The sequence below is a fragment of the Oncorhynchus gorbuscha genome, linkage group LG14 (genome assembly GCF_021184085.1).
Source record: "Oncorhynchus gorbuscha isolate QuinsamMale2020 ecotype Even-year linkage group LG14, OgorEven_v1.0, whole genome shotgun sequence".
NCBI classification, from domain to species: domain Eukaryota; kingdom Metazoa; phylum Chordata; class Actinopteri; order Salmoniformes; family Salmonidae; genus Oncorhynchus; species Oncorhynchus gorbuscha.
Genome location: NC_060186.1, coordinates 13,903,907 through 14,048,085, shown reverse-complemented (window position 1 = coordinate 14,048,085; position 144,179 = coordinate 13,903,907). Strand labels below are relative to the sequence as shown.

At 44.1% G+C, this 144,179-nt stretch overlaps 6 protein-coding genes, 1 long non-coding RNA gene and 1 pseudogene across 10 annotated transcripts; 4 read left to right on the top strand and 4 right to left on the bottom strand.

The window, feature by feature from the left end:
- Window positions 1–8,661: 8,661 nt before the first annotated feature.
- LOC123995894 (DNA damage-regulated autophagy modulator protein 1-like) lies at window positions 8,662–11,548 on the top strand (the record flags this gene model as incomplete). Its single annotated transcript, XM_046299564.1, has 6 exons — window positions 8,662–8,746; window positions 9,100–9,242; window positions 9,322–9,499; window positions 9,600–9,637; window positions 11,331–11,423; window positions 11,510–11,548. Coding segments are annotated over 6 exons (576 nt in total), but the record flags the coding sequence as incomplete, so codon positions are not given.
- A 3,096-nt stretch (window positions 11,549–14,644) lies between these two features.
- Window positions 14,645–18,211, bottom strand: LOC123995604 (WASH complex subunit 3-like). Its single transcript, XM_046299234.1, has 6 exons — window positions 18,022–18,211; window positions 17,631–17,795; window positions 17,336–17,482; window positions 15,535–15,642; window positions 15,382–15,446; window positions 14,645–15,226 (listed from the first exon to the last, which is right to left on the bottom strand). The coding sequence occupies exons 1-6, from the start codon at window positions 18,070–18,072 to the stop codon at window positions 15,130–15,132; spliced, it is 633 nt and encodes a 210-aa protein (XP_046155190.1). The 5' UTR covers window positions 18,073–18,211; the 3' UTR covers window positions 14,645–15,129.
- A 7,305-nt stretch (window positions 18,212–25,516) lies between these two features.
- LOC123994489 (insulin-like growth factor I) lies at window positions 25,517–47,814 on the top strand. Of its 2 annotated transcripts, XM_046297129.1 has the most exons (5): window positions 25,517–25,800; window positions 27,255–27,414; window positions 39,724–39,986; window positions 42,095–42,130; window positions 44,416–47,814. In XM_046297129.1, exons 1-5 carry the CDS (start codon window positions 25,753–25,755, stop codon window positions 44,473–44,475), a joined length of 567 nt encoding a protein of 188 aa, XP_046153085.1. In that variant the 5' UTR covers window positions 25,517–25,752; the 3' UTR covers window positions 44,476–47,814. The 2 variants fall into 2 exon arrangements, with proteins under 2 accessions (XP_046153085.1, XP_046153086.1); XM_046297130.1 differs by lacking the exon at window positions 42,095–42,130.
- Window positions 47,815–61,431: 13,617 nt separating this feature from the next.
- On the top strand, window positions 61,432–63,806 carry pmch (pro-melanin-concentrating hormone). The gene is made up of 3 exons (XM_046297128.1): window positions 61,432–62,406; window positions 63,153–63,294; window positions 63,622–63,806. Exons 1-3 carry the CDS (start codon window positions 62,155–62,157, stop codon window positions 63,669–63,671), a joined length of 444 nt encoding a protein of 147 aa, XP_046153084.1. The 5' UTR covers window positions 61,432–62,154; the 3' UTR covers window positions 63,672–63,806.
- A 38-nt stretch (window positions 63,807–63,844) lies between these two features.
- On the bottom strand, window positions 63,845–83,716 carry LOC123994487 (PCNA-interacting partner-like). Its single transcript, XM_046297127.1, has 11 exons — window positions 83,577–83,716; window positions 83,206–83,360; window positions 81,921–82,157; window positions 81,688–81,798; window positions 80,992–81,162; window positions 80,712–80,866; window positions 79,358–79,538; window positions 79,051–79,232; window positions 78,847–78,928; window positions 65,157–65,337; window positions 63,845–64,615 (listed from the first exon to the last, which is right to left on the bottom strand). Exons 2-11 carry the CDS (start codon window positions 83,353–83,355, stop codon window positions 64,284–64,286), a joined length of 1,782 nt encoding a protein of 593 aa, XP_046153083.1. The 5' UTR covers window positions 83,356–83,360; window positions 83,577–83,716; the 3' UTR covers window positions 63,845–64,283.
- A 4,700-nt stretch (window positions 83,717–88,416) lies between these two features.
- LOC123994964 lies at window positions 88,417–95,145 on the top strand. Of its 3 annotated transcripts, XR_006831759.1 has the most exons (7): window positions 88,417–89,250; window positions 89,522–89,616; window positions 90,960–91,697; window positions 93,939–94,119; window positions 94,318–94,394; window positions 94,653–94,746; window positions 94,908–95,145. It is a non-coding gene; the product is annotated as an uncharacterized LOC123994964 (long non-coding RNA). The 3 variants fall into 3 exon arrangements; XR_006831760.1 differs by having other exon boundaries at window positions 91,479–94,119; XR_006831758.1 differs by having other exon boundaries at window positions 90,960–94,119.
- A 4,519-nt stretch (window positions 95,146–99,664) lies between these two features.
- On the bottom strand, window positions 99,665–118,022 carry LOC123995893 (annotated as a pseudogene).
- On the bottom strand, window positions 117,703–137,004 carry LOC123994486 (phenylalanine-4-hydroxylase-like). The gene is made up of 13 exons (XM_046297126.1): window positions 136,761–137,004; window positions 135,310–135,426; window positions 124,186–124,369; window positions 122,860–122,948; window positions 122,205–122,272; window positions 121,523–121,719; window positions 121,289–121,424; window positions 120,938–121,007; window positions 120,588–120,644; window positions 120,385–120,480; window positions 119,397–119,530; window positions 119,135–119,250; window positions 117,703–118,700 (listed from the first exon to the last, which is right to left on the bottom strand). The coding sequence occupies exons 1-13, from the start codon at window positions 136,818–136,820 to the stop codon at window positions 118,657–118,659; spliced, it is 1,368 nt and encodes a 455-aa protein (XP_046153082.1). The 5' UTR covers window positions 136,821–137,004; the 3' UTR covers window positions 117,703–118,656.
- Between the last annotated feature and the right edge of the window lie 7,175 nt (window positions 137,005–144,179).

Below are 144,179 nucleotides of genomic sequence, written 5' to 3'. Positions count from 1 at the left end.
CTCATCCCCCATAAAAGCATTGGATTCATTCATGTCAACATGAGATGCCTCCTCCCTAAGTTTGCTTTATTCACTGCTTTAGCACACTCAGCCAATGCGGATGTCCTAGCCGTGTCTGAATCCTGGCTTAGGAAGGCCACCAAAAATCCTGAAATTTCCATCCCCAACTACAACATTTTCTGACAAGATAGAACTGCAAACGGGGGCGGAGTTGCAATCTACTGCAGAGATAGCCTGCAGAGTTCTGTCATACTATCCAGGTCTGTGCCCAAACAATTCAAGCTTTTACTTTTAAAAACCCACCATTCCAGAAACAAGTCTCTCACCGTTGCCGCTTGCTATAAACCCCCCTCAGCTCCCAGCTGTGCCCTGGACACCATATGTGAATTGATTGCCCCCCATCTATCTTCAGAGTTTGTACTGTTAGGTGACCTAAACTGGGATATGCTTAACACCCCGGCCTTCCTACAATCTAAACTAGATGCCCTCAATCTCACACAAATGATCAAGGATCCTACCAGGTACAACCCTAAATCCATAACCATGGGCACCCTGTTAGATATCATCCTGACCAACTTGCCCTCTAAATACACCTCTGCTGTCTTCAATCAGGATCTCAGCGATCTCTGCCTCATTGCTTGCGTCCGTAATGGGTCCGCGGTCAAATGACCACCCCTCATCACTGTCAAACGCTCCCTAAAACACTTCTGCAAGCAGGCCTTTCTAATCGACCTGGCCACGGTTTCCTGGAAGGATATTGACCTTATCCCGTCAGTATAGGATGCCTGGTTGCTCTTTAAAAGTGCTTTAAAAAAACATCCTGTGGCGTTCTGCATTAGCATCGAATAGCCCACGCAATTTGCAACTTTTCAGTGAATTCAGGAACCAATATACAGTCAGGAAAGCTAAGGCTAGCTTTTTCAAAAATAAATGTGCATCCTGTAGCACTAATTCAAAAATGTTTTGGGACACTGTAAAGTCCATGGAGAATAAGAGCACCTCCTCCCAGCTGCCCACTGCACTGAGGCTAGGAAACACTGTCACCACCGATAAATCTACGATAATCGATCATTTCAATAAATATTTTTCTATGGCTGGCCATGCTTTTCTCCTGGCTACCCCTACCCTGGCCAACAGCTCTGCACCCCCTGCAGCAACTTGCCGTATTTATTAAATAAGTAGCTAAGTATAATATACAATGGTGTGTGTAATCAGTAATCAGTAGTGTAAGTGAGTGTTTTGCATGCATGAATGTGATAATGCAGGGTGTTGAAAGATGCCAAAGTAAACAACCAAAGAACCACCAAGAAACACAACAAAATCCATGAAGGTGTCTGCATGGAGAGAGTCTCCCCCATGAATGGGGAAGTGGTGTATTTATCCTGGGAGACACCGGGCCCAGGTGTTTCCAATGTAGCTGACGACCCTCCCAACTCCGCCCACCAGCATCCTAATAAGGAAACAAGAACAAAGAGAGAATACGGCAGACAGAGTGGGTGGGTCGTCACACTTAACTCACTTCACTTCTCTCTGAATTTGCCATTCAGTTTCAGTATGAGCTGATTTTATAAGTTAACGTCACGGATCCCTCCGGAACTTTCATCACCTGTCCCCTATTCCCACTGATAAGTATTTGTATATATGTGCCCTTTGATATCCATGGTCTTGTTGACCATACTGTTCCCATGTCCGATGGTGGTGTGAGTACCTATGCGTTAGTGCAGCTGTTATGCTGCGTGCTCTATATATTGTGCATTACAGGTATCGTCCCGTGTTGGTCAACAAGGTTTACCCTCGCTCTTTTTGTTTGGGTCCAGCCCAGTGTGTTGTATATGTGTTTGTTTTGGGTGGATTAAAAAACCCTATTGTGTATTCCTGCAAAATCCTTTATACCAGCGTGACAGTTAATTGAGTCTATCCTGGCTTGCTTTGTAGTGAAGCATAGTCCAGAACAGCTAAAAATACGCTCACAGGCGGCAGATGCAGGCAGGCCTGTGTTGAGTTTGAGGGACAACTTCTTTATGTACAGAAACAAATGAAGTAAATCCATTTTGCCCGACGGACTAGTAAGTTACCCATCCAGCTCCCCTGAACTCTCTGACCATTTCCCCTGTACCTTCTAATCCTCTTCATCAGATGACTGCTGCCTTAGATGCTCAGTCTCATCCTGTATGATTGTGTCAAGATGATTCTTCAGGTACGCCATACCTTTACATTGGAAACAACACAACGTTCACATATTCAGTGTTTCAACAAACTCTTTTGTATGTGGCTGGCAACACACAATCATATTATTGACATTGCAATAGCTCTAACACAGACTTACACACTTGTTATTCTCAGATACTGAGATTGATTTGAGTCATTCAAATACATTCAGACCTAACTAATTCTCTTATGTTGAGGTGAGTCAATGTCTGGCTGTACCCAAACATAGTTATGTAGTTATATGCAAAGGTTGTTGTCCAGCACCTGTTGTCCAGCACCTAATGCAACTTAAATAATGAAGGAAAAGAAAAACAAACAATTAAAGAAAAGACTCAAAGACCAAAAGATATCATCATATGGACAATGGGGTTAAAACCTTTAGGAGTAAAGAAATCATACTGGCTGTGATATCATCAGCTTTGTCAATCCAAGACATCTTGAACTTTGGCAGAAGCATTAAGCTGTGGCTACTCCATTTCTCCAGAGTGCTTTTGGAGACCGCTCTGAATGGCTCTGATAAGTGGGAGGCACATTTGGAAAGATGCTAACAGCCTTTGAAGTTTTGTTTTTAGTAAGAAGATCACTGGCAGCAGCCACCCCATATGCGTGTTGGTCTCAGACTGTAGACGACTGTAGATGAAAATGGACAAACTAAAGGGTGTGCAATATAGAAGGGTAGTCAGGGGACATTCTGAACCTTCGAGTCCAGTAAGTGACATGACCAAGGAGCTATTGAAATGTGAAAGTTTACCATTTTAATGCAAAAACGTGTGAGACGAAAATGGACAATCTAAAGGGTATGAAATGTGTAAGCCCACGGAGTGGACATTCTGAACCTTGTTTGAAGTCAGTAGGTCATATGACCAAATTCCAAAATGGAAATAAATTATTTAAAATAGTACGAGATGTAAATCGACCCCCAAAAAAGTGTGTGCAATGTATGTCTATGCCATCAGGTTAGCTACAACCAGTTTTGAAAGTTTTAGGAGTAATGGTTTAAGAGCTATTGAAATTTGAAAAATGTGATTTATCACTGTTGATTGTCCATAACTGCTATTGGTGGACGTAAGTAAACTACAGGCGAATATCCAACCTGAAACTGTCTTTACCTCGGTTCAGCATCGTGGCTAACTTGGCCAGGTTGGCTTATGAGAAAAGCTTGTAGCTAGCCATTTTAGACCAATATTTTTAAAACCATGGTCTCTAAGCAAAAATTCACAAGTACGGCCCCCATGGGTTTTACAAGGTTTGAGACTGAACCTTAAGCTTTAGTCACACTTCCCATGTTGAGAAAATGAAAGCAGAAATGCACGGTTAGACAGGCTGGGAGGTCACATCCTGTGACCAGCAATTAGAGAAGTTGTTGGGTTAATGAAAGCGTTAACACATTTTTCATCATCCAGTTGGTACAAAGGTCAGTATTGTGCAAGAAAATCACAAAATCAAGTGGGTATAGAAAATGAATTTGAATGAAAATGAATCACCAGTTTATAAGTCTACACACAAATTCTACAAATGTTAACAAATTAATAAAATGTCATATCTAAAATATAGTTGTGACAAAAGTATTCACCCCTTTTGTTTAGGCAATACTAAATTAGTTTAGGAGTAAAATGCTTCATAACAAATTACATAAATTACATGGACTCCTCTATGTGAAATAATATGCGTTGACATGATTTTTGAATGACTACTCCTTCCTCTGTCCCACATACATACATCTGTAATGTCCCTCAATCAAGTATTGCATTTTAGGCACAGATTTAACTACAAAGACCAGGGAGCTTTTCATAAAGCCTTATAGGGAAACAAAGATTGGTGAATTGGGAAACAATAACAAATCAGACATTGAATATCTCTTTAAGCATAGTCATGTTAATAATAATAATAATAATGCTGTGGATGATGTAGCATACTAAACCACCCAGACACAACAAAGATATAGTTATCTTTTCTGAACCGAGCTGCAGGACAGAAATGAAGCTTGCTTAGGGATGTCACCATAAGGCCATTGGGGATTTTAAAACAGCTACAGAGTTAATTGGCTCTGAAGGGAGAAAACGGGATGGATCAACAACATTGTAGTGACTCAATAAATACCTAAACGACAGAGGGAAAAGAAGAATATAAAAATACAGAATATGCATCCTGTATGCAACAAGGCACTAAAGTAATACTGCAAAAAATATATATACACTTTTAGGCCTTAATAAATCTTCTTATGGCTGAGATCCCGCTAACGGGATCGATATGACAACAGCCAGTGAAAGTGCAGGGCGCCAAATTCAAAACAATAGAAATCCCATAATTAAAATTCCTCAAACATATAGGTATTTCACACCATTTTAAATATACACTTCCACCACAGTGTCCAATTTCAAATAGGCTTTACGGCGAAAGCACCACAAATGATTATGTTAGGTCAGCACCTATTCACAGAAAAACACAGTAAGTTTTCCAGCCAAATGGAGGAGTCACAAAAATCAGAAATAGAGAGAATGAATCACTAACCTTTGATCTTCATCAGATGACACTCATAGGACTTCATGTTACACAATACATGTATGTTTTGTTTGATAAAGTTCCTATTTATATAAAAAAATCTCAGTATACATTGGCGTGTTATGTTCAGTAGTTCCAAAACATCCAGTGATTTTGCAGAGCCACATTAATTTACAGAAATACTCATCATAAATGTTGATGAAAATACAAGTGTTATACATGGAGCTTCAGATACACTTCTCCTTAATGTAACCGCTGTGTCAGATTTCAAAAAAGCTGTATGGAAAAAGCAAACCATGTAATAATCTGAGTATGGTGCTCAGAGACCAAAACAGCCAAACAGATATCCGCCATATTGTGCAGTCAACAGAAGTCAGAAATAACATTATAAATATTCACTTACCTTTGATGATCTTCATCAGAATGTATTCCCAGGAATCCCAGTTCTACAATAAATGTTTGTTTTGCTCCAAATAGCTCCTTTTTTTAGCGCGTTCAGTTCACAAATCAAAATTCATGACGCGCGTTCACTAGGAGCAGACGAAAAGTCAAGAAGTTCCGTTACAGTCTGTAGAAACATGTGAAACGATGTATAGAATCAATCTTTAGGATGTTTTTAACATAAATCTTCAATAATGTTCCAACCATAGAATTCCTTTGTCTGTAGAATTTCAATGAAACAGAGCTTGCTCTCACGTGAACGAGCGTCACGAGCTAATGGCATTCTGGCAGACCTCTGACTCATTCGGCCAACTTTCACAGTAGAAGCATCAAACAAGGTTCTAAAGACTGTTGACATCTAGTGGAAGTCTTAGGAAGTGCAACATGACCAATATCCCACTGTATCTTCAATAGGGAAGGAGTTGAAAAACGACCAACCTCAGATTTCCCACTTCTTGATTGGATTTTTTCTCAGGTTTTTGCCTGCCATATGAGTTCTGGTATACTCACAGACATCATTCAAACAGTTTTAGAAACTTCAGATTGTTTTCTATCCAAATATACTAATAATATGCATATATTAGTAACTGGGACTGAGTAGCAGGCAGTTTACTCTGGGCTCCTCTGGGCAAAGCAAGTGAAATATATTCACAGCCTAGTTTCAACAGAATCTCATTTGTCAGGCATCAAGAGCGCTCAGCTCTCAACTGGGTACCAGTACATGCTAATCAATGCAACAATGGGTATGCAACCCAAGTAGGCTGGTCGACGTCGATGTCTTGGTTGAATATTGACGATGCGCAATTCAATCATCATGCTTTGTTTGAATAAACATGTCAATCCCTATACCAGTCTGCTGTTCCCACATGCTTCAAGAGGGCCACCATTGTTCCTGTTCCCAAGAAAGCTAAGGTAACTGAGCTAAACGACTACCGCCCCGTAGCACTCACTTCCGTCATCATGAAGTGCTTTGAGAGACTAGTCAAGGACCATATCACCTCCACCCTACCTGACACCCTAGACCCACTCCAATTTGCTTACCGCCCAAATAGGTCCACAGACGATGCAATCTCAACCACACTGCACACTGCCCTAACCCACCTGGACAAGAGGAATACCTATGTGAGAATGCTGTTCATCGACTACAGCTCGGCATTCAACACCATAGTACCCTCCAAGCTCGTCATCAAGCTCGAGACCCTGGGTCTCGACCCCGCCCTGTGCAACTGGGTACTGGACTTCCTGACGGGCCGCCCCCAGGTAGTGAGGGTAGGCAACAACATCTCCTCCCCGCTGATCCTCAACACGGGGGCCCCACAAGGGTGCGTTCTGAGCCCTCTCCTGTACTCCCTGTTCACCCACGACTGCGTGGCCACGCACGCCTCAACTCAATCATCAAGTTTGCGGACGACACAACAGTGGTAGGCTTGATTACCAACAACGACGAGACGGCCTACAGGGAGGAGGTGAGGGCCCTCGGAGTGTGGTGTCAGGAAAATAACCTCACACTCAACGTCAACAAAACTAAGGAGATGATTGTGGACTTCAGGAAACAGCAGAGGGAACACCCCCCTATCCACATTGATGGAACAGTAGTGGAGAGGGTAGCTAGTTTTAAGTTCCTCGGCATACACATCACAGACAAACTGAATTGGTCCACTCACACTGACAGCGTCGTGAAGAAGGCGCAGCAGCGCCTATTCAACCTCAGGAGGCTGAAGAAATTCGGCTTGTCACCAAAAGCACTCACAAACTTCTACAGATGCACAATCGAGAGCATCCTGGCGGGCTGTATCACCGCCTGGTACGGCAACTGCTCCGCCCTCAACCGTAAGGCTCTCCAGAGGGTAGTGAGGACTGCACAACGCATCACCGGGGGCAAACTACCTGCCCTCCAGGACACCTACACCACCCGTTGTTACAGGAAGGCCATAAAGATCATCAAGGACATCAACCACCCGAACCACTGCCTGTTCACCCCGCTATCATCCAGAAGGCGAGGTCAGTACAGGTGCATCAAAGCTGGGACCGAGAGACTGAAAAACAGCTTCTATCTCAAGGCCATCAGACTGTTAAACAGCCACCACTAACACTGAGTGGCTGCTGCCAACACACTGTCATTGACACTGACCCAACTCCAGCCATTTTAATAATGGGAATTGATGGGAAATGATGTAAATATATCACTAGCCACTTTAAACAATGCTACCTTATATAATGTTACTTACCCTACATTATTCATCTCATATGCATATGTATATACTGTACTCTACATCATCGACTGCATCCTTATGTAACACATGTATCACTAGCCACTTTAACTATGCCACTTTGTTTACTTTGTCTACACACTCATCTCATATGTATATACTGTACTCGATACCATCTACTGTATGCTGCTCTGTACCATCACTCATTCATATATCCTTATGTACATGTTCCTTATCCCCTTACACTGTGTATAAGACAGTAGTTTTGGAATTGTTAGTTAGATTACTTGTTGGTTATCACTGCATTGTCGGAACTAGAAGCACAAGCATTTCGCTACACTCGCATTAACATCTGCTAACCATGTGTATGTGACAAATAAAATTAGATTTGATTTGATTTAAAGGCTTCCCAAAACACTTAGAACATCCCATTTGTTCTGTTTTTCTGTTAAATGGTGTGCTTTTGAGAGTGAAAATCTGTAGGAAAATATATAGAAAACAGAATTGTTCCTTTCCTTCGCTGTGAGGGCCGTTTGGGAAATTTGGGGAAACATTACAGTATACCCACTTTTCCAGGCACCATAACACCACTGGTTACATACAATGTGATACAATTTCCCTTAATAATTACAGCTTTTGATGAGTGCTAATAAAAACACATTTCCATTACACACACTGATTTAAATAATAAAGAAGTCAAATCAAATGTTATTTGTCACATGCTTCGTAAACAACAGATGTAGATTAACTGTATAAGTGAAACATGTATCACATTGTAGCCAGTGATGTAATGATGCCTACATAAATGGGTATACGGTGTATAGCCTCCACTACACCACCGACTGTAGCGACACAAAAATAAATCTGTTTGGTTTTCCCCAGTTCAGACCAATACTTGGCTCCCACCCACAGTCATTGGCTGCTACCCAGGCCCTAGCGCCTAGAACCCTAGAGGGCGTAGTTCTTCCTGATGTCGTATAACAAACAACTTCAAAGGAATAATAGCACAATCTTGTGCCTGTTGGGCTACCCAGGTCCCAGCTGTGTAGCCAACTGCGTAGAGGCCTGTGAACTACTTACTAGCCAGTGTGTTTCCTTACTTGACTTTTAAAGGGGACAAGCTCTTACACTAAAAAGGCATTGTCAACATGTTCACAATTTCACAGTATTATTCCAACCTCATAGTGTGGAAATATAAAGCACAGAAAAAAATCAAGTTTTGGACTGCACTGGGCCTTAAACATATCAACAGTTTTAAAATGCCCTCTAGACACTGCAGAATTACACCCATTAAACCTGAACTCTTCTTTTCTTTAGTGAAATTGGGTCTGAACCCCCAGAGAGTTGTATCTTTGGCTTGATGACGGTCATCACTGCATTTGCAGGTGAGCACAGAAAGACACTAAACCCATGAAAGGCCTTTTGTTTTTGTCTGAGCTTAAGCAACCTCATGGGTTTTTCCAGTTCAGCAACTATACCAAACGCTTTAGTAACACTTCACATTTTTTGGAAAATGAAAGTAGAAATGCATGGTAACAAAAGGCTGGGATCAATGGTATAATATCATTTTACTGAGTATTACATATACGTTCCCTATGTTTTAAAGTGCAAATTAAATAAATACATAAATATTGCATGTTTTACATTGCCCTACAGTAACCTGTGAGCGAATACTGTCTAAATGTGACATTTTAAAATAAAAACATTCACTCCATGTGCCATACCAAATCCTCTACAGGTATGGCCACTATGTATGCCAGATACAAGTTTGTGGAGAAGCTCAATGAGAAGGCGGGTGGTGTGCCCCCAGCACTGAACCAGGCTGCTTTCTGGATTGGAATGCTTTCTTGTTTGGGGATGTGTTTTGTCGCTACTTTCCAGGTAGGTTGTCGCCTCCTAAGTGAGAAGATGGAGTGTCATATTCAATACATGATCTCTCTGGTGTGTTCTTTTACCCCAGGAAACAACAATTATTCAAGTTCATGATGCAGGTGCAATACTCTTCTTCGTTTCTGGTGTGTTGTACATCATCCTCCAGTCCATTATATCCTATAAGGCCTTCCCCTATGGATGTTCCTTGGCCTTGTGTCGTGTGCGCACAGGAATGGCAACCATGGCCTTCCTGGCAGTCCCCCCCAGTATCCTTGAAAACAATAGTAATCCATTGTGTCTAAATTATTTTAATCATGAATGATCATTTTTTTATCAAATAAAATGTCTCCTTAATTTTTCAACCAGCTATTATCTGTGCCTTACTGCATAGAACTGAAGACAAGGTACAGTATGAGCACATCTTTACCAAGAACACAACTCACACAAACAACAAAGATGGACAACATTCTGGATCCATATACAGTTGAAGTCGGAAGTTTACATACAATTAGGTTGGAGTCATTTAAACTCGTTTTTCAACCACTCCAACCACACAAGTAATTTGTCCAACAATTGTTTCCAGACAGATTATTTCACTTAAAATTCACTGTATCACAATTCCAGTTTGTCAGACGTTTACATAGACTAAGTAGACTGCATTTAAACAGCTTGGAAAATTCCAGAAAATGATGGCATGGCTTTAGGAGCTTCTGATAGGCTAATTGACATCATTTGAGTCAATTGGAGGTGTACCTGTGGGTTTATTTCAAGGCCGACCTTCAAACTCAGTGCCTCTTTCCTTGATGGGAAAATCAAAAGACGGCAGAAGAAAAATTATAGACCTCCACAAGTCTGGTTCATCCTTGGGGCAATTTCCAAATGGCTGAAGGTACCACGTCCATCTGTACAAACAATAGTACGCAAGTATAAACACCATGGGACCACACAGCCGTCATACCGCTCAGGAAGGAGATGCGTTCTGTCTCCTAGAGATGAACGTGCTTTGGTGCGAAAACTGCAAATCAATCCCAGAACAACAGCAAATGACCTTGTGTAGATGCTGGAGGAATTGGGTACAAAAGTATCTATATCCACAGTAAAACGAGTCCTATACGACATAACCTGAAAGGCCGGTCGCAAGGAAGAAGGCACTGCTCCAAAACCACCATAAATAGCCAGACTACGGTTTGCAACTGCACATGGGGACAAAGATCATACTTTTTGAGGACAAAGATTTGACTTTTTGGAGAAATATCCTCTGGTCTGATGAAACAAAAATAGAACTGTTTGGCCATATTGACCATCATTATGTTTGGAGGAAAAAGGGGGAGAAGCACAGGGGTGGCAGCATCATGTTGTGGGGGTGCTTTGCTGCAGGAGGGACTGGTGCACTTCACAAAAGAGATGGCATCATGAGGAAGACAATTATGTGGATATATTGAAGCAACATCTCAAGACATCAGTCAGGAAGCAACATCTTGGTCGCAGATGGGTCTTCCAAATGGACAATGTCCCCAAGCATACTTCCAAAGTTGTGGCAAAATGGCTTAAGGACAACAAAGTCAAGGTATTGAAGTGGCCATCACAAAGTTCTGACCTCAATCCCATAGAGCATTTGTGGGCAGAACTGAAAAAGCGTGTTCGAGCAAGGAGGCCTACAAACCTGACTCAAGTTACACCAGCTCTGTCAGGAGGAATGGGACAAAATTCACCCAACTTATTGTGGGAAGCTTGTGGAAGGATACCCGAAACGTTGACCCAAGTTAAACAATTTAAAGGAAATGCTACCAAATACTAATTGAGCGTATGTAAACGTCTGACCCACTGGGAATGTGCTGAAAGAAATAAAAGCTGAAATAAATAATTCTCTCTACTATTATTCTGACATTTCACATTCTTAAAATAAAGTGGTGATCCTAACTGACCTTAGACAGGGAATTTTTTACTAGGATTAAATGTCAGGAATTGTGAAAAACGGAGTTTAAATGTATTTGGCTAAGGCATATGTAAACTTCCGACTTCAACTGTAGGCTTCATAGGCCAGATAAGCTATACGTGACAATATCAGTCTCTATCCGACCCTTCCTGTCATTACAGGACAATGTGTTCCATCTGGTGAGTGCTGTGAGTGAGTGGATCATGGTCTTCAGCTTCATCTTCTTCTTCTTCACGTACATCCATGACTTTAAAGTGAGTTTTCTGTCATTGAAGGTGCGAATGATTGTCCTTTTCTTCTCCTTTATGAGTTATTCCTCTGTCTTGTTTTTTTTTTACAGAAGTTTACTCTGAAGCTGAGAACAGAGTTTGTTTCCTGACAAAGCAGAGATGTTCCATCAGGTTTAAGTCCGAGCTCTGGCTGGGCCACTGCGTTGTCTTGTCTGTGTGCTTAGGGTCGTTGTCCTGTTCGAAGGTGAACCTTCACCCCAGTCTGAAGGTGAACCTTCACCCCAGTCTGAGGTCCTGAGTGCTCTGGAGCAGGTTTTCATCTATGTATCTTTCCCTAGATCCTGACTAGTCTCCCAGTCCCTGCCAATGAAAAACATCCCCACAGCATGATGCTGCTACCACCATGCTTCATTGTATTTCTCAAAACGAGATTCTTGGCATTCAGCCCAAATAGTTCAATGTTTGTTTCTTCTGACCAGAGAATCTTGTTTCTCATTATCTGAAAGTCCTTTAGCTGCCTTTGGGCAAACTCCAAGCAGGCTGCCTTTTTCTGAGGAGTGGCTTCTATCTGGCCACTCTACCATAAAGGCCTGATTTGTGGAGTGTTGCAGAAATGGTTGTCATTCTGGAAGGTTCTCCCATCTCCAAAGAGGAACTCTGGAGCTCTGACAGAGTAACCATCACGTTTTTGGTTACCTTCCTGACCAAGGCCCTTCTCCCCCGATTGCTCAGTTTGGCCAGCTCTAGGAAGAGTCTTGGTGGTTCCAAACTTCTTCCATTTAAGAATGATGGTGGCCACTGTTTTCTTGGGGACCTTCAATGCTGCAGAAATGTTTTGGTACCCTTCCCCAGGTCTGTGCTTCAACACAAACCTGTCTCAGAGCTCTACAGACAATTGCTTTGACCTCATGACTTGGTTTTTGCTCTGACATTCACTGTCAATTGTAGGACCTTATATAGACAGGTGTGCACCTTTCCAAATCATATCCAATCAATTGAATTTACCAAAGGTGGACTCCAATCCAGTTCTAATAACATCTCAAAGATGATCAATGGAAACAGGATCCACCTGAGCTCAACTTCAAGTCTCATAACAAAGGATCTGACTACTTATTTAAGTAAGGTATTTTTTTTAAAAGTGTTTTTGCTTTGTCATTATGGGGTATTATGTGTAGATTGATGAGGAAAATATCAATTTTAGAATAAGGCTGTAACGTAACAAAATGTTGAAAAAAGGGAAGGATACTTTCCATTTATTTATTACATTTAAGTCATTTAGCAGACGCTCTTATCCAGAGCGACTTACAAATTGGTGCATTCACCTTATGACATCCAGTGGAACAGCCACTTTACAATAGTGCATCTAAATATTTTAAGGGGGGGGGGGGGGAAAAGGATTACTTTATCCTATCCTAGGTATTCCTTAAAGAGGTGGGGTTTCAGGTGTCTCCGGAAGGTGGTGATTGACTCCGCTGTCCTGGCGTCGTGAGGGAGTTTGTTCCACCATTGGGGAGCCAGAGCAGCGAACAGTTTTGACTGGGCTGAGCGGGAACTGTACTTCCTCAGTGGTAGGGAGGCGAGCAGGCCAGAGGTGGATGAACGCAGTGCCCTTATTTGGGTGTAGGGCCTGATCAGAGCCTGGAGGTACTGAGGTGCCTTTCCCCTCACAGCTCCGTAGGCAAGCACCATGGTCTTGTAGCGGATGCGAGCTTCAACTGGAAGCCAGTGGAGAGAGCGGAGGAGCGGGGTGACGTGAGAGAACTTGGGAAGGTTGAATACTAGACGGGCTGTGGCGTTCTGGATAAATAAATAATAAATAAATGTTAAATGTAAATGTACTTTCCAAATTAACTGTATGAGATTATCTGAATGATTACTTGATTAATACTGTATCCATTGCAACATAACCTAAGTCTTAACAGTTAACCACAAAACAAAACACATTCTGTGAACAGCAATTCTAGAATTTGTTGGGTTAATGAAAGACTCATCCAGGTGGTAAAGGTCAGTAATTGAACAAGAAAATCACAAGATCAAGTTAAGAAAATGAATTTCACGCATCACTCGTTTATGGAGAGAGGCTGTATGTACATTTACCTACTCCAAGGTCAATTGTTTTATATTAGAATGTAAATATTTTTCTAGTTAGGTATTTTCCTCAAGACAAACTATTGTTTCTCAGGGTATTGAGGCATATCTATGGTATACCATTGTACTAAAGTAACTCAGAATACATATAGGGCTACTGTATGTGTGAAGTATTTCTATGTTCCCAACAACAACAAAAAAACTGTTTAATTAAAATTATGTCCACATATCTTTAGGTAAAATGTGGTCTTTATTTTTACGGCTAAACTGCATAAACACTCAGATCTCAATGCTGCTTGCCTTGCGCTTGTGAGCAACGGGCTTTCCAATCTTCTAACACCTCTACCCACTTTCTTAATCAATTGAAAAAAATCCATCATTGCAGTGTTCTACCCAGAGACAACTACAAACAATGTGAAGATGAATAGGATCTCTGAGCATTTGTTTGGATAAGAGATGTTGTATAAAACTCTCTTGACTTAAAGGCATAATGCAGAGTGAATCAAGGGCCTGAAAGCCTTGCTAACATGGTTAGTCACACATGGTTAAATCTGGGATTAAGATGCACCATTTTAGAAGATTGAGGTGAATTCACATTAGGTACTACTGTTAATTTGGCCTTACACAGTACCATTGCAATTGACACATTGCTCACAAGTAGTGGTGTTCTTTCCATTATATATTTACCCAAAAGTGCAATTTTCTTAATTTGTCCTTCATATTGTTCACCCCAGGAACATTTACATTTCAACAGCTTAATGTCTCAATTAAAAATGAATAATCGTCCAGAGAACAGTCCTCAACATTTCTGCTTGACATCCTTCATACAGCAGTTGTAGTATAAAATAGTACCCATCAAATGTTATCACAAACATTATTATGGACATGAGATACAACTTATCACCCTCTCAAGTGTAACATGCAGACATCACTGTCAAAATAAAACAAATGTGACTAAAGCACAATTACATTTTTGTCTTTTAGCAGACACTCTTATCCAGAGCGACTTACAGGAGCAATAAGTGCTTTGCTCAAGGGCACAGACAGATGTTTCACCTAGTTGGCTCTGGGATTCCAACCAGCAACATTCCGGTTACTGGCCCAACGCCCTTAACCGCTAGACTACCTGCCGCCCCACACACTCTTTCAAAGGCAGAATCATGTTTGCCCAGTGCAATCTTAAGAAAATAATGGTCAATTACTAATCGATTATCTGGTTAGTACTTTCCATGGTCGTCATTCCATCGGTTTTACTGCTAAACTATGTAAATAAAGACACACCATGTCCATGACCAATCAAATGTTTCAGGAGAAGAAATGGAAACAAAAATATAACATTCACAAGATCAGTGGCTGACCTGGACATAGACATTATCAGCTCTTTCTCGTTGACATTCACTCAATCTACAATGCGATTTCAGCTACTTAACAATCTGCCTGTTTTTGTAAGTCCCATGCATCCCTGCAGATCCCTTCCACAGAAGTGGGACTTTCTGTCTGGTAGCATTGTAGTTCTGCCTGTCAAGCACACACTGGCATCTAGTCCTTCTGTGCCCCTGCAGCAGCACAGTGGAAAAGGCCCAGAGCACAGATGACAGGGAAGGAAGTTCCATATAGGCAGCTTCATGGCTAAGACAGCAGATCAATCGCTGAAAGATGACTCACTGCCATCGTCGCTGTCATCATCGTGATCCAGTGTGTTCTTTTTGACGGCATCAGGCACAGGTGCCTCTGGTGTGCTGCAAACAGAAACATGTAGCAATCACCATTGTTACTTAAAATAAATGCAGAACCACCATTTTATGACATTCAGATGAGGGTATGAAACAAAACGTATTGGATTACGAGGTATGAGAATACAGATATTACAAAGATGTAATGTAAGCACACTCACTCAAGCAGGTTGGGATCCAAACCTTCCTGGACCATTTTATTCTTTATCGCCATAACTGGAACACCCTGTTTTTGAATAGTTTTCTACATTACTGATTTCATTGAACAGATTTTCTCATTTCTACAGAATATGACACTGTATAGAGAGACCTACCACTTGCACCATCTTGAGATATCTGGCATAGCGTGGGTCCTTGGCCACAGTCATCCAACTGTCTCCTGCTGCCTCTGCTGCTCTTGGTTCTGTTATGTTTGGAGAAGCCTACAATAGAGTCAATACTGCAATTCAGTATTTCCATCGTGCACAAATACACCAAGTCTTTAAGTTATTGTTGCATCAAAATGGATATGTTGAAATCCCAGGAGGTTGGTGGCACCTTAATTGGGGAGGACGAGCTCGTGGTAATAGCTGGAGCGGAATCAGTGGAATGGTATCAAATACATCAAACATGGTTTTTAAGTGTTTGATGCCGTTAAATTCGCTCTGTTCCGGCCATTGTTATGAGCCGTCCTCCCCTCAGCAGCCTCCACTGATTTAAATATATGTAGTTGTGTGCATAAGCCAACTACACAATTACTGTGTGTGTGGTGCCATCAGAAAGTATTCATACCCCTTGACTTATTCAATTTTCTACACACAATACTCCACAATGACAAAGTGAAAACATGTTTAGACATTTTTGCAAATATATAGAAAACTAAATACAGAAATCTCATTTACATATGTATTCATCCAAGTTAATACTTTGTGAAAGCACCTTTGGCAGCAATTACAGCTGTGAGTTGTCTTTAATGTCTGTCAGCTTTGCACTTCTGGATTTTAGGATTTTCTTAAGCTCTGTTAAGTTAGATAGGGAACAGCAATCTTCAAGTCTTTCCACAGATTTAATGGTATCCAAGTCTGGTCTATGGCTGGGCCACTCAAGCACTTTGACTGTATGCTTTGGGTCATTGCCCTATTGGAACGTAAATCGTTGCCCCAGTCTAAGGTAGTTTGCAGGTTCTCATCAAGAATTTGCCTGTATTTGGCTCCATTCATTGTTCCCTCTATCCTAACCAGTCTCCCTGCCACTGAAAAGCATCCCCATAGCATGATGCTGCCAACACCATGCTTCACAGTAGGGATGGTGTTAGACGGGTGATGAGCTGTGCCAGGTTCTCTCCCGGCATAGCGCTTTGCATTCAGGCCAAAGAGTTATATTTTTGTCTCAGATCACATCATCTTTTGTCTTATGAGCTCAGTCTTTCATGTGCCTTTTTGCAAACTCCAGGCGTGCAGTCATGTGCCTTTTTCTCAGGAGTGGCTTCCATCTGGTCCCTCTCCCATAAAGCCCAGATTGGTGAAGTGCTTTAGAGACTGTTGTCCTTCTGACAAGTTCTCCCATCTCAGCCAAGGAACTATGTAGTTCTGTCAGAGTGGTCATTTGGGTCTTGTGACCTCCCTGGCAGAGTCTGGGTAGTTCCATATTTTTTCAATTTCCCAATTTTGGAGACCACTGTCCTCTTGAAAACTTTCACTCGTTTATACCCTTCCCCAGATATATGCCTCATCACAATTATATCTTGGAGATATATGGACTTCATGGTATAGTCCCTGCTCTGACATGCACTGTCAAATGTTGGACCTTATATAGACAGGTGTTTCTTTATAAATCATGTCCAAACAATTGAATTGGCAACAGTTGTAGTGACATCTCATGGATTGGATGCACCTGAGCTCAATTTGGAGTGTCATAGCAAAAGGGTGAGAATACTTATGTAAATGAGACATTTCTATATTTAATTTCCAATAAATTAGCAAACATTTCTAAAAACATGTTTTTACTTTGTCATTATGGGGTATTGTGTATAGATGCAGAAGAAAAAATATTTAATCAATTTTAAAATCAAGGGTATGAGTATTTTCTGAAGGCACTGTGTGTGTGGGGGGGGGGGGGGGGGGGGGGGGGCGTTACCTCAGGAGTTGGCAATGGCACAGCCACAGCTGTAGGGGTCTCTGGTTGACTTGGGACCACAACTGTGACTGGTCCATTAACCTCTGTAGCTGGCCGCTGACCAACACCCTCCACCCTGACATCCTCCAAACCAGGAATAGAGGAGAGCTACATAGAACAAAATCAGGACGCACTGACATTATCATATTGGTATGCCCAGAGCAGCAAGGCACATAACAGTAGAACAACATCAAAGACAAGAGTAAAGTCTGTATTGTATTGTATACAAAACACATACAGAAGCTGGGTTACCTACCTTTGCCTCCAAAATGCTGAGGGTAGTTTCAATCTGCTGTATCCGAAGAGATATGCATGCAAGTTTCTCTTCGCAAACTGTCGAAAAACGATTGAGAAAGCGGACAGTGTGCACTATGAACTGGTTGAGATAGGCAACGACTCTCCTCTGTTGTATGGCTGGGACCTGTGACCATATAATTCAGTATCATGGGAAAAATACAATGTTTATTTACTTGCAGAGTTGGAGAGTTCAAAAACATTTACTACACATACTCGTTAGATACACCATTTACTTGATTACATTATTTGGCTGAGAGTCATTCAGCTTGTTTACATAACAAGCTGACGCTATCATGGCTAATTTAGCTACAGTAGCCACCAAGATAACTTCGGCTACGGAAAACACTCACCTTGGTCAGATCTATTCCTGATCCCACAATCGGTAAACCGTCCTCGTCCATGTTTTTATCGTTCTGGCAAACTATCGATTAACTCGCTATTACTTTGTTTAATAGTAATATCTTACTGAAAATCTGCAAAAGCGAGATGGACATTTTATTACGCCTCATGTGACTTCACTGTGACGCAAGTCTGACGTCACTATTCTTCTGCTCTTCCGGGTATATCAGCCAATGAGGTGCTTAGTTTTCTACTTCTTTATTGGAAATCCAAATGAACCCAAGTCTGAAGGTGCATACCTCCATCTCCTGAACTGGAGGGTTAACAGTTCATTGCCACAAATGTAGTGTGTTCAATGCACCACAAGGAGGGAGTACAGTATAATGGTTAATACATGTGCAGTGTCTCAAAACAAGCCACAATTCTGTTGATCCAGGCAAGGAGGACTTCGTTACTGTGTAATATGGTTTGCAGATATGATGAGTTAATGGATAAAACCATCAACACAAATTATTTGGCAACTTAATTTTGATGATGCCTCAGATGCTATCGTCTTTTAGAGAGAACCCACAATGTAAGTGCACGCACGTGTGTTGCATTGGATCATGCCTGATTAGTTGTGAACTATTACATTTACATTTACATTTAAATCATTTAGCAGACGCTCTTATCCAGAGCGACTTACAAATTGGTGCATTCACCTTATGACATCCATAACTATTACTACATAGGAGCGCAGCAGAACCAATGGAAAACAAAACACAGGAAACCAAACATGCTGTCCAACTTGACCTCAATCTGAACTCTACAAGGATTCTGTTTGATTTGAAATGGAACCCTTTAACCTGACCCAAGAGCAAACTGAAGCCATAGTCCATGCCCAGCATTGCCCACCTGATCATAAAACAAATCTGAAAGCCCAGTCCATGCCAATTGAAACCTAGTTCAACAGGCAGGAACAGTCTCTACCCAGTTTCAAAAAAATTGTTATGAAGAACTCAACAAAAAAATCTAAACTGACCCCCTGAGTCAGAACCTATCCAGAGAGTGTTGGGAGCAGATCACTTTTTAACCAGCAGCATATTGATTTATACGGGACTGTAATTGCTTCAGTGTGTCCTGGATGACTCCCCCATAATTGAGGCCTGGCAGAGCCTCTTCCCTGGACATACTCTGAGCCAGGCAGCGGGCAGAGGAGTACCGCAACCCCCCCCCCCACACACACACACCCTCCACCATGCAGTGAGCAGTGGATGGTTACCCCCTTACCCCCAAGCCACTCTATCATACCGTGAGGAGTGAACTGCTTCCTGTGCTTGGCCCTCCTATGTTGAACATAATAAACAGCTCCCTATCCACCAGATGTGTACCAAACTCACTAAAAGTGGCAGTAATAAAGCCTCTGGTGAAAAAGACAAACCAGAAAATATAAAAATCTATCGGCCTATATTGAATCTCCCATTCCACTCAAAAATGGTAGAAAAATCTGTAGCGCAGCAACTCACTGCCTTTCCTGAAGACAATGTATAAAACGCTTCAGTCTGGTTTTAGACCCCATCATAGCACTGAGACTGCACTCGTGAAGGTGGTAAATAACCTTTTAATGGCGTCAGACCGAGGCTCTGCATCTGTCCTTGTGCTCCTAGACCTTAGTGCTGCTTTTGACACCATTGATCATGACATTCTTTTGTAGAGATTGGAAACCCAAATTGGTCTACACAGACAAGTTCTGGCCTGGTTTAGATCTTATCTGTCGGAAAGATATCAGTTTGTCTCTGTGGATGGCTTGTCCTCTGACAAAGTAACTGTAAGTTTTGGTGTTCCTAAAGGTTCTGTTTTAGGACCACTATAGTTGACACTATATATTTTACCTCTTGGTGATGTTATTCGGAAACATAATGTTAACTTTCACTGCTATGCGGACGATACATAGCTGTACATTTTGATGAAACATGGTGAAGCACCAAAATTGCCATCTCTGGAAGCCTGTGTTTCAGACATAAGGAAGTGGATGGAGGCAAATGTTTTACTTTTAAACTCAGACAAAACAGAGATGCTAGTTCTAGGTCCCAAGAAACAAAGAGGTCTTCTGTTGGATCTGACAATTTATTTTGATGGTTGTACAGTCGTCTCAAATAAAACTGTGAAGGACCTCGGCGTTACTCTGGACCCTGATCTCTCTTTTGATGAACACATCAAGGCAATTTCAAGGACAGCTTTTTTTCCATCTTCGTGACATTGCAAAAATCGGAAAACGTTTTGTCCAAAAATGATGCAGACAAGTTAATCCATGCTTTTGTCACTTCTAGATTAGACTACTGCAATGCTCTACTTTCCAGCTACCCGGATAAAGCACTAAATAAACTTCAGTTAGTGCTAAACATGACTGCTAGAATCTTGACTAGAACCAAAAAATGATCATATTATTCCAGTGCTAGCCTCTCCACACTGGCTTCCTGTATAGGCTAGGGCTGATTTCAAGGTTTAACTACTAACCTGCAAAGCCTTACACGGGCTTGCTCCTACCTATCTCTCAGACGTACGCTACGGTCAGAAGACGCAGGCCTCCTTATTGTCCCTAGAATTTCTAAGCAAACAGCTGGAGACAGGGCTTTCTCCTATAGAGCTCCATTTGTATGGAATGGTCTGCCTATCCATGTGAGCGACGCAGACTCGGTCTCAACCTTTAAGTCTTTATTGAAGACTCATTTCTTCAGTAGGTCCTATGATTGAGTGTAGTCCGGCCCAGGGGTGTGAAGGTGAACGGAAAAGCATTGGAGCAACGAACCACCCTTGCTTTCGCTGCCTAGCTGGTTCCCCTCTCTCCACCAGGATTCTCTGCCTTTAACCCTATTATGGGGACTGAGTCACTGGCTTACTGGTACTGTTCCATCCCGTCCCTAGGATGGGTGCATCAATTGAGTGGGTTGAGTCACTGATGTGATCTTCCTGTCTGGGTTTGGCGCCCCCCTCGGGTTTGTGCCATGGGGGAGATTTTTGTGGGCTATACTCAGCCTTGTCTCAGGGTAGTAAGTTGATGGTTTGAAGATATCCCTCTTGTGGTGTGGGGGCTGTGCTTTGGCAAAGTGGATGGGGTTATATCCTGCCTGGTTGGCCCTGTCCGGGGGTATTGTCGGACGGGGCCACAGTGTCTCCCGACCCCTCCTGTATCAGCCTCCAGTATTTATGCTATCCGGTGTCCTGTGGGATTGGGGCTAGGGTCAGTCTGTTATTTCTGGAGTATTTCTCCTGTCTTATCTGGTGTCCTGTGGGAATTTAAGTGTGCTTCCTCTAATTCTCTCTCCCTCTCCCTCCCCTCCCGGAGGACCTGAGCCATGGGACCATGCCTCAGGACTACCTGGCCTGATGACTCCTTGCTGTCCCCAGTCCACCTGGTTGTGCTGCTGTTCCAGCTTCAACTGTTCTGCCTGCGGCTATGGAACCCTGAACTGTTCACCGGACGTGCTACCTTGTCCCGGACCTGCTGTTTTCGACTCTCTCTCTCTACCGCACCTGCTGTCTATAACTCTGAATGCTCGGCTATGAAAAGCCAACTGACATTTACTCCTGAGGTGCTGACCTGTTCCATCCTCTACAACCACTGTGATTGTTATTGTTATTTGACCCTGCTGGTCATCTATGAACGTTTGAACATCGTGGCCATGTACTGTTATATTCTCAACCCAGCACAGCCAGAAGAGGACTGGCCACCCCTCAGAGCCTGGTTCGTCTCTAGGTTTCTTCCTAGGTTCCTGCCTTTCTAGGGAGTTTTTCCTAGCCACCGTGCTTCTACATCTGCATTGCTTGCTGTTTGGGGTTTTAGGCTGGGTTTCTGTACAGCACTTTGTGACATCGGCTGATGTAAAAAGGGCGTTGGAAATACATTTGATTGAGAGCTTCCCATACATGTTTCACACAAACACGTTAACTCTGCTGACAGGGCTTTCTGCAGGAGGGAATACTTCTCTATAGGGATACTTACAGAATGAACAGGTTTCTTACTTAAAGGGGATCCTCTGAGAGTGGGGGGGGGTCCTCTGAGAGTGTAGTGTGGTGGGGCATAGACAGCTATGTTTTTCAGGCTTTTTCCTACATCAAGTGCACTCGTTGAACTAACTGGCAACTTGTGCATACTTGAATTGTATTGGTATGATTGCATCACCCAGGATTTGCAGTGTTCCCTGTTTTGACAGAATCCTGTGTCTATAAGCACGTTGACACTGATAGGATGAATAGTGTCAGAGGGACTTTCCTATGTGTCGTAAAAGAGAATTTTGGCATTTTGACAGTGACTTAATAATGACAGCATTATTAAACATTGATAATAAATACATGGCTCTTAATAATAGAACTGCAATCCTGCAAGTTGAGGAATAGCTTTCTCCTGTATCACCATTTCCAGAGATATTGACCTGATACCCTGGTAGCTGGGTATTATTTGCTTTGTTAACATGATTTCTGAATGTCTTCTGAGTAGGGTTTCATAATTCCAGGAACTTTCAATAAATTCCTTGGTGTTTCCAGAAATCCTGGTTGGAGGATTGCGGACTTCCTGCTTATTCCCTCCTCCAACCAGAATTTTCGGAAAACCAGGGAATTTATTGAAAGTTCGTGGAATTTTGCAACCCTCCTTCTGAGAACACGAGGCTATTTCTGAAAACATTCTCTTAGTAGAATCCAGCATGTTCATCAATCTGACATGGATAGTTAAACTATCATAGAACAGTATTTAAATTGGGATTTGATCATCAACAGGCGCCATGGAATTTCCTGCCCACTTCACCGAAACATTTGTGACCCCTACATGTTGCTGCGGCAACGGCAAGTATCAAAACAAGCACCCCTCTCGCTCTGCTGCTCCATGACGCACCTTCATTTCTTCCATATGAACAGACATGGTATGGCACCGAAATATGATTTTGATACCCCATGCACACGCATCAGCACCACACCCCTCTTTTTCATTTAAACCCACTTCACATCACTGAGTAGATTAAATACGGAGTAAAAAAAAAACATAATTACCCCCTCTCTCACACAATGAATAGCTTAGTTTGCTTAGTTCATATGAAGATGTTTGGGTTTAAATCACTGATCAGAAAAGTACAGCCTAACTCACAAGAGCCATCTCAAACTAATCAAGAGGGAATGGTTCACCCCAATTAAGATCAATGCTATGAAGGAGAAGAATGAAACAGGGTTGAGAGCACAGATTCTAACTGCTCTCTCAGCCCCCTGTGTGTCCTCATGTGAACTTGAAATGCTTATCTTTCTCATATACTCATCTGTATGCTGGACCATTGTCTTTACCTCTAGCCTGGCTGTTTGGCAGGTCAGTCCAGACAGAGGATGCTGTCAACACCTCTTCCCTGTCCAGAATCCCTGTGAGTGAAAACAAGCCTTTTCCTGGTCAATGAGTTCAGGGGGGCGGAAGAGAGAGAGAAAGAGAGAAAGATAAAGAGAGAGAGAGGAGAGAGAGACAGAGAGAGAGAGAGAGAGAGACAGAGGGAGAGCGAGAGAGAGAGAGAAGGGCAGACAGACAGAAAGAAAGGGAGAATAAGAGAGACAGAGAGAGAGAGAGAGAGAGAGAGAGAGAGAGAGAGAGAGAGAGAGAGAGAGAGAGAGAGAGAGAGAGAGAGAGCTGGCAGAGGTACAACCCTGAGTGCTGCATATTAGAGTGGGCAGGAGAAGGAAAGAAAGGGCAGTCTACTACTGCATTGGGGGATAATCAGACAACAACAGGCCATCATTGTAGCCATACCCCAGCAGTAATGATAATAGTCATATTTGTCACTATTCATGGCAGTGAGACTTATAATCACCTGGTTGCCAAATTAGATGAGTTTTTCATCAGAAAACACTGATTAATAGCAAGGTTTGTGTACGTTTCTTGGAACCAGAGGAGTTTTATTTTGCATGCCCTGATTTGACAAGGTCAGCTCAAGCAGCATTGTCTTTAATCAGGGGTGCATCATTGTTTACTATTATATGGTTACTCGTTACCACGACACAATACACAGCAGGGAGTGAAAATGTGTATGGTACATTGTGCTTCTGTTTTGTGCCATCCAGCATGTTGGATGATAATGCCTCAATGTTCTGAACTGAAGAGAGAGCACCTGAATTAAAGGTTATGACAATGCACCCAATCTGCTGGAGCTGTAGCTAAGCCAGGGTCAGGGAGGACCTTTGGAGGCAGTAGGCTTTGGGGTGGATAGGATGTTGGTCTTGATCAAAGTTATCGAGGCATCTTGAAACCTTTTGTATTCCCTGCTGTGCTCATCCACTTAACACTGGTAATATTGTTATGCATAACATATTGCATTGGGTGAAAACTGTATATGAATGTAGTCACTATCTGCCAATGTTACGTTTAAATAGGTAAATTGAATGTCCTCATACACCCTGTGACGTCTTTGAATGTGCTTGCATGTTATGACCCACTTTGGTGGCATTATAAGGTGTCATCTTTGCCTGTTTGTGTCCACGCACTGCCCTCTCTGGATACGTTCTTGTTTATGTGATGCGCTGACACTGTCTGAGCTAACTGGAGCTGTGCTGCTGATCTCCTGCTTTATGATTGGGTCAGCACTGATCTCCTGTTTAGTGATTGGATCAGTGCTGATCTCTTATCTCTGCTGGTGAAATCAACCCTCTTTAAGCCCTGGGACAATTAGGCAGTGGTCTTTCAAAACTTTGCCCTTTATTGGAAAAAATAGGATTGTCCTATTCAAGGGTATACATATTTTCCATGGAAAGGGTGCTGTTGTCAACAGATACTGAGACACATGTCAACTCAAGGGGAGAGCAAGGTGCAGATTCACAGATTGGGCAAAAGGCCCACATTTGGGCTGTCAAGTGGCAATGCAGTGTTCAGTGACAAACACTGAGTGGTCATAATATTTGCATTATAAAATTAGATGTATTGCCATGGTGTTCGCAGATAGACCTAACAAGAGGATATTTAAAACTACATGTATAAAACTACATGAATAATCAGGTGGTTAGATGTGGGATTTTAATCCTGATGACTTGAGGTAAGGAGTGATATTCACATATATGAATATAAACATATATGAATTGTATGAAAAAAGAGAGCAATGTCCAGGCTATCCTGCTGACTGTGTGTGCACTGTACATAAACACTCAAATATTCTAGTTTATGAAAATATTTAAATCATGATGATGAATAAGCCCACTAAATCAAACGTTGGAGATAGATATGTATGCAATAGATGATGAATATGAAGACACATAGCCTACATGTGGCACATAAATTACGCACGAGCTTCGTGGACAATAATGATATTTTTCCAATGCCTATAACAACTCATCATTGAGATTTCTACACGTAACAAGCTTTGAGAAGAGCGGGTGGTATGGGTCCAAGCCTTAAAGAGATCAAAATTCAATCCCATTCTAAGAAAAGTATAAATGATGACGTTATTTGAATATGTGCCCAAAATCCTTAATGAATAATTTAGGATGAGGAGAAGGCAAATGCTGCCCCAGCTGTTTCCTGTTGAAAATGTCTGTGTAATGTAGATACATGTGAGGGATTTTCTCTCTAAATCCGTCTCCAGTTCGCTAAATCTCACTTCTCCAAAACGAGCCTGCGCAATGGAACAAAGTCGGAATATTGAGATGTGACATTGCCTGCATCTTATCCACTTTCTCACTGTTTTTAATGACTTCAAACAAGTTCATTTTTGCTGGGCTTTGTCGTGCGGAGACCCGTGGGGATGTCTAGCGGTCATTTCTTCCAGTGGCATTTATGTGATGTCTTCAAGGTAACTTTAAATAATGTCCTTTGACACCAGATTGTTACCTTACTTACAATTTGTGTTGTTGTTGTTGCAAGAACCAAACTGATTTATTTGCAGTATCAAAGCAAAAATGAATAAAGAACCATGTTTGATTATAGCAGATTATTTTAGTTCAGGGATTTAATGTACACATCGGTTTTATTATAGACTATTTCAAAATGTCTACCAGAACATGTCAGCAGGTAGATTTGCGTGCATTTTCTGTAAAAGCACGTTTGACTGTTTCCACATAGACATTATATGTAGCCTAGCTATGACATTTACTTTCATTGACTTTACGCAAATAAGGTTATTAGGCATGTCTGCGTGCATGAGTTAACACACTCGCGTGGATGTTTCAATGCGTTTCCAGCATGAGTTTCGACACGTTTGCGCATTGCGCGCTGACCGGTGCCGTTTTCATGAATATAAACCACTAATGCTGCTGCATTAGTTACTGAACTTTCAAAGTAATTTCTGCTGACTCCGCATTTGGGTACCACATTGGATTGTAGGAAAACAAACAATAAGGAAGGGTTTAAGGCGTCTAAGAAGGTGCCCTTTGGGCAAGATAACTGTGTGGTAGGGGTTGTGATGTATATGAAACCTGTATATATTCTCTTTATTATGTAAATTTGTCCCGGTATGCTTCATCTGCTGGGTTTGGCGCGTGAACCGTTTTCCATCTCATGTTTGGATAGGCAAGATCCTTGGCTCTGTGGCTCCTGTCCTGAACGATCGTTTTTGGAGCTGAGGATGAGAGAAAGCAAGGGCATCATTACATTACCTTAAAACTAAGCCTACTTAAAGAAGACTGTTTGGAAACAAACGATTTTAAATATATCTTATCGCATTGATTGATTTATGCATTCGTTTTATGCATACCTCTCCCTCTCTGTGACTAATTTCTATGCAATTGTTCTTTATTATAACACCCCAAAAGTTTGATTATCGGGTTGTGAAACGTAACTGTCTGATGGCTGCAGGAATATTATCAGTGAAATAGCCTAAAGGCAAGACAATGATGTGTATGAGCTTCGAACCGGGAAAGCACCCTCTCAGGAAGCGGCTCGGGCAGTCACCGCTCCATACATCCTAATATGTTTGTAAGAATTAATAAACGTCAAGGACCATACGTGCGTAAATCGTGACCAAAACTCATAGACTGGTATTATTGTATGCTCTTTTATTATAATGGTGTGATTGTGTTGGACGTCACGGTTCCATAGACACCTGTTCCTTCACTTATTGTGAACCTATTAGAAAACCTAGCTATATATTTCACAAATCTATAGTAAAAATCGATAATGACGAAGATGTTGAAATCACTGCCACCAAGTCATACTGACACTGGTGAAATACGATATGGGCGGTGAGACTGACGATATTCTCTGCCTGCCATGCCCTACTAACTGTGCCCTTCTCCCCGTTGAACGCAGAGTGCGATGTGCTGTGTCTCCTGTACCCACACCCTCTCACTGCTGCTGTGCGTCCTAACCCTGACTTCGGCGGCAACAGGGGCGGGGCCCGAGACCCTGTGTGGGGCGGAGCTGGTGGACACGCTGCAGTTTGTGTGTGGAGAGAGAGGCTTTTATTTCAGTAAGTGCACCTTTTATTTATTTATAAAGGATTGCTGCTGCTCCATTCTCCCAAAGCGCTAATGCGCAACCTCATAAATGAAACAGTATCAGATCTCTATCTCTCTCATCTGGCCTTCCCTTTCTAATAACCATTCCCTCTGTCTTTTTCCTCACTCCTATGAAATATTTCAACTGTAGACTTATCATATTTGAAATAGTTGATGCTTATATGTATATTTTGTCTCTGTCCATGATTGTGATGGACTCCTGAATTAGACTAATGGAATATACAGAATCACACGATGCAATGCCCCTGAAGCAGGAGTGAAGTGAGGTTCTGGGGGTTGCTGAGAGGTAAATGAAGTGTAGAATGATGTTAAACAGCTATATGTATATTATGCTCATTCAGATGGCTGCTGGGTCTATGGGGATGGGGTTTTAAGTGGAATTGAGGCTGACTATCTGTAAGAAGGAGGAGGGAGAGACATAAATGTTGCAGTGAACTCTTTTTCCACCAGAAATGGGGAAAGCTACCCAAAGAAAACCATCTGCTAAGAATCCAGGACTTAAATCTCCTATTTTCCATTGGAGGCACAAAGGCCAGAACAAGATGCAATATATGGCAGTGCTGAGCTGTGTCAAGGTGTTGCGTTCTCCCTCTCATCAGTAGCCAGTGTTCCTATGACATGGACCCTGATCCTTCCCTCAGGGGACTACTTCTTCCCATTAGAACCATGGACTCAGAAAGGTTGTGGTTTGGCTCATTAGTGCCATACACAGAATGTGGTGCCTTGAGGGTCCCTAGCTGACGTTGAGTGAAATCACTGCACACACAAGTGACAAGTCTCTCTTTACCACCTCTCCAAGGCTAAACCATTATTGTGCACCATCGTTTCGTATCACTGACATTGACATAGCAATACAGCTCAGAGATGTCAATCATCTTGAAAGAGGCTCTATGCTCCAACTTAATTCAGACTTGTATTACATCACGGTAGTTTCTCAGTTAACTCACAACCATGTACTGTGGAATGGCACTTTGAAAGTTCTCTTGAGGTGGTGTTTTTTGTTGTTGTTGCCTAGTTGTGACAGAGTTGAGAATGTTTGATTGCGTGATAACAATTCTTCTGTGAACTTGATGAAATATTTAATATGTGTAAAGACTTTTGATGAGGTGTGAGACTGTCTGGGAGATTTGATGATGTGAGACTGTGAAAGGGGTTTATGTATTCTCTGAGTGTTTAATGGATTTCACATGGCCTATGGAATATAATCTTGAGTTGCCAGAACTTGCCACACTGCCATATCTTGTATTTGGAATATAACTGTATCTTCAACGAGACTATTCTATGATAATTAATTGATGAACCAAACAATGGACATAAACAGCAAATAATTCCAAACATGAACTCACAGACCTCAGATAGACCTTATCTGGCTCTGGGAATTCAATCGGTCAAGGTTTGGAACTAAACTGCATCCATGTGACTATAGACTGTACTGTGCGATCATTGAGCTGCAAAGTGCCCATCCATCAATGCCTTGTTCTCGTGTTAAAAAATGTTCATTGAGTCGAGGACATTTCAGGCACACTCCATCCTTTCTGGAAAGGAACAGTGAGGTATGTACAACAGGTGGCTCGCTGTGTGGACAGTATGTCTCTCTCTCCTGCTGTCAGGTTGAACCACATGTATAACAATGAGTCTTTAGGTGAGATATCTGGATAATCCATTTTCGGCTCTGTCGTCTTTTGCACTGGGAAGAGTGACAGCTCCTTGCGGTTGTCAGGTCTGGTCTGCTCCTGAGCTGAACTCCTCCCCTCCAGTCTGCTGCACCATATTGAACTTGGCAGCCACCGTAGTAATGATGTGTCCCCAACGTGTTGCAGTGACACTGGGCTTTCTGCGGGCTGAGACGCAGGGCCAATCCACCTTACCCACCATGTCACTGCTAAAGTAGCTGCACTTGCATTGCAAGACTTCATATTTCATTACCTTGACAGAAATGTGAAATACTACTCGGTGGAAAAATATTTTATTGAAACAAAATGTGGTCTAAAGAAGAAAAACTAAATCCACAACCGTAGTCAGTTTTTCCAATTATTAGCCTGACCTAGAAATCCTCAGTTGTCTTAGTAATGCTTTAGCAGGCAAACTCCTCCCGGGTTGAGTGGAGTAGAGTGGATATACAGACATACTGTGAATCTGGTCTTCGTGGGGGCCTTTTGGACAGAATCTGGGTAACCCCAGTTTGCAAATAGGAACACTGGACGACAGGGAAATTGTGAGGAAATCGGTAGGAACATTCTCTGATCAGTGGGGTACTGTAGATTCTCTGAAAGACATGAATCAACTCTTCCTGCGCTTTTATTGTAGATAACACCCACTTCCTGTAATGTACTCTGGATGGAGCTGGTTATTCTATTCTGAAGAATTTCCTCTCACAGTCTAAAAGTGAACCCCTCTACGATGCACCTACACTCCAGAGCTCTAGGATGTGTAAAAAATACAACTGACTAAAAATGAAAAAGGACTTCTATGGCACACCACACTACCTTTCTCTTAGTAACTCCATAAATACAATGTCATGGCATATACCAAGTCTCTAATGTGGATGATGCTGGGAGTATTCGTAAATATATTAGTTATATACATTTTAATCAGAAGGAACCATGTCAGGGTCAGAGATAAACCTATTCAGCAAAAGGCACAGAGATTCAGCCACACAGGGCAATAGACAAACCAGTCTTGTCCTTTTTGTCTCAGAATGCCATGTCATAAGCCACTAGCTCAGAGAGTTGTACATGAGATACATTTATAGTCGGGATGAAAACAAATTCAGATTGGCACTGTGACATCGCCCTCCCAACAGCATGTAGTTTAAACAGAATGAGGAACAGAGGAGGGGAGTAAATTGCTTTTAAGCAGCCATTGATGAGCCATCCTATCCTTTCTCAGCCTTGTTTGTCTCTCTGTGTCTATTCTATTTGAAGCAGCTGGAGTAGGAGAGTGGAGAACGTGTAAACAGCACATCAGCCTCACTACCCACACAGCTAGGCCTTGTCCCGGAGCAGCAGGGGATTATGGGGGATTACAGGATGATCAGGATGCACCCCTCCCCTCCACCTCCCCACCTCTCTAGTTTTATACACTGGACCTGAACACACACACACACTCAGCAGAAGGTACTCAGCACTAAAGAAAGAAAGGTCTCCTGTTTGCACTTTGTGTGCACTTTGTCACTGTGAAAAGGTGTTGTTTTTCCATGGAGTGCTGAAATGAGTATGTTGACCCGCCTCACTGAATAACTACTCTGCATAACAAAAATACTTATCATGAAAGCGACAGGATGGGGATGTTAGATTTGAGTTCTGTCAGTTTTGAGTCAAGACACAAAGGCTTGAGTTGAAATAAACCTGTTCTACTGGTGATGTTGGCCAGGCTTGACCATAAAGAACTCGTACAGATATTGCACACATTGTGCCCACATTATTATAGCCTACAGTTTCATCTGAGGCCTCTACTTAGGGCTAAAACCGAAACTTAAACCTTGGTAAATGGTTCCTAGACTGTAACTAGCCAGAGCTAGCCAAGCTTACTATGTCACATAATTTTGAACTGACTGACCCATCCAGTCTATCCCATCCCACGAGACCCTAACTCACTGAGTTAGGATCCTAAATGCTCTTACAAACTGGCTTTTAATTGCCTAAAAGCAGACATAACCTCAGTTGAAAATGTGAGGGAAATTTAGCTAGGCTATAAACTCTTTGTGGTACCAGTGATAAAGAGGTAGTTTCCAGGTCTATAGCAGCTTTCGTAGACCCCGACAAACCATAAACTCCCTGACACTCCACAGGCAGTGCGCTGCACCGGTTCCAAGAATTCACTGTTTTTTATTAACCACGGAGAGGCTGTAAAACTCAGATCCTTTCTGTGCCCAATCTGGAGGAGAGCCCTGTCTTTACAGCCTTACTCGTTTGAGGAATGTGAGCTATGTGCTGCAGTGTCTCCAGCATAGCTCTAACCAAGCAGCAGGATGGAGCAGTGAGTGGCCTTGCCTCTTGACTTTTGTCTTAGAAGTCGATCAAATATACTGACCAAAAATAATTGTGTAAAGTGTTGGTCCGAAGGTTTCATGAACTGTATTAAAAGATGACAGAAAATTTCCATAAGCACAAAAATATGACAGGTGTGGCATATCAAGAAGCTGATTAAACAGCATGATCATTACAAAGGTGCACCTTGTGCTGGGGACAATAAAAGGCCACTCTGAAATTTGCAGTTTTGTCACACAAGACAATGCCAGAGATGTCTCAAGTTTTGAGGAAGCATGCAATTGGCATGCCGGAATGTCCATCAGAGCTGTTGCCAGATAATTGAATGTTAATATTTCTACCATAAGACACCTAACCATGCCAGCCCAGGACCTTCTTCCCCTGCGGGATTGTCTGAGACCAGCCACCCGGACAGCTGATGAAACTGAGGAGTATTTCTGTCTAATATATCCTTTTTGGGGGGAAAAACTCATTCTTATTGGCTGGGCCTGGCTCCACAGTGTGTGGGCGTATGCCCTCCCAGGCCCACCCATGGCTGAGACCCTGCCCAGTCATGAAATCCTTAGATTAGATCCTAATGAATTTATTTCAATTGACTGATTTCCTTATATGAACTGTAATTCAGTAAAATCGTTGAAATTGTTGCATGTTGCGTTTATATTTTTACTTCGGAAAGTGTTAAGACCTCTTGACTTGTTCTACTTTTTATTATTTTTTTAAATCAACATCAATCTACTCACAATACCCCATAATGACAAAGCAAAAACTGTTTTTTAGAAATGTTTGCAAATTTATTACAAATAAAAAACTGAAATATCCTATTTACATAAGTATTCAGACCCTTTACTCAGTGCTTTGGTGAAGCACCTTTGGCAGCGATTACAGCCTTGAGTCTTCTTGGGTATGACGCTACAAGGTTGGCACACCTCTATTTGGGGAGTTTCTCCCATTCTTCTCTGCAGATCCTCTCAAGCTCTGTCAGGTTGGATGAGGAGCGTTGCTGCACAGCTATTTTCAGGTTTCCAGAGATGTTTGATCGGGCTCAATCCGGGCTCTGGCTGGGCCACTCAAGGACATTCAGAGACTTGTCCTGAAGCCACTCCTGCGTTGTCTTGACTGTGTGCTTATGGTCGTTGTCCTGTAGGAAGGTGAACCTTCAACCCAGTCTGAGGTCCTGAGCGCTCTGGAGCAGGTTTTAATCAAGGATCTCTGTTTATCTTTCCCTCGATCCTGATTAGTCTCCCAGTCCCTGCTACTGAAAAACATCCCCACAGCATGATGCTGCCACCACCATGCTTCACCTTAGGCATGGTGCCAGGTTTCCTCCAGATGTGACTCTTGGCATTCAGGCCAAAGAGTTCAATCTTGGTTTTATCAGACCAGAGAATCTTATTTCTCATCGTCTGAGAGTCCTTTAGGTGTCTTTTGGCAAACTCCAAGCGGGCTGTTTGTCATGTGCCTTTTACTGAGGAGTTGCTTGCATCTGGCCACTCAACCATGAAGGCCTGATTGGTGGAGTGCTGCAGAGATGATTGTCCTTCTGGAAGGTTCTCCCATCTCTCAGCGGAACTCTTGAGGTGGTTACAAACTTATTCCATTTAAGAATGATGGTGGTCAATGTGTTCTTGGGGACCTTCAATGCTGCAGAAATGTTTTGGTACCATTCCCTAAATCTGTGCCTCAACACAATCCTGTCTCAGAGCTCTACGAACAATACCTTCGACCTCATGACTTGGTTTTTGCTCTGATATGCACTGTCAACTGTGAGACCTTATATAGACAGGTGTGTGCCTTTCCAAATCATGTCCAATCAATTGAATTTACCATAGATGGACTCCAATCAAGTTGTAGAAACATCTCAAGGATGATAAATGGAAACAGGATGTACCTGAGCTCAATTTTGAGTTTCATAGCAAAGGATCTGTATTCTTATGTAATACATTTAAAAAAACGATTTTCAAATCAAAATGTATTTGTCACATGCGCCGAATACAACAACCTTACAGTGAAATGCTTCCTAATAAGCCCGAACCAACAGTGCAATTTTTAAGTAAAAAATAGGTATTATGTAAACAATAGATAAGTAAAGAAATCAAATGTAAAAAAAACATTAAAATGACAGTGAAAACAACAGTAGCAAGACTTTATACAGGTACAGAGTCACTGTGCGGGGGCACAGGTTAGTCGGTCTAATTGAGGTAATATGTACATGAATGTATAGTTAAAGGGACTATGCATAGATGATAAACAGAGAGTAGCAGCAGCGTAAAAAGGTGTGGGGGGAGTGGCAGGACACAATGCAAATAGTCCATTTCATTACCTGTTCAGGAGTCTTATGGCTCGGGCGTAGAAGCTGTTGAGAAGCCTTTTGGTCCTAGACTTGGCACTCCGGTACCGCTTGCCAGAGAGAACAGACTATGACTAGGGTGGCTGGGTCTTTGACAATTTTTAGGGCCTTCCTCTGAAACCGTCTGGTCTAGAGATCCTGGATGGCAGGCAGCTTAGCCTCAGTGATGTATTGGGCCGTACGCACTACCCTCTGTAGTGCCTTGCGGTCGGAGGCCGAGCAGATGCCATACCAGGCAGTGATGCTCTCGATGTTGCAGCTGGAGAAACTTTTGAGGGTCTGAGGACCCATGACAAATCTTTTCAGTCTCCTGAGGGGGAATAGGTTTTGTCGTACCCTCTTCACAACTGTCTTGGTGTGTTTGGACCAATCTAGTTTGTTGGTGATGTGGATACCAAGGAACTTGAAGCTCTCAACCTGCTCCACTACAGCCTTGTCGATGAGAATGGGGACGTGCTCATAGTCCACAATCATCTCCTTGGTCTTGATTACGTTGAGGGATAGGTTGTTATTCTGGCACCTCCTGGCCAGGGCTCTGACTTCTACCCTATTAGCTGTCTTGTCGTTGTCGGTGATCAGGCCTACCACTGTTGTGTCGTCCACAAACTTAATGTTGGTGTTGGAGTCATGGCTGGCCATGCAGTCATGGGTGAACAGGGAGTACAGGAGGGGGCTGAGCAGGCACCTCTGAGTGGCTCCAGTGTTGAGGATCAGAGTGGCAGATGTGTTGCTACCTACCCTTACCACCTGGGGGCGGCCCGTCAGGAAGTCCAGGATCCAGTTGCAGAGGGAGGTGTTTAGTCCCAGGATCCTTAGCTTAGTGATGAGCTTTGAGGTCACTATGGTGTTGAACGCTGAGCTGTAGTCAATGAATAGCATTCTCACATAGGTGTTCCTTTTGTCCAGGTGGGAAAGGACAGTGTGGAGTGCAATAGAGATTGCATCATCTGTGGATCTGTTTGAGCGGTATGCAAATTGGAGTGGGTCTAGGGTTTCTGGGATAATGATGTTGATGTGGGCCAATACCAGCCTTTCAAAGCACTTCATGGCTATGAACATGAGTGCTATGGGTCTGTAGTCATTTAGGCAGGTTACCTTAGTGCTATTGGGCACAGGGACTATGGTGGTCTGCTTGAAGCATGTTGGTATTACAGACTCAATCAGGGACATGTTTAAAATGTCAGTGAAGACACCTGCCAGTTGGTCCGCGCACGCCCGGAGCACACGTCCTGTTAATCCGTCAGGCCCAGCGGCCATGTGAATGTTGACCTGTTTAAAGGTCTTACTCATGTCGGTCCTGTAGTTTAGCACCTGCTTCATCTGACCACTTTTTTTATAGACCGAGCCATTGTTGCTTCCTGCTTTAATTTTAGCTTGTAAGCAGGAATCAGGAGGATATAATTAAGGTCGCTTTGTCATTATGGGGTATTGTGTGTAAATCCATGAGAATTTTTATTAATTTAATCCATTTTAGAATAAGGCTGTAACGTAACAAAATGTGGATAAGGGGAAGGGGTCTGAATACTTTACGAATGCACTGCACATGACAAATAAAATATAATAGTAACTTGAGCATGATCATGAGCACAATAGTGGTAGTTAAAAGTATGACTTATATTTGCACCCATGCTTCTCTGCTGTTATGGCACTACTGCCAAAATGTCAATGCTTGCTTGACCAAAAGGTCCCTCTAGCTTGTGTGTTGCTCAGTCAGGTTGACCTAAACAGACTGCCTTGCTCTTCAGCTAAGACATTGTCGACTGACCTGACAAAGATCGCAGTGGGATCAAAACATTGTCTTGTGTGGATCTTAATAAACCACTGGGGAGCATTACAGAGTTGTAGACATTCCTTCTTTCAAGTCATGATGGAGCCTCTCTCTACGCAGCCAAACAATTGTTATGCAGCACTTAGATCTCAGTTGAATCTATTCACCCTACAAAAAGGGGGGAAATGGGCCCCCTTCCATCCAATAGATGTGTGCAACAAGACACAACACCAAAACAAAACTGCACCCTAATCTGTAGTGGGTATCTGTCTACAACAGTGACACAAACAGAAGATGTGTAGCCTACCACTAATCTGCCATGTCTTGAATGGCTGCAACCAAACTCCAAAACAATAACCTTTACCAATCACCACGGATCCCCCTTCTCAAACAGCCTGTTTCTCACACCACCGACCGGGCTGGATGTCCACACCATAGGGCAGGCAGGAGAAGGTGGTTTGTCTGAGTTTGTTTACAACAACAGCACACAGGACGTCACCTCTTTGTTCACGGCGGATTACAGTCAGTGATCCCTTGAAACGTGGCACTTAAAACCTTCCAAAACCTATTCTACCTGTTTACTGATGCTTTCTGCTTTTTAAAACCAGCTACAGCTGATTCTTCTTCATGTTAAAATCTGCATCCAGATGATTTTTCTCCTCTCCAGCTGTTTGTTCAGAAGGTTATAGGTTATTTTGAGAATAATAGCTGATGTTCATTTGGAGGCCTTTATTGGGAGGGATTGGAAAACAGGACCAGCACAATCAACTCCTGGCTCACAATACAACCTGTCTGATTGAATAATCACAAACTCGGCCTCGCAAGAAGGTTTCCCTCGTCATGAAAATTCCTTGTTACACGTCAGCAACAATGGTTAAGTGACAATTTATCATGGTTTATTCTGGCTTAATTACAACATGCCATTCAGTAAACATTACATTAAAGATGCACTCCGCGATCTTAAGCACAACAAACTGCATGAATTGGATTTGTAACATATCAAACACATTGAGAAATTGGGATGATATCATATTAATTGCAAAATTCGGAACATATCAAACCAAATGGATGACATAGTAAAACATTTAAAAAAAATGTATTGTCACATACACTGGATAGGTTCAGTGAAATGTGTTGTTTTAGAGGGTCAGCCATAGTAGCATGGCGCACCTGGAGAAAATTAGGTTTAAGTGCCTTGCTCAAGGGCACAGATAGATTTTTTACCTTGTCGACTCAGGTATTCAAACCAGCGACCTTTCGGTTACTGGTCAAAATACTCTAGCCGATAGGCTACCTGCCGCCCTACACAATTGAATGACGTAGTGCACAAAAAACAGGGACCCGTTTTGGCTCGTGAGCGCCACTTTCAAAACTACTGGCTGAAATCATACAAAAGTCAGAGAGTGCATCTTTAAGTGGGCCCAGCTACGGACACAAAGAGGGATGAAGTTATGAAAATCCCCAAATAGTCTTCAAACAATGAGACCTGCTACCTTTCATTCTCAAGGTGAAAACTGGTGTATTGTACGTGCAGTTCTCATTGTAAGGAGGCTATAACATGGCCTGATTACCTTTAGCCTACATTGTGGTGGTCAAATCCTAAAAGCAATGATTGACCTTGTTGACCTGGACATAGACTTTGGGTGAGAACTATCTCTTTCTCCTTGCCTGCGGAATCAACTATTCTTGCTGTCCACTGCAGCACCTTCAACCTTTTAGCCAGTATAGAACCCTCTCACCTTCAACCTTTAAACCAGTATAGAACCCTCTCACCTTCAATATTTTAGCCAGTATAGAACCCTCTCATCTTCAACCTTTTAGCCAGTATAGAACCCTCCCACCTTCAACCTTTTAGCCAGTATAGAATCCTCTCACCTTCTACCATTTCGCCAGTATAGAATCCTCTCACCTTCTACCATTTAGCCAGTATAGAACCCACTCACCTTCAACCTTTTAGCCAGTATGGAATCCTCTCACCTTCTACCATTTAGCCAGTATAGAATCCTCTCACCTTCTACTATTTAGCCAGTATAGAACCCTCTCACCTTCAACCTTTTAGCCAGTATAGAATCCTCTCACCTTCTACCATTTAGCCAGTATAGAATCCTCTCACCTTCTACCATTTAGCCAGTATAGAACCTTCTCACCTTCAACCTTTTAGCCAGTATAGAATCCTCTCACCTTCTACCATTTAGCCAGTATAGAATCCTCTCACCTTCTACCATTTAGCCAGTATAGAACCTTCTCACCTTCAACCTTTTAGCCAGTATAGAATCCTCTCACCTTCTACCATTTAGCCAGTATAGAATCCTCTCACCTTCTACCATTTAGCCAGTATAGAACCCTCTCACCTTCAATCTTTTAGCCAGTATGGAATCCTCTCACCTTCTACCATTTAGCCAGTATAGAACCCTCTCACCTTCAACTATCCATGAACACACACTGTATTTCATCATCTGACTTGAGATCAGTGTTCTCTCACACACAGTACAACTACCTCCATAATCTTTCTTCACACTGTACCCAGGGTCCTGACTGGGAACTGTGGAGAGATGCATCTGTTTCTGAATCGGACCTCCTCTCTGTCCAAAACAACATTGTCAAGATAAGGAAGGCATAGAGCAGAAGTTAATGCACTTTGTCAGCACTGGCAGGCTCCCAGGCCAAGAGCTATTAACTCTGAAAGGGAAAGGCATTTCCTCCTTGTAAATGCCATATTACATTATTATTATTTCATTTGGTAACAGGGAAAAGCCTATCAAGGCTATATTGCCTGAGGTGAGCGGGGAATTGTAAATGGAGAGTGGGATATTTTTTTAACGGCCACTGAAAGAAAGTGGGTTTGGAGAGAGGGAGTCAAAAGCTGTTGGCATTCAGGTGTCAAAGCAACTCCTAACTTCCTCCCCCCTTCCACTCACATCACTGTAGAAGGTGACTTGGGTTCTCAGAGAAGTGCTCAGATTCCGATTCATACTGAAGAGCACCAGACCTCCAAGTGAGCCTCTCTGGCTTTGCACCACAGGAGGCTGGTGAGGGTTGAACAACTAATAATAATGGCTGGAATGGAGTGAATGGACTGATATCGAACACATGGAAACCATGTGTGTGATGTGTTTGAAACCATTTCATTTATTATCTTCCTGCCATTACTATGACCCCCCCCCCCACACAATTTAGGTGCCACCAACTGCCTATCTTTTGCACGTATGGGAACTATGAGTCTCGTCTGGTCTCAGGAAAGCCATATAGTTGTTAGGGAACAACAGCATGGCTGCATTGTACCAGCATCCACAGTATCCAGAGTTCAACTGGCTCTGATATTGTCAGCAATAAAGGGCTGCTGGGTTGCCAGGTGAAAATGTGAATGAAACGACCAACCAAGCTGCCAGAGGGTGTGACTTAGGCCTGGGCCTGCTTTCTCAGCAGGCTGATGGGCCCCGAGGGGTTGAGGTTTGGCCTAATGGGTCTAAAACGTCAGAACGTGATATTCTCAATGTTACGGTGACCGTGACCTTTTTTACTGCCACACGGCTGCCAAAAAGAGTCCGCACAGTGCAATGCGATACCCTGTACATTTTGCAATGAAGGAATCAATGTCATTAACACTGTCCATATATCAGAATAATCAAGTCCACAACCTGGCCGTTAGCACTCAGCTATTGCAGGGCCCAGGTCCTGGCGCACAGCCACAAATGATTACAGCTTTTTGGATTCATTCAGCTCACAGATATAAGACCTTCCAGGACATCTGCACTAAAGAAGTTGGTCCATATCCAAGACTGTAATGGGTTATGGTGTATATGATTCCATTGGCTCTTTTAAAGCACCCGTGGTTGACGTAGCACACCCGTGACACAACACTTAACATGCCTATGACCTCTACTTTTACCTCAACGTTTAACTTTGACCTATAACATGAAGACAAAACATACATGGAAGTCCAACATGTATAATCATAAACAACAAGTTGTCTTCAGTTATCTTTTTTATTTACTTACAGAACAAACTGGAACGACAGCTATCCTTGCTCTTTACATGCTCTCTGCATGCTCTTTGCATGATTTTTGCATGCGCTCTACGTGCTCTCTGCATGCTCTTTACATGCTCTTTATGTCTTCACATGTAGTAACACAAATTCCTCTTTCTGTCTCTCCAGGTAAACCAACGGGCTATGGCCCCAGTTCACGGCGGTCACATAACCGTGGTATTGTGGACGAGTGCTGCTTCCAGAGTTGCGAGCTGCGGCGGCTCGAAATGTACTGTGCCCCTGTCAAGTCTGGCAAGGCAGCTCGCTCTGTGCGCGCACAGCGCCACACAGACATGCCAAGAACACCCAAGGTTAGTACGGCAGTGCAAAACGTGGACCGAGGCACAGAGCGTAGGACAGCACAGCACCCAGACAAGACAAAACCCAAGAAGGTGAGCACAGCACCAAACAGATATACATTATAAGAGCATACACAGTTGACATCACTGAAACAGAATGGACATAGATATGGAACATTGTAGTGGGTCTTTCAGTATATTTGATTGTTAGATCATACGGTGCATTCAGAAAGTATTCAGACAACTTTACTTTTTCCACATTTTGTTATGTTACAGCCTTATTATAACATTCATGAAATTGTTTTTTTCCCCTCATTATTAATCTACGCACAATACCCCAAAATTAAATATGAAACGAAGAATATCACATTTACATAAGTATTCAGACCTTTTACTCAGTACTTTGTCGAAGCACCTTTGGCGGCGATTACAGCCACAAGTCTTCTTGAGTATGACGCTACAAGGTTGGCACACCTGTATTTGGGGAGTTTCTCCCATCCTTCTCTGCAGATCCTCTCAAGCTCTGTCCGGTTGGATGGGGAGTGTTGCTGTACAGTTATTTTCAGGTCTCTTCAGAAATGTTCAATTGGGTTCAAGTCTGGTCTCTGGCTGGGCCACTCAAGGACATTCAGAGACTTGTCCCGAAGCCACTCCTGTGTTGTATTGGCTGTGTGCTTAGGGTCGTTGTACTGTTGGAAGATGAACCTTCACCCCAGTCTGAAGTCCTGAGCGCTCTGTAGCAGGTTTTCATCAAGGATCTCTCTGTACTTTGTTCCGTTCATCTTTGCCTCGATCCTGTCTAGTCTCCCAGTCCATGCCGCTGAAAAAAGTCCCCACAGCATGATGCTGCCACCGCCATGCTTCACCATAGGGTTGGTGCCAGATTTCCTCCAGGTGTGACGCTTGGCATTCAGGCCAAAGAGTTCAATCTTAGTTTCATCAGACCAATCATTTATCTCATGATCTGAGAGTCTTTAGGTACCATTTGGCAAACTCCAAGATGGCTGTAATGTGCCTTTTACTGAGGAATGGCCTCCATCTGGCCACTATACCATAAAGGCCTGATTGTTGGAGTGCTGCAGAAATAGTTGTCCTTCTGGAAGGTTCTCCCATCTCCACAGAGGAACTCTAGAGCTCTGTTAGAGTGACCATAATGTTCTTTATCACCTCCCTGACCAAGGCCCTTCTCCCCCTATTGCTTAGTTTGGCCTGGCGGCCAGCTCTAACAAGAGTCTTGCTGGTTCCAAACTTCTTCCATTTAAGAATGATGGAGGCCACTGTGTTCTTATTTAAATTATTTTATTTAACTAGGCAGGTCAGTTAAGAACAAATACTTATTTTACACTGACGGCCCTCCCTGGTTTAGCTCCCCTAACCCGGACGACGCTGGGTCAATTGTGCGCCGCCCTATGGGACTCTTGATCACGGTCAATTGTGAAACAGCCTGGGACCGAACCAGGGTCTGTAGTGACACCTCTAGCACTGAGATGCAGTGCCTTAGACCGTTGTGCCACTCGGGAGCATTGAAGGTTCTTGGGGACCTTCAATGCTGCAGACATTTTTTGGTACCCTTCCCCAGATCTGTGCCTCAACACAACCCTGTCTCGGAGCTCTACGCTGGCTTGGTTTTTGCTCTGACATGCAGTGTCAACTGTGGGACCTTATATAGGCAGGTGTGTGCCTTTCGAAATCATGTCCAAATCCATTGAATTTACCACAGGTGGACTCCAATCAAGTTGTAGAAACATCTCAAGGATAGTCAATGGAAACAGGATGCACCTGAGCTCAATTTCAAGTCTCATAGCAAAGGGTCTGAATAGGTATTTCTGTTTTTAATTTTGGATACATTTGCAAACATTTCTAAAAGGTTGTCTTTGCTTCGTCATTAAGGGGTAATGTGTGTAGATTGCCGAGGACATTTTTTTATTTAATACATTTTAAAATAAGATTGTAACGTAACAAAATTTGGAAAAAGTCAAGGTGTCTGAATGATTTCCGAAGACACTGTGTGTCAGGCTTTTTCCAGAGAATGCACTCCAAATTAAGACGTTAAGGCTAAGGCTTGATGATGAGGACAGAAAACACCAATAACTGACTTTTACCCCTTAGAGAGTGGCTAACTGTTCCATTGTGGACAATAAACTACCACAGTGGAAAGCAAATGTGTCATATCTGAACAGTTTTATTATTTTTCCTGACAGAAACCTTTATCTGGGAATAGTCACACATCTTGCAAGGTAGGCTGTTTGTCCTTCACTACTGCAGTGGTACTTTCCTACTATAACTACACAGAACAAAAATATAAACGCAACATGCAACAATTTCTAAGACTTTACTCAAGAGTTAAAATTCATATAAGTAAATAAGTCCATTTAAATAAATGAATTAGGCCCTAATGTATGGATATCATATGACTGGGAATATAGATATCCTAAAGAAAAGGTAGGGGTGTGGATCAGAAAGCCAGTCAGTATCTGATGTGACCGACATTTGCCTCACACAGCGCGACACATCTCCTTCTCATAGAGTTGTTCAAGCTGTGTATAGTGGCCTGTGGAATGTTGTCCCACTCCTCTTCAGTGGCTGTGCGATGTTGCTGGATATTGGCGTGAACTGGAACATGCTGTGGTACACGTCAATCCAAAGCATACCAAACATGCTCAATGGGTGACATGTCTTGTGAGTATGCAGGCCATGGAAGAACTGGGACATTTTCAGCTTCCAGGAATTGTGTAGATCCTTGCGTCATGGGGCCATAGATTTTCATGCTGAAACATGAGGTCATGTCGGCAGATGAATGGCACAACAATGGGCCTCACGATCTCGTCATGGTATCTCTATGCAAATTGCCATCAATAAAAGAGAATTGTGTCCGTAGCGTATGCCTGCCCATACCATAACTCCACCGCCACCATGGGGCACTCTGTTCACAACTTTTACATCAGCACAAATCGCCCACCCACACATCGCCATGCGCACTGTCTGCCATCTGCCCAGTACAGTTGAAACCGGGATTCATCTGTGAAGAGCGCACTTCTCCAGCCAATGGCCATCGAAGGTGATCATTTGACCACTGAAGTCGGTTACGATCTGCAGTCAGGTCAAGACCCTGGTGAGGACGAAGAGCATGCAGATGAGCTTCCCTGAGATGATTTCTGACAGTTGTGCAGAAATTATTTGGTTGTGCAAACCCACAGTTTCATCAGCTGACCGGGTGGCTGCAGGTGAAGAAGCCAGATATGGATGTCCTGGGCTGGCGTGGTTATATGTGGTCTGCGGTTGTGAGGCAGGTTGGACATACTGCCAAGTTCTCTAAAGCCAAAGAATTTGAGAAATTAACATTCAATTCTCTGGCAACAGCTCTGGTGAACATTCCTGCAGTCAGCATGCCAATTGCATGCTGCCTCAAAACTTGAGACATCTGTAGCATTGGGTTGTGTGACAAAACTGCACATTTTAGAGTTGCCTTTTATTGTCCCCAGCACAAGGTGTACCTGTGTAATGATCATGCTGTTTAATCAGCGACTTGATATGCTACACCTGTCAGGTGGATGGATTATCTTGGCAAAGGAGAAATAACCACTGACAGGGAAGTAAACAAATTTGTGGACCAACTGTGAGAGAAATAAGCTTTTTGTGCATATGGAAAATGTCTGGGATCTTTTATTTCAGCTCACGACCAACACTTTACATGTTGCGTTTATATTTTTGTTCAGTGTAGAATGTAGCATGCCATGATTGGTGCCATGACCACCATCATATGTGATGCATACTTGTCATTGTTATACGTAGCTGTTCATACCTTCGTTTAGTAGATACAAAATCAATGACTCCTTGGACAGGTTACAGCAGAATACAGTCAGTCAGTGAGAGGGAAGGAAATACAAGCACAGAATTGAATTAGTAGTCAAGCCCAGTCCAACCAAAGTAGTCAACCCAACCAGAAGAAACGTTTCTTTCCTCTCCCTTAGTTTCCCAATTCCACCTGTGTGTCCATGTCGTCCTTTTAAGCTTGGACTTGGTGCATTTTACAACTCTCCTCTTAAAAAAGAAAGCCATTAGAGAAGAGGCGGAGGACTAAGTGGTTTTTGTGGTAGACCCATGGGCACTCTCTCTCCCAGACAGATTCTACTTTCATACTGTACATTTTGTGCTGAAACCCTGGTCCTCAGATTGCAACAGATTTGTGGCATTCTAGTTACAGAGGGTAACGGCATGCATGTAATCACATTGATTTATTAATGTGCAGAGGGACAGTGTGTTGAATGTCAGTGCCGCTCTGGTGGCTTGTGGTTTGAATATGACCTATCAGCTCTGGTAGGGAGGATACTCGATACTGTACTGTTTGTGGCTCTTTCACTATAGCAAAAGGTTATGAAATCATCACCCATTAATTGTACAGCTGTGTTGTTCTAGACACAGGCACTGGGTTTTGACCTAAAGCTGTTTTTCTCCCACTCTCCTAATCCACTTATCTAATGTTTCTCCTCCTAAAAATCTGTTCCCCCTCCACCCTTTTCAGGAGGTACATCAGAAGAACTCAAGTCGAGGAAACACAGGGGGAAGGAACTACCGAATGTAGAAGAAGACAGAAGCTAACGGACAGGCGGACAGGGATGAGAGAAGGGTGGGCCCATACCTGGTGCCTCTGTGGAATGGTTCACTGTAAAACAACAAAAGGTGGATTATGGTACTAAGATAATGGTAATAAGCTTTGTGTGTTATGTCTCTAGCTGAGAGGTGAAGTGCTGGGGTTAAATGAGAGGTATTTTTATTATTTTATACACTGCACCATTTCATATTGGAAGGAATTATATTCCATGTCAAACCAATGTAACAGACTAGTTTAGCTGCTTACACATCAAAGAGCTTCTTCTTCTTATACCTCCATGTGTGAGCTGAGCTATAGTGTCCCTGGTGGCCTTTGATAGGCTCTGTGTTACATACAGCCAATAGGAGGGCAGCCAGCAGACACGCTTTACCTGTCTGTCTATGGGAGCCAATGGTTCATCCTCTTTACCTGAACTCTGAAAGAGTTCAAGCTTTACACTGAGAGGTTGGGCCATGCCTGTAGCATAACCTCCCCATTCTCATCTAAAAACCACTGCTTTGATAATATATTAGAACCACAAGAGAATGTTATTTCAGCTTCAGTCAGTTCTGGCCAAAAGATGATTTCACAGTTGTCACGTGTTTCATTAAGGCTATTTATTTTCTATTGACTGCTTCAACAGACAATAAGCGTATTACGTGCAACCATAACATAAGAACCAGGCTTTGAGGCAACAACAGAGACCTATTCTGATGATACAATCTTCTTGTACTGCTAAGCCATTCTAGTGAAACTGACAGTAACTAGTATATCCTGTACTGTAAACAGAAAGTACTGAGGAGATTCGATTTAGATTTAATTTGTAAAGACTCACAGTAGATTCTCTGGGTCTAATATCTGGTCTGATTAAAAATGGATTCTAATGCAGAGGACAGGACAGAGGGGCGCTAAAAATAGCCAGCTACAGGAAGACGATTAATGATTGATTTCACTTGGCCTGCATTCTTTTATTTTGTTAGCTTAGGGAGGGACCTTTGCTTCTTCTGTATGAACATGGACTGCATGGATTTGTCATTGCAAAAGGCTATAAAATGAACTGCAACACATATAGTTCACTCAAGTGAATGATATGCAACTCAAATACTGTTAGAAACACAGCAACACACACCTACAAACAGGACTGCAGTTGAATAATGCTGTGCACACACACACACAGTCCGTTTTGTAGCTCAGCCACTCAGAGCTCTGCTACTGTGAGCAAGGTTCACACACTGGTTCCATCAGACCATGTTCTGAGAATTCCTGTGTTTGCGTCAGGATTACAGAGAGTAATGGCTGTTTGCACAATCTGGATGCCTGACAGTCAATGTACCATTTCAACAACCTGACAACCCATCACATCTCTTCCTCCTCTGTCAGTGTATAATCAACCAATACTCCCATTTATGTTATCCTATGCATTCTTCTACTATCATTGTACATGATGGTATCATATAGCAAAACCGTATTAAGAAAATCCTATCCACTGTATAATGGTGCTATTTTGTAGTTTGTTACTTGCAACGGTGGGCTAAAACAGGAAGAGAAAGAGAGATGGCAAAGCTTATCGTTGGAGGTCGTCCCTTTTGCACAGCCTTGTGGCCACCATTTTATTAATAGTGTTTTTATTTGTAAGCAATTTCAATAAGGTAGTAGTATAAGCGAGCAAATGTCTTTGTGTGAAATCTGTGAATGCATGGAAAAAAAGTATCATGTTGTGGATCCCAAGAAGGCAAAACGCTATTTTTTCTACTGTTTTTAAATTATTGTTACTCAATATAGATCCCTATGCCAAATAACTTGACAAAAAGCACTGTGAACTGTGATCCTTCAATAATATTAAGGTGTTAAAAGTCATAGTGTACTTTTGTTTGTCCTGAACGAAATGTTATGTGAACGCACCATGATCAGAAAGCCAAGGCATTGACGCTTACGAATATGTATGATTGAGGTTGAACGATTTGTTTTGTAAAACCATGTGCCCATGTGTTAAAGAGCTTAAGTGACACAGCGAATCAGATCTGGTTCTCAGCTCCCCACAAAGTAAGACATGTTTTATTTATTACAACCTTTTACAATTTTGGTTCTGTTGATTCATTCGGACATCAATAAAAATGGGATAGAAATGATCAAAAGAAGTATTAAAATGACGGTCTGACCTAAAGTATTAATGTGGTACTTATATCCTTACATCTATCAGCAACCCACAGCTGTAATCATCAACACATACAATGCAATGAAGTGGTTAAGATTAGGACTCCATCTTGTCCGTTCACATATGGCTACGGACGATATTGTCAGGTGAATTGAAAGCCAGGTTGACCTCTATCAGTCTGCATACCATTTGACCCTCCGTGAGATGCATGTATGTGGTTTTAAAACAAGCTTGTTGAGTTCCTATTATCAGCACGATTGTCCTTCAGTACCATATCACCAGACTGATACCAAAGATCTCAGCTAAATTAAGACACAATCTAATTCAATTTGCATTGTCAGATGTTTATTTAATGAAAGACAGTATAGGTAAACTGACAACTGTCAATCATAAGCTATCACATTTGATCAATGTCTCCATCCATCTGATCAGCTATGCTAATGCCGCTTGAGTAATACAAGTGTAGGTTTCATTCATCCCCTGAGGCATACGCTGGTCAGACTGACCCCAGTTCAGTTCTACACTCTTAGGCTTCGGCTGTCCATAGGAGAACCCTTTTGGGTTCCAGGTTGAACCCTTTTGGAAACCCTCAGTGGAAAGGGTTTTTCGTAGAACCAAAAGGGTTCTACCTGGAACCAAAAAGGGTTCTTCATCGGGTTAACCTATGGAGACAGCCGAAGAACTCTTTTAGCACCTTTTTTTCTAAGAGTGTAGTTCTCCCTGAAACAAAGCTGAAGATGGAAGTTTACCATGTGGGACTTTGTGGGACTGTCAATATGCAGGCATAAAGGATAATAATGGTGGCCTCTTGAGGGGCAGCAACAGAGTAAAGCTATGAGCATGATAGAATCTAGATATTTAATCCAGTTATCTGACTCCCAAAACACTATTTTGACTGATTCTTTGTCACCATTTATCTCACAATTAGCAGTTACAATGTCACAAACATGAATGAAAACTGTATTTTGAATTACATATAGGAAAACTCTATCAAGCGCTCTGGAATAGGAAAACATTTGAATTGATTGCCATGGGATTCCAAAGCTCACCATCATCTAAGAAACTGTTTAATTACAGTGCTGTTATTTCTGGTGCTCGATTGCCTTCTGTAGAAAATGTTGAAATACTGACAGATTGTTCACCATTCCTGCTGAATAAACCACTTGTCAACATTATGACACCGTCTGGGCACTTATTTCATACCATTTGTCATGCTCGTGTCAGAATGTTCTGCAGGCACTTTTGCGAAACCTTTGAATATCATCCATGAATAAAATAACAAAGATGTTTTTACCACTTTTGCTTGGCAACCAAACAAACATAAGAAGAAAAACAAACAGCCAGGTGAACAGTTTTCTTTCTTGTATCAGTATTTGGAGTGTAATTGATCACCATGTCCCTCTCGCTTGATGGAAGGGAAAACCAACCAATCAACGTCAAGTATGAATATCCAACGGGCGTAATGAAACAGAGAGGTCCAGGAGACATTCTACAGCAATGCATCTTATTAACACACAATTCTCCCTGCTTTGTAATTATAGCACAGTAAGCCATCCACTGCAAGGTCAGACCTGCAAAATAAACCTGGGTGTCACTGACATAGACATTAGTGTTGCATTCTAACAAAGCTCACTTTTGTCTCTCTGAGCATATGCAAAAAACTATAAAAATCAATTATGTCCTTCGGCTGTATATCAACACATGATTCAGATTGGAGATCATTTCACCATCAGTCTGAAACTGAATACACTCTGGATGACAAAGTGATACTTCCTAAAAGATGGCATGTTCCGCCAAGGCAAACAGAGTCGGTGTGGGTTCACTGAGGGGAGAGCTGCGCCTGCGTGTTCAGCTTTTTAGAGGTAGGACGGCTCTGCAGTGACAGGACAAAGCTTTCATTCACCGTCAGCCGTTTTTTATGAATATATAACCAAACATTTAAGTAATTTTCACAGAAAAATTAACCTTCTGGCTTCCATTCAGCAGACATAACCGTTTCAAGTGTGGAGCAGGGAGTTGGCAAGCGTCTGGCCCGGCAATCCTGGACGGTATTTCATGCAAGCCTCTCAATGACTAATACAAGATCAATTATTAGGCCCGAATAGGCACATTGCAGTTTGCAAGCTTGCAGAAATTTAGAGTTCAAATAAATCTCCAAGAAACCTCAATGCTGTATTCTGTTAAAAAAAAGAAAGAAAAAAAAGAAAAGTAGAATCTTATTTAACATCTGCAGTCTAATTTCTGATTTGTAATTCTGTAATATCATAACTAATTGTGAATTTCTCCATTGCACCTCTGCTACACCAGCAGAAAGATTCTGGAAGGAGCAGTCTCAAGTATCTATTTCCCATATTTATCAGATGGACTCTATGCGCTCTGGATTGAGTGCACCTAAGGACACCGATTCTGGACCAACCCTGAAGTGGAAGCTCCAAAACCCTACTACAACTACATACGCTATTGTCTTTTAAATGACCTTGTGGTTTATTTTAATACACTCCAATTTCACTATTTTTCCTCTTGGTTGTTTTAGGGGGAGGGATGATTTGTGTTAGTCTGGCAAAATGTAGTTCTCTTTTAATAATAAATACTGGATATCAATTACTTTTACAGTAGTACGAAGGACTGGCAATTGCATTTATTGTTCTCACTGTATATTCATACTTCAACTCAGCATCTTTCCCCATCACTACTGTTTCCTGTCTTTCTTCTCTCCTTAGGACACCAGCCAATGTGACAGTAACTTTGTATATCACTGGATTATGCATTTCCATTTCAAACTGAAACTCTCAGTTTGAACTTCTAGCCATACCTGGGTGTAGAAGGGGAAGGGACCCATGCCCATAGGGGCTTCTCCGTCTTATTTTTCCTCCATTTCCCTCAGCAGTGGAAATTCACTGAGTACTGATTATGGCAGGAGAGTGTTGGCTCAGCTGTGTGCTTTAAGAACCCATGATGTCAGACCCATATTTTCCTTGGAGAGCCTCTCATCAGCTGCATTGTTCCAGGAAACCATGGTCTGTTCTCTGGGCAAGAAAGAGGCCTGCCCAATCGTAGCCCCTTACACCCATTAACTCTGCCTGCTGCTATACAGTCCTCAAGGCCCCCACCTCCAACCATCCACCCCCACACCAGACAGACTACAAGGCCCCCACCTTTATCTTCACAACAACAAATATCTGCATATAGTGAGCATCCTGGAGCTCCCAGCATTACATACTCCTCTCCCAGCTCTGTACTGTTTTTGCGAGGAGTTGAGGGTCGGCGATGAAAAGCAGCATCTTAGAACAGGACAAGGAAATAATATGTTGCTCCACAGAGAACCATAACATGATGCTGCTGCTGGTGTCATCTGGCGAGGTCTTCAGAGGGTTTCGGTTCTGACTGAAAGATGTATTTGACCGGATTACAACACCGCCCCCTGACAGGTGACGTAAGCAGCAGCGAGAGATGATGGGAAAACTGTCCCCACAGCCAGCCATTTCTAAGTTTTGATGGGCATTTAAGCTGTCAAACCCAGAGGGAAACTTTGAACCAAGATAGAAAACATTAAGGCTGTAGCGGCATACTGTGACAAGTCAATCAACAGTTTCATCTGATCTGATATATTTTTACATACATGTCATTATTAAAAGTCATTATTCCCAAAAATAAAGATATCACCAGTGCCCGGTGTCTGGTGTCCTTTGGTTACTGGTGTCCTTTGACAGCTCTTTGGTCTTGGCCATAGTGGAGATTGGAGTGTGACTGTTTGAGGTTGTGGACAGGTGTCTTTTATACTGATAACAAGTTCAAACAGGTGCCATTAATACAGGTAACGAGTGGAGGACAGAGGAGCCTCTTAAAGAAGAAGTTACAGGTTTGTGAGAGCCAGATATCTTGCTTGTTTGTAGGTGACCAAATACTTATTTTCCACCATAATTTGCAAATAAATTCATAAAAAATCCGACAATGTGATTTTCTGGATTGTTTTTCTAAATTTGTCTGTCATAGTTGAAGAAAATTACAGGCCTCATCTTTTTAAGTGGGAGAACTTGCACAATTAGTGGCTGACTAAATACTGTTTTGCCCCACTGTATGTGAGAATGCTATTCATTGACTACAGCTCAGAGTTCAACACCATTGTGCCCTCAAAGCTCATCACTAAGCTAAGGATCCTGGGACTAAACATCTCCCTCTGCAACTGGATCCTGGACTTGCTGAAGGGCCACACCCAGGTGGTAAGGGTAGGTAACAACATCTGTCACACTGATCCTCAGTACAGGGAGGCCCCTCAGGGGTACGTGCTCAGTCCCCTCTTATACTCCCTGTTCACCCACGATGGCATTGCCAAGCACGACTCCAACAGCATCATTAAGTTTACCAACAACAGTGGTAGTGGCCTGATCACCAACAACAATGAGACAGCCTATAGGGAGGTCAGAGACCTGGCATTGTGGTGCCAGGATAACAACCTAACCCTCAACGTGATCAAGACCAAGGAGAAGATTGTAGACTACAGGAAAAGGAGGACCGAGCACGTCCCCATTCTCATTGACAGGGCTGTAGAGGAGCAGGTTGAGAGGTTCAAGTTCCTTGGCATCCACATCACCAACAAACTGTTATGGTCCAAACACACCAAGACAGTCATGAAGAGGGCAGGACAACACCTATTCACTCACAGGAGACTGAAATGATTTGTAATGGGTCTTCAGATCCACAAAAAGTTCTACAGCTGCACCATCGAGAGCTGGTTGCATCACTGACTGGTATGGCAACTGCGTACAACCCAGCACATCACTGGGGCCAAGCCTCCTGTCATGCAGGACCTCTATACCAGGCAGTTTCAGAAGAAGGCCCCAAAAAATGCAGAAGACTCCAGCCACCGTAGTCATAGACTGTTCTCTTTGCTACCACATGGCAAGTGGTACCAGAGCGCCAAGTCTAAGTCCAAAAGGCTTCTTAACAGATTCTACCCGAGCCATAAGACTTCTGAACAGCTAATCAAATGGCTACCCGGACTATTTGCATTGTCCCCACCCCATTTTTATGCTGCTGCTACTCTCTGTTTATTATCCATGCATAGTAACTTTACCTCTACCTACATGTACACTACCATTCAAAAGTTTAGGGTCACTTAGACATTTCCTTGTTTTTGAAAGAAAAGCTAATTTTTGTGTCTATTAAAATAACATCACATTGATCAGAAATACAGTGTAGACATTGTTAATGTTGTAAATGACTATTGTAGCTGGAAACGGCAGATTTTTAATGGAATATCTACATAGTTGTACCGAGGCCCATTATCAGCAACCATCACTCCTGTGATCCAAAGGCACGTTGTGTTAGCTAATCCAAATTTATCATTTTAAAAGGCTAATTGATCATTAGAAAACCCGTTTGCAATTATGTTAGCACAGCTGAAAACTGTTGTCCTGATTAAAGAAGCAATAAAACTGGCCTTTAAAAAAAAATGAACCTTTATTTAACCAGGCAAGTCAGTTAAGAACAAATTCTTATTTTCAATGACGGCCTAGGAACAGTGGGTTAACTGCCTGTTCAGGGGCAGAACGACTGATTTGTACCATGTCAGCTCAGGGGTTTGAACTTGCACCCTTCCGGTTACTAGTCCAACACTCTAACCACTAGGCTTCCCTGCCGCCCCTGCCTTCTTTAGACTAGTTGAGTATCTGGAGCATCAGCATTTGTTGGGTTCGATTACAGGCTAAAAATGGCAAGAAACAAAGAGATTTATTCTGAAACTCGTCAGTTTGTTCTTGTTCTGAGAAATGAAGGCTATTCCATGTGAGAAAATGCCAGAAACTAAAGATCTCGTACAGCGCTGTGTACTACTCCCTTCACAAAACAGTCCAAGCGGTCTCTAACCAGAATAGAAAGAGGAGTGGAAGACTGAACAAGAGGACTGAACAACTGAACAAGAGGACAATTATACTAAAGTGTCTAGTTTGAGAAACAGACGGCTCACAAGTCCTCTACTGGCAGCTTCATTAAATAGTACCCGCAAAACACCAGTCTCAACATCAACAGTGAAGAGGCGACTCCGGGATTTCATAAGGGTTTTCTAATGATCAATTAACCTAGTGTAGATATTACACTAAAAATCAGCCGTTTCCAGCTACAATAGTTATTTACAACATTAAGAATGTCTTTCTGACCAATTTGATGTTATTTTAATGGACACATTTTTTGGATTCTTTCAAAAACAAGGCCATTTCTAGGTGACCCCAAACTTTTGAACGGTAGTGTACATATTGCCTCAATTACCTCGACTAACTGGTGTCCCAACATAAAACTGAATTGTTGGTTAAGGGCATTAAGGGCATGTAAATAAGCATTTCACTGTAAGGTACACCTGTTGTATTCGGCGCATGTGACAAAACGTTTTAATGTTTTCGGCAAGGAGATATATAGGATACTAGCCTCCAAAACATAACCTAAACTCCAAATCAAATCTCCCAACCTACAACCTGATTTTGGATGAAATTACCTGGAATGATTCCTACTGCCAAATATTCTTTTTTCCAAGCTACATAGCAAATACTCTGGCAAACAAACAACAGAAACCTGAAAACACCATCCAACCTGGAACAGAGTGATTCATGTTTAGTCTGAAGCTACTTTTAAAGTCAAGAAGAAAAATACCTTACAATGATATATTTTACTTTATAATGACTGCATCCTAAGTTAAGGCAACCAAGCTTGCTAGGACAGAACATATCTGACTTCAACTTCAATTAACTTCAGAGTAATTTCTGTAGCTCAGTTGGTAGAGCATGGCGCTTGTAACGCCAGGGTAGTGGGTTCGATTCCCGGGACCACCCATACGTAGAATGTATGCACACATGACTGTAAGTCGCTTTGGATAAAAGCGTCTGCTAAATGGCATATTAATTAGCGGAGAGGTGTCAAAGCCAATTGAGCACAACAATGGCATGAGAGTTTCACAGCCTACCCCACAAAAATGAAGAGGCCTTTGAAGCCCCCTCCCACTATTCAGAGGTCATAACGATACAGTAAACTCTGGATGTAAAAAATGATATGGCACGAAAAGAAGGCCCTTAAGGAAAATCAAGATACACTTTTTGCTGACCATTATAAAGATGGGAACATAAGCAAATTAATCTTCCACACAGACCATCACCTGGCATGGCACAGTGCTATATTAACACACTACCCCTCTGTTAAGGGGGGGGTGTTAGCGATGGGTGGAAACTCAGGATATTAGACAACAAGGACTCCGAGTCAGCCAACGTTAACCTGTACAAGTCTGGAACAGTAATGGTAGGGGGCAACCCCAAACAGTTTCAGCTGGACTTTCACATAATCAAAGAGATCGCTTATCCTGCAGAGCTCTCTCTTGAGAAAGATACCACCACCCCACCCCGAGCGTGTCAGACCAGACCTCTTCATTATACAACCCCACAGACGAGCAACCCCAAGAAGAAAGTCAACCTCCCAGCACTACCCTCATTGAAATTACGAATAAATTCACCCAGCTGGAGGGAAGACAGGTTGAGCTGTACCAGCAGGTTAACACTACTCCAGTCAGCACAAAAAAATGTCCAGCTCAACAACACCCCCTCAACTAGACCCTGAGAGCTGTAGTTGGATAGAGACATATCTGCACTCTGGACTGTGGTGAGACAACATCAACAGAAGAAAGAGCAGGAGAAGAACAGAGCACTAGAGGAGAGGATCAGAGTGCTGGATGAAAGGGTGAGGGGGATGGCGTGTTACAGAGGTCCCCTGGGCGTGTGACAGAGGTCCCCTGGGCTTGTGACAGAGAACAACCCATTAGAGAGCTGGCTACCCCCACAGAGAAGAGAACAGCCCTCCTCAGCCCCTGACCAAAGTCTTGACACCACAGCAGAACAGTCCACCCCAGACCCTGACCATAGCCTCAAAATCACAGCAGGACAGACCAATAAAGAACCCCAAGCCCAGGGGATCCCACCCCCTCTGAGCACCCTCCCATGTCAGCCACCCTGATAGCCCCCCCCACCCCCCCACACACACCCACTGAGGACATACAAAAGGCACAGATTGTACTCCTTATGGACTCAAGTGGGAAATATATACAAGAAATAAACGTTTCCCCAAACACACAATGTCTAAACTCTGGTGTCCAAACACCCAGCACGCCCTAGACCTTCTGTCTGAGGACAAACTAGGGTCACCCAGCCATATAATAATACACACAGGCACAAATGACCTGAGAGCACAGCAGGAAAGGGTGGCCACAGCACTCAAGGGAGTAATTGAAAAAGATGATTCTACTTTTCCCAACGCACAAGTGGTTATCTCCACCCTGCTTCCATGAAAAGACTTCCACCTTGCTACCATACAGCAGGTAAACACAAGTATTTTCCATGACTGTGACTCAAAACCAAATGTTTACCTGGCCCACCACTCCACCCTGGACTTGAACAGCCTTTACGACCAGGTCCACCTATATAAGGCAGCAGTGCCCCCTTTTGCCCGGACCCTAAAGGACATCGCCCTCAAACGCAGCCCCAACACCTCACAGGAGCAACAGATCAATAGAAACGCTTTGCGGCATGCTGAGTGTGTACATAGTCAAATGGTAGGCGTCGAGGGGACTCCTGCAGTAGGTATACCTACAGCTCATCTCTTGGCAGTAGTACTGTAGAATACTTTATCATTGACCTCAACTCAGTCTCTTAGAGCATTCACAGTCAGCCCACAGCAAAATCACAGTTGATTTTGAACAGAGCAATACTCAAAAATTATACTCAATAAGGAACTGATTAATATTAAGAAATGCTATAGATGGAAGGAAAGTACTGTGGAAACCTACTAAATAGTATATTTGACTTCCCAGCTGCCCTATCAAATCAAAAAAAGTCAAACAGAAAACCGAAGAACAATAATAACAATGACAAATGGTTTGATGAAGAATGCAAAATCCTAAGAAAGAAATTGTTTTTGGTTGGATAGGTTTCTCAGAGACCCAGAAAACCTGAGCCTACGCCTTCACAATGGTAAATCACTAAAACAATACAGAAATACACTAAGGAAAAAGGAGCAGAACTTCAGAAATCAGCTCAATGTAAATCCATAGACTCTAACCACTTCTGGGAAAATTGGAAAACACTAAACAAACAACATGAAGAGTTATTATACAAAATTGATATTTATATGTAAACCACTTCTCCAATCATGTTGGCTCTATAACAAAGAAGAAACAACAAAAACATATAAACTCAGCAAAAAAAGAAACATCCCTTTTTCAGGACCCTGTCTTTCAAAGATAATTCCTAAAAATCCAAATAACTTCACAGATCTTCATTGTACATGGTTTAAACACTGTTTCTCATGCTTCTTCAATGAACCATGAACAATGAATGAACATGCACCTGTGGGACAGTCGTTAAGACACTAACAGCTTACAGACAGTAGGCAATTAAGGTAACAGTTATGAAAACATAGGACACTAAAGTGGCCTTTCTACTGACTCTGAAAAACAACAAATGAAAGATTCCCAGGGTTCCTGCTCATCTGCGTGAACGTGCCTTAGGCATGCTGCAAGGAGGCATGAGGACTGCAGATGTGGCCAGGGCAATACATTGCAATGTCCATAGTGTGAGATGCATAAGACAGTGCTATAGGGAGACAGGACAGACAGCTGATCATCCTCGCAGTGGCAGACCACGTGTAACAACACCTGCACAAGATCGGAACATCCGAACATCACACCTGCAGGACAGGTACAGGATGGCAACAACAACTGCCAGAGTTATACCAGGAATGCACAATTCCTCCATCATTGCAAAGACTGTCTGCAATAGGCTGAGAGAGGCTGGACGGAGGGCTTGTAAGCCTGTTGTAATGCAGGACCTTACCAGACATCACCGGCAACATTGTTGCCTATGGGCACAAACCTACCATCGCTGGACCTGACAGGACTGGCAAAAAAAGTGCTCTTCACTAACGAGTTGCGGTTTTGTCTCACCAGGGGTGATGGTCGAATTCACATTCATCATCAAAGGAATGAGCGTTACACCGAGGTCTGTACTCTGGAGCGGGATGGATTTGGAGGTGAAAGGTCCGTCATGGGCTGGGGTGGTGTGTCACAGCAACATAACACTGAGCTTGTTGTCATTGCAGGCAATCTCAAAGCTGTGCGTTACAGGGAAGACATCCTCCTTCCTCCTGTGGTACCCTTTCCTGCAGGCTCATCCTGACATGACCCTCCAGCATGACAATGACACCAGCCATACTGCTCGTTCTGTGCATGATTTTCTGTAAGATAATATATAATAATAATAATATAATAATATATGCCATTTAGCAGACGCTTTTATCCAAAGCGACTTACAGTCATGTGTGCATACATTCTACGTATGGGTGGTCCCGGGGATCGAATCCACTACCCTGGCGTTACAAGCGCCATGTTCTGCCATGGCCAGCGAAGAGTCCAGATCGCAATCCCATTGAGCACATCTGGGACCTGTTGGATTGGAGGGTGAGAGCACTGGCCATTCCCCCAGAAATGTCCGGGAACTTGCAGGTGCCTTGGTGGAAGAGTGAGGTAACATCTCACAACAACAACTGGCAAATCTGGTGCAGTCCATGAGGAGGAGATGCACTGCAGTACTTAATGCAGCTGGTGGCCACACCAGATTCTGACTGTTACTTTTGATTTTGACAAACCCTTTGTTCAGGGACACATTATTCCATTTCTGTTAGTCACATGTCTGTGGAACTTCTTCAGTTTATGTCTCAGTTATTATGTTTATACAAATATTTACACGTGTTAATTTTGCTGAAAATAAACACAGTTGACAGTGAGAGGACGTTTCTATTTTTGCTGAGTTTACATGATCAAATACAAATCTTAGAATCAACAATTAAAGACTACCAGAACCCACTGGATTCTCCAATTACATTGAATGAACTACAGGACAAAATACAAATACAAAAACCCAAAAAGGCCTGTGTTGTTGATGGTACTCTCAATGAAATGATAAAATATACAGACCACAAATTCCAATTGGCTATACTTAAACTCTTTAACATCTTCCTTAGCTCTGGCATCTTCCCCAATATTTGGAAACAAGGACTGATCACCCCAATCCACAAAAGTGGAGACAAATTTGACCCCAATAACTAGTGGGATATGTGTCAACAACAATCTTGGGAAAATCCTCTGCATTATCGTACATTTCCACAGTGAAAACAATGTACTTGCAACTTTTGACCAAATTACCATACGACAGACCATATGTTCACCCTCCACACTTTAATTGACAAACAGACCAAAACAAAGGCAAAATATTCTTATGCTTTGTTGATTTCAAAAAAGATTTTGACTCAATTTGGCATGAGGGTTTGCTATACACATTGGTGGATTGTGGTGTTGGTGGAAAAACATACGACATTACAAAATCCATGCACACAACAACAAGTGTGTGGTTAAAATTGGAAAAAAAAACATTTCTTTCCACAGGGCCATGGGGTGAGACAGGGATGCAGTTTAAGCCCCACCCTCTTCAACATATATACAGTAGGGCAAAAAGGTATTTAGTCAGCCACCAATTGTGCAAGTTCTACCACTTAAACATATGAGAGAGGCCTGTAATTTTCATCATAGGTACACTTCAACTATGACAGACAAAATGAGAAAAACAATTCCAGATAATCACATTGTAGGATTTTTATTGAATTTATTTGCAAATTATGGAGGGAAATAAGTATTTGGTCAATAACAAAAGTTTATCTCAATACTTTGTTATATACCCTTTGTTGGCAATGACAGAGGTCAAATGTTTTCTGTAAGTCTTCACAACGTTTTCACACACTGTTGCTGGTATTTTGGCCCATTCCTCCATGCAGATCTCCTCTAGAGCAGTGATGTTTTTGGGCTGTTGCTGGGCAACATGGACTTTCAACTCTCTCCAAGATTTTCTATGGGGTTGAGATCTGGAGACTGGCTAGGCCACTCCAGGACCTTGAAATGTTTCTTACGAAGCCACTCTTCGTTGCCCGGGCAGTGTGTTTGGGATCATTGTCATGCTGAAAGACCCAGCCATGATTCATCTTCAATGCCCTTGCTGATGGAAGGAGGTTTTCACTCAAAATCTCACGATACATGGCCCCATTTATTCTTTCCTTTACATGGATCAGTCGTCCTGGTCCCTTTGCAGAAAACAGCCCCAAAGCATGATGTTTCCACCCCCATGCTTCACAGTAGGTATGGTGTTCTTTGGATACAACTCAGCATTCTTTGTCCTCCAAACACAACGAGTTGATTTTTTACCAAAAAGTTATATTTTGGTTTCATCTGAACATATGATATTCTCCCAATATTCTTCTGGATCATCCAAATGCTCTCTAGCAAACTTCAGACGGGCCTGGACATGTGCTGGCTTAAGCAGGGGGACACATCTGGCACTGCAGAATTTGAGTCTCTGGCGGCGTAGTGTGTTACTGATGGTAGGCTTTGTTACTCTCATCCCAGCTCTCTGCAGGTCATTCACTACGACCCCCCCGTGTGGTTCTGGGATTTTTGCCCACTGTTCTTGTGATCATTTTGACTCCACAGGGTGAGATCTTGCGTGGAGCCCCAAATCGAGGGAGATTATCAGTGGTCTTGTATGTCTTCCATTTCCTAGTAATTGCTCCCACAGTTGATTTCTTCAAACCAAGCTGCTTACCTATAGCAGATTCAGTCTTCCCAGACTGGTACAGGTCTACAAATGTTGTTTCTGGTGTCCTTTGACAGCTCTTTGGTCTTGGCCATAGTGGAGTTTGGAGTGTGACTGTTTGAGGTTGTGGACAGGTGTCTTTTATACTGATAACAAGTTCAATCAGGTACCATTAATACGGATAATGAGTGGAGGACAGAGGAGCCTCTTAAAGAAGAATTTACAGGTCTGTGAGAGCCAGAAATATTGCTTTTTTATAGGTGACCAAATACTTATTTTCCACCATAATTTGCAAATAAATTCATAAAAAATCCTACAATGTGATTTTCTGGATTTTTTCCCCTCATTTTGTCTGTCATAGTTGAAGTGTACCTATGATGAAAATTACAGGCCTCTCTCATATTTTTAAGTGGGAGAACTTGCACAATTGGTGGCTGACTAAATACTTTTTTGCCCCACTGTACATAAATGAAATGGTGAGGGCACTAGAAGTCTGCAGCACACGGCCTCACCCTACAGGAATTTGAAGTCAAATGTCTACTTTTTGCTGATTATCTGGTGCTTCTGTCCCCAACAGCACCTAGATCTTCTGCACAGATTCTGTCAGACCTGGGCCTTGACAGTAAATCTCAGTAAGACAAAAATAATGGTGTTCCAAAAAAGATCCAGTTTCCAGGACCACAAATACAAATTCCATCTAGACACCGTTCCCTTAAAGCACACACAAAACTATACATACAGTGAGGGAAAAAAGTATTTGATCCCCTGCTGATTTTGTACGTCTGCCCACTGACAAAGAATTGATCCGTCTATAATTTTAATGGTAGGTTTCTTTGAACAGTGAGAGACAGAATAACATCAAAAAAATCCAGAAAAACACATGTCAAAAATGTTATAAATTGATTTGCATTTTAATGAGCATAGCCTTGCTATTGACAAAGGCCGCAAAAGAGAAGACAGGCTGTGACACTGCCCACAAAATGAGGTGGAAACTGAGCTGCACTTCCTAACCTCCTGCCAAATGTGTGACCATATTAGAGACATATATTTCCCTCAGATTACACAGATCCACAAAGATTTTTTTTTTTTAACAAATCAAATTTAGGTAAACTCCCATATCTACTGGGTGAAATACCACAGTGAGCAATCACAGCAGCAAGGTTCGTGACCTGTTGCCACAAGGGCAACCAGTAAATGCAACCTATATTTATGTTTATTTATTTTCCCTTTTGTACTTTCACCTTTTTGCACATTATTACAACACTGTAAATAGACATATTACCTTTGAAATGTCTTTATTCTTTTGGAACTGTTGTAAGTGTAATGTTTACTGTTCATTTTGTATTGTTATTTACCCAATGTAAACATGTGTTTCCCATGCCAATAAAACCCCTTCAATTGGAAATGTAATTGAGAGGGAGAGATAGAGATTGAGGGAGAGATAGAGAGGGAGGGGGATAGAGAGGGAGGGATATAAAGAGAGATAGAGAGAGAGGGAGTTAGAAAGAGAGAGGTTAAAACAACAGATATTGAAGCTGCCAGGTTGAGTTGTGCTGCTCCTGGAACAGTTGTGCCCCTGTGGACCAGTTCAGTCCGTCACTAGAGCCCCTCAGCCTCCAACAAAAATACTCACAAAATAAAGGCTGTGCACTCCAAGTAAAATCACTTCAGCGGAGTTCAATAACTATTATTCATGTCCCATTTCTCCATCCCTCTGCTGTAGCTACTGTGATGTTAATAAGGTAAGCCCGTGTCTGTTTTCCTAAGACCTGAAGAGGAGCTTGGGAGAGCTATGTCAACAAGGCCTTTTGTTTTGATTTGTAAAACTCCTCCTTGCTCATTTACCTAAACTCACAGCCATTACCCTTGTGAACACAAGGTGATCTGCCATGTAAGCCACAGATGGCGGTCAGTGGGCTTCTCATTATGGGTAGGGCCTAGCCCTGGGGCAATGAAGCTAACACTCAATGTTCTAATGACTAGAACCCAGAGTTCTTCCTGACTAGTGACCATGGGATCAGAACAGAATAAACTATAGTTACATAGCCTATAACTAGCGCCTGGAGTATGTTGTCAGAAAAGTCAGGGACTTTCTCCCACCTAATACCCAACCGGTAAGGCTGTATACTCAATCACCAATAGGTTAGTTCGGTTGATGCTACCCGGGTCTCTGTTTTCATTCTCTATGGGTCTTGTTGAAGTCTGATGACATGACCTTTAGTGACCCAACCTTCTCTCCCCACAGAGCACTAATGCCTGTAGCCATTGACGTAGTTTGGTGATGATAACTCACTGTAGGCAATCTGTTGGTTTCTTTCAGATTGCACAGTAGGCATATGTTCCCCCATTTACTTTCCACCTTTGAAAGTGAACAGCATTGAGAAGTGAGACCATTGTGGGACTAATTTGAGACCTACGATCTTTGAGGGGCCTGAGGAGACCCCTCTACAGGAGGGAAGAGATGACTGTTGAAAAGACGTTGCACCCCCTCTTTCAAATACAGCACGTCCTTACATCCGACAGTAATCCAGCTATTATTCACCTTCCCTCCCTTCTGATTAGACTACATAAAGGAGCATTCAAAGCTGCTTTACAAATTTGCTATGACCTGTGCCATGTTATCCTTTTCAATGACGACATGGGCCAAGCTCAGCAGGAGACTTCAAATCTCCTCTACACACATATGGCTTTGTAATGATGATTTTTTTTTAAATCCACTGTTTTGGCTTTTCGTGAAATAAAAAGAGCTGATGGGCCACTGACCAACAGTCATCACAGGTGAGCGCAACTGAAGTCCACTCTCAATTACCGTCGCAAGGCCGTTAGGACCAAGATAATATAGTAGGAATGATGATCTTCCTATACTCTGTTATATTCACACTAATGCTGTTCTCTGAGTTTAACACCCGCTCGGTCGTCTTTGCTGTACAGACAGGCAAGCTGGACGAGGGTAGGACAGAGCAGGAGAGCCTGCGATCGATACTAGGCGAAGACACAATGAGCGACAACACTCTGGCTGCCACGAGGTTCAGACGGGAGCCCGTCCTGGACAAAGGACTGGGCGACGAAGAGGACAACACAAAGTATCTCATCCTTTCAGTAAGTATCTTCCTTCATCCATGTCCATCCTCATACCAATCTCCCTCTTAACTCATCTTCATCAGTAGCAGCATCAATACAATGTTATCCATATGACAACATTTTACATTTTGCTCAAACTTGAGGCATCATCAAACAAAGATGAAAGTGATAGCTGTTTATCTTGATTAGTCACACAGTGGCAACATGTACAATAATGTATCCACTCCATCAAAGGTTTGGTAGTCATGTGGAGTGATTCAGTTTGTCTAGCATCTGTATGTCATGCAAGTCATGGACATGGTTATCTTTGTAGTAATGGAACAGAAGGAGAGAGCGATGAGGACAGGAGTTGTAAAGCCACACAGATTAGATATCTGGATAACTGGGGCCCCTTTCATACTGGTTTCATATGGCCTGGCTCAGGACCAGACTCCAGAAAGCCCGGGTTTGAGACCCAGAAGATCTGTGCCGCTTCTTAAAAATGGCCATCTGGCAAATGGCATGCATCAATCCCAAATGAATGGAAAAGAAAAACACACCATCTCAATTAATTTTGACATTGGATTCTATTGCCCTTTCATGTGGATTCTATTGCCCTTTCATGTGTATTGTTGTATCATGCAAGCTAGATAACCTTCGGCTTTGGCTCACCAGACCTGATTGTGCAATAGAATCATCAGTGGACAGAGTATACCAATGTAGAGGCTGGCTGATCCACTCTAATGGAAGCCTGCCAGACAGTGATCTAGCCTTCTGTCCCACAGGACATTGGACTGAAAGGGCACACCAGACGTGGCATGAACACAGCTTTCTCCCGAGCCCTTCCTGTCCTCCCCGACCGAGCCACAGATCACTCTCCCGCTGAATATAGCCTGAAAGTAGAGCGCAGGGAGGCTGACCTTGAGAGTAAGTATCGACCAGCAACTTCCTGTTATTTTTCCTTCTACAGTCCCTGTATCCGTTCAATCTTGGGCATTAGAAAGATCCAGGTCACCGTCATTCAGCATGTCAAATGGGTGACGATACTGGCATTAAAAGCATAACTGAGTGTGTTGATACTTTTGCCCATGATGTTCCATTCATTATTTGGAACAAGAGTTTTATCTGCTGGACTTGTGACATTTCAGATATATAAAAGCAACAAATTGAAGACTATAGAAGGTTATGACAGCATTATTAAAAAGAGCTAATGCTTTAAAATAACTGCAATTCTACCAATTTTATTCCCTGCAGTGCTACGATGTATGATAGGACGAGTGTATCGACCCTGTTGGCAAGCATAAGAGTTTGGTGGATCCTACACTGCTGCCCTGCCGTCTGTCAATCTCCTGCAAAAACAAATATGCTTTCCTTCTCTGTTCCATGGTTTTACAACATATATAAAATCAAATAACTATTAAAATGGTTTTGAAATACAATCGTATGCTTCAATTCTTCATCATACAGGTAAATCAAATACGAAACTGTATAGAATTTATTTTGGTAGTAGTGAAGATGCATGTAAGAGAGGAGAAGTGTCCGGCGGGGGGCTTTTGTCTAAGAGGGAGATAAACTGCAGGCCAATCCTCCACAGATCGGCTATCAAACAGATCTGCTTGGGTTTCAACCACTCTCAGACTTTCCATATTGCCTCAACAGCTCTTCTGCATCACACTCTCCCAGACACACCACAGCTGGTGATCTTTCTTTCAAAATTATTTCTGTCAATCGTTGGAAAGCACAGAGGAAAAAATAAATAAAAAGTACAATAAATCCTCTGAAATCGGGCCAAGCGCCACTGCGGGAAAACAAGTGCAATTGATTCCGGAACATTCAGCTTCAAAGACAACAGACCATTGATTAAATAAAGCGCCATTACTAGTACTGCCTTCAACTTCATTACGACAATGAGTAGCTCACAATCTGAAAAAGCTGGTGAGCTTGCCCTGTCCTGCAATCAGTTTCTTCTTACTGGGGGCTTTAGCCCCACCATTCTTCCCTGTCAATCTGGTGGGGAGTTTCTTCAGAGGGGGATGGTTCCCTGACCCACAGTGGTCGCTACAATCCACCAGCTTCCGTTTACAGCCCTTGCTGCTTCCTTCTGTCTGGATGTTGGTCTTCCGACTGCCCACGCCAACACTGCTGCTCGGGGCATCATTTCCACTCCTGGGCCCTAGCGCTGTGGCAACCCCCCGGGTCGTGCCTCCTCCCTGGGCCTCTTTCCTCCCAGCCTCTGGGTAAACCTCCACTGGAGAGAGGAAACCGTAATAGAGCTTAACAATTGGGGTTGAAAAAAAATTGACATAACAAGAGAGGAAGGAGGGGGGGGATCTGATGAAATTGCTGACGTTAGCCTGCAGTTTAACAGCCAGAGTGTTTATTCTAGCGAGCTGAAAGTGAACATTTGTCATGTAACCCGATGGAGCGGAGCCTGGATTCCCACAGAAAGAAAGAGTAGGGGGGAGGTTAGGTTTTTACTACAGATGTGGGGGCGGCCAGGTTTTATAAAATGGGGAATCATTTAAAGGTTGATCGTAAGTACCAGTCCCAGGGAAGGGACTGGGCAGGGTTCGAGGTCTGGGCTGAGAAGGTGGATCTGGGCATAAAGCCGAATCGGTGGCGTCAGAGGGAATAGAAGCCATTCCCTTAAGGGGGGGGGGGGCATGTAGCTACGCTGCACTATGTGAGGAAGTCTGGAGCAGTTCGCCAGCATGCATGATTAGTACATGCAGTTACAAGTCTCTGCTGAGAAAGGGAGAATGAAGTCACAACCACACATTTTTTTTTACCTCTGCCCAGCTCCTTGACAGCAGAGGTGGAGTCCACAGTAGTGATGGTCTGCTTAGGAGCCGGGTGCACACAGGTGGTGACCTGGATGGTGCTGGGGAAGTCCAGGATGCGGTTGAGGGGCAGCTCCGAGTCATCCTGGTACGTGCAGGCAAACTGAGATCGGATGGTTCGCTCTCTGGCCTAAAAAAAATAATAATAATAATAATAATTAGGATCAGGTGCACTAGATTAGAGTTGAAGTGAAGATACAAGATGGTAGCACTCCAGGAATGGGCTTGTTTATTCAAACAGAAAATTGTGACGTAAGGAGGTTATCAACCAAGCCGCCATTAGACAATGAACCTAGTAGCCCATTTATTTATTTTTTAGCTGATCTGGAGGAGTCAAGAAAAGTAGTGCGTCTGATCTCCAGGGCCCACAATCCCAGCAGCCCTAGAGGTATACCATGATTAATTTAGCGCTACTCAGGTTTTTCTAAAACTAGCTTGGTTTAGTTAACTTCACATTCTCAGGATTCATCCATACTACGACAGTGTATATTGCTTGTCCGCCTGCCGCTTATAACTATGCATGTCGCAGAAGGCTAGTCAAACGCTGCGAGACAATGCCGAAGCCTTAATCCATGGGAGAGTCAGTGCCACTTTGACTTGATGAAATCAAAATGAAAGAAGTCAAAGCAAATCCTGCAGGAGATGGTGTTTAATTGGGTTGAAGTGCAGTGTTTATTTTAATATATTTTTGCTGTCGTGTGCTTATCAATGCACAAACACCTCCCACACTCCCATTGATAAAATAACGTTACGTCAGAGTAAAACTTGTGTGAGTGAAGTTTCAAATGCATCGTAATTACTAAAGTGCAATTTAAGACTAATTTGGGTTAAATGCCTTGCTCAAAAGGCGCAACAGCTTTTTCACAAGTTGGATCGGGGAGTCAAACCAGCGACTATGATAAATGCATGCTTCACATTACAGGTTTTTTACATTTATTTTTTATTTTAACAAACATTTGAACAAATCAAATACTTAAAAAAAGAGGGAGGGAATCAGATTGAATTGGTCCTCAACTTTCAGCTTGGACACTTCATTCAAGGATAAATGGAGTTTAACTGCCGGGTATCAGGTTCATTCTGAAATATTTGTTACTGTAGAAATGTAGCTGGCTTAAAGGTGAGAGCACTTTTGTGTAACTGGCAACCTGTCATTCAGGAAAGGGTCGCAGCAGTTTAGCTAGTGCTTTTGTGGTGGGACAGCCAACGGAAAACAGAGCATAGCGATTGGCAATGTCAAATTATATTGGCAATGTCAAATCATTTTATTTGTCACATACACATGGTAAGCAATGTTAATTCGAGAGTAGCAAAATGCTTGTGCTTCTAGTGCTGACCATGCAGTAATACCTAACACACACACACAAAGGAATGAATAAAAATATATGGATGCGCAATGGCCGAATGGCATAGGCAAGATGCAGTAGATGGTAGAGTACAGTATACACTGGGGCAAAAAAGTATTTAGTCAGCCACCGATATTGCAAGGTCTCCCACTTAAAAAGACGAGAGAGGCCTGTAATTTTCATCATAGGTACACTTCAACTATGACAGACAAAATAAGAAGAAAAAAATCCAGATAATCACATTGTAGGATTTTTAATGAATTTATTAACAAATTATGGTGGAAAATAAGTATTTGGTCAATTTTTTCTCATTGTCTGTAATAATTGAAGTGTACCTTGATAAAAATTACAGGCCTCTCATTTTTAAGTGGGAGAACTTGCACAATTGGTGGCTGACAATACTTTTTTGCCCCACTGTACGCACATATGAGGAGAGTAAGCGAGGGTATGTAAACATTATATAAAGTGGCATTGTTTAAAGTTGCTAGTGATTTGAGTCAGTATGTTGTCAGCAGCCATTCAATGTTAGTCATGTCTGTTTAACAGTCTTGACTGAAAAACAGCGTCGGTCTCTCAATCCCAGCTTTAATGCACCTGTACCAACCTCTCCTTCTGGATGATAGCGGGGTGAACAGGCAGTGGCTCGGGTGGTTGTTATCCTTGATGATATTTATGGCCTTCCTGTGACATCGGGTGGTGTAGGTGTCCTGGAGGGCAGGTATTTTGCCCCCGGTGATGCGTTGTGCAGACCCCACTACCCTCTGGAGAGCCTTATGGTTCTGGGCGGAGCAGTTGCCATACCGGGCAGTGATACAGCCCGACAGGATGCTCTCGATTGTGCATCTGTAAAAGTGCATCTGTAAAAGTTTGTGTTTTTGGTGGCAAGCCAAATTTCTTCACCACACTATCTGCGTGGGTGGGCCATTTCAGTTTGTCAGTGATGTGTACGCCGAGGCACTCTGCACCTTCACTACTGTCCCGTCGATGTGGATAGGGGGTGCGCCCTCTTGTTTCCTGAAGTCCACAATCTCCTTTGTTTTGTTGACATTGAGTGAGAGGTTATTTTCCTGACACCACACTCCAAGGGCCCTCACCTCCTCTAGTGTCATCTGCAAACTTGATGATTGAGTTGGAGGCGTGCATGGCCAGTCATGGGTGAACAGGGAGTACAGGAGGGGCTGAGAACGCACCCTTGTGGGGCCCCAGTGTTGAGTATCAGCGGGGTGGAGATGTTTCCTACCCTCACCACCTGGGGGAGGCCCATCAGGAAGTCCAGGACCCAGTTGCACAGGGCGGGATCGAGACCCAGGGCCCCAAGCTTAATGATGAGCTTGAAGGGTACTATGGTGTTAAATGCTGAGCTGTAGTCGATGAACAGCATTCTTACACAGGTATTCCTCTTGTCCAGATGGGTTAGGGCAGGGTGCTTGCGTCTGCGGACCTATTGGGGTGGTAAGCAAATTGGAGTAGGTCTAGGGTGGAGGTGATATGATCCTTGCCCCATCTCAAAGCACTTAACAGAAGTGAGTGCTATGGGGCAATAGCTTTCTTGGGAACAGGAACAATGGTGTCCGTCTTGAAGCATGTCCGTAAACACACCAGCCAGCTGGTCTGCGCATGCTCTGATGACGCGGCTAGGGATGCAGTCTGGGCCGGCAGCCCTGCGAGGGCACCTTGGGTGCTGCCATAGATTTATTTTAGAAGTGCACATCTAAGGCTCAAGTTATTTGGCCACAGATAGTGACATAACAACCGTAGCTTTGATTGTACTGATCGAGTCATCATCATACTTTCACAATCTTAGCTAGCAGGCAGGCATCATGTCAACAAGCTACTGGCAAATCCTTTTCAAATCTTGTCATAAGATAACGTATCGGTGCTCATCGGCCACAGTGGATTCAGACCCCTTTCCCACATTTGGTTAAGAGTCTGATTTTAAATTATTTGGTAAATGCCAGTGACGCAGCCCCTGTAATAGGGTTCTCTGCCTCATGTCTGACAACGGGCATTTACCATGCTCTAATATACTGCAGAAATGCCCAATTGACTGGCCTGTTGAACTTGGGATGGCCGGGCAGCGATAGTGGTTCCGCTCAGTCGCTCGTTGGTGTTGAGTTCAGCCAGTCCATTTGGTGATGGTTCGTCACTGTTTAAATTTATAGCACACGGACAAAAGTCAGCCATCAAGTCAGCAGCAATCAGTCAATAAGATATCATTCTGACACCAAACCCACTTTGTCCAACACGTTTAGAAGCCAACTATCACATTTCAGAGAAGGCCCAAATTCACAGCACCTTCTGTTTAAACCATAATAATAACATAAAAACACATAGTTAAGTTCTAGCTGCAGGTCCAGTTCTGACATGTGTAGGCCTAGCTGAGTGGATCCTGGATTTCGGCTCAATAGGTCATTCGGAGCCAGAGCAGCGACAGTGTTTCAGAATGAACTTTTTCCAGGCATTGCTACGGGGTCCCAGAAAGACCTATCGGACAGAAACTTTAGGGGAAAATATAATGTTTCAGAGCTCGACGTCTGACGGGTCGAACACAGGTAACTATTGCAGGCTGTGTGTGTCCGTAAGCCTCAGTCAGTCGACTGACTATGTTCAGAAAAAAAAAAGTTAAAAAAAGCTTCAAAACCTGCCTTGACAGATTTGTCTGAACACGCCACAACTTAGTGCTGCATTACGTTTGACCTTTAATCCCAGAAAATGGGCCTTAAAGTATTGAGGCCTCTACACCATCTTGTTTCTGCGCTAAAAGCCCATTTTGCCAAACCTGTGCTCACAGAGTTGTCTTCAAAATCTTTTCCGATTGGGAGAAATGGCCATGTCCGTTTGGTGAGGTTTTGTACATTTGCAACAAGCAGCCAGTCGCCACCTGGAGGAATATTCCAGCACAATGGAAAAAATGACCAAGAAGTTAACATTTATTAATTTTTTAAAAGGGAAACCAAAATGTCGAGAGACTATTTGATGACTTCCCGGAAGATCTGGCCCTGGGGCATGACCTTAGGCCGTTGGCCGATTTTAATAATACACTGACATCTAGTAAGGGACCGTACATTTGCAATATGGAGATCCTCAACCATACAGGTAAATGCCATCAGCATCCCTTATTGTTGAACTTACTATTTCCTACATAAGTGGAATTTTTAAAAATAAATCAATGGCTAATGCTGAAAAGCAATCACTAGCCTCCTATTCAAAGGTGAGGGGGTGTGGTCCAAATCTGGGTACCTTTTCCAAGTTTAAAAGGATAAAACATGCACCTGCAACATCATGGGCCAGAAGAGGTTTAATACATTGGCCATGCTGTCAGTCCAGCATGACTTCTGCTGTGTTCAAAACTAAACTCAAAAATCTGCGACTTCAGTGAGTTCAAGACAAATACTGTAAGAACTGCCCATGTTCTGAATTCTGTCATTAAAAAAATGTAAGTGCTGAAAAACTAGTCGTATCTTGTTCATTAATGTCTTAATCAAAATTATGGATTGCCTCATCTGCTCATCATTCCCTTATGCCATAGTTTGTACATCTCAAATGTCAGTAGAAACCAGAAAGTCAGCCATATCAGCAGGTTTTTTATTTATTTAAAGGCAGTAAATGAGGCTGAAACTGTTTCACTGCCAGACAAGGCTCGACTGAAAGTCAGGTGTAGCAGTGGTAAGGATTAACTCAATAGTGCTGAAAAGAAAGCTCTGCTGTTGTGAAAGTCATGTAGGCCCTAACAGTTTGTGGGCACCGTTTGTCACAGTTATAGTGCAATTGATGCATTGTTAAGTGTTGTGTAGTGGCTTTGCACCACCAAGATATACATGCTAAAATTGCCAATGGAACTGGCTATCCCAAGTTGAAAGTTACCCCGTTAACATCTCAAACCACGTACAGGGATCAGGGACCGGTTTCTCAAGAGCTTCTTAAATTAATTTGGCCTTGATAGAACCGTTGTAGGGACAGCGTTAAAATCTCCCTCGTTAACATTGCACTTGAAGAGGCCACACTTTAAAACGGCCTTAATCTAATGCCTGCCTCACACTCAGAACAGCTAAATGTGTCATGCTTTTTGCCCTCCTGCTTCTCTTTATATACAGATCCCCCGCTAAAAAACATGTTTTATCCGTTTGACCACCGATAAAAAATACAAAGTTGTTTTTGCAATTGACACACCATGTATAAAAATAGGCTACAAATGAAAAGCGAGATAACTACTTTGAAATATAAATGTTATTTCAAATCAAACTTTACTTGCCACATGCGCCGAATACAACAAGCGTAGACTTCACAAGTCCTTAATCAACAGTGCAGATGAAGAAATAAAACCTACGAAGTTGGCCAAAATAAAAAAGAATAACAATAACGAGGCTATATACACAAATTTCTTGTTAACGAACTATAGTTTGCCAGTCAGTTAGGACATCTCCTTTGTGCATGACAAGTCATTACTACAACAATTGTTTACACAGAGAGATTTCACTGCATCACAATTCCAGTGGGTCAGAAGTTTACATACACTAAGTTGAGGAAATGGTCTTCACCTAGTTCGCAACGAGCCAGGCAACCCAAACTGTTGCATATAACCTGACTGTTTGCACAAAACAAGAGAAGTGACAATTTCCTTAGTAAAGAAATGCAAGTTAGCAGGCAATATTAACTAAATATGCAGGTTTAAAAATATATGCTTGTGTATTGATTTAACGGCATCGTTGTTTATGCTTAAGTTCAGCGGTGCAACGACAAGAGCTTTTTTTCACAAAAACACTTAAAATAGTCACCCGTTGGTTGAAGAACAAGCTAGATAATAATCTTAACATAATTACTAGTTTATATAAAAACCAAACTTATAAGAAGTTTAATGCTAGTTAGCAACTTACCGTGGCTCGTTGCTGCACTCGCATAACAAGTAGTCAGCCTGCCATGCAGTCTCCTCGGAGAGTGAAAAGTCGGCCATAATCGGTGTCCAAAAATGCCTGGACCTTGTGAAGATGCTGGTGGAAACCGGTACAAAAGTATCTATATCCACAGTAAAACAAAGAGCCCTATATCGACAACCGGAAAGGCCGCTCAGCAAGGAAGAAGCCACAGCTCCAAAACTACCATAAAAAAAGCCAGACGGTTTGCAACTGCACTTGGGGACATTTCTCCAAAGTACTCTGGTCTGATGAAACAAAAATAGAACTGTTTGGCCATAATGACCATCGTTATGTTTGGAGGAAAAATGGATGCTTGCAAGCTGAAGAACACGATCCCAACCGTAAAGCACAGGGGTGGCAGCATCACGTTGTGGGGGGTGCTTTGCTGCAGGAGGGACTGGTGCACATCAAAAGAGATGGCATCATGAGGAAAATGTGGATATATTAAAGCAACATCAAGACAGTCAGGAAGTTAAAGGTTGGTCACAAATGGGTCTTCCAAATGGACAATGACCCCAAGCATACTTCCAAAGTTGTGGCAAAATGGCTTAAGGACAACAAATTCAAGCTATTGGAGTGGCCATCAAAGCACTGACCTCGATTCCATAGAAAATGTGGGCAGAACTGAAAAAGTGAGAGAGGAAGGAGGCCTACAAACCCGACTCATTTACACCAGCTCTGTCAGGAGGAATGGGCCAAAATGCACCCAACTTATTGGGGGTGAAACTTGTCGAAGGCTACCCGAAACGTTTGACCCAAGTTAAACAATTTAAAAGGCAATGCTACCAAATACTAATTGAGTGTATGTAAACTTCTGACCCACTGGGAAAGAAATGTCAGAATTATCACATTCTTCAAATAAAGTGATGATCGTAACTCACCTAAAACAAGGAATTTTTACTAGGATTAAATGTCATGAATTGTGAAAAACTGGAGTTTTAAATGTATTTGGCTAAGGTGTATGTAAACTACCGACTTCAACTGTAGGTTCTGGATGGCAGGAAGCTTGGCCACAGTGATGTACTGGGCCGTACGCACTACCATCTGTAGCGCCTTACGGTCAGATGCGATACCAGGCGGTGATGCAACTGGTCAGGATGCTCGATGGTGCAGCTGTAGAACCTTGAGGATCTGGGGACCCATGCCAAATCTTTCCAGTCTCTTTGAGTGGGAAAAAGGTGTTGTGCCCTCTTCACAACAGTCTTGGTATGTTTGAACCATGATAGTTCGTTGGTGAAGTGGACACCAAGGAACTTGCAACTCTAGACCCGCTCTACTACAGCCCTGTCTGTGTTTATGGGGGCCTGTTTGGCTCACCTTTTCCTGTAGTCCACGATCAGCTCCTTTGTCTTGCTCACATTGAGGGAGGTCGTGGTCCTGGCACCACATTTCCTACAAGGAGGTCAGAGAACTGGCAGTCTCATCGTTGTCAGTGATCAGGCCTACCACAGTTGTGTCTTCAGCAAACTTGTTGTTGGAGTCGTGTTTGGCCATGCAGTCATGGGTGAACAGGGAATACAGGTGGGGACTAAGCACACACCCCTGAGGGGCCCATGTGTTAGGATCAGCGTGGCAGATGTGTTGTTGCCTACACTTACCACCTGGGGGCAGCCTGTCAAGAAGTCCAGGATCCAGTTGCAGGGGAGGTGTTTAGTCCCAGAGTCCTTAGCGATGAGCTTCATAGGCACTATGGTGTTGAATGCTGAGCTGTGGTCAATGAACAGCATTCTCACATTGTTCTTTTTGTCCAGGTGAGAAAGGGCAGTGTGGAGTGCGATTGAGATTGCATCTGTAGATCTGTTGGGGCAGTATGCAAATTGGAGCGGGTCTAGTGTCTGGGAGGATGCTGTTGGTGTGAACCATGACCAGTCTTTCAAAGCACTTCATGGTTACCGACGTAGGTGCCACGGGGCGGTAATCATTTGGGCAGGTTACAGTCACTTTGGACACAGGGACTATGGTGGTCTGCTTGAAACAGGTTGGAAATTAGACAGTTAGGAAGAGGTTGAAAAAGCCAGTGAAGACACTTAACAGTTGGTCTCAGCATGCTTTGAGTACATGTCCTGGTAAATCAGTCTGGACCAGCTGCTTTGTGAATGTTGATCTGTTTAAAGGTTTTGTTCACGGCGGCTACTGAGAGCGTTATATCACACTGTCATCCAGAACAGCTGGTGCTCTCGTGCATGCCTCAGTGTTGCTTGCCTCAAAGCGAGCATAAGGTATTTAGCGAGCATGGTAGGCTCGCGCCACTGGGCAGCTTGCGTCTGAGTTTTCCTTTATAATGTGAAATAGTTTAAGCCCTGCAACATCAGACGCGTGTCAGCGCTGGTGTAGTAGGATTCTACTTTAGCTCGAGGCGGATGTTGCCTATAATCCATGGATTCTGGTTGGAATATGTACGTACAGTCACTGTGGGGACAAAGTCAATGCACTGATTGATGACGCCCATGACTAAGGTGGTGTATTCCTCAATGCCATTGGATGAATCCCAGAACATATTCCAGTCTGTGCTAGCAAAACAGTCCTGTAGTGTAGCATCCGCGTCAGACCACTTCCGTATTGAGCGAGTCACTGGTACATCCTGCTAAAGTTTTTGCTTGTAAGCAGGAGTCAGATTTGTCAAATGGAGGGCGGGGAGAGCTTTAAATGCATCTGTGTGTGGAGTAAAGGTGGTCTAGGATTTTTTCCCCCCTGGTTGCACATGTGACACGCTGGTAAAAATGTGGATAAATTGATTCAAGTTTGCCTGCATTAAAGTCCACGGCCACTAGGAGCGTCGCTTCTAGGTGAGCATCTTTGCTTATGGCCTTTTTGAGTTGGTTGAGAGCAGTCTTAGTGCCAGCTTCGCTTTGAGCTGGTAAAGAGACAGCTACAAATAATATACACTGCTCAAAAAAATAAAGGGAACACTTCAACACCACAATGTAACACCAAGTCAATCACACTTAAGTGAAATCAAACTGTCCACTTAGGAAGCAACACTGATTGACAATAAATTTCACATGCTGTTGTGCAAATGGAATAGACAACAGGTGGAAATTATAAGCAATTAGCAAGACACCCCCAATAAAGGAGTGGTTCTGCAGGTGGGGACCACAGACCACTTCTCAGTTCCTATGCTTCCTGGCTGATGTTGGTCACTTTTGAATGCTGGCGGTGCTTTCACTCTAGTGGTAGCATGAGACGGAGACTACAACCCACACAAGTGGCTCAGGTAGTGCAGCTCATCCAGGATGGCACATCAATGCGAGCTGTGGCAAGAAGGTTTGCCGTGTCTGTCAGCGTAGTGTCCAGAGCATGTAGGCGCTACTTGGAGACAGGTCAGTACATCAGGAGACGTGGAGGAGGCCAACAACCCAGCAGCAGGACCGCTACCTCAGTCTTTGTGCAAGGAGGAGCACTGCCAGAGCAGGGGTGGCATTTCTTTGGGGGGCCGCACAGCCCTCCATGTGCTCGCCAGAGGTAGCCGGACTGCCTTTAGGTACCGAGATGAGATACTCAGACCCCTTGTGAGAACATATGCTGGTGCGGTTGGCCCTGGGTTCCTCCTAATGCAAGACAATGCTAGACCTCATGTGGCTGGAGTGTGTCAGCAGTTCCTGCAAGAGGAAGGCATTGATGCTATGGACTGGCCTGCCCGTTCCCCAGACCTGAATCCAATTGAGCACATCATGTCTCGCTCCATCCACCACAGACTGTCCAGGAGTTGGCGGATGCTTTAGTCCAGGTCTGGGAGGAGATCCCTCAGGAGACCATCCGCCACCTCATCAGGAGCATGCCCAGGTGTTGTAGGGAGGTCATACAGGCACGTGTAGGACACACACACACTACTGAGCCTCATTAGACTTGTTTTAAGGACATTACATCAAAGTTGGATCAGCCAGTAGTGTGGTTATCCACTTTAATTTTGAGTGAGACTCCAAATCCAGACCTCCATGGGTTGATAAATGTGATTTCCATTGATAATTTGTGTGATTGTTGTCAGCACATTCAACTATTTAAAGAAAAAAAGTACTTCATAAAAATATTTCATTCAGATCTAGGATGTGTTATTTTAGTGTTCCTTTACTTTTTTGAGCAGTGTAGATAACTCTTGGTAGATATGATGCAGTCCACCACATAAGGTCATCACAAGCTCATACTTCAGGAGATCAATACGTTGAGAGTTATTTAATATTAGACATCGCTCACCAGCTGTTATTGACAAAGACACACCCACCCCTCGTCTTACCAGAGGTATAGTCTGTTCTGCCGGTACATGGAAAATCCCGCCAGCCCTGTATTGTCCATTTCTTCATTCAGCCACGTCGCGGTGAAACATAACTGCAACATCTTAATGTCCCGTTGGTAGGATAATCTTAATATTAGGTCATCAATTTGGTTTTCTAAAGATTGCACGTTAGCAAGAATGGAAGGTATTGGGAGTTTACTCGCTCGCCTCTGGATTCTCAGAAGGATCCCCGATCTGCAGCCCTCATTTCCAGCATCTTTTCACAAAAGGCATGGATCTGGACCAGTTACAGGGAAAGCAGGATATCCTTCTGGCCTTGAAGGAAAAAGTTGGTCTGCGGCGAGTAATCGCTTTTCTGATGTCCAGAAGTTATTTTCGGTCATAGACGTTAGCAGCAACATTATGTACACAAGTACAATTGTTTGGGAGAATGTGAAATGTCAGCCATAGGACTTCACACAGGACTTCGGCACACTTTCAATCAATTGATTTATACATTTCTACTTTTAGGCTACTCTATAATTTCAACACATTACATGTGTAGCCTTCTGTATCATATGTGCAATGTGGAAAATAATTTAAATTCATTTTTATCAGGTAGGCATTACAATTAGCCACGTCAATATTTGCAGCAGTGGGTGGTAATATCTGTCAGTATTGTGATATAATTAAGAAAAGATTTGAATGAAGAAAGCGGATCCAAAAGCAGCGCTGTGTCGATCCCATCAGTCTCGACACGCTCCAATGAGGCATTTAGCGACTGTGCTGCATGGTGTTTTGGGAAACGCATGTTACATATTTAGCCGTTGTAGGAAAGACGCATTGTTAAAGACATTCGTAAGCCTAAATGCCATCGCTATCGGGAAACCTGGCCGATCCACTCCTTTATCCTCTGATCTGGGCCTGCTGGGGATTATCACGACTCAAAGATTTCTCCCTCCAGGCCGGCAGGAGAGGCACAGTAGGGAAGGAGGAATCCAGTGGAGAAAAAAGAATGGTGTGCAAAGCTGGGTGGGACTGTAAAGCAAAGGGGGGGTAAATAAAATCAAAGTCCTGAGAGAAGGCCATTCAAGAAACTTCTCAAAGAGCACCTAAAACAACATTGAACTCAGTTCATCAGGCATGAAATGTACACGTACCCTCGTTGCATGCTAATAAAAAACGCCTCACTAACGCCAGAAATAATGACGGACAGGGGAGAACATAACATAACACAGGCAGGGAGGTAGAAGACTGCCATGACATCCTGACATGCGGCCCACACTTAATCCAATTAGAGCAGCTGGAAACAGCAGCATCTTGTTCTATTACAGGGAGAGGATCACATGCGGGGAGAGGGGGGGGGGCGCTTCAGAGGCTGTCCTAAGACAACCTCTATAGACTGGTTGGCCTGGCCAGGCAAGGTAAGGTAAGCCCATCCCGATGAGACATCAAGGAACAGCAGGTGCAAGCAATTGCTCTGTTCTCAGGTTTGTTTTTGAATGCATGCACACAAGCCCAATAGCCCACCTGCAAGATCAGGATATTAGGTGAGAAGTTGGCAGACGCATTGTGTTCTTATGGCAGCTCCTCTTATGAGCCAGCTTGGATTTCATGGGGAAGAGAAATACTTCAAAGCATTGAAAGGCATCTTATTAGAGATCAAATTATCACAGACATCAATGGGTCATACTATTCATCCAAATTATGCAATTCAAGACATCATTAAGCGCACTTCATTTGCGCTCAAGTTATAACTGTTATGCCGTGTTTATTCAGTCTGAAACAGACAAAATCATGTGAAAAAAAGAACCACAAAAATCTAAATGTGACTATCTGCACATGGGCCAGTTGACTGACGTCATTGTATGATGACACTATTGGACAGGGGTCCGGATTGATAGACATGCAGCAGACAACAGGAAACAACCATTCAAATTTCCCTTACTCGTCGAGTTAGGCGACAGATATGGCATCTTTAAAGTGAAGTGGATGCAGAAAGCTTCCGCCCGCCGAGTTCAGGAAGCGGTGGGCCGCCCAGGGACCATTACAGCGCACTCCAGGAAGAGGGCCAGAATGTGGGGAGCTAAAGTGACATCTGCTAGCGCAATCAAATAAAGGAGCCCACTTCCACAAAATGTGTTTAGCACACGTTTGAAAGGGGTTCAACCAGTCTATTTCATGTAGAGACAGAACGACCCAGCCCCTTTAAAATCTGAAACAAAATTGTTTTAGATGAGCAAGCAGTTTCTACATCCAGGTTGTATTTGCTATTTAACTGGGTGCTTTTGAGGAACAGTATACTTGTTACTGACGTGCACAGCATGTTAGCGCCAGGTCTCAAGTCTACTAGCGCATCGAAACAGCAAACATGTACACTGAGGCAAGTCGATAAGCCCACAGCCTTCCAGGGTGCAAACACCACACCGAGTGAGAATCCGTCCACATCCGCTCGTTATATCAATCAGTTTACATCCCGATAAATAGGGCCGATACCAGTAACATGATACTCAGTATTGCGGCGAGAAAAAACGTCAACAACGTCACGTCAACAAACATTGTCACCAAGTCACATTTATTCCCCAAGCTATAGCAGACAACCTGTGTCCTTTAAAAAAAAAACTATTTTTAAAGAAAAGAGTTCTGCTTTGTGTTTTAATTTTTTGCCATGGAAAAATTGTGATACTGGTATTGTCCTGGGCCTACTGAAAATGAAGAGAGAAAACATCTAGGAATGCTATACAATGACACAGTAAACCGGCAAACCCTCAAGAGGGATTGACAAAAACAGAAGAGTGGAGCATCTTCTGACCAGCTACTTATCAAACCAAGAAGGTGGAGCCTTGTTGAGAAGCATAACAAAACATGCCACTGGGAGGTTGCCAGTTTGAATCCCGAGTGTAGAGTAGTTTTATACCCCAGACTCACTCAGAGCAACCCACTGGACTAACGCTTGGAGCAAAAACACAGCTGTACAAACGTGAACGTGTAGAAGCCAGTTATAAGACGAGGGGCGTCAACTGAGCAAATAAATAATGCAATACCGGGGAGAAATTACAGGACATAAAGACATTATTTTTTTCAATGTTTGGACATCTGATTCGATGTTTTGTATTCGGGTGTCCTGGTCCTACTTGGAGGGTGGGAGGTGGGCGAGCTGTGTGTGTGTGTACCTTGAGTTTGAGTTGATCTTGTCGCTCCTGGACACGGTGTTGCAGGGGTTTTGGAGAGGAGCCAGTGGGAACCTCAGGGGATCTGAGGACACAGAAGCAATCAGACTGAAAGCAGCTGTTTATGAGTTAGAGGTTAGAGAGGCTGTGAAAACCCATTCAATATTAGCCCATTAAGTTTTGATTAGCGCGTGATATGAGGCTTACCGGAACAGTGTGAGCATGCAGGTCCCCTCCCCCCCACTGAGGACAGCCTGATCCTCAGAGAGTAAGACTGCCTTGTTCCTGCAAGGCGGAGCCAAAGCATCGTCATCCAGCAATGCTATCAGGACCTTCACAGTCTCCCGACCTCCATAAGCAGTGGCGTGGTTAATAGCATGGTATCTAGGCTGAAGAGGATATACACAAAACACTAGTGTTAAGATGGCATTGATGTGGAGCAAACAAAAAGGGCATTGACGTGAACATGTAGGCTGAGAGTGGTTGGAGTCGTTGGCCCAGAAAGGCTTCATACCCTGGCTGGGCTGATCCCTGTCCCACTAGCCGACTGCAGTCTGTGGGACAGATGGATCTGAGCGATGCGCTCTTTGAGGTCCTTGGCGGTCTCGTCAGCTGCAGCATACACAATGTCTCCACTGGCCCGCCCCTTCAACAGAGCTGCCCTGATACTGGTCACCAGACGAACGCCAGCAATACTAAGAAAAATAAGTGTACATGAAATATTATAAATGCTTGCAATTATCTAAACCATTAGGCAGACATGTAAAGCAGCCTCCTACTTATAGGCCATGAGGAGAAAGATTGATAAAGACGCTCCCTTTGTCAAAAGGTTTACTCATCACTGACCATGAAGTGACTGCAACATTATTGGGGTGCGTGAAAAGAGCAGCAAGTGTCAACACTGTGGCAAGGTGGGGTGGAGAAGGAGCAGTCTAGATTCCCTGACCCAGCTATTATGAGAAGAGAGTGAGCCTCGGGAAATGAATCATCTGGGATACCAGATGTTAGCTGAACAAGAGGCCCTGAACCCTTCAGAGAAGGTGTTTGTGTGTGGAAATACAGTACTCCACTGAGGGTGTGAAGGGGGAGGTAGGGGTGCAGGCTGTTGAAAGAGCCATTCTGGCATCAGATCAGTCCAGTGTCCCATCAGAGAGGCACCACAGCAGAACAGGGAGAAAATCCTCAGTCAAATAGCAAGAAGGCCCCTGCTATGAGGGAACTGGGACAATACATCCAATATTATGGACTATCGCTATATAGCTGAGTGCCAAGATGTTGATCTAGCACTGTAGTTGCTACTGAAATTCAGGGGAAATTAGGCCTTGTTGTGACACAGGACTTCTCCCATTGCTTTAGATGAAAGTTCAGTCCACACGTTTTCATCGAATGACCAAACAATCTCTTAACCACATTTGTGGCACTGCCAAATGCTTGGAGAAAATCTGAATCAATCTGTAATTATACAAAGGCCATGAGTGATCAAGGAAATGGTGAAGTTTGATGATAATAGTTATCAAACCAAGGAAGGAACATATTATCTTTTGACTTTTAGTCAATTTTACTTTGATGTCGCCGAGATAAACATGTTTTAGTAATTCACATGTTATAATGAGAACCTGGGGCAGAAGTCATTAGGGGGAAATCAGATCTGTACACAGCAATGGGCAGGTGGGATTTGATGACAAGGATAAGCAGAGTTGGAGTCTGCCAGGCCAGGGTGGTATTCATTAGGCACAAAACAAAAGAAAACAGACCAGGAATCACTACAGTACATGGGCCTATCCATTAAGGGTTGTTTTTTTTATCTTCCATTCCAAAACATTTTGCTACGATGTGCACTAATGAATACAACCCAGCTGGTTGAGTACCTCGGGTCAGGGTTGTCTCCCAATATCTCCTCCAGGTTGTCTGTAAAATGGACAAAGTCTGACAGGCCTTTAACATGTTTCCTCAGGGGGTCAGACTCAGCAGGGGCATAGCCCTTTCCTCCCAGCTGGACCGCTCTCACAAATGATGTCACAGCCTGCAATATATAGATGATTAACATGAGACCATAGGATTGTCATGTCAACATTCATTGCTGAAATCCATAGATGAGTGTAATGATTGGAAACATGGAAAGAGTAGAGGCCAATTTGTCATTCTTACCAAGAAGAGTGACATGTTCTTGCTCCGTGCTTCACGCTTCAGGTCAGTAAAAGCTACACGTCCGAGCGATCTGCCAGGGGTGTCAAGGGTGTGCGCTAGGGCCAGGTCGTTCTTGGAGTTGACCAGCTGATCCAGATAGGAGCAGAAGACCCTCCTCACCACCTTTCCTACCTATTGGGAGATTTACGAGCCTTTAAAACCACCAGCTGATGCCACAAACTACACACACGGTCCCATTTAAAGTCAGAACACCATCTTCAACCCAAACCAACATTTCATAAACCTCGTCATCCCCAGGCAGTATTACAGTAGCAACCCGTATTCTACCCACTCATAAATCAGACAGTTGACAGGGCAGCAGCCTGGAGAGAGCAGCGGATGTCCTAGCCCACAATGTCTGTTGCATTTTATAAACAGCTGCCTGGTAATTTAATTCACATTTTGCTCTTAAATCTGAGTGATATGATTTAAAGTTCCTGTTAATAAGAGTGAGAGATTCCAGTGCCTGAAAAAGACTGGAAAAGCTAAGAGAGAATGAAAGTTACCAGGCTGACTGACTGTTTCACAATAATATGAGCCAATGTAACATTTAATATTATGGCCAAACCACCTTTGCTTATGTGAGTGGAGAGAACGGAGTCAGTTTGTTTACATTATGCTGACCTGTATAATGCTGATATGTTCATACATGCTTACCTGTGTGCTGCATGGCTTTGACTTGCTTGATGGAGTCAAGGGGACCTGGGACAGGGAATCCCTCACCTCATAGGTCTCCATGTTACTAGACAGAAACTGAAACAGCTGGACCTTGGCAACATGAACACAGATTTAGCAGTTAGGTTAACTGGCCTTTGAGACTATATCAAGCAGTTGACTAAAACTTCCAATCATGGTCCATCATCCTAGTTTCAAGCAGGCCTAATACTCACTGAGCTCAGAGGCTCCTCAGGGTCTGGATCAACCCTCAGCTGTTTGTACATAGAGTGGATATCAATCAGGTCCATAGTGTTGGTGCGCTTCAGAAAGGAGTCATATTCTTTCCTGATGATGTCATAGTTCTCTGGTCGGGAAGAGTCGTTGTCAAGGGGCAGGTGAAGTTTGTCTAATAGTAAGTGTTTCCAGGCCATCAGGACATCACTCAGGGCAACACTGAACTCTCCACTCTCCTGTCAGAAGAGAGCAAAAGCAGATGGCTTAAAGCCATGACTGCTGCCTGTGATGGGAATCAGAATGCATAGTTCATGGTGAATTATCCTCCCATACAGTCTGGTGGGACCACGGGTGGGACAAATGATGATTATTTCTTTGTAGGAGTCTTCTGACCATGCAATCAGGAGAAACTAGGCCCAAATGGCTATAATAGGAGTGCAGATAAACTCATTGCCTTAGTGACAACACATCTTTGAGCTATGCCATTAAATGTTAAGGCTTTGATCGCAGTATCGATGTCTGTTAGGACCACAGTCAACTGCGTAACACGCAGGCTTGGGGGGGGGGGGGTCTAAACCCAAAATAATAAGGAATTTAAATACCAGAACGGACATTGAGCTTCTGATGGGATAAAGAGACATTTTGGTCAGGGAGTTGGTTGACCATGGTTTGCCAGTGCTGTGATAAGATGGAGTAAAGTAATGAATGTGAAAAATGTCTGCACTGTATTTTTGTTAACTAACCAGATTTAGATTAATGATTCCATAATTTGTACATATTAACTGCCACTATTACATTCAAACAACGCAGTCAATCAACAGCTATACACTAGCTGAAATCAGTAGATGCTAGGACTTAGACAAGTTGTAAATGCAAGAAGTACTGATATTGTAGCATATGGCCCTCCCCCAATAGAATATTAATACAGTAGAAGCCATGTCAAAAATGCTAAGGATTAACAGAAATCAGCTGTAAAACTGCAACAACAAAAAGTCTCAGCCTCATGGCAAAATGTGTAGAACAGCATGAAATTAGCTTTAAAATGACAAATTCACAGCCCCATTGCAGAATGGCACAAGTACCTGTAAAACCATCTTTTTCCTTTGCCCCATGGCACAAATTGTATAATTCCAGTAAGTTAACAGATCTGCTCACATTTTTTTTTTTTTTTACTATTTGGGGGAGGTTGGGGGCTTTCTCAATCTTGCAGGGGCCCTAAGAAACTAATGAATCCCTTGCTGTGACAAGTGGCCTACATAGCTTATAAAATGATACCAGTTTTACCTGTTTATTGACCTCTGCAATGGCCAGCTGTAGAACAATCAACATTCCATCTGCCCCGTGGATGGTAGTTCTCTCTGACTCAAGGACCCGGTGGCATTCTCGCCTGAATGTTCTCACCATGGTCTTCAGACGGTCCTCTAAATTCTCCATTGTCCCTGTGAAGGTGACAAACAAGACTGTTTAGTTACATGTACTGAACCCCTCAAAAATGGAATGTAACGAATACAAACAAAGTGCCGTGAAACGGCCAATTATAATGTATTAGTTAAACTGATTAACGTTAATTAAAGTTGATATAAACATCTAGAACAATACAGATGTAGGTTGCTGGTAGCTAGTGAAAAAAATAAAACAACATTAAACACACTTACCTAAACAAATGTTACAGCCTCAAACACCACCTTTTTCGATATATCTCGAATATTTTAGGAACGTAGTAAGCGTATCGTTAAAATACGTTCACCACCCACGTAGCCAATGCACAAGCAGCTGATGCTTTGACATTTTTTAAATCCTGCTAATAACTACTCTGACCAATCAGATTCTGTGTCATCATTTAACCACGCCTATGTTGTTTCAACCGCTTTCTGTGGTTCTTTATCACGGAACCCAACATTGTTTTAACATATCTGACTATGTTTCGTGTGAGAACATTTATTCATTGTTATTTTATAACGTGTTTTTAATATAGCAATAGTGTGTAACGTGTCGAATTGCTACACCATGGCGTTTTTAATCTCAGTGTGGTCCCCCTAGAATTGAAGAATAAAATGGCATGGTACGTTCCAACACGGACATAAACTGGGGGAACAAATGCATTTCTTTTGTGGCAGAAGTTGTAGCTAAAATGCACGCATAGGTATGGTTATGAATGAGTTAGCTATCTATGTTAGTTTTTTATATATATATTGTGTTATCTTGCCAAAGGCTGTCATCACTTTTAATCGCTGTAGTGTGTTGTAGGCTGCTAGCGTTTGGGTAGTTTCGCTGGCTAACATTAACTGTATGTTATCAGCTAGCTAGCGTCATCATGTTTAAACGTCAATAATTAGCAAGCGCTGCTATATTGCAAGCTAGCTTGTACAACAGTGGGGGGGCTGCTAGTTACCTAGCATTTCACAATGTTATCAGAGCTTGTCCTGAAGCCAAAGCTACCAACTTTCTGGTGGTTACAAAGAAGATAGGAAAGAGGTCGAGAGCTAGTTAAACTAATTATTCTATCTACAGTACTGACCGTTTGTGCACTGTTGAGCTAGCAATAGCCAGCACATGCCTCCTTGACCCTAACCTACTTACTAGATGCCTGGCTTCTAGCCCTAATTTACTTCCAGAGATACGGGTTTATCTAAAACATTTTGGAGCAAACTTAAGTCGTCAGTACGATAACTAGAGTAATTAGCTAGCCTACTTAAATGGACAATCTGAGGTTGCTACAATCGTTTTTAGACCTTTAAATACATTTTTATGTAGGATACCCATTGATTATTGAATGTAACTCGTAGATGCCCCATGAGCCTAATTCAACTGTCTAACCCGACATGTAAACTTGTTTTTATTCATTTAGTTTGCAAACACTGTATAGCTTCAATATGATTAATGCAATACTTTTGATATAGATCAGGGGTAGGTAACCCTGTTCCTGGAGTGCCACAGGTACTGCAGGATTTTGTCCCAACGAGGCACCACACTGATTTATTTACTTAGTTAATTGATCAGTTCAGTGATTGCCTAAATTCAACAGCTGGTCTTCCAGGTCAGTTAATCAAAAAACATGAAGTGCCTGTGACATTCTAGGACAAAGGTTGCCTACCCCTGTCATAGATGGTCAATACTTGCATCCATAGCTCTGTCCATGAATTTGGTGGTTCCATTTCTCAAGCCCCATCCCACAGCAGTTTACCAAATCAGTGGTGCTGATTTGTTCAAACTGTACATTGCCCCTTTAAGACTGCAATCAATAACACTTGAGACTGAATGATCAATTGTAGTGAAATGGTGTTCTGTTGCCCTCAATTGGTGGATCCCCCTTGCTGTTAACCTTTGGAGTCCAATAGCTCAGTGGTTCTCAAAGTCTGGGATAGTGCATAATCAGTTGCCCTCTTGTCATGTCAATCATTGCATACCTATTTATAACTTGTCAGAAATGTCCAGATCAACTAGCCCATGTCAGCTACTGTTTTTTAGCCCATATATTTTGGTGTAATTTTTAAGTCATTCATATCACATGAATACACATTAGACATGACAGTGTATAGATTTGCAAGAAAATTAGCTTTAGAACAACAACATTTTCTCTCTGCCAACAAGAGGGGTGTGAACAGTGCTTGTGCCCATAGAAATGGACGTGGGTTGTTGCCCAATGCTGGAAGCAGGGTCTGAGTGAAAAAGTTTGGGAACATACAGCCTACATGATGTCAGTACAACAACAAGAATGATGTCCCATTATGTGATCACTGTGACAGCTGTCACCTATGACCTTTCACACATTTAAAAAGCTTCCATCTAAACAACCCCCACTGACCCACATGGGTGTTTCACCGCACCCTTCCTAGAAAAACTGGAGAAGTCTGCTCTTCTGGTATATCTCCCTCCTAGTCGATTTGTAGCAAGGGATCTATATGACTGGTTTTGCATTTAGGAAAGTTCTGATCTCATGATTATCTTATTGTCACTCCCTACAGTAATTTCCTCAGTGACTACCACAGAAAGACATGTTAATTCATGTTCAGTTAATTCATATCACTAGCCACTTTAAACAATGCTACCTTATATAATGTATATATATACTTACCCTACATTATTCATCTCATATGCATATGTATATACTGTACTCTACATCATCGACTGCATCCTTATGTAATACATGTATCACTAGCCACTAACTATGCCACTTTGTTTACTTTGTCTACACACTCATCTCATATGTATATACTGTACTCGATACCATCTACTGTATGCTGCTCTGTACCATCACTCATTCATATATCCTTATGTATATATTCCTTATCCCTTACACTGTGTATAAGACAGTAGTTTTGGCATTGTTAATTAGATTACTTGTTGGTTATCACTGCATTGTCGGAACTAGAAGCACAAGCATTTCGCTACACTCGCATTAACATCTGCTAACCATGTGTATGTGACAAATAACATTTTATTTTATTTGAATATGTGGTTGTAGGCACCTGCCGCTTCCAGGTGAGTGGTAGCCTGCCAGATTCCTCTTCCTCATGTCCTCTTTTCTAGCCTCCCTTCTCAAAAGGGATCAGAAGAGAAGATCCACCCAAGGTTCCTCTCTGAGGAGGCATGGATAGGGGACACAAGGAATTGAGCCAGTGTTTTGGTTCCATGTGTGATGTAAACCACTGCTGTATGTGTGACTTGAACTACTGGTTGAGCAGGAGGAGGACATGGAGGTAGAGGGGGTTGAATTCACCACACTGCGTGTTTTCCATCATGCGTTACGTATGGATTGCCTCGCATGGAGCCCTGAGTCTCGGCTGGACAAGCTGCCCCAACTCATCAGGTAGCCTACCTTAAACCTTTTAGTTCTTACAGCTGTCTTCTGTCTTTACATCAGGGTGTCTGGTCCTGGAGTGCCCTGCAGTAAGTAACACCTGATTCAGCTCATCATGGTGCAGACTGATGACGTGGTTAGTTGGTTATTTGGACCAGCCACCGCTGTGAGTTGAAGCTGCGCTACTTTTTTCTCTCTTAATCTCTCTATGTAAAATTTTTATATCAGCAGATGTCACAAAGGTCTTATACAGAAACCCAGCCTAAAACCCCAAAGAGCAAGCAAGCAGGAGAGGGCGAGAGGGAAACCACACAGGACTCCAATAAGACAGGAGAAAAACATCAGATAGGACAGACCCACCCTGGCAGACTAGTGCAGCATAGATATTGGGGACTGAGACGGAGGGGTCGGGAGACACTGTGGCCCTGTCCCACGATACCCCCAGACAGGGCCACCCACTTTGCCAAAGCACAGCCTCCACACCACCAGATGGATATCAACAGACCACCAACTTACTACCCTGAGACAAGGCGGGGTATAGCCCGCAAAGTTCTCCCCCACCACACGAGCCCGAGGAGGCACAAGACCAGACAGGAAGATAACATCAGTGACTCAACCCACTCAAGTCAATTATAGCGAAACGAGCCTGGCAAGACGTGATCCACCCCTCTGACTAACGACATGGGAGAGCACTAGCAAGCCATACTCACCCCCGTAATAGGGACAGTGGAGAGAATCCCGGTGGAGAGAGGGGAGCCGGCCAGGTAGCGACAGCAAGGGTGGTTCATCACTCCAATGCGTTGCTGTTCACCTTCGCACCCCTGGTTTCAGACTACACTCAATCATAGGACCCACTGAAGAGATGAGTATTCAGTAAAGACTGAAAGGTTGAGACCGTTTCTGCATCTCTCATATGGATCAGCAGACCATTCCATAACAATGGAGCTCCATAGGAGAAAGTCCTGCCTCCAGCTGTTTGCTTAGAAGTTCTAAGAACATTGAGGCCTGTGTCTTGTGAACGTCGGGTACGTGTAAGTATGTATGGCTGGACCACCTGCTTATCCCAGAGCCATATATTTACCTAAATATGTCTCTGGATCATCCATCTACACCAACTCTGTGTCAGTCAGTGGTATGAAACCCTCAGTAGTCTTGGCCCAGCTGTATTCTTGTCTGTGGTGGAATACCAACCCAGTTATTTCAGGTGTGGTTTGATTTTTAAAAAAGGATGTTGAACGTTATTACATAGAAAGCAAGGTTTTCCTCTTAATTGGAATGGTGGATGGGAATGCTGTAATCCCGCAGGAGATGTTTCCAAGTTGCTTTAATTGAAAGGGAAAGGCAGTGATACTTCCTGACCTTCCGTGGTTAAGTCTGCAGGGCCCTGGGGCCGGCGTGTGACGTGCGCACGTGTTATTACACTGATGGCTCCCCCTCTCAAGTTTCGTCCCTCCCCTTAGTTTTGCACGTAGTTATGCCTTCCAGGAAAAGCAGTGTTCTCACGGGCGTGCCTGAGGCAGGGGCCGGCAAGGGTGCTAGGAGGGGGGGGTAGGGGGCTTACGCTGGGAGGCTCCCAGATTCTACCAGGCCAGCCATGTGAGGTCAAGTCAGCAACCTCTAGGTAGATTCTGGGGAACTGTCAGGAACACTTCCCCAGCATCAGCTCAGGGCCGAAACAGACCCAGTCATTAGTCAACCCTGTGACATTGACAAGTCTTTGAAGATTGTCTCATGATGAAATGTTCTCCCACTTGGCACCTGTTCTTTCATTGATAATAGTCCTGCAGTGTAGGCTAAATCTAGATAGCTAGTTCATATTGCAAGACTGTGAAGTATGTATTGAATTAGAGGTTTGATGATAAATCTTTGGCAATGCCTAGAAATTGAGTTGAAAGAAGGGTGAAATGCCCTCCACAATTCACTGACTACTAGGCTATGTATCAGTTGTTGGTATAATCACCTGTACCAGTTGCTTGGGGGAATATTCTGGCTGTGTATCGTGACATTATGCCAAATCCGTCTGTTCCTGCGACTGCAAATGTGTGAAAATGCGTCTGTTTTTCTTGAAATATGTGTGTTTTGCTTGCGATATGTGTGTTTTTCTTGTCATAAGTGAGTTAGTGTAATTGCAGGCGCTGGTATATACTACGACTGATTAGAGGCAAAGTCATCTCCCAGGTGTTAGAAATGCTCAGATGGCGTGAGGAATCTTTTGTTTTTCTCCATGTTTATCTTCGCAATTAGAATCTCCCTGGCAGTGTTTCCATTGATCCATGTCCAAGTCTTTACCACACACACACACACACACACATCCAAAGGTGTCAGCCCGGGCTGCAGTGCAGTCAGACACACGCATAGACATGTACGTGTGCCCGAGTGTGTGTACGCATGTCTTATAGTAGGATGGGCTCTGTTTTGATGTTCTCTTTCTTTGTTTATGTTTTTCTCTCTCACTCCGTCTTTCCCACCAGATTTTGCACTGCTGCAGCAGACAGCAGACAGATCTTCAGAATCAACATGAAGTCAAGGTAGAGTACTGGTGCCCCTGCCCTCACGACTAGATCCCACTGGAACTACTGCACCTGTCAGTTCAGTTGGCATCTGGTTTCTTTAAAACAAACTGTTTGTATATAGCACACTGACAGTAGGCACTTAGTGAATGGCTTTTATATTAGCCTAATCAAGAACCCAGCGCACACAAGGAGCCAGGGAACTGTCATACAGTCTATGGGAGGCTCGCATCAAATGCAGAGTTTTGTTAATTGTATCTTCTGTGGCGATGTATGTGTGGTTGTCTAGGTGATGGAGGGTCACACCAGCTACATCAACCACTTAGTGTTTGAACCCACGGAGGGGAAACAAATGGCTTCGGTCAGCGATGACCATACATGCAGGTCAGTCCGAACCTCCTCCCGGTCTCATTCAGCAAGAATAATATGAGTGTGTGAGAGTGTGTCTTCCCCCAGCTCTTGGATCTGTGTTCTGTTCTCTGTTAATGGTGCAGAACGTCCTGACTGTGTTTCCAAAATGAAACCCAATGCTTAGCACAACACACCCCGGTGTTGCCGTGCGTAAGCACACAGCCGCTTCTCCAGCTTTTTAAAGTAATTGGTTAAATATGGAAATCCAATTAGCTGTGGTACTGGTGGAGGTTGTTCCCCTCCTTAGGGTTGACTCTTAACAAGGTCCCCCAATGTGGCCTATCAATCAGTAGCTAGGTAGTGGAGCAAGGAAGGAAAGAGTGTGTTGTTAGCCAAAGGGGTAACCTGGGCACAGGAGGTTGGTGGTACCTTAATTTGGGAGAGCGAGCTCATGGTAATGACTGGAGCAGAATCAGTGGAATGGTATCAAATCCATGGTTTCCAGGTGTTTGCTATTCCATTAGCTCCGGTCCGGCTATTACTATGAGCCGTTCTCCCCTCAGCAGCCTCCACTGAACCTGAGGGTCCTCCTGTTACCTTAGTAACTAGGGTTGTTGCTAGGGTCTAGACAGGGCGAAAGCCTGGCCCAAATCCTACTCCCTCTTTGCTCCTTCCCACACAATGTGAGCTCTTATTGTTTGACCAGTGATTGATGGGGGGAGAACGTTTAATCAAGTTAGCAACTTAGAAATGAATGACTGGCCCCTACTTTTCTCTCCGCTAGAGCCTGAAAGAGCACGTCTCTCATATCCATCTTTAAACCCAAAGCTCCCTGGATGAGAAACACACCTGAAACATCTGCTTCTATTCATAAACTCATAATTTCAGGAGCCTGAAGCTCGCAGTTACACTTCCAGTCATCAAATACAGGCCATGGTTGAATTATCTCCTCAATCTCCTTCCGGCCTGCCTAAATGCTCTAAAGTGTTGGTTAGGATGAGGGCTGTGGGGAGAGAGAGGCCTCCGCTAGGGCTGGTGATGAAGCTCTGCTACTGCGAGAAACATCAGCTCACAGTTCTCCCTCAGCCTCCCTCTATAATGGTCTGGCCAGAGAAAACAGGGGTACGCTCTCTCGGCTCCATCTGCAGAAAGATTTAACTTCTGTCACGTTGAGAAAATATGGGACGCAGGAGAAAGAGTGGGGTGGAACTAGGGAAAGATCAAGTTAACAGGAGAGGGGCCTTCCAGGCAGCCCACACAAACTGAGACCCCTGATAGGGTGAGAGAAAAGAACAGTGGACCGGCTTCTCTACTTGCGTGCGTGTTCGTACACTTGGCAAGTTGTCCTACCATAACTCTGCTTTGTTCTTTGTCAGCCCTGTCCTTTCCTGCGTGGGAACTCTACTCCAGCCGGAGAGGCCACCTGTAGCAGCTAGAAGGAGGTCACAGCCTCCCACTGAGGTCAGAGTGTCTGCCAGAGGTCCCAACCTCTCTGGGCTCGGCTCCCATTGTGTCTCATAGCTTTCAGTTGGATTTGCAGTAGGTATGTTTCTGTTGTGTGAGATGGATTCCTCACTTCAGCCAGCTCTGGTTTCGTGTTGACATGGATCAGCAGAATACAGCTTACTCAAGGGGCTTGAACAGAGACACCTGCTGCAACTATTTGATGTGCGAGATCTACTCTGTGTGTGTGATCTACTCTGTGTGACATCCGTTTGGGAAGTATTTCTGAGGCGTTATCACAACAGTTTGAGCCTTTCTCCCCACTCTAGCCCGTCAGTCAAGCTATCTGTCAGTTAGTATGTCCATGTCCACTCTACAACATCCCAGTCTTTCATCTCCTCGTTTCTCATTTTCTTCTCATGTTCTCACACTTTCTTTCTGCTCTGTTCTAGGGGATCCCATCATCAACTCTAGCGAGAGGAGCAAACTGATCCAATAAAAATGACAAATGGCCGAGATAATTATTTCAACAGTCCAAATGTCTGCTAAAGAACGTGTTATTGTTCAAGACACTTGAGCAGGTCTGATCAAGATGGATGTTGGTGTGGTTTTGAGGAGAGGAGGACGGCGTGCTGTGCTCCTCTGCCTGGACTCCCCTGTGTGGCTCTGAGGTGTGATTACTGTTTGTCTTTCACAACCCTCGTTCTGCCGAGAGTCGCCAAGGTTATTTACCCTGCACACTCTCATAATTTAGTTCACACGGTGCACACTACGTTTCCCATTTCCTCCGCTCATTTGGAAACCGTTGACCAAAATGAAAAGGTGCGGCTGCTGTTGTCTCACTCACATCTACACACAGACTTCAAATGCAGTCTCGCCTTTCAACTCTATTGTACACGAAGCCCAGTGTTATTGCTTGATGTCACGTCAGCTGTAGTGTTATGCAGTTACACATCTCTTTGTCAGTGGTGGTCTCAGTCTTGTTTCTTGCCCCCTTTCACCTTGTTCAGCAAGGATTACATTGAAACATTTTTTAAATAAGAATCTTTCCCCATTTGAAGGGCAAAGTGGTGGACCACAACTTGGCCGGATGCGGCGTAGCGTGCGATTGAACTCTGCTTGGCGAGTGGTCTGAGAACAGAGGGTTTATGCTTGTTTGTCTGCTGTGGTCTGAGGTTTCCAACCTCGCTCATGGTCTATGGAGGAGGGTCTGCACCGCACTCTACACAGGGCCATTCTGACTTCTGTGTTGTGTCAAGAAGCAAAAGCTCTCATGGAGAAATGTTTTATCCCCTGCAGGGAAGACACAGGAAAAGTTGTGTTTGTTTAATGAGGTCTTCATCTGGGATGGGGCAAAATCATATCCTCTCCGCCGCGACTCTGCAGACATCTCTCCAACATGTTTGACATTTAGACAGGCTTTGGGTCTTTATTAGATGTCTTCTGCATGACCTCATCAGTCAACACATTCACATCGGTCCCAACCATACAGTCCTTTAAAAAACATTTTTAACCACTTGCAAGTTTATTCCTCCCTGGTTCAGGGGAATGTTCTGTTAGATACGAGGCCTTGTGTTCGCTGAGGAGGACTCTCAAATGTGGTTGAAGAGTAGATCCTGGTCTCGGGAGCAGCCTGTCCTCTCCAAGTGATTTATTACATCCGGGCGCACGTTTGCCTTGTGTCCTCGGCCTTCTCGCTCGTCAGCGCAGGGCCCCACCCGCCTGTCTTCACAGCTCAAGAGGGAGATTACAACCAAGATCCCTTTTTCCCTGAAAGAAGGGCAGTGCTAGTGAGGCTCTATGTGCGCATCTCTTGGACAACTGACAGAAGTTAGATAAATTACACACAGGCATTACGTGCTTTCATAAAAACACTGGCATCACTACAGGCCTGGTGTGTGCTGCTCACTCATTAGAGTACATTCCCGAAGAGAGTCTCACAGACGCCTGGGGAAAGATGGGTTTGGATGGAAGCTTGTAACTTTTTTGACATGGATCCTGTGAGACAAAAACAGCCAGCCAGCCAGCCATGATGTCTTTGTTGTTTTTCATATTTTTAGCTGCCATTAGCGTGTGTAATCCTTTGTTTTGTGTGCAGTCAGCACCAAGGCGTCTGCCTGCGCTGTGCTGCGCGTCATCTCCTCTCCCCACACAGGGGGTGGCTGGACTCCGGAAGCTATTTTTAGCATTGCCGCGCGTCCCACTCCAGCACAGCTAATTGAGTGCTTATTAATTTTGTTTTTTGGACTTGATAATTTCTCATTTTTGACAGGACCTGTTTTATCTGAAGCTTCGGACCGGGTTGTTTGTTTGAATCGCAGACTTCCTGTCTGAGGTTGTTTTCTAAACGGGTAGTTGAGGACAGGAGAATAATTTTCTTACAGTCCTTAAACGGTTCATTTCCCCTGAGCACACCCCCTCTCCCTTTCATGCCAGATGGCCTCTCAGTAACAGTGCATTCCAGTTTCATAATGAGAGTTTAAATAATTAGTGAGAGTGAAAAGTTCTAGTGTGAGAGTGAAAATATCTAGTGTGGGAGTGAAAAGATCTAGTGTGAGAGTGAAAAGATCTAGTGTGGGAGTGAAAAGCTCTAGTGTGAGAGTGAAAAGATCTAGTGTGAGAGTGAAAAGATCTAGTGTGAGAGTGAAAAGATCTAGTGTGTGAGTGAAAAGATCTCTTGTGAGAGTGAAAAGATCTAGTGCGTGAGTGAAAAGATCTAGTGTGGGAGTGAAAATATCTAGTGTGAGAGTGAAAAGATCTAGTGTGAGAGTGAAAAGATCTAGTGTGTGAGTGAAAAGATCTCTTGTGAGAGTGAAAAGATCTAGTGTGAGAGTGAAAAGATTAGTGTGGGAGTGAAAATATCTAGTTGAGTGAAAAGATCTCGCCATACTAAACCTTGATCCTCTGTACAGCTGATGGTGGCCGAGAAGAAGGGACGATCCGCTTCTATGACCTGGTTACCCAGCAAGCCATTCTTTCTCTGGATTGCGGCCAGTCGCCACTCATGTCGGCCGACTGGTGCCTCGCCAACACCATCAAGGTGGGCGCGGTGACGGGCAGCGACTGGGTCATCTGGGATATTACCCGCTCCAGGTGAGTGGCAGGACAGATGCTTGTGACCGACTGGGTTTGAAACCGGGTCTCTAGCACGCCAAAATACTTTGTTAGCCCCAAGAGCTAACACAAGTCTTAATGTCTCAGACAAGGTTACCCATCACCTCAGTTACATACTGTGTAACACTACCATATGAAGGCATGGGTTTTTGTTAATAGTTATTTGTCTGTTTGTAGTTACCCACAAGAGAAGAGGCCTGCCCATGTAGAACGAGCAGGAAACTTCAGATAACTGCTTTGTCCATGCTTCCAAGGTAATTTCTATCTGGTATCATTGGGATGTCCCTCCCACATTGAAATTGATATGTTAAATGGTTAAGGTAAGGGTTTAGGGTAGGAATGTCCCAAGGATCCTGAATGCTTCCAATTACTCTGACCTTCAGAGTATTGTGATGCATGTTGTGGTTGTCTGGCTGATACCGCTGCTGCCGATGACGTCCGTGTTAATGGCTGTGGTGATGGTGATAATGGTGATGGCAATTACTGTAACCACGGGTGTCATGGTCTTCCAGGTGTTCTCGGGTCAATGAGAATCTCTTCTCCACAACAGGATGTCCAGGCAAGATCAGCAGTCAGTTACTAGTGCATCACCTGGGTCACCCGCAGGTCAGTGACTTGTGTGTTTGGCTGTTTGCATTTACACAGTGTGTCAGTTTCTGAGTAATAAAAGTATGGGAATAATGTTCAGTAAGAGTGTTGGAAGTAAGGATAACATAACGTGCTTCCTGGACCTGGTTTCTTATGTTTATATGGTGGTGTTGTTGCAGCCCGTGATGATTGGATCAGCCACGGTGGGGGCAGGTATAAACTGGCAAAGGTCCCTCCCACTCTGTGTCATTGGCGGTGACCGAAAGCTCTCTTTTTGGATGACAGATATGTAATGCAGTCACTTCCTATGGACGTATTGGAGGTAATGCAAATGTACATTGAAACTGTTTGACCTGAGGTGTGGTCGGATATTTATATTTTCATAATTTTTCAATAAAGTATTTAATTTTCCATGTTTTTGTTTGCTTTGAGTTCTGAATTTAAAGTTTAGACACATCCTGGACTTTTGATGTTTATTTTAGAGTTCGACAACTGACCACCCAGACAAACAGACACACTGTCACACCCAGACAAACAGAAGGGTGGAACTTGGCTTCTGTGAAAAGCGGGGCTGGTTCTGTCTTTCTCAGAAGCTTTGTATCAGTGCTAGTTTGTTATGATGTTCTGCCAAGTGCCTCAGGGTGAGCTGCAGGTCACAGGAATGTGTGCGCTCAATGGTGCCAGCACTCTACTGCCAGCACTCTACTGGTCAACATCACAATCCCTCTACAGGTGCTCACTCTCTGTAAAACAGACACACACTCACCCATACACATAATCGCTGTCTCTCACACACACACACACACACACACACACACACACACACACACACACACACACACACACACACACACACACACACACACACACACACACACACACACACACACACACACACACACACACACACACACACACACACACACACACACACACACACACACACACACACACACAGCTGTCCCCACCCCTGTAGGTCCTATTTCACCTGCAGAGTGAGGCCTGGGAAGGGGAAGGCCTAATGCAGGCAGCCTGCTCCTTCTATTGGGTTATCCCTGAGATTTAGACGGATTAAGGGCAGGAAACTAAAGAGAGAGGAAAAAGGTTTTGTAAGAGAAGTGCAGGAAACTGGAAGTATAGGTCTTTTCAGGTCAGATACTACTGGCTGGCAGAGGGGATGAGTGATTTGTCTCCAGAGAAGAGGGAGAACGAAGCGAAAGAGAAAGAACATGAGAGCCACAAATCTCATCGTCCTAGTGGGTGGGGACGATCAGTGATGCTGAGATGGCGCATGGGAGACATCGGACCATACGCCAACAGACTCAGAATACTCCGTTAGAAACAAGGGCTCATTGTATCTTATTGGATGGCCCATGTACGAGAATAGCACTTACTTACTGCATTCGAACTTCAAGAGGGCACGCATTCAATTTGATCATGAATCATTTTTAGTGACAGCTAATCACTTGTTTCCACAGATGGACGTTTTTTAGTCCGAAGGCCCAGCCCTTTGGATGAAGTTGTGTGTGTCTACAGGGAGTAACACAGAACAGTTTATTTTACTCCATTAATGTATGTGTAAGGGGTGAAACAGTGGGTTTTATTGTGCACTGGTGTTGCTGCACGACAGAGTAAGGCAGGTATAGGGAAGGTGAGACCTCCACTCTTTCAATCCCGCTAGACAGGCCTGTATGTTTCTTGGAGCGTACGCACTAACCACCATCCACAATCATAACATGCTACCGCTCTCCTGGTCGACTCTTTGTTTGAACAAGTCCAATGTGGTCGGTCGGTGCCGTACGTTTGCAGTGTTGGACACAAGTGGTGCTGGAATGGCTACGTGAAACACAGAGAAATCAATGTCGGCGAGCAAGACGCCGCAACATCTCTATGCACACACCGTTGAACATTTTCCCAAGGCTATAATATCCTCATAGGGTGAATTAGAATTGCAAAGTGCAAGGAGATTTTTGTGAGAAATGTGAGTCATGAATCTCTCAATCAATAGTGTCTCCCAGAATCAAAGTGACTCAAGACCACCACCTGGTGGTCTGAGCTCCAACCTCTGTTACTTGTCTCTCTAGACCAGGGATGGGCAACTCCAGTCATCGGGGGCCAGAGAGAGGTCCCACTTTTCCCCCATCCCTAGAAAACACAGGTTATTAAACTAATTGCGTTCTAAACTGAAAATCACAATTAGTTGATTATTGAAGCCAAGTGTGTTAGCTAGGGCTGGGGCAAAAGTGACACCAATCAGGGCCCCGATGACTGGCGTTACCCATCCCTGTTCTGGACAGACGGCTTGCCTCCCACAATGTACCAATGATCCATCTTAACACGTCTGGAAAGGAAAGGGGGGGATACAAAGTCAGTTGTACAGCTGAATGCATTCAACTGAAATGTGTCTTCCGCATTTAACCCAACCCCTCTAAATCGGAGAGGTACGGTATGTATACGACGTCAGTTTGGCATAGAGGAAAGGGTGGCGTTGGTACATCCAGCTTTTTTAAGTCACTGCCTTATACGCTTCTTGCCCTTTTACACTTCTTGCCCTATCTTAACATCCCCTGGACACATAGTAGCTGGTAAGACGGAGATCACAGGGGTTATTTTTAATGAGGGCATTTTTGCTAGTGGCTAGTTTGCATCAACTACCTTCACTAAAACCACAGCAAATGTTTTGCCTGCTAATGTTGTTTTCGATGTGTCTGCCTTGTGATTTGTTGGGAGAGTTGTCTGTCTGAAGAGGACCCTCCCGGAACAACCAAGAGAATTGCCATTAATCCCAGACCGAGTACTGTTGCTGCCCTAGATCTTGGATTTCGGTGACTGCTTTGTTACCTTCTTTGACATACCATGTCATTTTTGGCAAGTTAAATCAAGTGTAAACTGAGTTTGAAGCTTGCAGTATTAAAATATCCATTCTAGGTCATTCTCATAACCCCTAACCTCTTATTATTATTTTGTTTGAACAAGGAGATCCTTGGTTTGAAGTTGAACAGTAGAATAACCATGACGGAGCTATTTCTCATAGGCCAGGAAGGCTTTCCTGGTTAGTAGGCCGACTTGGCTTCCAGCTTAATCTCCAGTTGTAATGTAATAACGAACGCAGAGAGGAATCAAAGAGAGATCAGACAGGTGTGAACTCTCCACCTCTCTCTCTGTAATCCCCTCCACCACTTCAGACAAGATGAGGCCTTCAGCTAATTCCGCCCCAACCCACATATGCGAAGCCAGGGGCTCAAGAAAAAGAGAACAAATGCTAATAATGAGCAGTATTAGAGGAGGGAAAACAAAGGAAGAGATTAGAGGTTTTCTTTGAGGTAAAAAAAAAACTTTCCTTTAATCTCCTGGAGATTTTCTTAGGTCTACATGATGTAAAACCAGCCTGAAGTGGAAATGTGTTGATCTGAATGAGGGCAGTTGAGAGAAAAGGCTGCAAAGCATTACAATACAGACTAAATGTGACTACGATAAATCATTAGAGCACTCGGTCCAGTGGGTTACACAAAATGTCAATTGGATCATTTTGGTCATCGTTTAATTTCAAGTGTAATCATTGGATTTAGCAGCATTTTTTTTGTTTATGAATGCGAAAGACAGTCCATGATCTGTGCTTCATCTATGTCTTCAGGGAGGACTCTGTGAATCCAATGACCCATCATTTTGAGTCTGAGGAGGCTAGCGTGCCAAGGTAACGATGGTCCATGACATTAGGAAACACTTCAGTTCTGAAGGCAGGACGATACTGTACATCATTGGGGGATTTGTGGTTAGTATGTGAGGCACAATAATTTTGCTTGGAACCAATAGTGGTTATCTTATCTTATCGTCATGGCAACCCCTTTTGTGTTTCGGGGCCTCAGCAGATTTGGATCTCAGTGGTCGTTTTTTTATCTTGGGGGGGGGGGGGGGGGGGGGGGCTTGGATTCGAGCTGTGCTGGATGTAAGCTGAGATACGCAAAATTATTAAGTGTCCGAATTTGGGGTAAGGATGTGGATGTGTGCACAGCTGCACTCAAATCGAGCGGTATAGTAGATCAATCTTCGGCTCTGTGCACCATTTTCTCTCCGCCAGAGAGGTTGAGTTTCTCTGTGAGTAAGGTGAACCATGTTTGATTTACACTGGAATAATTTAACAGGAAGGCCTCCCACTCTAGGTGGTCGGAGGCTTTCACAGCCACTGTGTACTTCATGGTGTTTTAGAGTCTGAGTAGATCTATGAACCGATTTGTGTTCTGGCTTTAAAAATTAATATGGGTGAACTCTGCTGCAGACACATTGTCACTGATACAGAAACAAGGCCTCTATCACCCGTTGAACCCACAGGCAGAGAGAGGGGATGGAGAGAGTTTATCATGCCCATTGTGAAGCCCTACTGACTGTGTAGTGTTACACTGTGATGTCCGTGTGTCCAGCTTCAGATCCACTGGGCCTCAGTACTGGCTCTGACAGTAGCCAGCTGAGGAAACATAATATTTCAATCATTCATAATTAGCTCCTTCCCTTTACTAAATAACACGTGAAGACAAATGGGTTCCAAGAATGTTCTAAATGGAAATAGTTGGTATGGAATGGGAGGCAGTGGCACATGGGCGTATATTGTAGTACTCCCACCCTCTTTGACGATCATGTTCCCTCTCCCTTTCTCTTGCTCGCTAGCTCTCTCAAACGCAAATACACAGACTTCGGATACTTTCTTGTCTCTTTCCTTGATCTCTTTCCTTGTTCTCCCTCCATTGTCACTATATTACACATGCATTCTAAAGTTGTTCTCTATCATCTCTCTACTTAGGTAAACATTCTCTGAAATATTTACCCTATACATTTCCTACCCCCATGTGTGTCCCTCTGTTTTTCATGCCCTTTGTGATTGGACTGAAAAAATGTAAATATTTATTACTTTGTACATTCTCCTCACAATACATGTATAACATGACTGTACATCTCAATACATACACCCAACAAGGAAATATTAATTAATCTTGCAAAGAAATATAAATTGTGTTTTTCAGTTGAATAAATATATACACAGCATTTCACATCCATCCATTTAAAGGCTGAATCTGGTTTAGTCTCTAAAAAAAATACCATAATCATAATAATAATAATGCAAGTATTAGCCCAGCAGGATTGAAGAGCTGGATATTCAACTGATCGTCTTAAATGGAACTACTGTATTTTGAGCATTGATTGTTTGTGCATTTGGCCCCATGGCCACACAGAGAAATGACAGATTGCACCTTTAAAGACCCAAAATGGCTTTCCCTTCCCACCCCTCCAGAGGTATGTATCAGTTTCACTCCCTGAGTCTCTGGCTCAGTGTTGAGGCCCTCAGCCCAGTTTCTCCAGGGAACTGTGGAGTATCCTCAGGTCGTCTCTCATCTGGCCTAGGGCATGCTGGATCTTACTGGGCTGGTCCAGAACCTCCAGGCTGCAGGTGAATGGGTCGTACCGGACAGAGAAGGGCTGTTTGATGGACGACGAGTACCGCCTGCAGGTAGATCAATGAGGTTTTAAAACATTGGGTCCATATTTGCGAATAAGCAACCATTTCATTTTAAACAGTTTCTCTGGCACCAAATGCGTATCAGCCAATTCAAATCTGCGATTTACTTGCATGTGACAGAAAGCTAATGTCTGGGTAGCCATTTGACTTGATGTTCAGGAGTCTTATGGCTTGGGTGTAGAAGCTGTTTGAAGCCTCTTGGACCTAGACTTGGTGCTCCGGTACCGCTTGCCGTGCAGTAGCAGAGAGAACAGTCTATGACTAGGGTGGTTGCAGTCTTTGACCATTTTTAGGGCCTCCCCCTGACACCGCCTGGTAGAGGTCCAGGCAGTGATGCAACCAGTCAGGATTTTAGATTAACTAACTTCAAAGTAATGACTGGGGACGTCGGGTTTGATACGAAAGCTTCTTTTTGTAAGAATACTTGTTCACGTTACATTTAACAACAATTGTTTTGGTACAGAGCAATGCAGGTAAGATGCTGTCGGAAAGTCAGCTACAATCACACGCACCTGCACATAATTGGCGTGTTATCACTCATTCCTCTCGCAAGGCATTCTGGGACTTGCAGTCAAAAAGCGGAATTCAACACAACCCAATACAATTACATATGCAAATAAATCTAAAGAAATGTATTTAGATACAGTTCAAAGAATAAACTTAAACATTAACTCAAACACATTAAAGTTACAACACAGGATGCTCTACTTGGTGCAGCTGTAGAACCTTTTGAGGATCTGAGGATCCATGCCAAATCCTTTCAGTCTCCTGAGGGGGAATAAGTTTTGTCGTGGCCTCTTCACGACTGCCTTGGTGAGCTTGGATCATGTTAGTTTATTGGTGATGTGGACGCCAAGGTACTTGAAGCTCTCAACCTGCTCCACTACAGCCCTGTAGCTTGAGAATGGAGACATGCTCTGTCCTCCTTTTCCTGTAGTCCACAATCATCTCCTTTGTCTTGATCGCATTGAGGGATAGGCTGTTGTCCTTGCACCACAGGTCTCTGACCCCCTCCCTATAGGCCGTCTCGTCGTTGTCCATGATCAGGCCTACCGCTGTTGTGTCATCAGCAAACTTAATGATGGTGTTGGAGTGGTGTTGATGTGAGCCATGACTAGCCTTTCAAAGCATTTCATGGCTACAGATGTAAGTGCTACAGGTTGGTAGTCATTTAGGCAGGTTACCTTAGTGTTCTAGGGCACAGGGACTATGGTGGTCTGCTTGAAACATGTAGGTATGACAGAATCGGTCAGAGAGAGGTTGAAAATGTCAGTGAAGAGACTTTCCAGTTGGTCAGCGCATGCTCAGAGTACACGTCCTGGTAATCCATCTGGCCCTGCGGCCTTGTGAATGTTGACCTATTTAAAGGACTTCCTCACATCTACTGCGCAGAGCGTGATCACACAGTCATGCGGAACAGCTGATGCTCTCATGCATGTTTGTGTTACTTGCCTCGAAGCGAGCATAGAAGTTATTTAGCTCATCTGGTAGGCTTGTGTCACTGGACAGCTCTCGGCTGTGCTTCCCTTTGTAGTCTGTAATAGTCTGCAAGCCCTGCCACATCGGAGCCGGTGTAGTACGATTCGATCTTAGTCCTGTATTTATGCTTTGCTTGTTTGATGGTTCGTCGGAGGGCATAGTGGGATTTCTTAGAATTTTTTTATAGACCGAGTCACTGGTGCTTCCTGCTTTAATTTTTGCTTGTAAGCAGGAATCAGTATAGAATTATGGTCAGATTTGTCAAATGGAGGGCTAGGGAGAGCTTTGTACGTGTCTCTGTGTGTGGAGTAAAGGGGGTCTAGAGTTGTCTTCCCCTCTGGTTGCACATTGAGAATGCTGATAGAAATGAGGTAAAACTGACTTAAGTTTCCCTGCATCAAAGTCCCCGGCCACTAGGACCGCCACCTCTGGATGAGCGTTTTCCTGTTTGCTTATGGAGATATACAGCTCCTTGAGTGCCAGCATTGGTCTGTGGTGGTATGTAGACCGCTACGAAAAATACAGATAAACTCTAAGTAGATAGTGTGGTCTACAGCTTATCGTGAGATACTCTACCTCAGCCAAGCAAAACCTTGAGACTTCTTTAGATATCGTGCACCAGCTGTTGTTTACAAATATGCATAGGCCCCCGCCCCGTGTCTTACCAGACGCTACTGTTCTGTCCTGCCAATGGTGTATAACCTGCCAGCTGTATGTTATTAAAGTTGTCATTCAGCCACGACTGAGGTGAAACATAAGATATTTCCGTTTTTAATGTCCCGTTGGTGCTTTCAGTACGACACATTTATTTTCCAACAATTGAATGTTAGCTAACAGTACTGATGGCAAAGGCAGATTAGCCTCTCGTCGCCTGATCCTCGCAAGGCACCCCGATCTCTTTACGCAAAATCTCAGTTTCTTTCTCCAGCATATGATGGGGATGAGGGCCTGTTTGAGTGGTTGGAGTATATCCTTCCCGTCCGACTCATTAAAGAACATTTCTTTGTCCAATTCGAGGTGCGTAATCACCCTTCTGTTGTCCAGAGCTCTTTTCAGTCATAAGAGACGGTAGCAGTAACATTATGTACAAAATAAGTTACAAACAATGGGAAAAACAAACAAAATAGCACGGTTGGTTAAGAGCAAATAAAACGGCGCCATCACAATTGTAGCTGGTCTAATCAGATAACATGGAACACATTAGCCCTATGCTAACCTCAAAAGATGGCACTTATATCCTGGCACAAATTCTTCATCAGTGTATCAAAGATCTTAAACTTTATATCCACCAACCAATGGCATTTCTTAAAAGAGGTCAACCCTGGCTAAAAGAGGGATATTTTAAACCTACAGGAAGAGAGAGGCCCAACTGCGGAAAATCTGTCTCCCTTCAGCAGGTGACATTTTTTTCCATTGTTTCACCCACCCAACAAGGAGTTTTTATATGGAAGTCAATTTACATTTACATTACATTTAAGTCATTTAGCAGACGCTCTTATCCAGAGCGACTTACAAATTGGTGCATTCACCTTATGACATCCAGTGGAACAGCCACTTTACAATAGTGCATCTAAATCTTTTAAGGGGGGGGGGTAGAAGGATTACTTTATCCTATCCTAGGTATTCCTTAAAGAGGTGGGGTTTCAGGTGTCTCCGGAAGGTGGTGATTGACTCCGCTGTCCTGGCGTCGTGAGGGAGTTTGTTCCACCATTGGGGGGGCCAGAGCAGCGAACAGTTTTGACTGGGCTGAGCGGAAACTGTACTTCCTCAGTGGTAGGGAGGCGAGCAGGCCAGAGGTGGATGAACGCAGTGCCCTTGTTTGGGTGTAGGGCCTGATCAGAGCCTGGAGGTACTGAGGTGCCGTTCCCCTCACAGCTCCGTAGGCAAGCACCATGGTCTTGTAGCGGATGCGAGCTTCAACTGGAAGCCAGTGGAGAGAGCGGAGGAGCGGGGTGGCGTGAGAGAACTTGGGAAGGTTGAACACCAGACGGGCTGCGGCGTTCTGGATGAGTTGTAGGGGTTTAATGGCACAGGCAGGGAGCCCAGCCAACAGCGAGTTGCAGTAATCCAGACGGGAGATGACAAGTGCCTAGATTAGGACCTGCGCCGCTTCCTGTGTGAGGCAGGGTCGTACTCTGCGGATGTTGTAGAGCATGAACCTACAGGAACGGGCCACCACCTTGATGTTAGTTGAGAACGACAGGGTGTTGTCCAGGATCACGCCAAGGTTCTTAGCGCTCTGGGAGGAGGACACAATGGAGTTGTCAACCGTGATGGCGAGATCATGGAACGGGCAGTCCTTCCCCGGGAGGAAGAGCAGCTCCGTCTTGCCGAGGTTCAGCTTGAGGTGGTGATCCGTCATCCACACTGATATGTCTGCCAGACATGCAGAGATGCGATTCGCCACCTGGTCATCAGAAGGGGGAAAGGAGAAGATTAATTGTGTGTCGTCTGCATAGCAATGATAGGAGAGACCATGTGAGGTTATGACAGAGCCAAGTGACTTGGTGTATAGCGAGAATAGGAGAGGGCCTAGAACAGAGCCCTGGGGGACACCAGTGGTGAGAGCGCGTGGTGAGGAGACAGATTCTCGCCACGCCACCTGGTAGGAGCGACCTGTCAGGTAGGACGCAATCCAAGCGTGGGCCGCGCCGAAGATGCCCAACTCGGAGAGGGTGGAGAGGAGGATCTGATGGTTCACAGTATCGAAGGCAGCCGATAGGTCTAGAAGGATGAGAGCAGAGGAGAGAGAGTTAGCTTTAGCAGTGCGGAGCGCCTCCTTGATACAGAGAAGAGCAGTCTCAGTTGAATGACTAGTCTTGAAACCTGACTGATTTGGATCAAGAAGGTCATTCTGAGAGAGATAGCGGGAGAGCTGGCCAAGGACGGCACGTTCAAGAGTTTTGGAGAGAAAAGAAAGAAGGGATACTGGTCTGTAATTGTTGACATCGGAGGGATCGAGTGTAGGTTTTTTCAGAAGGGGTGCAACTCTTGCTCTCTTGAAGACAGAAGGGACGTAGCCAGCGGTCAGGGATGAGTTGATGAGCGAGGTGAGGTAAGGGAGAAGGTCTCCGGAAATGGTCTGGAGAAGAGAGGAGGGGATAGGGTCAAGCGGGCAGGTTGTTGGGCGGCCGGCCGTCACAAGACGCGAGATTTCATCTGGAGAGAGAGGGGAGAAAGAGGTCAGAGCACAGGGTAGGGCAGTGTGAGCAGAACCAGCGGTGTCGTTTGACTTAGCAAACGAGGATCGGATGTCGTCGACCTTCTTTTCAAAATGGTTGACGAAGTCATCTGCAGAGAGGGAGGAGGGGGGGAGGGGGAGGAGGATTCAGGAGGGAGGAGAAGGTGGCAAAGAGCTTCCTAGGGTTAGAGGCAGATGCTTGGAATTTAGAGTGGTAGAAAGTGGCTTTAGCAGCAGAGACAAAGGAGGAAAATGTAGAGAGGAGGGAGTGAAAGGATGCCAGGTCCGCAGGGAGGCGAGTTTTCCTCCATTTCCGCTCAGCTGCTCGGAGCCCTGTTCTGTGAGCTCGCAATGAGTCATCGAGCCACGGAGCGGGAGGGGAGGACCGAGCCGGCCTGGAGGATAGGGGACATAGAGAGTCAAAGGATGCAGAAAGGGAGGAGAGGAGGGTTGAGGAGGCAGAATCAGGAGATAGGTTGGAGAAGGTTTGAGCAGAGGGAAGAGATGATAGGATGGAAGAGGAGAGAGTAGCGGGGGAGAGAGAGCGAAGGTTGGGACGGCGCGATACCATCCGAGTAGGGGCAGTGTGGGAGGTGTTGGATGAGAGCGAGAGGGAAAAGGATACAAGGTAGTGGTCGGAGACTTGGAGGGGAGTTGCAATGAGGTTAGTGGAAGAACAGCATCTAGTAAAGATGAGGTCGAGCGTATTGCCTGCCTTGTGAGTAGGGGGGGAAGGTGAGAGGGTGAGGTCAAAAGACGAGAGGAGTGGAAAGAAGGAGGCAGAGAGGAATGAGTCAAAGGTAGACATGGGGAGGTTAAAGTCGCCCAGAACTGTGAGAGGTGAGCCGTCCTCAGGAATGGAGCTTATCAAGGCATCAAGCTCATTGATGAACTCTCCGAGGCAACCTGGAGGGCGATAAATGATAAGGATGTTAAGCTTGAAAGGGCTGGTAACTGTGACAGCATGGAATTCAAAGGAGGCGATAGACAGATGGGTAAGGGGAGAAAGAGAGAATGACCACTTGGGAGAGATAAGGATCCCGGTGCCACCACCCCGCTGACCAGAAGCTCTCGGGGTGTGCGAGAACACGTGGGCGGACGAAGAGAGAGCAGTAGGAGTAGCAGTGCTGTCTGTAGTTATCCATGTTTCCGTCAGTGCCAAGAAGTCGAGGGACTTGGAGGGAGGCATAGGCTGAGATGAACTCTGCCTTGTTGGCCGCAGATCGGCAGTTCCAGAGGCTACCGGAGACCTGGAACTCCACGTGGGTCGTGCGCGCTGGGACCACCAGATTAGGGTGGCCGCGGCCACGTGGTGTGGAGCGTTTGTATGGTCTGTGCAGAGAGGAGAGAACAGGGATAGACAGACACATAGTTGACAGGCTACAGAAGAGGCTACGCTAATGCAAAGGAGATTTGAATGACAAGTGGACTACACGTCTCGAATGTTCAGAAAGTTAAGCTTACGTAGCAAGAATGTTATTGACTAAAATGATTAAAATGATACAGTACTGCTGAAGTAGGCTAGCTGGCAGTGGCTGCGTTGTTGACTTTGTAGGCTAGCTGGCAGTGGCTGCATTGTTGACACTATACTAATCAAGTCGTTCCGTTGAGTGTAATAGTTTCTACAGTGCTGCTATTCGGGGGCTAGCTGGCTAGCTAGCAGTGTTGATTACGTTACGTTGCGTTAAAAGAACGACAATAGCTGGCTAGCTAACCTAGAAAGTCACTCTAGACTACACAATTATCTTTGATACAAAGACGGCTATGTAGCTAGCTATGTAGCTAGCTACGATCAAACAAATCAAACCGTTGTACTGTAATGAAATGAAGTGAAAATGTGATACTACCTGTGGAGCGAAGCGGAATGCGACCGGGTTGTTGAGTTCTATTCGGAAGACGTTGGCTAGCTGTTGGCTAGCTAGCAGTGTCTCCTGCGGAGCGAAATGCGGATGCGACCGCTCGCTCCAACCCGGAAGTACTAGTACTCAATGAATGTCGAATTTGGTCAACAAAAAAAGAGTAGCTTATTTGCTACTGGGGTTTATTTGATCAAATAAAATAAGTTCCATAACGCTTAAGTTATGAGTGTACTGATATACAGTCTGGCAAAAAAAGTATTTAGTCAGCCACCAATTGTGCAAGTTCTCCAACTTAAAAAGATGAAAGATGCCTGTCATTTTCATCATATGTACACTTCAACTATGACAGATAAAATGAGGAAAAAAAATCCAGAAAATCACATTGTAGGATTTTTAATGAATTTATTTGCAAATTATGGTGGAAAATAAGTATTTGGTCAATAACAAAAATTTCTCAATACTTTGTTATATACCCTTTGTTGGCAATGACAGAGGTCAAACTTTTTCTGTAACTCTTCACAAGGTTTTCACACACTGTTGCTGGTATTTTGGCCCATTCCTCCATGCAGATCTCCTCTAGAGCAGTGATGTTTTGGGGCTGTTGCTGGGCTGTTGCTGGGCTGTTGCTGGGCAACACGAACTTTCAACTCCCTCCAAATATTTTCTATGTTTAACTATCTGATTGATGTCTTGAGATGTTGCTTCAATATATCCACTTAATTTTCCTCCTCATGAAGCTATCTCTTTTGTGAAGTGCACCAGTCCCACCTGCAGCAAAGCACCCCCACACATGATGCTGCCACCCCCGTGCTTTATGGTTGGGATAGTGTTCTCCGGCTTGCAAGCCTCCCCCTTTTCCCTCCAAACATAACACTGGTCATTATGGCCAAACATTTCTAATTTTGTTTCATCAGACCAGAGGTAATTTCTCCGAAAATAACGATCTTTGTCCCCATGTGCAGTTGCAAACCATAGTCTGACTTTTTTTTGTAGTGGATTTGGAGTAGTGACTTCCGGTTATGTGGATATAGAACTTGTTTTACTGTGAATATAGACACTTTTGTACCTGTTTCCTCCAGCATCTTCACAAGGTCCTTTGCTGTTGTTCTGGAAATTGATTTGCACTTTTCGCACCAAAGTACGTTCATCGCTAGGAGACAGAACGTGTCTCCTTCCTGAGCCGTATGACGGCTGCGTGGTGAAGTCGGAAGTTTACATACACTTATGTTGTAGTCATTAAAACTATTTTTTCAACCACTCCACAAATTTCTTGTTAACAAGCTATAGTTTTGGCAAGTCAGTTAGGACATCTACTTTGTGCATGACACAAGTCATTTTTTTACAAACAAATTATTTCACTTATAAATCAATGTATCACAATTCCAGTGGGTCAGAAATTTACATACACTAAGTTGACTGTGCCTCAAAACAGATTGGAAAATTCCTGAAAATTATTTCATGGCTTTAGAAGCTTCTGATAGACTAATTGACATAATTTGAGTCAATTGGAGGTGTACCTGTGGATGTAATTCAAGGCCTCCCTTCAAACTCAGTGCCTCTTTGCTTGACATCATGGGGAAATAAAAATAAACCCCCACAAGTCTGGTACATTCTTGGGAGCAATTTCCAAACGCCTAAAGGTGCGACGTTCATCTGTGCAAACAATAGTATGCAAATATAAACACCATGGGACCGACTGTAGATTAGTAGTACATCCTCCCCCGATTTATACGGGGCTTAAACTCTTATGGGTTCAATTGAAATGTTCGCAAGTATGGACTCCGAGTGTCTCCTCACGTCATCTCATGGTGGTTGAAGATTTCCCTCTAGTGGTGTGGGGGCTGTGCTTTGGCAAAGTGGGTGGGGTTATATCCTTCCTGTTTGGCCCTGTCCGGGGGTGTCCTCGGATGGGGCCACAGTGTCTCCTGACCCCTCCTGTCTCAGCCTCCAGTATTTATGCTGCAGTAGTTTATGTGTCGGGGGGCTAGGGTCAGTTTGTTTATCTGGAGTACTTCTCCTGTCCTATTCGGTGTCCTGTGTAAATCTAAGTGTGCGTTCTCTAATTTTCTCCTTCTCTCTTTCTTTCTCTCTCTCGGAGGACCTGAGCCCTAGGACCATGCCCCAGGACTACCTGACATGATGACTCCTTGCTGTCCCCAGTCCACCTGGCCATGCTGCTGCTCCAGTTTCAACTGGCCTGGGCCCTAGGACCATGTCCCAGGACTACCTGACATGAGGACTCCTTGCTGTCCCCAGTCCACCTGGCCATGCTCCTGCTCCAGTTTCAACTGTTCTGCCTTACTATTATTCAACCATGCTGGTCATTTATGAACATTTGAACATCTTGGCCACGTTCTGTTATAATCTCCACCCGGCACAGCCAGAAGAGGACTGGCCACCCCACATATGCTCTCTCTAATTCTCTCTTTCTTTCTCTCTCTCGGAAGACCTGAGCCCTAGGACCGTGCCCCAGGACTACCTGACATGATGGCTCCTTGCTGTCCCCAGTCCACCTGACTGTGCTGCTGCTCCAGTTTCAACTGTTCTGCCTTATTATTATTTGACCATGCTGGTCATTTATGAACATTTGAACATCTTGGTCATGTTCTGTTATAATCTCTACCCGGCACAGCCAGAAGAGGACTGGCCACCCCACATAGCCCGGTTCCTCTCTAGGTTTCTTCCTAGGTTTTGGCCTTTCTAGGGAGTTTTTCCTAGCCACCGTGCTTTTACACCTGCATTGTTTGCTGTTTGGGGTTTTAGGCTGGGTTTCTGTACAGCACTTTGAGATATCAGCTGATGTACGAAGGGCTATATAAATACATTTGATTTGATTTGATTTGATTTGATTTGATTTGATTTGATCTCTGTCATAATGATGTGTTAGCTAACACACCTGACTCCAATAATCAACTAACCATGATCTTCAGTTCAGAATGCAATTTGACTCAGCTGTTTGTGCTTGGGATGGGGTAAAAGTGTGACACCAGCCCGGCCCCTGAGGACTGAAGTTGCCCATCCCTGCTCTATGTCCATCCATACTCTGCTCATTCAGATTACCTTAAAATATTACAAAACGTAATATACTAATTACGAGTAACTCCTAAACAGCTACCTTCAATCTGATTTGCTTCTGTGTCCTCAGATCCCCTGAGGTTCCCACTGGCTCCTCTCCAAAACCCCTGCAACACCGTGTCCAGGAGCGACAAGATCAACTCAAACCCAAATACGCCACATAGGGGTGGCAGGGTAGCCTCGTGGTTAGAGCGCTGGACTAGTAACCGGGAGGTTGCAAGTTCAAATCCCTGACCTGACAAGGTACAAATCTGTCGTTCTGCCCCTGAACTGGCAGTTAACCCACTGTTCCTAGGCCGTCATTGAAAATAAGAATTTGTTCTTAACTGACTTGCCTATTTAAATAAAGGTAAGATAAAAAAGTTGCACATTTCCTGTGACGTGCTCACATATAGACATACACCACTTGTATGCATTGATGTACCTCATCTTAATCTTGGCATCCTCAAAGCTTTCTGAGACAAAGTAAACAGGTTGGAAAGTCTGGTCCTGGTAAGGCTGGATTGCTGTCTCCTCTGGGTTGAATGGCTTGTACTCAGGTTCGTTAGAGAGAGCATACTGAAAGACGGAAGTAAGTTATTGTTTTAGACTCCTTCAGAAATTATTAGCGGCATGTTATGTTATGTTACACGTCTGTGTATCAAAGATAATTGTGTAGTCTAGAGCGATTTTCTAGGTTAGCTAGCCAGCTATTGTCGTTCTTTTAACGCAACATAACGTAATCAACAGTGCTAGCTAGCCAGCTAGCCCCCGAATAGCAGCACTGTAGAAACTACTACACTCAACGGAACGACTTGATTAGTGTAGTGTCAACAACGCAGCCACTGTCAGCTAGCCTACAAAGTCAACAACGCAGCCACTGCCAGCTAGCCTACTTCAGCAGTACTGTATCATTTTTAATAATTTTAGTCAATAAGATTCTTGCTACGTAAGCTTAACTTTCTGAACATTCGAGACGTGTAGTCCACTTGTCATTCCAATCTCCTTGCATTAGCATAGCCTCTTCTGTAGCCTGTCAACTATGTGTCTGTCTATCCCTGTTCTCTCCTCTCTGCACAGACCATACAAACGCTCCACACCGCGTGGCCGCTGCCACCCTAATCTGGTGGTCCCAGCGCGCACGACCCACGTGGAGTTCCAGGTCTCCGGTAGCCTCTGGAACTGCCGATCTGCAGCCAACAAGGCAGAGTTCATCTCAGCCTATGCCTCCCTCCAGTCCCTCGACTTCTTGGCACTGACAGAAACATGGATCACCACAGATAACACTGCTACTCCTACTGCTCTCTCTTCGTCCGCCCACGTGTTCTTGCACACCCCGAGAGCTTCTGGTCAGCGGGGTGGTGGCATAGGGATCCTTATCTCTCCCATGTGGTCATTCTCTCTTTCTCCCCTTACCCATCTGTCTATCGCCTCCTTTGAATTTCATGCTGTCACAGTTACCAGCCCTTTCAAGCTTAACATCCTTATCATTTATCGCCCTCCAGGTCCCCTCGGAGAGTTCATCAATGAGCTTGATGCCTTGATAAGCTCCTTTCCTGAGGACGGCTCACCTCTCACAGTTCTGGGTGACTTTAACCTCCCCACGTCTACCTTTGACTCATTCCTCTCTGCCTCCTTCTTTCCACTCCTCTCCTCTTTTGACCTCACCCTCTCACCTTCCCCCCCTACTCACAAGGCAGGCAATACGCTCGACCTCATCTTTACTAGATGCTGTTCTTCCACTAACCTCATTGCAACTCCCCTCCAAGTCTCCGACCACTACCTTGTATCCTTTTCCCTCTCGCTCTCATCCAACACTTCCCACACTGCCCCTACTCGGATGGTATCGCGCCGTCCCAACCTTCGCTCTCTCTCCCCCGCTACTCTCTCCTCTTCCATCCTATCATCTCTTCCCTCTGCTCAAACCTTCTCCAACCTATCTCCTGATTCTGCCTCCTCAACCCTCCTCTCCTCCCTTTCTGCATCCTTTGACTCTCTATGTCCCCTATCTTCCAGGCCGGCTCGGTCCTCCCCTCCCGCTCCGTGGCTTGACGACTCAATGCGAGCTCACAGAACAGGGCTCCGGAAGGCCGAGCGGAAATGGAGGAAAACTCGCCTCCCTGCGGACCTGGCATCCTTTCACTCCCTCCGCTCTACATTTTCCTCCTCTGTCTCTGCTGCTAAAGCCACTTTCTACCACTCTAAATTCCAAGCATCTGCCTCTAACCCTAGGAAGCTCTTTGCCACATTCTCCTCCCTCCTGAATCCTCCTCCCCCTCCCCCCTCCTCCCTCTCTGCAGATGACTTCGTCAACCATTTTGAAAAGAAGATCGACGACATCCGATCCTCGTTTGCTAAGTCAAACAACACCGCTGGTTCTGCTCACACTGCCCTACCCTGTGCTCTGACCTCTTTCTCCCCTCTCTCTCCAGATGAAATCTCGCGTCTTGTGACGGCCGGCCGCCCAACAACCTGCCCGCTCGACCCTATCCCCTCCTCTCTTCTCCAGACCATTTCCGGAGACCTTCTCCCTTACCTCACCTCGCTCATCAACTTATCCCTGACCGCTGGCTACGTCCCTTCCGTCTTCAAGAGAGCGAGAGTTGCACCCCTTCTGAAAAAACCTACACTCGATCCCTCCGATGTCAACAACTACAGACCAGTATCCCTTCTTTCTTTTCTCTCCAAAACTCTTGAACGTGCCGTCCTTGGTCAGCTCTCCCGCTATCTCTCTCAGAATGACCTTCTTGATCCAAATCAGTCAGGTTTCAAGACTAGTCATTCAACTGAGATTGCTCTTCTCTGTATCACGGAGGCGCTCCGCACCGCTAAAGCTAACTCTCTCTCCTCTGCTCTCATCCTTCTAGACCTATCGGCTGCCTTCGATACTGTGAACCATCAGATCCTCCTCTCCACCCTCTCCGAGTTGGGCATCTCCGGCGCGGCCCACGCTTGGATTGCGTCCTACCTGACAGGTCGCTCCTACCAGGTGGCGTGGCGAGAATCTGTCTCCTCACCACGCGCTCTCACCACTGGTGTCCCCCAGGGCTCTGTTCTAGGCCCTCTCCTATTCTCGCTATACACCAAGTCACTTGGCTCTGTCATAACCTCACATGGTCTCTCCTATCATTGCTATGCAGACGACACACAATTAATCTTCTCCTTTCCCCCTTCTGATGACCAGGTGGCGAATCGCATCTCTGCATGTCTGGCAGACATATCAGTGTGGATGACGGATCACCACCTCAAGCTGAACTTCGGCAAGACGGAGCTGCTCTTCCTCCCGGGGAAGGACTGCCCGTTCCATGATCTCGCCATCACGGTTGACAACTCCATTGTGTCCTCCTCCCAGAGCGCTAAGAACCTTGGCGTGATCCTGGACAACAAACTGTCGTTCTCAACTAACATCAAGGCGGTGGCCCGTTCCTGTAGGTTCATGCTCTACAACATCCGCAGAGTACGACCCTGCCTCACACAGGAAGCGGCGCAGGTCCTAATCCAGGCACTTGTCATCTCCCGTCTGGATTACTGCAACTCGCTGTTGGCTGGGCTCCCTGCCTGTGCCATTAAACCCCTACAACTCATCCAGAACGCCGCAGCCCGTCTAGTGTTCAACCTTCCCAAGTTCTCTCACGTCACCCCGCTCCTCCGCTCTCTCCACTGGCTTCCAGTTGAAGCTCGCATCCGCTACAAGACCATGGTGCTTGCCTACGGAGCTGTGAGGGGAACGGCACCTCAGTACCTCCAGGCTCTGATCAGGCCCTACACCCAAATAAGGGCACTGCGTTCATCCACCTCTGGCCTGCTCGCCTCCCTACCACTGAGGAAGTACAGTTCCCGCTCAGCTCAGTCAAAACTGTTCGCTGCTCTGGCTCCCCAATGGTGGAACAAACTCCCTCACGACGCCAGGACAGCGGAGTCAATCACCACCTTCCGGAGACACCTGAAACCCCACCTCTTTAAGGAATACCTAGGATAGGATAAAGTAATCCTTCTCACCCCCTCCCCCCTTAAAATATTTAGATGCACTATTGTAAAGTGGTTGTTCCACTGGATGTCATAAGGTGAATGCACCAATTTGTAAGTCGCTCTGGATAAGAGCGTCTGCTAAATGACTTAAATGTAAAATGTAAATGTAAATGTTATATAAAAACAGAGATAATAAATAAGGAATTAGTCCCCTCTATCAGTACAATTCTACAGAGTACCAATGTAAAATACTACTCACAATGAGTTCTCCATATGAGGACAGGAGGCCGGCTGACCAGACTTTCCAACCTGTCTACTTAGTCTCAGAATGCCTTCACAGTTCCATTCTGCTTACACAGTCCAAACTCCACCGTTAACCAGTACAACTGTCGGAGGAATGACAACAAGTGATGAAGAAATGATAAGTCTCCATTTCACACATTAGTCAAATTATCAGATTGGTCAGTATTTTATATTTCCACTAGATGGAAGCAAAGGTCCATTATTTGTAGTCCAACACCCAACCTTAATGCAGTACCTAATGTTTTATATCTGATTGGTAACTGCTTATTTTTAAATGAAAGCTCAAAGGTCAGCTCTCAATATCCTCGTCTGATGCTCCCAGTGAGGCAAGGCCAATTTCCTGCAAGTGACAAACAATTGTAAGTGTTGCGCACTGATAGGACAATTGATGTATTATTATAATGGATGTATTATTATAATGGATGTATTATTATAATGGATGTATTATTATAATGGATGTATTATTATAATGGATGTATTATTATAATTGATGTATTATTATAATGGATGTATTATTATAATGGATGTATTATTATAATGGATGTATTATTATAATGGATGTATTATTATAATGGATGTATTATTATAATGGATGTATTATTATAATGGTTGTATTATTATAATGGATGTATTATTATAATGGATGTATTATTATAATGGATGTATTATTATAATGGATGTATTATTATAATGGATGTATTATTATAATGGATGTATTATTATAATGGATGTATTATTATAATTGATGTATTATTATAATGGATGTATTATTATAATGGATGTATTATTATAATTGATGTATTATTATAATGGATGTATTATTATAATGGATGTATTATTATAATGGATGTATTATTATAATGGATGTATTATTATAATGGATGTATTATTATAATGGATGTATTATTATAATGGATGTATTATTATAATTGATGTATTATTACTTCCAAGCATCATATGAACCATATTATAAGTCTAAATGTTTTTACCTGGGAAAACTGGGCAAATTCTTTGTCTGCAAGCATAGGAATATGGCCGAGTAACTCGTGACAGCAATCTCTGAGAGAAAGCACAACAAGTGAATACATGAACCGAATGAATCATACATATGTTATTATTTATGATCAGTTCAGTAGACATATTTTTATGACAAACATTATTTCGAGTGATTCTACTATGTCAATGACACCATTTGACGTACGGCTCCGGGAGTGCATGGGGTGCGGAGGCGTGGCGGATGTACTGGGTACACTGGAACACTCTGAAGGCCAGGCTAGCTAGGAAGTCTCTGGCGGAGAGTAGCCTTGTCACCGGACACAGCTGGAAGCCTGTCTCCTCTGGACAAACAAGAACACAGTGCAAGGTACCACTGTCAGAGACATATTCACAGCATGGATGCTGTCGTTCATACATGGTGTTTCTGCAATACGAGAACAATCCCTAATGGTGTTATTACTGTTGAAAGCAATCTACATGAAAATAAAGAGGCACAATCAATCTACAAGGTGCGCACCGTCATTGACCAGGATTAGTCATTCGATGGAAAGTCGTGGGCATGCTGGATTTGTCTCTGTCCATGTTGATTCTATTCCTTGAAGCTGGGCATAGTGCTGCTATTGCTCTGTCCCTCAGGCAGAGATAGGCTGCTGGGCCTCACCTCTGAGGAAGGCAGAGACCTCTCGGAGCTGGGGGATACTGTCCTCTCAGTAGCCACACTCCCTCTCCAGCTGCTGCAGCCCACCCAGGAACTGTCTGCACACCAGGTTAGGGTAGATGGTCCTCAGGGTCCGGTACACCTCTCTCCTGTTAAATGACAGCAGCAGCAGAGTCACTAGAACACTGTCATTCCAACTCCACAGGTATATTGACTGTAGATTATTATCATTATGGAAGAAGTCTAGTATTACGGTATGATGTCCATCTCCAGTATACTATACATCAGCTGTTGTTCTCACCATGTGGCCACCTCCTCTTGTGTGTACTCCATTCTGGGTAATGGTTCCCCCCTTGTGGAACAGAGATGGATGAATCCATACATCAGTCATTCCTTTACGAATGCATTTCTACAATGGCATGCCTTTGGTCCAATGATGCAGTGCTGGCACCTAAGAGCGACTGACTACATGGGAATATCCTTTTTTGAAACCTGAAAATGATGGTATCAATTTACTATTTGTAATTCGCTGCAAGTTCAGCGATGAAGCAACTTATTTGTATTCTGGATCACTGAATCCCTGTAAAAGGAATCATAACATTTAGTTAGCCATGACATTTTTAGTTTGTTATCCTTTTTTGATAGTTGAGTATTATTGCTAACAATTCAATGAATTATACAAGTATTGCATCAATGCCATATAAATAGCAGCCTAGCTATATTGCTAAGTTAAACATATACACTACCTGGATGATCCTGGTCCATATCTGGGTCATATTTCGTTATCAACAGGTTGCATTTATCCAGATCTCTGATCTTTCTGGGGAACCAGGGAACTAAAACAAGGAAACGGGAAAATATGTCAGAGCATAATTATTTCACACAATTTAAATGATTAGTTGTTATTTTATTCTAAACGATAATAAATCAAATTAAAATCAGAAAAACGTTACAATTATTAGAAACGTATGATTATTGTTTCATTCAAATGTTATTATAACCCTTTTCCTATGGGGTGGTGCGTACGTCGTCGGCGACTCTCTTGAGTGAGTTGATGAAGATGTCTGTGTCCGAGATGAGCACTTCACACCTCACAAAGAACTCCAGATCATCACAGCCACTGTTCTTAGACTTCCTCCCTGGTCGGCTCTCAATATGCAGAAGCTTGGCTTCAAACGTCTGAATGCATGGTAAAGACATACATATCATATTTAAGCAAACACATTTATATTTGATCAACTTGTTTCGATGCGGTAGACCTGATTTTATTGAAGCTCCGTCTGCAACTCCTATCTAACGATGAACATGTTTTCATTACCTCAAAGACTTTGCCAGTTTTAAAGAATCCTGCATTCTTCTCGTGGCTGAGTGCGAAAAGAATGTTCAGTGTCACGGTTCCTTCCTTTTCCTCAAACACAACGTTTTCACCGCCCCGCGATGGGTCAGGGGACTATGAACAGCTGGCGCGCTCTTTCCGGGCATCTTCGATCAGACTTCGCTTTCTGCCGACGAAACGGAATGTTTTGCACCAAACTCTCCGTCTTCGTTGAACTTCTGGCGATTTGTCGTAGACTGTCTTAAAAATAATATTGCAGAGTTGCTATGATTTGTTTGATCGAATAGTCTATATAGGCCTATTCCCGGATACTAAGACTCGCCGAGGCACAGCGGTTTTTGAATATGTGCCATCAGCAGAGAGACAGGTTTATATCCCAGTGCCACATAATGATTTATGGAAATGAGTTATGCAAATGCACACGTTTGAGTTTTAGGTGTTATGCGTCATAACAGCCAATCACCTTTTAATGGAATAAAAAATAGCCGATGAAAGCACGTATACGCCTAATATATTGAGAAATCAAATGTTTTGTAGCCTACAAAATAAGATTATGAATATTGAGTTTTACCTACATTTATCCTAGGCTATATATTTGTATTTCCATTGATTTGTAACAGATGCAACAGGTCATTGTGCAAAACATTTATTTTCCCCTGACTTGGGATGCTCTCCAAGGTGCTGAAACGCACTTTGACAGACTAACACAAAATGTGTTCTCACAACCAATTACAGCCTAATTATAATAAAACATATATAATAATAACAATCATTATTTTGAGAATTGATCTGAAAGAACCTTTTTTAGCACACATTTATTTGGCAAGTTAATAATAACACATTTTCATGCATATTATACAAACAAATGTGACAGTAAAGAATGGAAAAACAGTCAATCATTTGGATGAATCAGAATTCAGGATATAATCAAACACATTCTCTAATAACATGCTGGACATACACATTGTATTTCGTTATTGTGTTATATAGGCCTAGCTATTTATAGCATAATGCAAAGATTTATGTTTGCCATTTGCCATTTAACCACTATAGATAGAATACTTAAGTACGAATTAGATCATCGTCAAAGCCTGAGCTAATAGTCCTGGAACCGCACTATTCCAATGTAATCCGTCTCAGCTGGTTACAGAAAGTTACATCGGTTAACCTATCAACACAGTAATGGCGGTGTTGGAATTATAGAACATACTGAAAATGTATGATAAAATAATACTTATTTTAAAGTTAATACTTGTTTTATGTAACTTCGTATTTTCAATGATTGACTAATTTTCCGATGTGCCATTTTCATTGGCTAGTAGTATGCCTCTCTGTGTGATTCATTGAGAGAGTGCTACTCTAATAATGACTACTCCAATTAAAATGTTCTACTTAAAATGACTAGCGTCTGGGTTGCAGTATGTATTTATGAATAATTTATTTAAAGATGAAGCAGAATGCAGTAGATTTTATAATGGACAAGCACACAGATTATAAGTGGAAAGAGTATAATAGAAATCTACAAGATTAATGAAATACATTGAGATTCTATCATTGCGCACATCAGTATTGAAGTTGGTCTCCTTACTCCATCTTCCGCAGGGCATTGCACAAGATCCCAATTTCCCCTAAAAACAAAAGCAACATGATCAAATTAGGTAGTTCATGACTAGAAGATTAAGAAACATTCAATTCCAGTAGTAGTTGGACATCCATACAGATATGGTCTTTAATTCAATTAAACTATGTTTTCAATCTGTAAAGGGCAAGACAAAAATAAATCCTAGTGTGGTCTTCTGTAGCTCAGTTGGTACAGCATGGTGCTTGCAATGCCAGAGTACTCGGTTTAATTCCCAGGACCACCCGTATGTCAAATGTATGACTGTAAGCCGCTTTGGATAAAAGTCTATGCTAAATAGCATATATTACATACAGTATATATACATTACAATTGGTAGAAAAGCTAATTTGAATCCATTTCTAATAGTACTTGATGTTTGTATTTGCATAAGGGGTTATTGAGAAGTTAGTTTTATGAGGACTCCATAGAAATGTCACACACCACTGATGTTGTCAGCCAGGTTTCTCAGCTGCTGGGTGTTATCCAAGACTTCAATGCTTTGGGTGTACGCATTGTAGCGCACTGAGAAAGGCCTGGGGATGGTGTCGGCAAATTTCCTGTATAAAGAGTCATAACATAGGACTTTCAATTGAAAATGTAAACGTATATATTACGATATAAAGATCCAGAGATTTCCGAAGCAATTACAGTGAATTAATATGACATAATAAGCGTTTAATATTGTACAGCTGTTAAATATTACCTGACTCTCTCTTTAGCGTCGTCAAAGCTCTCTGCAACAAAGTAAATGGGCTGGAACTCAGTGATTGGGTACTTCTGGAGGCTGGTCTTTGCAGGGTCAAATGGTTGAATCTTGGGCTTGTCTGTCAAACAGTACTGTAAAACCAATTCAAAACAGTCAAATGTTATTCCAGAGTTGACAATCCCCACTTATGGGAGATGTACCACTGTCATGAATCAATCTACAATGAGCAGAATCCAAGTCCTCTCTTGGTGTTTTGAGGTCACGGACCACAAGCAGTGTGCAATTTCTCAATGATATTCTGTGCCCCGTGAGCCTCGGTAGCAGTAAACAGGAAGTGCAGTGTGAATGGCGTCCTGCTGTGATATGTCTCAGCTAACTGCTCATCCTCTGATGACAACGTCTGATGTAACTGGTGACTTAAGATATGAATTCTGTCTCTGCCCCCTACTTCTCCAGTGAACCACTAACCCACTCCTCACCAGTTTCCCCCAGTGACACATTTAGCCTGAGCCCTGGGTGGACCACTAACAAACTGATTGACAGCTGTCTCGCATTAGTGGAAACCAAGATTGGTATCAGGGCAGGTCTGACGGTTTTGACGAGTAGAAGTTACTTTTCGTAGCAGGTTAGGAGAATTTACCTGTCAGGTTTGGAAAATTAGGTTAAGATTAGGGTTAGTTAAAATGCTAAAACTGTCCCCGACGTGACTCTAACATATCTAGCTAAAACCAGGACTGCCCTGAGAACAGTCTTTGTTTCCACTAATGCGATGCTGCTCTCTGGCAGCCCACTGGGCTACATCATATGGATATGTCTATATTAGAACTGCAGGAAGGAGGCCTGCGCACGTGGGCATTAAACAGGTCATGAAAGACACCCTCGTAAAAATAGCCACTATGCTAAATGAATTGTTCCACTGTGGCTGCTTCTAGCATCCATTTATCATTGTAAGTCGCTTTGGAAGCTGTAAATGTAATGTAAATACCTGCAGCTCTCCAAATGATGAGAGTAGCCCGGCTCCATAGGCCTTGATCTCAGAGCCCTGCTTGCAGAGGCCAAACTCCACTGTGAACCAATAGACCTGTGGACAGACACACAAGGGCTCGTCACATATTCAAAATGGTTTTGTATTCCCCTGGTATCAGGAGTCGGCTGTAGTTGATGTTGTGAGACGTCTGACATACTTACAGTAGCAAGCCTCTCAATGTACTCGTCGGGGGCACCCAGGGAAGCCAGACCGATTTCCTGTTCAGAACAGCGTCAAATAAATCATGCTATTGTCTATATTTGCATCAGGGTATTGTGCCGTAACACAGATGAAAGCGTTCTACAGGAGCAAAACCAATATTAGAGAAAGACTGGCATATTCAGTATAGTTGCACGGCATTCTCCTCAATCCTCCACATAATGACTAGCATGACTGTGTTTGAAGCTGATCTTTAAAATGGTGCCCTTTTTCACGCCAACAATGGATAGTTCTCTTAAGTTATGATACCAGCAGTGGATAAAGAACGTTCATCTCCTCCTGTGTTCTTTACCTGTGAGAATTGGGCAAAGGTGGGGTCAGCAAACAGAGGAACATGGCCCAGGAGTTCATGGCAGATATCCCTGTGGAGAGATGTAAGTCAATGACTGTAGAACATATTCAACTATGTACAACTGGTCCCAAGGTGGGATGTGACACATCTATAAAGGCATGGACACACCGGTGGCATTTGGCGGCCGAAAGTACTTAACAGGGCTGTTGCAGGCTGTAATTTGCAAACTGAGTACAAACCGATTCTATGTGTAGGAAATGACTGAAATCGGACGGTCTCTAAAACATACCATGGCGAACGAGCGAGTAATTTATGTTTTTTTCTCCTTAAAATGATGACGGTGACACTCACGGCTCAGGTGTGTACATGGGCTTGGATTGGTGACGAATGTACTGTGTAGAGTGGAAGACTCGGAAGGCCAGACCAGCCAGGAAATCCCGAGAGGAGAGCAGGCCAGCCACGGGGCGCAGCCGAAAACCTGTGCACGCTAAAACAGAGAGGAGGGGAGGGTACCATGTCAGTATATGTAGGACGCTGATAGAAGCAGAGGAAGTGGGGCACTTAGGCACGATCGGTTGTCTTTACACTGCAGGTAGCGTGAGATGTCCTCCAGCTGGGGGATGTTGTCCTGCCTGTAGCCGCAGTACTGCTCCAGCAGGGGGAACACACGGTTGTGCTCGCGGCAGGCGTGCGTGGGGTACAAAGTCTTCAGCTCATTGAACACTGTGCTCCATGTGGCCTTCTCCTCCGCTGTGTACTCCACCTTGGGAATGACCTGGCCACTGAAACAGAGAAACACACGGTTGTTAACACACACCTGTGTACAATATGTTCTTATATACACAGACACACACAGTCCCTATTTGTTGGGAGGACTAGGAGGATTTGGAGGGAGGACTAGGAGGATAGATGGGTGGGGGGTGGGGGGATCAGTTAGTGGATTCACTTCATTATTCTGCCAAGGTATCACTGCTATGTAAATCTGAGCGTCCTGTGAGGGCGTTTTCATTGGGGCTGGCGCTCTCTGTAGTTCCTGGGAATAATGAAGTCTCAATTATGCGAACAAAGCTAGAGGCTTCAAATCCACCACTGTCCCCTCTGTAATTTGTCCCCTTTTGTTTGTGGTCATTTTCAGTAAAAGGCAAAGCGGGGAATGAAATGAGGCTGGAGGAGAGAGCCATAGATCACTTCTAGTAGGTTCTAGAAGCTCTCCACCTCTGCTGTTGTATAAAAGAGAAAAAATGTTCCTTTCTGGATTGATAGTTACTGTCTGTAGTTGTAGGCAATGTCGGCAAACTCCTTCCTCCTGGTTCTGTACACTGGGTCTGTGAAGCCCTGGAGTGGAAGACAGAAGTAATCAGTGTTAGATCTTATTTATGATCACTGCCTGGCCCTGTATATAGTGTGTAAATCCTCAGCTAGGACTACTTGGACTCTTTGACAGCATCATACTCTCCCACTCTGCTGAGAGCCCTGGCTGGAAACACATATTCAAATGAGGCCTTTGTAGAATGTATGCTGCTCATGAGGAATACATTTCACTTTATAGGCATGGCAAAAGGGAGCAATTACCTATAATTATAGGGCCTCAATTAAAGCAATGACATCAATTTGGGGCCCTAGAGAGTTTCCATTAGAATAGATAACAGAGTGGGGACTGTCGTCACGATTTGAATCTTTCATAAAACACACGTGTGGGTGCACATGTATACACACACGTACCTATGCATGTACATACACCCACATAAATCCAATTAAATTGTAATCGTCACATGCTTCATATAACAACAGGTGTGGACTAACAGTGAAATGTTAACTTACGGGCCCTTCCCAACAATGCAGACACACATACAATACAAAGCAGACACCCAGTACACAGTGTGTAGGATGTAAACAGACAGTAATAAATGGTTGATCCTTACAGGGTGATCAGAATCCAGCTCAGATCCGTAGCTCAGAATCTGGTTGGCAAAGCGATCCAAGTCCTGGATGTCATTGGGGAACCATGGAACTGTGGGACGGGGGAATCTCCTCATTACCCAGTTCAGGTGAATATGACAAATAGATATATGCATGGCCAAAACAGACCAGAGTAAAATCAGTCAAAACAATGGTGCACAACTTCTTGAGATGTAGAAAACTACAATTTAGTGTTATTTACAATTGTCTGTTGTATATCTGCCTTGTGTTCAATGTCCAATTCCAAAATGTAAATTGATTGAAACAAGTGGAGCCCAAATGAATATTGATGTGGATGGCTTTGTGGGGGATTAGCCTGCAGGGTGCCTTTCGTATTGTGATAGAACACTATCCAGTAACCATGTTGACAGTGAACAGAGCACCAGAGGAGGTCACCCATTGGCTCATTTATGACAGTTAGAAGTAATGGACATCAACCATTAATCTAAATCGAGGCCGTGTGGTCCAGCCTGAGGCTAGGGGAACAATGGGATCCCACCAGACTCCTCTCAAAACAGCCTGTCTCCATCTCAGACCATAAATATCTCTAATATCCCCCAATGACACATTAACCTGTCGCCCTGTCCAGTAGACCATAGGGCTAGACAGAGGGGGCTGAGTACAAGGGCTGCTGGCTTGGTGGTGGCCCTGTCTATCTCCGCCTGTCTGTCTGTCCGGGATGAGCGATGGCCCTGTTAGGGTTTCCCTCCTCTGGGTCTGTGATAGAGACAGTCTGTTCTGTGACAGTCGGTGACACTGGGCTCCTCTGTTTGCAGCCAGGCCAGTTGGTACCCAGTAACTAAACTAATGTCATTGTGGAAACAACTAATAAAGGAGGCTGGATGTGAGGGACAGGCCATCCGTCTCCGCGGCGACGCTCATGGCCTCATTAGACAGTCTGGCTGGTGGCCTGCTGAAGCGCCACCCAAAGTTCAGATCATATGACACACACACACAGGCTTTGTCTACTTCCCCCTTCTCCCACCTAGACACAAATATATCATCACATAATTATTGTTAAGTACACTTAAAATAATTATTTAATAGTCATGATTTTAATCAGTCATGGTTTTAATACTTTCAGTCATGGAATAATAATTTATATGCATATCTAGATTGATTATTAATTGATAATATACTTATATTTACACACACACACACCAGGATTAGGGTGAATTCCATTTCAACTCTAGTCAATTCAAAGAGTAATTCTGTATTCCAATTCCAAATTTTCCTAATTAAAACGTGTTGACGAGGATTGGAATTAACTCCAACGCTGATACACACACCTGTGTCCTTCTGTTTGTTGCGTGAGAGCTCGTGCACGTGGCCACTGATCTCGGTGCGCAGGCCGTCGATGACCTCGTCCAGGGACTTGGAGTAGCTGGTGTCCACGCTGATGAAGAACTCAAACTCCTGGTTGTTCAGTCGTGACGGGCGAGACTCGATGTGCATCAGGTTGATGCCCTTCTCCTGTTGAGTCAGAGACAGAGGAGAAGCCATGTAGCTCTGTAAATCTTAAATCCTGTGTGACAGCTGGGTGGTTCAATCCTGCTATTAGTTGTAGTACATCACTTTATTTATTTTGTTTTTGTGTTTTTGTATCTTCAACCTTAAAAGCATTATTGGGTTACTGAAATATTATTGGCAATAAAAGTTAGGTTACATTTTTGAAAAACTACTTTATAAACCTGTGATTCAACTCATGACTATCCAAGCACTGGAAATACTGTAAGTGGACTTAGAATACCGCTAGAGGGCGCCAAGTGCACATCCAAACGGTGGTCATTTGACAAGCTTTGTGGAGTCGACCATGCCCTTAGGACAGTACAGCACAGCACAGCACAAAACAATCATCCAGCTAATGCACTGTGGGCTGGATGTTATAGAACCGACTAGAGCCAGGACGTGGGCTGTGGTATCATTGAAAGGGCTTGCACAACAACATGCAGCATTTTTATCAATGCCGTCACATCTTTGGACTCATTCGGTCTACTTTTTGCATTTCTATAAAATTGCCACTTAACACCAGAGAATATTTTCCAGATTATGTTCATTTTGGATGGGATTCGATGTGTGCATATACATATCTATGCATTTCAATATCAACTGTACATCTCAATATCAATTGTAGTTTTTGGCCCATCCGGAGAAACATGCAAATCTATAATGGTTAATTATTTAAAACATTTGGTTTGGTTTTGTAACTGTGGGGAGTAGAGTGGGAGTAGAACCATCTCTGACTGCCATAGGCCCAGTAGAGAGGCGGGGTCAGGTGGCACACAGTCCCATTCCCCCTCACTCTCCTCTCTCTTCCCGCCTCACTCTCGTCCCTCGCCCCCGGCCCCCCGCCCTCCCCCTCCCCCTCTCTCCATCTCCATCTGGATCCCATTCTCCAGACTTGGGCTCTATGGAAACCATATGGATCTGCTGTTGTTTCAACATACAACAGCACTTAGTTACATAACAACGCCCCCCATGGCTGGCCTAGCATCGCTCTGCATACTTTACATCTGATGTGCCGTTATTGACTCCTTGTGGTGTCAGTGAGTTTGTTTGCCCTGTTTGTTAGGTCTCTGTCTGTGTGTTTTAGTTTAGGCAGTTAGTTTAGTGTTTCCTTTGTTGTTGACAGGAGATCAGTACTGCAGTGTTATTCTAGTATTCATCTTTATTTTTATTTTAGATTTTTTTAAATAAATGTTTAAAACATACAATATACTTGCAGTGAAACCGCTCAACAACTACATCACATTAGTTATCTAACAGACCCCCATCCAGAGCGACACACAGAAGCAACCAGGGTCAACGCCCTGCTCAAGGGCACGTTGACAGATCTCCCACAAGGTCAAAAAACGGGTTCCTGAACCAGCGACCCAACAGCTACCGGCCCAAGCTCCCGACTGCCAGCCCTCCAAGATCCCCCCCAATCCCCAGTTCCCCAAGACCTGCCCCTCAACCATCCGAGCCCCCCCCCCCTCAAAATAGATAAATAAATAACGAAAATCCATTTCCCACCCCCAAGAACCCCCTAATATTAATCTTACAGGGAGCCTGACCAGGCTTATCTAGGGCAAAATATGCCCCCCCAGTTTATATGGACCCAGGGCCTATATGGGCCATTTGGATAGATTTGTGTACTTCCTAGGGATGTCCCTATGCTCATGGTGACTTTTGAAGTGGAATGAATGTCTACCACAAGGCCTTGCGTGAGTGACATTAACCCTACCCATGCCCTGGCTGGGCTAAGGCCTTGGTCCGGTCATAACAAGCTCACTGATGCTAGGAATTGACTCCTGACATGACATCCAACCCACATCACATGGGCTGGCGTTTCAGAGTGATAAAAAGGGAGTTACTGTAGCTGGGGACTGGAACTGCATAGGAGGACTTCTTGACTCCAAATGAATCCTGTAAATGTACATGGGTATGAATGATGCTGGTTATACAACTGGTGATGTGGATTTATGGAGCCAATGTAAACGTTTCCTTTGCATTCAGTCCGTCCTACTTGAGCTGTCATTTTCAGGTTCTCACATTCAAATGATCATGGTTTCTACTTGGATGCCTTCGATGTTTCACTCTGCACACATGAATAAAGCCATGTCTTCCCACTGATGACTGAGAGGTGCCCTACAGGGGGGTGCCAACTGGTGTTGCTGAGTACAGTGGAGTCTGGTCAGTCCTGGGGAGAGGGAGGGCCATGTTGATGGTTTTAAGGGTAACGTGGCCTGTTTTTATAGAAAAGGAGGGTGTGGATGCTGGGATGTGATTGGACTAAAACTGGGTCTGATGGTGGGGAGGTTTGGGGTTTTACAGGGAGATGGGGGTGGAGTAGGGGGTGGATCTGGGGAATGAGAGCTCATAGGTCCAGAGGAGCTTCTCATGTTTACAACTGCATTTGGAGTAAAGCACGTGGAGGATACTTATTGATCTCACACATCTCCACAAACACGCATTAAGAGTTTTTGTTTTACTTTGTGTTTTACTCCATTTAACAAAAAAAACGTCTGTAGTGGAGAGTGGGGTAAGTTGAGCCATTATTTACATTCAGCATCACTACATCAAGGGAAATATAGTATTCTTTCTAACAAAGATATCTACATATTTCAGGATGGTGTGTATCCCTGGAAATAATCAGAATTCATACCAGTTTTGAAAACATAGCTTGCCCCCCATAAAAGCGGTCTCTTGGCACAATTTACCCCATGTAAATTGAGAATTGGGACAGGGGAGGGTTGAGAATTGGGACAGGGGAGGTTGAGAATAGGGACAGGGTAGGTTGAGAATAGGGACAGGGTAGGTTGAGAATAGGGACAGGGTAGGTTGAGAATAGGGACAGGGTAGGTTGAGAATAGGGACAGGGTAGATAGAGAATAGGGACAGGGTAGGTTGAGAATGGGGACAGGGTAGGTTGAGAATAGGGACAGGGTAGGTTGAGGTTGAGAATAGGGACAGGGTAGGTTGAGAATAGGGACAGGGTAGGTTGAGAATAGGGACAGGGTAATTTGAACATCTTGGCCATGTTCTGTTATAATCTCCACCCGGCACAGCCAGAAGAGGACTGGCCACCCCACATAGCCTGGTTCCTCTCTAGGTTTCTTCCTAGGTTTTGGCCTTTCTAGGGAGTTTTTCCTAGCCACCGTGCTTCTACACCTGCATTGCTTGCTGTTTGGGGTTTAAGGCTGGGTTTCTGTACAGCACTTTGAGATATCAGTTGATGTACGAAGGGCTATATAAATACATTTGATTTGATATAATTTGAGAATAGGAACATGGTAAGTTGAGTGACAGTGTCCTGTGACAACGGGTGATGGGGATGGAAGGTCAATGTTGAATTCATGGAATGGGGATGTGGTATATTGTGTATTTAACTGTATGCCTACATTCAGATATAGATCTCTCTGTTCAATATCACTAACCCTTCCATTTCTTGACCAGTTGTCTGGGACAGAGATGTTGTTTCCATGTACCAATTTGTGGGCAAGTTCTTTTGAGGCTACTAAGCCCATGAAACTGGTCTGCAAGCTCAGCCTCCATGTCATCAGATAAGACCTCGTGTTCCTCTGCTACTCTGTCATCGCCTCTCTTTCACAAAGGTACATGTTAGTTTTCTTTTCTTGTCAATGTACCTCTTCAGTGGAATTCAGTCTATTTTCTTCATCCATTTCTGCTGATTAAACGGACTTCTTCCCCACTCTCACTCTGTTGGCTGCTCTCTCAAGAACCTCAGGGGGGCTAGACCCCCTGATGCTTTACATTTGTATACACGGGACATGATGATGTCTGCTCTGTAACAATGCAAATGCAATATCTTGAGTTCATATGCATGACACATTGCAGGCATATTATGCATAACATGGACCAAAATGAATCATGGATGGAGTATGTATGGAGTATGTATGGAGTATGTATGGAGTATGTATGGAGTATGTATGGAGTATGTATGGAGTATGTATGGAGTATGTATGGAGTATGGTAACCATTGGCTCTTCTTACCCCATGTCCATTTTCTCAACTTACTCCAAGGCAAATATTTTGACTATATTAGCCAACATAGCTACAAGGAAGATCTTTCAAGTAAGGTTTAGAATGTCATATGTAGCTTATAGAGACCCCAACTGATGTATAAAACCATCTACTTTGGTTTAGATACAAGCATCATGAAACATAGTAACACATTAAATGAATGACTTTTGTTCTGTTTTTTTGGACCTAACTTACTTGCCACTTTTTCCATGTGGTTTGTTCCTTCACAGACTCCATGAAATGATGACCTCTTCCTAAATATGTGGTCAGATTATTCATTTTGACTCAACGTACCCCGCTCTCCCCTACAAGTGAGGCACAAGACCGTCCAATTCTGTTTCGACGACTAGGACATCAAACTTCGATAGCACTTCATCGTCGAAGGTTAAACAATGAATGTGTTGCCCAACAGTCCTGACTGCGTGCTACGAAGTACATAGTTACTTCAGTCAACACAACATTTTTTTTAAAGAATGTACCTTGGTACAGGGTCAACTGTTCCTGGTGGCAACAACACAACATGGTTAAATGAATGCAGAAGCCATAACTGGTGACCATATTGGGGTCTGATGGGTGTCTTCCAGTCTGTTTGGCTATTTCAAAAACAGAAACCTCAGCCTGCATCGTGGATCAAAGAGCGGCCTGGAACGATTGTGTCCACAGCTGCTCCCGTAGATATCTAAGATAAAGATGTCATCACACTAACAGTTACCATAGAGCCGTAAATCTACACTGGCGGGCTTACATCCCCTCAACTCTAAATTCAGTAACCTACATTAAGAACGTTGGCTACTGATACAGTACATTGGGCAACCAACACATTGGACAAAGACGTCAGATCAACACCCACATTTGGGTTAATATTTGATTGAGTTGTCAACAAACTCAAAATATTTCAAATAAACCAAACCTTGAACTCTGGTTGAAAGGTCTTGGGTTAAAATGATGCAAAAATGTTCAACATGTACAGTGGGGAAAAAAAGTATTTAGTCAGCCACCAATTGTGCAAGTTCTCCCACTTAAAAAGATGAGAGAGGCCTGTAAATTTCATCATAGGTACACTTCAACTATGACAGACAAAATTAGAAACAAATCCATAAAATCACATTGTAGGATTTTTAATGAATTTATTTGCAAATGATGGTGGAAAATAAGTATTTGGTCAATAACAAAAGTTTTTTCTCAATACTTTGTTATATACCCTTTGTTGGCAATGACAGAGGTTTTCACACACTGTTGCTGGTATTTTGGCCCATTCCCACATGCAGATCTCCTCAAGAGCAGTGATGTTTTGGGGCTGTTGCTGGGCTACACGGACTTTCAACTCCCTCCAAATAATTTCTATGGGGTTGAGATCTGGAGACTGGCTAGGCCACTCCAGGACCTTGAAATGCTTCTTACGAAGCCACTCCTTCGTTGCCCGGGCGGTGTGTTTGGGATCATTGTCATGCTGAAAGACCCAGCCACGTTTCATCTTCAATGCCCTTGCGGATGGAAGGAGGTTTTTACTCAAAATCTCACGATACATGGCCCCATTCATTCTTTCCTTTACGCAGATCATTCGTCCTGGTCCCTTTGCAGAAAAACAGCACCAAAGCAAGATGTTTCCACCCCCATGCTTCACAGTAGGTATGGTGTTCTTTGGATACAACTCAGCATTCTTTGTCCTCCAAACACGACGAGTTGAGTTTTTACCAAAAAGTTCTATTTTGGTTTCATCTGACCATATGACATTCTCCCAATCTTCTTCTGGATCATCCAAATGCTCTCTAGCAAACGTCAGACGGGCCTGGACATGTACTGGCTTAAGCAGGGGGACACTGCAGGATTTGAGTCCCTGGCGGCGTAGTGTGTTACTGATGGTAGGCTTTGTTACTTTGGTCCCAGCTCTCTGCAGGTCATTCACTAGGTCCACCCGTGTGGTTCTGGGATTTTTACTCACCGTACTTGTGATCATTTTGACCCCACGGGGTGAGGTCTTGCGTGGAGCCCCAGATCGAGGGAGATTATCAGTATGTCTTCCATTTCCTAATAATTGTTCCCACAGTTGATTTCTTCAAACCAAGCTGCTTACCTATTGCAGATTCAGTCTTCCCAGCCTGGTGCAGGTCTACAATTTTGTTTCTGGGGTCCTTTGACAGCTTTTTGGTCTTGGCCATAGTAGAGTTTGGAGTGTGACTGTTTGAGGTTGTGGACAGGTGTCTTTTATACTGATAACAAGTTCAAACAGGTGCCATTAATACAGGTAATGAGTGAAGGACAGAGGAGCCTCTTAAATAAGAGTGAGAGCCAGAAATCTTGCTTGTTTGTAGGTGACCAAATACTTATTTTCCACCATAATTTGCAAATAAATTCATAAAAAATCCTACAATGTGATTTTCTGGATTTTTTTTCTCATTTTGTCTGTCGTAGTTGAAGTGTACCTATGATGAAAATTACAGGCCTCTCTCATATTTTTAGGTGGGAGAACTTGCACAATTGGTGGCTGACTAAATACTTTTTTGTCCCACTGTACGTGTTATGACAGCTATCCATAGGGATGCAATGGTATTATTTTGATTCTGAAATAATGTAGAAACAATGTTGAGTGACACTACTTTTTGCCCAGAGGTAGGGGGAACCTACTGCACCAACCTAAAGCCTGGGACCTTAATGATACATTATGTAAAAACCTTGGGGTAGTCCTCCAACTCCTTCACACCCTGCTGGAAACTCTCCACTAACATTTGGCTAGTTAAATGTTCATGTAAATTCTGCCCCAGGGAAATGTCCAGTATTCATACTTCATGGGGGTGCAGTAGTTACCATACAGTGCATTTACTGGTAGCATCCAATGGTGGAGCATTATTTTCCATGACCTTGGCCTCTGTTGCAGGAGCCTGCGTGGAGATTGAACAAGCTGGTCTATTTGTATGAGAGAGCCTGTTCCAATTGGACACAGAGCTGTACATATTAAAACACAGCAGGCCCTACGGTAGCATATACTCCTACTGGGGGGAACTATGTACTGTATTCAGCCAGACACGGGTCCTTCACTGGGGCAGGTACCCGGATGCAGGAGGATGGTCAGTGACCTCGAACATCTGGAGCTACCTGGAAACATGCTGTCTTAAGAAGCGCGTTTGGTTGCGTACCTTGTAAATTCTTACATGGGAAACGAGGGAAGGTCTGGCTAACTCAGTATGAAGCCCTGGCCTACATGGAGGGAGAGAAGGGAAACGAGGGAAGGTCTGGCTAACTCAGTGTGAAGCCCTGGCCTACATGGAGGGAGAGAAGGGAAACGAGGGAAGGTCTGGCTAACTCAGTGTGAAGCCCTGGCCTACATGGAGGGAGAGAAGGGAAACGAGGGAAGGTCTGGCTAACTCAGTGTGAAGCCCTGGCCGACATGGAGGGAGAGAAGGGAAACGAGGGAAGGTCTGGCTAACTCAGTGTGAAGCCCTGGCCTACATGGAGGGAGAGAAGGGAAACGAGGGAAGGTCTGGCTAACTCAGTGTGAAGCCCTGGCCTACATGGAGGGAGAGAAGGGAAACGAGGGAAGGTCTGGCTAACTCAGTGTGAAGCCCTGGCCTACATGGAGGGAGAGAAGGGAAACGAAGGAAGGTCTGGCTAACTCAGTGTGAAGCCCTGGCCTACATGGAGGGAGAGAAGGGAAACGAGGGAAGTCCTGGCTAACTCAGTGTGAAGCCCTGGCCTACATGGAGGGAGAGAAGGGGAACGAGGGAAGGTCTGGCTAATTCAGTGTGAAGCCCTGGCCTACATGGAGGGAGAGAAGGGAAACGAGGGAAGGTCTGGCTAACTCAGTGTGAAGCCCTGGCCTACATGGAGGGAGAGAAGGGAAACGAGGTAAGGTCTGGCTAACTCAGTGTGAAGCCCTGGCCTACATGGAGGGAGAGAAGGGAAACGAAGGAAGGTCTGGCTAACTCAGTGTGAAGCCCTGGCCTACATGGAGGGAGAGAAGGGAAACGAGGGAAGTCCTGGCTAACTCAGTGTGAAGCCCTGGCCTACATGGAGGGAGAGAAGGGGAACGAGGGAAGGTCTGGCTAACTCAGTGTGAAGCCCTGGCCTACATGGAGGGAGAGAAGGGAAACGAGGGAAGGTCTGGCTAACTCAGTGTGAAGCCCTGGCCTACATGGAGGGAGAGAAGGGAAACGAGGTAAGGTCTGGCTAACTCAGTGTGAAGCCCTGGCCTACATGGAGGGAGAGAAGGGAAATGAGGGAAGGTCTCTCTAACTCAGTGTGAAGCCCTGGCCTACATGGAGGGAGAGAAGGGAAACGAGGGAAGTCCTGGCTAACTCAGTGTGAAGCCCTGGCCTACATGGAGGGAGAGAAGGGAAACGAGGGAAGGTCTGGCTAACTCAGTGTGAAGCCCTGGCCTACATGGAGGGAGAGAAGGGAAACGAGGGAAGGTCTGGCTAACTCAGTGTGAAGCCCTGGCCTACATGGAGGGAGAGAAGGGAAACGAGGGAAGGTCTGGCTAACTCAGTGTGAAGCCCTGGCCTACATGGAGGGAGAGAAGGGAAACGAGGGAAGGTCTGGCTAACTCAGTGTGAAGCCCTGGCCGACATGGAGGGAGAGAAGGGAAACGAGGGAAGGTCTGGCTAACTCAGTGTGAAGCCCTGGCCTACATGGAGGGAGAGAAGGGAAACGAGGGAAGGTCTGGCTAACTCAGTGTGAAGCCCTGGCCTACATGGAGGGAGAGAAGGGAAACGAGGGAAGGTCTGGCTAACTCAGTGTGAAGCCCTGGCCTACATGGAGGGAGAGAAGGGAAACGAAGGAAGGTCTGGCTAACTCAGTGTGAAGCCCTGGCCTACATGGAGGGAGAGAAGGGAAACGAGGGAAGTCCTGGCTAACTCAGTGTGAAGCCCTGGCCTACATGGAGGGAGAGAAGGGGAAACGAGGGAAGGTCTGGCTAACTCAGTGTGAAGCCCTGGCCTACATGGAGGGAGAGAAGGGAAACGAGGAAGGTCTGGCTAACTCAGTGTGAAGCCCTGGCCTACATGGAGGGAGAGAAGGGAAAACGAGGTAAGGTCTGGCTAACTCAGTGTGAAGCCCTGGCCTACATGGAGGGAGAGAAGGGAAACGAGGAAGGTCTGGCTAACTCAGTGTGAAGCCCTGGCCTACATGGAGGGAGAGAAGGGAAACGGGGAAGGTCTGGCTAACTCAGTGTGAAGCCCTGGCCTACATGGAGGGAGAGAAGGGAAACTCTGGCTAACTCAGTGTGAAGCCCTGGCCTACATGGAGGGAGAGAAGGGAAACGAGGGAAGGTCTGGCTCTAACTCAGTGTGAAGCCCTGGCCTACATGGAGGGAGAGAAGGGAAACGAGGGAAGTCCTGGCTAACTCAGTGTGAAGCCCTGGCCTACATGGAGGGAGAGAAGGGAAACGAGGGAAGGTCTGGCTAACTCAGTGTGAAGCCCTGGCCTACATGGAGGGAGAGAAGGGAAACGAGGGAAGGTCTGGCTAACTCAGTGTGAAGCCCTGGCCTACATGGAGGGAGAGAAGGGAAACGAGGGAAGGTCTGGCTAACTCAGTGTGAAGCCCTGGCCTAACATGGAGGGCCTAGGAGGGAAGGGAAACGAGGTAAGGTCTGGCTAACTCAGTGTGAAGCCCTGGCCTACATGGAGGGAGAGAAATGAGGGAAGGTCTGGCTAAAGTGTGAAGCCCTGGCCTACATGGGGGAAGGTCTGGCTAACTCAGTGTGAAGCCCTGGCCTACATGGAGGGAGAGAAGGGAAACGAGGGAAGGTCTGGCTAACTCAGTGTGAAGCCCTGACTGTCTCTTTAAAGTGGTCCCTCGGACTGACAAATGGCAGCTAGTAAACTTCTGTCTGATCTTCTAGAGTCGCTCTGCTTTTTATGGGCGTGATCGTTACCTCCCTAAGGTTGCTAGCGATAAATGGTCCCGTGTAGCTCATTGGTAGAGATGACGCTTGCAACGTCAGGGTTGTGGGTTCGATTCCCGCAGGGGAACAATATTTTTTTTTCAATGTATTCCGTCGCTACTGTGAGATGCTCTGAATAAGAGTGTCTGCTAAATGACTATAATGTAAAAATAACTGTCCTCCTGAAGGAGTGACTAAGCAGTTTTCCTGGTCCAGAACACCGCTGTTGAGTTGACTCTCTGAAGATGCTGTACATCATTTGGATGAGTCTTTTTCCATCTGTTTTATTCATATTTGGCACGCATGGCATGAAATGGATGAAAACACCTGATCGTTTACTTTGTTTGCTTATAGCCTGTTGTTGTGTTCGTACTGTTCAATAGCCTCATTACCCACCTCTCCCTTTCTCACCTACAGCTTTCACAGCTATTTCAGCTAATACTGCTTTCAGCTTTCACAGCTATTTCAGCTAATACCGCTTTCAGCTTTCACAGCTATTTCAGCTAATACTGCTTTCAGCTTTAACAGATATTTCAGCTAATACTGCTTTCAGCTTTCACAGCTATTTCAGCTATTACCGCTTTCAGCTTTCACAGCTATTTCAGCTAATACTGCTTTCAGCTTTCACAGCTATTTCAGCTAATACTGCTTTCAGCTTTCACAGCTATTTCAGCTAATACCGCTTTCAGCTTTAACAGATATTTCAGCTAATACTGCTTTCAGCTTTCACAGCTATTTCAGCTATTACCGCTTTCAGCTTTCACAGCTATTTCAGCTAATACTGCTTTCAGCTTTCACAGCTTTTGCAGCTTTTCAGGTTTCTGGCACTCCTAACAGGCTTCTTATTTGTCCCTGACCAGTGACTCATTGGACAAACACATCAGAGCATTTCAGAATAAAGACTGAACATTACTTTGCATGTGTGTGACTACAGTACATTACTGCACATGTAAGATTGTTTGTTTGCACTGTGTACATTCATATTCACGGTTATGTTGAGTGGTTTACTTCAAACAGCCTGAGGGCTTTGGCCAGCGCCCCAACCTCCTCCTTCAGGGAGAAGAAGCAGGACAGCACCCCCGCCTTGGCGCTGGTCTCTTCCTCCAGGTACATGGAGCCTCTCCTCTGCAACAAGACAAGATTCACAGGGGTTGGGGGGGGGGGGGGTTGTTTATGAAGCTGAGTAGAGTGATTGACATGGCTATGCTCTCCAAAAGTGAACCCTTGGCATTACCTAAACTACACAGCTATTTCTCTCTCTTTATGCCCTCTCACTCTTTCACTCTCTCTCTTTATGCCCTCTCACTCTTTCACTCTCTCTCTTTATGCCCTCTCACTCTTTCACTCTCTCTCTCTCTTTATCCCCTCTCACTCTTTCACTCTCTCTCTTTATGCCCTCTCACCAAACTGCAAACGCATGTCGCCCACTCCCTAATGACTGAGCCTCCACAATCTGACCCACAAACCTGATAGCAACCCAGGTAGATCAAACAGTTGAACAGATATGCATTATATCATTAGGATTGTGTTAATTTATTCCATTGCATTTACTCCAATGTATCACTCACAATGAAAAATCATGTATCGTGCATGTGTTTGTGTGTGGGCTGTGGTTATAGAACCCAGGTTATTTTGCATATTCTAAAGAACTTACCTCTTGAAGCACAAAGCTTTCACACCTTTAACCTTTCCCCTCTGACCTTTTGTAGTAATGACCCCTGACACCGTCTCATCCAAATCGACTATTTATCTCTACTCAGCACCAATACCTCGATATCCACAATTCCCCGAACTTCACTGTTTATTGGGATTCTATCCATTTAGAATCTCCACAGTCCGTTATTGTGATGAATTTACAAACACTAAATGTTTTATCATTACTTCTCAAGCAAAAGCCGGTGTTAAACTGTGCACCCCTTTTCTAGATCAGATTTAAAAAGTCATTTAAAAAACATATTTATTACCGCAACCTGCATGGATTCATAGTCACTGACCTTTAACATTATTCACAATTACTAGACAACAGTCTAGTCTGTGTTGCCATTCTGTGGACTAGAACATTCCAGCCACGGTGAACAACATACAGTAGCTGGACAATGAACAACGCTCTAATAGCCGTTTCACAAAATGACACTGTGATTTTTTACAATAGCACGTTTTACAGGGGGTCTGTCTCATGCCAAGTATACCTGTTCCCTTCACTATCTCGTGACATGGACTTTAATGCACAATAATAATGATATGGCTATATTAAATAAATAGAATCATAAAACCATCAATTATCACCATCTAGTATTATAAGCCAAGGAGTTTATGAATGTATATTACTCATTCAACATTGTAACATAAATTGTCATCACCATTACATTATTAGTGAAAAACAACTTCATGAATGTATATTATTCATTAAACATTTAATATTATTGTTCACACTAGATTTGATGTTTAATATTGCTTACCTCTTTGCCATTGTCCGGTGTGGGATAGTCCCCATTAATTTTTTTGTATGCCTTGTCCATCCTCCAGTCTTCTCGTTGCGCAGGTATGACACTACCGATGCTGAATGTGTGTGTGTGCTTTGGTGGAATTTGTTTGAGCAACTCCAGTTGAACTTCAGCCGTTCATGTAGGCCCACGTGACACCACCCCCCGTTTTGGTTTGTATCCCTGTCACGCGAGGAACAGAGGCCTATGGAGCCATGAAGTGCCAATAAAGCAGTTTCATAACATCTGGTTCTTTTCTATATTGGCACATCTGGTTCTTATTGTCTAGCGCTGGGGTAGATGTGGCTGGGTAAATGTTCCGAATCAACGTTTCATAACCATCACTACCTGCCAAGCCTCCACCCACTCAGTAGGACTTTCCTGTGATGTAACAGATACATATGACTTAGTTATAATGATGAATAGGATGGTCAATGCACGCCTATACTGTGACACATGCTCATGATGAGCCATTAGACCACTATAATGACCCGAAAATCAATAAAGTCGAATAGCTGCTACTCATATAAGGCTTTGTTATGACAGTAAGCGACACAACTCGATCAAAAGTTCATTGCATTTATTTTTTTTGTAGGTGTCTTGTGTTATGAATGTTTCGGGGTCGGTTCTGCTTGCTTGGCCCCTCTTACCAGCATCCAGTGGTGTGATGGTGCTCCTAAAAGTCACAAGGTGGCGCCGAACAACCGGTCAAAACAGGTTGTAGCTGATGTTCAATACAGCGCCACTTCAGTGGCCTGCCTACATGATGTCCCTCCATAAAACCAAACGGAGAGTTGTAAATTACTTTTCAAAATAAAAACTGTTTGATCCTGAGTGTCTTATAGCCGTATAGGAATACGGCATTTTGTGTGTCGCATGCAACATACCTGTCAACTGGTGAATAAGCCGTAAGTATTTTACATTTCACATGACTCTAATTTAAAACGTTAAGCAGCTCTTTAAATGAATTGTCATACAGCTCCATCCTTTCTGCTGGTGTTCAACAAACCCAGTAAGGCAATAGGCCGAGACATGTAGGCCCATCAATAATATACCCAGAATTCTCTACAACAAAGGTAGGCCTACCTACCTCTCCTTGTTAAAATAGACCACAAACAAGCATTTGATAGCATAGGCCTACTCCGCACAATTCAACAATGTGGTATTAACAATGACAACACACCCAACCCACTCATGGTCATTATGGATAGTGGCATGATGATAAATGTATGCAAGGAGAGGGTGTCACGGTTCATGAATCCACTGCCTCCCTCTCTCTTTCTCTTTCTTTCTCTCTCTCTCTCTCTCTCTCTCTCTCTCTCTCTCTCTCTCTCGTTTGTGTGGGCGTGGTTCCCAATCTCGGCCTGATTGTCTGCGCCAGCTGGAACCACTTATCTTCCCTTTATATGTTCTGTAACCAGTGTTTCTTGTTGTCAGATCGTTGTTACTTCCCTGAGGTTGTGTCGTTACTTCCCTGAGGTTGTGTCGTGTGTCAGTGCTCATCTCTCGCCGCCCTTGTGTGGATTATCTGCTGTGCTCCTTCCTTCCCATCCGGACACACTCCCCTGGATTTCTCAGCACGCTATCACCGGAAGATGCGCTCTAGTCCCTGGGTCGGATTCCGTCTGAGTACAGTCTGTCTGTCCTGTTGCTGCTATAAATTGTATTCATTAAACCATCGTTGCTTGCATCTTGCATCCGCCTCTGTATTGTCACAGAGGGTCTGACCTCTACTTGAACTCTGTGTAAGAGCATTCATTTCTTCAGACTGCACATATGTCATCTCAATGTATATCAGTGACTACACACTTGTCTCCTATACCAATGACTGGCTGTTGGATTCCATTGCATAGCTGCACAGATAGTCAATGCTGTAATAATGGTGTCATTAAACCTCATTAATGTGCCTGTCCGCTTCCTCAATGTGTTCTTCACACTGTACATCAGATCGGCGACTCACTGCATCATTAACGGTGATGGAGACAATTGCTCGTTCTTCATGTGAAGTGGCCAGTGAAGTGAAGTGTGTGCGGACAACGCCGGTTCCATAGAGCCTCAGTCCTCTTCTCTCTGTCTCACACAGAGCATCTGTTCTCACTAAGTACTCCTTGGGCCGTTGTGTTCTGGGACATTTTGTCAACTGGGTGCTTAATGTGAAAAATAGTGAGGAATGAAAATTTAGCCTGTCTCAGGACCCATTCCCGGAATGTTTCCCACATGTATTCTAGCTGTTGTGAGTTTCTTAGATCTTTTGAGTCATTATTTGCCCTATCATTATGCAACACAGACCTAGGATTTAATGATGTTGTTGTGGTGTTTGTCTGAATAACTGCAGACTGCAGAGTCCGTGTGATTGTAGAGACTAGACTAGGAAGCTGGGTTGGGAGAAGACAGATGACAAGAGGGAATTATAGAGTTGTGAGGCTTAATTGTGTCTTCATGAGAGAATGAGAGTTGTTGTTGATTTATGGTCTGATTGATGGCAGTCCTGTGAATCGGGTCCACATGTGCACTGTCTCCCAGCCCCAGTCCAGTGTCCACAGGGGTGCTGAAGAATCTACTCTGGGTTTCCACTGTCATTGTGCAAAACTCTTCTTGAACTGAGAGAGAATTAAACTTTGAGGCTTTCAGCAGAGCTGTTGTAAAGAGAGTGAAAGGGGAATGGGGGCCGTGTGGCCAGCCACATGGGCTGTTCTCACTCAGATAATGGAGGTCTTTCTGTGGCACTTAACCCCCTCGCCGCACGCTGGGAACGGGCAGCCGTGCGCCCACCACGTCTCAACAGACACGCTCATACACGCTCACCCGCTGCATAATTGAATTTTACACCCAGGAAAGTCACCTCCAGCCACCTCCCTGCTACACGTGGCCCTGGCAGCAACTCTCCCAGGATCACAGCACATCTCACCCAGGCCAGCACAGAGAGGACGCAGGCCCAATGTCGGTAGGCCCATTGGGAGAATGGTGGATAGAGAGTAATAATTACTCCATATGATGGGAGACCGTGGTCTACTTTACTGTAGAATCTGGGTTGAAGTGTCTGGTGGACTTAAGCATTTTTTCTGGACACCATTCAGTTGTCTCTCTGACTTCATATAATATCTGATTCTGAAATGTCAGTTTAGGGGTGGTGCAGTGTTTGTATTAGGAAACTACCATGATACCATCGAAAGTTGGTAGGAAGAGAGGCAGATACAAATCTCAATAGTGTAGCTTTTATTTAGACTGAAAGAGGAAGTCTGTCTGTCACCAGTCCAAGTAGAACTGACCTCAAGTAGAACTGACCTAACTGATGTGTTATGCAGGTGAATGAGGACCCAAAAGCGACTTGGCGAAAACAGAGTCTTTAATCCAGTTTAAGGAAATAGCAATACTCCTAGACAAATCGGAGCGGTAAATAAAGCATAAAAACAATTTCACTCGTAATCACGAGAACTGACTGGAGACTCGATAGTAAACTGCAGGTTGCCTCGGGAAGGCACTTGACCGTAGCAGACTCAGACACCTGCTCACCACGCAGCATCTGAGGGAAACACGACACGACAGGGCGATACAAAGACACAGCACGGTGAACAAGATACAAGGATCCGACAGGGCAGAAACGGAAAACAAGGGGAGAAATAGGGACTCTAATCAGGGGAAAAGATAGGGAACAGGTGTGGGAAGACTAAATGATTGATAAGGGGAATAGGAACAGCTGGGAGCAGGAACGGAACGATAGAGAGAAGAGAGAGAGGGAGGGAGAGAGAAAAAAAGGGGAACGAACCTAAAAAGACCAGCAGGGGGAAAACAAACAGAAGGAAAAGCAAAATGACAAGACAATATAAGACAAAACATGACAGTACCCCCCCACTCACCGAGCGCCTCCTGGCGCACTCGAGGAGGAATCCTGGCGGCAACGGAGGAAATCATCAATCAGTGAACGGTCCAGCACGTCCCGAGACGGAACCCAACTCCTCTCCTCAAGACCGTAACCCTCCCAATCCACTAAGTATTGATGACCCCGTCCCCGAGAACGCATGTCCATGATCCTACGTACCTTGTAAATAGGTGCGCTCTCGACAAGGACGGGAGGGGGGGGGGAAGACGAACGGGGGTGCGAAGAAAGCGCTTGACACAGGAGACATGGAAGACAGGATGGACGCGACGAAGATGTCGCGGAAGAAGCAGTCGCACAGCGACAGGATTGACGACCTGGGAGACACGGAACGGACCAATGAACCGCGGAGTCAACTTACGAGAAGCTGTCGTAAGAGGAAGGTTGCGAGTGGAAAGCCACACTCTCTGGCCGCAACAATACCTTGGACTCTTAATCCTACGTTTATTGGCGGCTCTCACAGTCTGTGCCCTGTAACGGCAAAGTGCAGACCTCACCCTCCTCCAGGTGCGCTCACAACGTTGGACAAACGCTTGAGCGGAGGGAACGCTGGACTCGGCAAGCTGGGATGAGAACAGAGGAGGCTGGTAACCCAGACTACTCTGAAACGGAGATAACCCGGTAGCAGACGAAGGAAGCGAGTTGTGAGCGTATTCTGCCCAGGGGAGCTGTTCTGCCCAAGACGCAGGGTTTCTGAAAGAAAGGCTGCGTAGTATGCGACCAATCGTCTGATTGGCCCTCTCTGCTTGACCGTTAGACTGGGGATGAAACCCGGAAGAGAGACTGACGGACGCACCAATCAAACGACAGAACTCCCTCCAAAACTGTGACGTGAATTGCGGACCTCTGTCTGAAACGGCGTCTAACGGGAGGCCATGAATTCTGAACACATTCTCGATGATGATTTGTGCCGTCTCCTTAGCGGAAGGAAGTTTAGCGAGAGGAATGAAATGTGCCGCCTTAGAGAACCTATCGACAACCGTAAGAATCACAGTCTTCCCCGCAGACAAAGGCAGACCGGTAATGAAGTCTAGGGCGATGTGAGACCATGGTCGAGAAGGAATGGGGAGCGGTCTGAGACGACCGGCAGGAGGAGAGTTACCTGACTTAGTCTGCGCGCAGTCCGAACAAGCAGCCACGAAACGGCGCGTGTCACGCTCCTGAGTCGGCCACCAAAAGCGCTGGCGAATAGAAGCAAGAGTGCCTCGAACACCGGGATGACCAGCTAACTTGGCAGAGTGAGCCCACTGAAGAACAGCCAGACGAGTGGAAACAGGAACGAAAAGAAGGTTACTAGGACAAGCGCGTGGCGACGCAGTGTGCGTGAGTGCTTGCTTAACCTGTCTTTCAATTCCCCAGACTGTCAACCCGACAACACGCCCATAAGGAAGAATCCCCTCGGGATCAGTAGAAGCCACAGAAGAACTAAAAAGACGGGATAAGGCATCAGGCTTGGTGTTCTTGCTACCCGGACGGTAAGAAATCACAAACTCGAAACGAGCGAAAAATAACGCCCAACGAGCTTGACGAGCATTAAGTCGTTTGGCAGAACGGATGTACTCAAGGTTCTTATGGTCTGTCCAAACGACAAAAGGAACGGTCGCCCCTCCAACCACTGTCGCCATTCGCCTAGGGCTAAGCGGATGGCGAGCAGTTCGCGGTTACCCACATCATAGTTGCGTTCAGATGGCGACAGGCGATGAGAAAAATAAGCGCAAGGATGAACCTTATCGTCAGACTGGAAGCGCTGGGATAGAATGGCTCCCACGCCTACCTCTGAAGCGTCAACCTCGACAATGAATTGTCTAGTGACGTCAGGAGTAACGAGGATAGGAGCGGACGTAAAACGTTCTTTTAGAAGATCAAAAGCTCCCTGGGCGGAACCGGACCACTTAAAACACGTCTTGACAGAAGTAAGAGCTGTGAGAGGGGCAGCAACTTGACCGAAATTACGAATGAAACGCCGATAGAAATTAGCGAAACCTAGAAAGCGCTGCAACTCGACACGTGACCTTGGAACGGGCCACTCACTGACAGCTTGGACCTTAGGGGAATCCATCTGAATGCCTTCAGCGGAAATAACGGAACCGAGAAAAGTAACGGAGGAGACATGAAAAGAGCACTTCTCAGCCTTCACGTAGAGACAATTCTCTAAAAGGCGCTGGAGAACACGTCGAACGTGCTGAACATGAATCTCGAGTGACGGTGAAAAAATCAGGATATCGTCAAGGTAGACAAAAACAAAGATGTTCAGCATGTCTCTCAGAACATCATTAACTAATGCCTGAAAAACAGCTGGCGCATTGGCGAGACCAAACGGCAGAACCCGGTACTCAAAATGCCCTAACGGAGTGTTAAACGCCGTTTTCCACTCGTCCCCCTCTCTGATGCGCACGAGATGGTAAGCGTTACGAAGGTCCAACTTAATAAAGCACCTGGCTCCCTGCAGAATCTCGAAGGCTGATGACATAAGGGGAAGCGGATAACGATTCTTAACCGTTATGTCATTCAGCCCTCGATAATCCACGCAGGGGCGCAGAGTACCGTCCCTTTTCTTAACAAAAAAAACCCCCGCCCCGGCCGGAGAGGAAGAAGGCACTATGGTACCGGCGTCATGAGACACAGACAAATAATCCTCGAGAGCCTTACGTTCGGGAGCCGACAGAGAGTATAGTCTACCCCGAGGAGGAGTGGTCCCCGGAAGGAGATCAATACTACAATCATACGACCGGTGAGGAGGAAGGGAGTTGGCTCGGGACCGACTGAAGACCGTGCGCAGATCATGATATTCCTCCGGCACTCCTGTCAAATCGCCAGGTTCCTCCTGAGAAGTGGGGACAGAAGAAATGGGAGGGATGGCAGACATTAAACACTTCACATGACAAGAAACGTTCCAGGATAGGATAGAATTACTAGACCAATTAATAGAAGGATTATGACATACTAGCCAGGGATGACCCAAAACAACAGGTGTAAAAGGTGAACGAAAAATCAAAAAGAAATAGTCTCACTGTGGTTACCAGATACAGTGAGGGTTAAAGGTAGTGTCTCAAATCTGATACTGGGAAGATGACTACCATCTAAGGCGAACATGGGCGTAGGCTTGTCTAACTGTCTGAAAGGAATGTCATGTTTCCGAGCCCATGCTTCGTCCATGAAACAACCCTCAGCCCCAGAGTCTATCAAGGCACTGCATGTAGCACCCGAACCGGTCCAGCGTAGATGGACCGACATAGTAGTACAGGATCTAGATGGAGAGACCTGAGTAGTAGCGCTCACCAGTAGCCCTCCGCTTACTGATGAGCTCTGGCTTTTACTGGACATGAATTGACAAAATGTCCATCAAATCCGCAATAGAGGCACAGGCGGTTGGTGATCCTCCGTTCCCTCTCCTTAGTCGAGATGCGAATACCTCCCAGCTGCATGGGCTCAGTCTCTGAGCCAGAGGAGGGAGATGGTTGCGATGCGGAGCAGGGAAACACCGTTGACGCGAGCTCTCTTCCACGAGCTTGGTGACG

Coding starts and splice junctions, on each gene's coding strand:
- LOC123995604 (XM_046299234.1), bottom strand. CDS start 18,072: ATGGACGAGGACGGTTTACCGATTGTGGGATCAGGAATAGATCTGACC. Junction 17,483..17,630: donor TCAGCATTTTGGAGGCAAAG/GTAGGTAACCCA, acceptor TGTTCTATGTAG/CTCTCCTCTATTCCTGGTTT. Junction 15,227..15,381: donor TTGGATCCCAACCTGCTTGA/GTGAGTGTGCTT, acceptor TTCTGTTTGCAG/CACACCAGAGGCACCTGTGC.
- LOC123994489 (XM_046297129.1), top strand. CDS start 25,753: ATGTCTAGCGGTCATTTCTTCCAGTGGCATTTATGTGATGTCTTCAAG. Junction 25,801..27,254: donor ATTTATGTGATGTCTTCAAG/GTAACTTTAAAT, acceptor CGTTGAACGCAG/AGTGCGATGTGCTGTGTCTC. Junction 27,415..39,723: donor AGAGAGAGGCTTTTATTTCA/GTAAGTGCACCT, acceptor CTGTCTCTCCAG/GTAAACCAACGGGCTATGGC.
- pmch (XM_046297128.1), top strand. CDS start 62,155: ATGATGATCTTCCTATACTCTGTTATATTCACACTAATGCTGTTCTCT. Junction 62,407..63,152: donor CAAAGTATCTCATCCTTTCA/GTAAGTATCTTC, acceptor TCTGTCCCACAG/GACATTGGACTGAAAGGGCA. Junction 63,295..63,621: donor CAGGGAGGCTGACCTTGAGA/GTAAGTATCGAC, acceptor TATTCCCTGCAG/TGCTACGATGTATGATAGGA.
- LOC123994487 (XM_046297127.1), bottom strand. CDS start 83,355: ATGGAGAATTTAGAGGACCGTCTGAAGACCATGGTGAGAACATTCAGG. Junction 82,158..83,205: donor TTGCAGAGGTCAATAAACAG/GTAAAACTGGTA, acceptor CTCTTCTGACAG/GAGAGTGGAGAGTTCAGTGT. Junction 65,338..78,846: donor AAGATCAACTCAAACTCAAG/GTACACACACAC, acceptor TATTTTTTTTAG/GCCAGAGAGCGAACCATCCG.
- LOC123994486 (XM_046297126.1), bottom strand. CDS start 136,820: ATGGACAAGGCATACAAAAAAATTAATGGGGACTATCCCACACCGGAC. Junction 124,370..135,309: donor AAGCCCTCAGGCTGTTTGAA/GTAAACCACTCA, acceptor CTGACTCAACAG/GAGAAGGGCATCAACCTGAT. Junction 118,701..119,134: donor CCTGGCTGACAACATCAGTG/GTGTGTGACATT, acceptor TTTTGTTTTTAG/GGGAAATTGGGATCTTGTGC.